Raw genomic sequence first — 124320 nt, 5'->3', positions numbered from 1 at the left:
GATGCCTAATGGAAGGAAAAGGAGAAGGTTTGAAATATACAGTGGTTGTTGGGTACTGTGAAATATTACTTCCCCTAATTTTCAGCAGTTGCTGAAATCCCATTCAGTGACAAAGCTGCAAATCACTGGCAATGGAGCAAAAAACAAACCAACCCACACGTGTTACTTTTTGTTATTATTGGTCAGCTTTAGGAAAGGAGAAAGTCAGAATAAAAATAGAGACTAACATGTTGATCATCTTGCAATAGAATCAAAGAAGCACTGATGGTCTCGATCACACTACAGTGTGAGACTTACTGCCATGTTAAGTGCATACAAGGATTGGTGAAATGGCAAATAAGCAGTAACTGTAGTTCTGATCAAATTATTTTGATCATGTAGTCTTTTTTTTTTTTGCATTCTGACTTAACTGAACCTGGTTTACAGCACAAGTTGAAAGCCTTATCAGAAGCAAGGCTCCAGGACAGCAGTGCCCAATCAAATATGCAGGCATGCACTTCTCTCCTCAGAATGTAATCAGAAATAAAATGCTACAAATAGTTGTGGCAGATAATAGGAAAAACAGGAAGGAATAAACAGCTGTGATTCTAAGACCCTACAAGTAACCACACTGCCCAGATCAGTGACTGAAAGCTTTTCTTTTCCTTTTAAATAATACCCTTAAGAGCTATTCGTGAATGCTCCATCTTCCACTATTTGACACGCCTGTTTTGATGTTTCTCTCCCACTCTCTCTTTCACTTCCCACTTGGGCAACACAACAAAAGTGTCATTCAAAGAAACGTGTTAAACTGCGATACGATGCTTATGACAGATGGATTTTTCATAGATTAGAGGAGGGAGGAATGGAGAAGCCACAGCAAAAAAAAGTAGGTTGGAGCACAATAGTCTGCAACCTATTGTAACTGAAGAATTTCAGTTGTTCCAACTCCTGAGGGATTATGCTTGTTTTGAAAACCACTGTTATAGTTCTTTATACTATCCCTCAAATCCCTTGTGCCTTCATACATGCCAGCCTTGACCAGTTTGCTTCACGCACAATCCTCCCTTTTCAAATATCTGTGCAAGTACACAAAGCTTCCCCATGGATTTGTTACCATCCCTATGAGATGCAACCTAACTTTCACAACAAGCAGGTTCAGGATTGACTAGGAATAATCTCTGTTTCATAACAGAAGAATTGAGAAACACGAAGTTCATTATAAATGCAATCACAATTTTGACATTTTTAGAATCATGTTATTCAATTTTCAGCCCTCTGAACTGTGTCACCTCTGACTTTGAGAAAGCAGCCTAAAATATGCATTGGACAATGTCAGGAACAAGCAATACATTCCTATATTTATATAAAAGTGTTGTTTATATCGCAGCATTCTATCTAAAAGAAATTAAATTGACACAACAGAGCTAACACCGAGTGTTTAAGAAATTATGAATCAAAACTATAAGATATACAGAGCTGAAATTTATTTATATTTAAAGAGAGTTTTTTTTTACAAATTTTCTGTGCAATCAAAAGTATGATTGAGTCATATCTTCCACATTTGGAGGGACAGAGGTTTAGATGCAGCCTATATATTGTAATAATTTGTCTCCAGGTGCTAGAGTTGGTTAAAATGAGCACAGAGAAAGACCCGACAGTACTGGTGAGGGAAAAGTTCTACTCTTCTGAAAAATACTTATTTCTAAATAAAACTCGTGTGCTTTACATAGGACATGCTCTGAGGTAATAGGAAGCCTTTCCTAATGAAAAATTGCAGAATTGCTTCTCCAAAAATGAATGTGAAATGGATGGTTATGTACAATGTGAAGTAGCGTTATTAGTTGTTAACATTATGAGTCTTTTTAGATTGGATTATTTACAGAACAAGACATTTTAAATAAACTAGATAAGACCTACTAGCTGTATGTGGAGGCTGTCTTTAGAGTTATTTTGCCACAGCCTGGAAATATGCTTTCATTTTGCTCAGGTCAGGTACTGAACTCCATCCAGCCTGATGCCTCCACAGATCTCCACAAAGACACTCTCCCATCATGGTGCTTCAGTTGGTTCAGTGAGAAGCCATCAAAATCTCCAGTTCCCAGAGCCTTTAACTTCTGGAATTATCACTTTTCACGAGTCTTTCATGCAGTGGAAGCTGCTTATTCTTGTGTAGTCTCTATTCTAGTACCAAGACTCTTCCAATTCTCACTTAATAGTAACTAGATCCCAGTTAGCTGTCCTTTCTCCCAGCAGTATCTTCTTTCGAACACACTTGCACTGTACTTCCCATTGTGCCAAAACAACAAAAACCTTTGAACGTTCAAAGATGAAGAAGCACATCCAATTTAGTGTGATAATTAGCGCGGAGTCTTGATTGTGGCTGATTTGATGGGCTGAAGTAGACCTGCTCCTCCCACTCAGCACAACTGTAGCCAGCTCCTTGCATTCATTTCAGCAGTATCCAAGAGAAGGCAGCAATCGCTGCCATTCTGCTCTGTGCAAAAGGAGACTGACCAAATTGTACTGTCTGTAAATGAAAAATCTGGAGTTATCTTCACAATGAAGTGCGTTCTGGATTTTGTTCTTCCCTTTCTTGATGTATATGTAATCTGGTTTTATTTTAAATTTAACAGATATTTACAACTGTATATACTAGCAGATTTTTCACACCAGTATTCATTACCTTAAATGCCTCAGGAAAATGATGTCCTGACGCTCCCTGATGGTCAAGCGAATCAAAGAATGTTCCTTCTGCTTCTTCTAAAGTCTGGCAGCACAGCCTCCCTCAGCTACCTTTCCTCTATCTAATGCCTATTTAAAATTCGCTTCCTTTACCTTGCAAAAGACAATAATGGTTGACTTGTTTCCACTAATACATAGAAGAACACATTAACTACTCCCATGAAGGGCTGGATCTATAAACGCTTATCCTAAATGCCTAGAAGACCGGCACCATCAGCCAACTCCAAGTGGTTAATTCCTTTCATGCGCACTATTTTGCAGAGATCATTTATGCCTCTACCCACCTGTACCATCTTCCAGGCTTTTTCCAGTTTGATTTTATCCATCTGACAAAACTGTCCATTGAGATGTGAAGAAACACCAGTTCCTTCCATGTGCTAATGCTGTTATTACAGCTATGCAGTTTACCACTGGCTGGGATTTTTGATCTTGCATCAGCAGAATTCTTATCATATCCTGTCATGACAGAACACCACTTAGATCCCTTTTGAGGTATTCAGGCAAGTCTTTCTCTGAAGTGCAGAAAGATAGTAAAGGCCCTCCTGTCAATCCTTCTATACTATTGAGGTAATTCCTTGACACAGAAATCACTGCAGTCTTATTTCTAGCGCTTTGAAACATCTACAGAGAACTATTGAAAATAATTATATTCAACAGGTGATTGAAAGATCCCAGGAACCTAACAGAGCTGCTCCTTCCAGCTCTTTCCATAAACATATTTTCTTTGTCCCCCTTGGCAAGAATCTTGACTTTTTGACAGGATCTGTTATATCTGCAACACAACTTCTCAACTGAGATTCCCCTATCTTTATTATTCTTTTTCCCTGGCCAAGTAGAAAGTTGTTTCACAGCTAGATTTCTCAGTTGCCAACTTGCTTAACAGCACTGAGAGTAAATAACTTCAAGCCTTCCTAATCTCTCCTGACATTTCTTCAGCACCTCATATTTACAGGAGCTTGTGGCAAACTTTGTTTGCTCATCTCAGACAAAGTTTGACTACACTATTGCTTACTGGGCCTTGTGGTTCATACAACTTTCAGTCATTTAATGTTGCAGGGAACAGGTGATGAGACATTTGTCCTGGGTAAGCTCCAGTACTGAGAAATTGTGTTATTTATCCAAACAGAGCTGATCATAGACCTGTAGCGTCGCTTGGCGCCTTGCAGATCTATTTTCTACTTGGTTTTTATTATACCTTAATGTCATATTGCAGTGGGAGGAGGCATGGGAAACTTACCAAAGTTTTGTAGTCATTTTCCTTGATTCCCATGCTGTATTACACTGTGCAGGTTGTTGCAGTTACTCATTGGCCATGTCAATTCTACGGAATAGGAAGAAGCCCTTTTTTTTTCATGTTTCCACGCCTATCATGGCTTGAGTCAACAGTCTCCTGCTACAATGCTCCCACCTTATGTGTTGGCAGGATTTTTAAGAATTCTGCAGTGTCAAGATGGTTCTAGACATAGTTGTAAGTCAGTTGCTCAAAAGAAAGATTATGCTACAAATGTTGTTAAAAAGACTTATGTGAATCACAAAAAACTGTGTTTCACCTATTCCAACATCAGTGGCTGTAATGATGACTCACTGACTATTTTGGAAAGAAAATTTTTAAAATTCAGTTATTTAAAAAAATATTTCTTGAACAAATACACAATTTTATTACTTAAAATAGTGGGGTTTAGTGAAATAGAGGAGACTTAAATAGGTTGATTGGTTAGCATGATTTAAAATGTAAAGATTTGGAATACACTAGCAGCCAATAACTGCCTGAATCTGTTAACAGAAATTAACAGAGACGGAAATATAAATCCCTTCAAAATGTGATCATAGCTTGCATATGGTAGGAAACATTTGCTATGGCTTGGTGTGTTTTTTTTTCTCCTCTCTGTTGCTTCCTCAGCATTAAGTCCCTTTTCATTATGACAAGAGTATATCTGAAGACAATATTTTATCCTGACACATGGATTTGAAATAAATACCAAAGAAAAAAAATGAAGATGTTTGAAAAACTCAGCCTAACATACAGAATTTCAAGGGAACGTAAGAGTTTATTTCTGAGAGTATATAATTAATTATAACCTGGGCTATCTATGCAGAATACTATTTCCAGAGAAGCTTCATGAGTATTTGCTAAGTTCATAAAATACCATTTTTCAAGCACTTCCTTTGTCTCACAAACTCAATGCCCAGTGCAACTTTTTCAGTTTTAACTGTAAAAGTGTGCTGGAAGAAGGCATGTCCCGCTCATAGCCATGGAGACAGACGTGGTTGGCTTTCTCTTCTACTCAAGGTTATGTTCACAAAGACAAGGGCACAAACTAATAATAGCTGAGGTTTTAAGTTCTAGGCAACCAGAATTACTGATGGGGAGAAATAAAGAGGTTGTGACCAAAGGCTGAGGGGAGACCTTATTGCTCTCTACAAGCACCTGATAGGAGGTTGTAGGGAGGAGGGAGCTGGCCTCTTCTCCCAAGTGACAGGGGACAGGACAAGGGGGAATGGCCTCAAGCTCCGCCAGGGGAGGCTCAGGCTGGACATCAGGAAAAAATGTTTCACAGAAAGGGTCATCGGCACTGGCAGAGACTGTCCAGGGAGGTGGTTGAGTCACCATCCCTGGAGGTACTTAAAAGACAGGCAGACGAGGTGCTCAGGGACACGGTTTAGTGGCAGACAGCAACGGTTGGACTCGATGATCCAAGAGGTCTTTTCCAACCTGGTGATTCTATGATATACGAAGCATTGTTTCCCAACAGGTCACTATGACCCAAAAGCAGGTCGCTATCGGCCACACGGTGCGCCCGAACCCTCCCCTCAGGCTCGTTTGCCGCCGCTGTCCCTCCCCTCTCCGCATCCATCCCGCACCACACGCGGCGGCGGCTCCTCCTCCCACGCGTGACCCGCGTGCGCGCGGAGGGGGGGGGGCGGGGCCGGCGGCGCGCGGGCTCCTCTGCGGCGGCGGGAGGAGGCGCGGGAGCCGCATCGCGGGGCCCCGCCCGCCCCCTCCCCCCATGCCCGTGTGGTGCTGCCGCTGCTCGCTGCCCGGGCACTTCAGGTGAGGCGGCGGGGCTGGGGCACGGCTAGCAGCGCGGCCTCGGCGGGGCCTGGGGGCGGCGGGGGGCATGGAGGAGCGCGCCGTGACCTTGGGCAGCGGGGGGGGGATCGGCGCCTGACGATGCTCCGATTCGCTTCGGGTTCGCGGCGCTGCGCCACACGGAGCCCCGTGGGCAGCGCTTGTTCGGTGCCTTAAAGCACCCAGTGATGAGGCGGTGGGAAATCGGCTTCCCGAAGTGCCAACTTGAGACGACCGAATTTAAATTCCTGTATATAATATAATGTCTGTTAGCCGCCCGTTACGGTCGCTTTACTTATTTTTTTTTTGCTGGAAGTATGTCCAGGCGAGGGCTGCAAAGATGATCAGAGGGCCGGAGCATCTCCTGTGCGAGGACAGGCTGAGAGAGTTGGAGTTGTTCAGGCTGGAGAAGAGAAGGCTCTGAGGAGACCTTATATCGACCTTCCAGTACCTGAAGGGACTACAGGAAAGCTGGGGAGGGACTGTTCACAAAGGCTTGTAGTAATAGGATGAGGGGCAATGGTTACAAACTGGAGAGGGGCAGGTTTAGACCAGACATAAGGAGGGATTTCTTCTTTATGAGACTGGTGAGGGTCTAGCACAGTCTGCCTGGGGAAATTGTGTTTGCCCCATCCCTGGAGGTGTTCAAGGCCAGGTTGGTTGGGGCCTTGGGCAGCCTGGTCTGGTGAGAGGTGTCCCTGCCCATGGCAGGGGGGTTGGAATTGGATGGATGATCTTTAAGGTTCCTTCCAATCCAAACCATTCTGTGATTCTAGTCTATGTAGGGAATTCTAGGATCTTGCGAAACTGCTACCTGAGACAGTTATTGTAAAAGAACGTTTCCTTTGGCTAAAAGGAAGAAGGAAAGTGTTTTTTGTCTTAGTGGGTTTTTCACTTCAAATGAAAATAAAATAAACTGACTAAAAAGCAAAAAAATAAATCTATGAACAGTTGCGGAATCCAAATGTTTGGCAGAATATAATTCTCAAGGTTATTTGGTATGACCAGCATAAGTAAACTAAGGACAAGCTTTGGAACTGACTCCTCTTTGCCCACTTGCATCTCTGCAGGACTAGAGCCATGTGTACTAGACTGTCTACCCTGACTGTCTACCCTGAGTTTTTATCAGTATAAGGACTTCTGGTACTTGATGGCTTTCACTGCTCTTCTCAAGCTAGGACGATGGTGATCTTAGTGGCCCCCAGTGTAAGATCTTACTGATTTCTGGTATGATGCTCTTGCAGTAGAAGAACATGCTGCTGACAGTAGGTCTTCATCTGCTTCATAGGCACAGTAGCTGAGACACTGCAAGTTGCGTGTGGATGCTTCCGTGCAAAAATAGATTCTGCACTAAACCAGTTGGGTAGTTTGAAGTACACAGTCCAAGCCACAGAGAAGCACCTTTTTTTATTGTTAAAGATTCTTTTGCAGCCTACAGCACTGTGTGTATATCACATAAAAGAGGTTTTGAAATACATATTCTGTTTTTTTTATCTCCCATCCAGCACAGCAAGTATATTAAAACCACACAGAAACGTGCACGCTCCCTTTAAGCCCATCTTTGCAAAACACGGGGTGGTATTGCCTCAGTTAACTTTGAGCAGAGGCTGGAAAGCGATAGTCTACCTGTGCCTGTCTAAAAGCAAAGGTGAAAAAGTAGTATGATAATTAGATATTCTCTCTTTGCCTTCTGCACATCCTTATGTAGCTCACGCTGTTTGTATGTTAACGTGTCTCCAAGATCACGAAGAGCTAATGCGCAGCTGTAATCCAACAGTAAGCACGTAATTTGCAACTTTTGTTATTGTAGTAGAGGGAATACAGGTATCAAGTAGTTACTTTATGAAATAAATACAGCTTTAGACTAGCTTCCCGCCTTTTTTAACAAGGGAACAACCATCAGAGAGATGTATTATGGTGTGTGCCAGTGCTGTTATTACTGTATAGCTCTATCTCCAGTTTACTTCAGACTTGCCCTTTGAGGAAAGGCTTTTGAAATACGTAGCAGAACTTTCAGTACTGTGGGAATTGAGGTAGCACAGAACGTACGTGGCTTCTTGAAGGCCATGGGAATTGGATCAGTGTCTTACACTTTCAGTTCTATGTAGAAAATAATTCCAACAATAGTAGAATAGCTTTAAGATACGCAGATTCTTAGAAAATAAATAAAAGTACTTTTTATTACATTAATAATTAAAACTGTGTTTGTAAAGAGAAGAATGTTTAGATCAGCTGATGTGGGGTATTTTTAATAAAAGTGTTTTCAAGTCTGTATTTTGAAAACTTAATAAAATAACTGTCAATAACAGACTGTTTTTAATTTGCCACTGCCATTCTAGCTAAATAATGTGTGCTTCTTCAACGATCCTGAAAGGCTACAGAAAGGACTCCTAAATAATTAAGTAGTAAACAATATAAAACAAGTCTTCATAGCCTAGAAGCACATTTAGACATTGAAGAGCTATGATAGGAACCTAAGTGGATGTTGCAGAGAAAAGAAGAAAATTGCTCGGGGTGAAAGCTGTCTGCTGCATAGTAGCTGACCTGAATGCATGGCAATTCCGCTTATGAAAGTTTTGCTTTAATGGTAGTGAAGAGGGCTGTGTCTAGGGCTTACAGGGATCACGCTTTTCTCTGTCTTGACACCACTGCCAGCTTTAGCTAACCTTAATCCTACCCAAACAGAAATTTGTCGAGGCAGAGTCCTCTGTGGAAGACAGGCGATGCGAATGGCTGGTATTGTATTATACTTTAGCTGCTCCTTCAGCCTTTGGCTGGACTTAAAGTTGTTTATTGGCAGGGCAGTGTATATCTCTCCTCCTTTGATAAGGATAATGAGGAATGAGTTCTGCCATTTGTGGAATCAAAATAATGCTTGTTGATTATAGTTAGGCTTTGTATAGGCTGAAATCAGAAACCTGCATCTCTGCAGAGCCATCTATGCCTTTTTATTATCCTTCTGTAGACTTTCTAGGAGAGAGTGGACTTTCTAAAAATCTTCTGTTAGAAAAGCTGTGCTGAAGAGTAAAGTTTTGAGAACTAGATGAAGCATATCTGTTTTGGTCTCAGTTTTGCCAATTCCACGGCTCTTGAAGTAAAGCATTGAAAGCAGCTTTATTTTTGAAGGAGACTGTTCTGACCACAGTTCAACTGTTTCATTTTAGTTTTCTCCCATCCGTCCTTCTTATTTAGAAGCTACAACAGCCCTGAAACCGAAGGACAGCTTTTGAATTCCTTTGTCCAGTATTTTGGTGACAGCCTTGAGAGGAAGATTAAAAGAATGCCTTTAATTGAAGAAACTGTTCTGCTTGGGGACTCCCTCCTTACTCTGCCTGTAGTAGTAATAGGTGAGTTTTTAATACTTTTTTAGGATTCTTTGTCACTGCCATTGCCTTTGTAGATCTGTTGCACGAAGTAATTTATCATTAAATAACGAATGCTTAGCATCCTTAAAGTGAAGATATTTGTTAGAGTAATGCAGTTTTAATGATTAACAACAGTCCATAAAATTATGTTAAAGAAGTAACTAGAGTATGTTTAAATTCAAATTGTGCTTTGACAAAATGAGACACTTTACTTGGCAGTAGATACGCAAATCTTAATGGAAGAATTGTTTTGATTCTGTTGATCACATAGGGTTTGATTAATGTGATATGACTACTACTGATTGCATGGGAGATTGTTGGTAGTGGACTGGTAAAAATTTGTGGGGTCAGATAGGACAGTGAAAAGTGTAATGTAAAATGTGTGCTGTATGCTAGTTAGATGCTAACGTTTCTCATTAGTTGTCTTTTTCACTGTTGCAGCTATCACTGAATATTGTCCCACCTTTTCCAAAATTAGTCCAAGTCAATTCAGCCAGTTTAATACTGTAAATTGTTGTCTTGATTAAATAGTTAAAGGCTTGCATCTGTAAAATCTTGCTGAATGACAGGACCTCAGAGGGAGCAGGCTCCTTAGGTACACAGCTTAATTGAGAGTGCCAGGATGATATGTACTGGGGCAAGGTTTTTCAGCAACAGCTGGTCACCAGCTCTTTACTGCCATGACTCAATGAGGGGATAAGAAAAGATCTGGAGTAAAGGAGGTTTTCAGTAATCTAGTCCAAAGCTGTTGGGACAACAGCAAAACAACAGCTTTAATTGTACCTGCAAAGAGGCAGAGATTCCAGAGGATGATGTTTCAACTTAACGTGCTCACAGTCAGTCTTCACAGCTTTAAAAGACTGGTGTTTGTACAGTGCCTGTTCTCAAAGCTCTTTTCATGATAGCTTGAAATAGTAATACATGTAAGTAATACACTTACGCGGATGTGACAGACCTGAATCACTTGACAAGTCCTGCATCATAGTTGAAGAGCAACAGTTTCCTGGCATTTTGTCAGCCTTACTATAGGTTTGCCATATGGTTAGTGATTCAGTGTTCAACTGTTTAGTTTTGCAAATATGTATTATGCAAATACCTGTGCTCAATACTTATTTTGTCTAGAAGGCTTTTCTATGTGCTGACACCAAACACAGCTGCCTTTACTATTTCTACTTGAAAAACAAATATATTGCCCAAATGCTTTTTCACAGATAGATTTGAGACATTTCACAAGATTATCTTCTCCATTGGCATTCTATTATCACTAATTCAATGGCTATCTGAAGACCCTTAGAATGGATCTAAAATGATTTAGTGATGTAGTAGAAGATACAAAAATAGTTGTCAGCGCTCCCCCCCCCCCCCCCCCCCCCCGTAAGCACACCCACACTGTTTGCTGGTTTAATCTTCTCCATGGGATTCCTGTACAGCTGGAGTTAAACATTCTTTTAGCTTCACAGGGCCATCTTCTCATTGCATATTTTATTGATCAGAAAGAAAGATGACCCGTGTGTAAGCAGTTAACAATGGAGCAATGACTTATATTGCCTTTTTTTTTAGCTTAATGCCTGTTTTCCCTATATGGTGTTCAATTTAAGATTTGATTCTAAGCTTGTGCTGCATATACTACTGCAGTTTTGCTTAGAGTACTAAGTTACTGTGGTAATATTAAGTAACTTCTGTGCTGTGCCCATCTTCAAGAAATTGGAAAGAAACGGATACATTCCATTTTAAGTTGAGATTGAAGAATTTCATGTTGGAATTCTAACTGCTAAACAGTTTTGTCTTCTGTACTAGTTTTCATCATTATTGTGTAAACAATGTTTTAAATTTTCATTGAAATAACAAGCCTGTTATGTTTGGAGTTGATAATATTTGCTTTAAATTTAGGCACGTAATCTAAAGATGATTGCACTGTAGTTTAGTGTTGATCAGGAGAAGCTTCTGATACTATTCAAACAAAAATTAACTGCTGCTTAAAAGGACAGGGCTGTGGGGGTTTGGGAGATATTGATTGCATATCTGAAGTTTGCAGCTGAGAAATATCACTACCATACAATCAGAGCTGTTATTGGAGGCCTTGTGTATAAATAAAGAACAAACTCAGGTGTAAATTTCTCATTTCAAAAAGATCTTCCCCCTCCAACAATTTTCTGAGAAAATCATAGCAAGTCTGTTTGTAGGCCTTTCAGCTGAATCTTCATCTTGTGTGTTCTTGAGAGCATATCCACAAGGGAATTTCTTTCCCTTGGAGTGAGTCTGCATAAAGAATAGAAACTGGGTTTCGATCACACTCTGGGTGGTCCCAGGAGGGAACTAGGGAGCTCAGTGAGAGTAATTCACCTTAACATAATCCTGTCCTCAGTAATTTCTTTGGCCCTTGGCAGCCTTTGTTTTGGCAACATTTGTTATCCATTTAGTTCTTTTTAGTCTTACCCAGTAGGAATAATCTTTAGCCTGGCATCCTTGAATATGGCACGCATTTTTCTCTTTCCGTCATGGAGTAGCTGCCTTTACACTTCAGTAGGAGAAAAAATCTAGCTATGCACTTGTGAAAAGAAACAACTTCTTTTACTATTCACTAGATTCAATTCTATGAATAGTTAAGAATCCACTCAGTTCAATGCTTGTAAACTATAGGTGTGATTAGAGTGTTCTCACAGCTTCATATGATTTTGTTACGGATGGTTTCAATGTATTGCTAAGGTTCTCTCTCACATCCATCTCCAGCGTGGCCAGTGGCTGACTTTGCAACTGCCTTAAGCTTTAAATTAATTCCTGGACTGAAGCGGACCTGGCTATCTTATGCTAGTCTGCTTGTGAGAGTAAGGAAGAGCATTTTTGCTGTCTTAATGATTCCTTATGGAAAAATAAGAATGGAAGTGGCTTGGGAAATAAGCAGAATCACTAGTATCTAAACCTTTTGTCACAGGCTTTTGATTTAACTGTCTTGGACATCCCAGTGATGGAAATCTATGGCTTTCCTAGACAGTCTTTTCCATTCCAGTGCTTAGTAGTCCTTAAAGGACACAGGCACTCCAATGCCTTTATTTTTGCATGCATTTTCTGGTGCAAACCCCAGGTTGTTTGGTAACAGCCTTTAAGGTACTTATTGTGCAGTCTCTCACATAGTTGTTCAGGTTCTAGGCCTTTGGAGAAAATGTGCTGGTTGAAGATTTTTTTCACAACATAGCAGTCTCAGCCTTTGAAGAGCTCATCTGTAGTCAGCCTACCTGGTTTTCTTGTAGCCCATTGGCTGTAATCAGTCTACACACTCAGCACTGTAATAAAGTAGGAGTTATAATGTTATTGGGGACCAGAGTGGTGAGTGCAGCTTAATGGGGCTGGTAAAAGGGGCCTGATGTATGAAGAGATTGGGAATGAACAGGGTCTCAGTGAACTGATGGGGGGATTTAGGGACTGGGAAATCCAAAAAGGGAGGAGACAACAGGCATTGGAAAAGTGAGATCGGAAACAGATGATGGAAATACTGTGTGCAAAGGTGATGGGAAACAGGAAATAATGGGTGTACCCTTGACATCAAGAGCCGAAACAGTAGAAAATAAGATTTCAGATTTTAACAGTGAGTGCTGCATAAAAACTTGAATGACTTAGTAACTTTATCCTTAGCCTAGAATTTGAATAGTATGAGGTAAATACCATGTGTAGCACTCTAGATGGAAAACAAAGACAAAATACTGAATAGTGCCTTATTAGGAGAACACTGTGCTCCTCATTTAGTTAATGAGGAAGATGAGCTATAGGAATAAGAGTTCATAGTCACATATTTAAATTCTGTATCACAGCACATGCTTCTCTGATTTTAGCTTTCTGTAGCTTTCAGTATCTGCCTTTGCAATATAGGCATTACTTCTGTGTTAGCATGTTATAAACATGGTTCCCTCCTTTGTTTAATCCTAGTCAAACAGAAATAATTACCTTATGGAAACATTTTGGCCTCATCCATTTCATGTCTTTGGAAATAACTTGAAAATAAATTAGTCTAATAAAATTATAACAATGCATAAAAATGGATTATAAAATGTTACAAAAGTATTTAGGAGGATGTTTGAATTGATACTAGTGCCGAATGATTAATTTGGTTTTAGATGAATTTCTTGTACTTTACAACTTATCTGCGGTATCTGTCTTCACTCAGCTTTTGTATTGCCATTGTTCTGTGTCCATAGCTTCTCATCTGACTTGCACAGGCTTTAGCTTTCTGCTTGTCTCTTTTTCTTCCTTTTTATTTTATCATCAGATCTGAAAAGCATATACTCTAGGTTGTCTTCCTGGTCTTTGGTTTACAGTAATCAGTGTAAGTGGGAACACAAAGTTTTAAGATGGCAGTAATATTCAGATGTGACTGTGGTTGACAAGCAGGCTAGATCTTATCCATTGCATCATTTTCATAAAAGATTAGTGAATTTTGAAATTCCTTTATATGCATTTTATTTCATGGTGTAAACAGTCGCACATTTCTTGCTATCTGAAAAACATTTTGCTCAGGTTTTTTTGTAGTCAGTTCCTACGGTAGGCTTTATTTTACTGCAGAGTTTATAAGCAGTTTTGAATCAGGACAGTATCACGTTAAGCTACTTCCTTATGATTTTGTTGCTGCTTATTTAGTGACTGCAAACTTTAGGTTTTGACATTTTTACTACAGCAGTAACTTCTTTCTTTAACAGGAAATGGACCTTCAGGAATTTGTCTTTCTTACCTGCTCTCTGGATACAGGCCATACTTATCTCCTGATGCCATTCATCCGAACCCCATTCTACATACAAAATTAGAAGAGGCTCGACATCTTTCCATTATTGATCAAGTAAGCTTTGCCATCTTGTCTAGTTCTTTTCCGATTGCAAGCTGGATCATGAAACAGTTAGCTTTCTTTAATGATGCTGTTTAAAACGGTTTTGCAACTTAAATAAGTAGGGTTATAGACAAAAAAAATTAATATTCTTAGTATTCTCACCTCACAAAGAATTAGACCACAGTAAAGTTCAATAACTGCGTGGTCTCAAACAGCTAGCTTTATGTCTCTGCCTCTAGTTTTCCTACCTGTAAAATAAAGAGAAGTGTATACCTTCTTCAGTGTCTTGTAACAAGTTATTTATGAAAAGCAATACATTTTAAGAACTGTTTATCCAAAAAAATTATGCAGTTTGCAGTGTGAAGATCCAGCCCACTTAATTAATTGTATTTCTAATGCATTAATAAGTTATTTTGTTATTCTGTTAATTTAAATAGAAGCAACTCATTGCAGTTAGATCCAGTCTTGGGGCATGTGGTCTTTGTGATGTTTTTTTCCGTCTTACAGTCTGCCCTTTGTCATGTTCTTACTACTTGCCAAAAGTGTCTAAAGCACCATCTGGTCAGGCAGTAGCTGGTGCAGGAATTGCAGCTTTCATGTACTAGGATGTTTGGGCAATATTGTAAAAGAATATATGGTGCTAACATACTTCAAGTACCTGTACTTCAAGTTAAAATCTTCCTGAATAGCACAATTTATGTGAAGACTCATTTTTTTTAGTAATATTAGTGACATATATCCTCTATAAATACAACTCATTTTTCTTTTCTGAACCATACACATCCTTCAGTGTTTGTGTTGCTTTTGTGCTGTATGTGCTGTATATCCTCCTATACATTCACTTTTTCTATCTCATTTGATTGGTTAAATCTTTTCCACTATTTTTCTCTCCTCATGTCAATTTCTTTGATATGTTGTCATTTGTTTTCTACTCCCTTCACTATACTTCTGCTGGATTAATCACAGTACTATCATTAACTGTATTGCCTCCATGACTGATTTATTTGGAATACAAACATGCATATGTGTTTGTAGTAAGGAAGTGTAGGGGTTGATCAGTGTTAGAGGGTGGTTGTTGTTTTAGTGCTGTGCTGTTTGCATGTCTTGTTGAGCTCAAGTCTCAAGGTTTATTTTTTTTGGCAGGAGAGTAAATTGCCTAAGCTTTAGGCTACAGATGTTTCAGGTACTTTATCCTCCTCTGCTCCCCTGGGATTTTCCCAGTTTAGGAAGCTAAACTGCCCTGTCTTTGTCAGCAAAAATTGGCCTTGTGGCCAGTTCTTTCTTCAGATCTCTAATCTGTCTTCTAGTATTTACCATTGCCTCATGAAGTTTTTGGAACATGGCTGGTTAATAGATAGTGAAATGTGAACATTTAAAAAGTTCTAGAAATTCTTCCCTGCATTAAAGGCTTTGCAAAATAAGTCTAGTTTTAATGTATTTTAAAAAATAATACTTAAAATGTCACCATTATTTCAAAATATAATAAAGTAGTGTTGGAAATACGTAAGAGCTGTCAAAGGAGGCATTTCTACTCAATCTTTAAAACATAATGTTCATGGACTTCAGTTTTGCTTTATCAAAATGTGGTTCCTAGAAATACTAGCAATTCTTTGTTAAAATTAGTCCACTATCTATAAACATAAATGTTATTAGGTTGTTCTGATCTCTGAATATTTGTTCTTATGTATTTTTTTTCTACAATGAATGTCAAAAACTGACCTGCCCTGGTATTGCTGTGTCATTAACAATAATGGTATTAACATGTCATTTTTAAATGAGTGAAATGTAATATTCAAGAACTGAGTCATGGCAGTTATTTCTGAAATGTGTTGTGATTGAATCTCAGCATTAAATACTTATCTCTACTTAAAATGCAACTTGAACTAATTGTCTTTAATTTAGAAATTCAACTTCTGTATATAACAGCATGATGAACAGTAAAAGCTGCATGAACAGATGAAAGTTTCTTTCATATTTTAGGATCTGGAGTACCTGTCTGAAGGCCTCGAAGGGCGCTCTTCAAACCCAGTTGCAGTGCTTTTTGATACACTGCTTCATCCTGATGCTGACTTTGGGTATGACTACCCACCGGTTTTGCACTGGAAGCTAGAACAACATAATTATATTCCCCATATAGTGCTTGGTAAAGGACCACCTGGTGGGGCTTGGCATGTGAGTAAAGATTTCATATCTCTCCCAGGATAATTTTGTGGTTTGGGGGTTTCCTTACTATCAGAGGTTGTTTTAGATAGTAATGGCAATTGCAGTTTCAACTGGGCAATTACCAAAGCCCACATATGATAAAGCGATGAAAAATGAAGGGAAATATTTGGCCTTAATTTGAGGATTTGTGACTGTGGCTGCTGTTTTATATGGGTTTTTCATTAGTTTTAATGTAATGAATCATCATGAAGTTTTCTCTAGTACTTTTTTTTCTCTTGCCTTTGCATTGTTTCCAGGTGCTCTGTATACAGAATCTTAAATCTTGATGTTCATACCCTGTTGATTTCAGACTTTTTTCTTCTTGCTTTGTATTTTAAATAACTTGCTTTTACTTTCCCTTTCATTTGTTCTCTCTTCACTTTTTACTTTATTAGGGCATGTAGTTGCTCCTTAAAATATTAGTTAACTGAAACACATGAAGTAGTTCATGAACACTTCAAGTAATGTCGTGGTATTATTTTGTGTTCTGGTATTTTATTACTGTAAATGAGTACAATGAAAAGAACTTCACTGTGTTTTACATAGACGTATCAATTTCAAGTATCTGGTCATGCATCTTGTTTTTTTCTCTCCATAGTCCATGGAAGGCTCTATGCTAACAATCAGTTTTGGAGACTGGATGGAATTGCCTGGCCTCACCTTTAAGGAGTGGGCAGCTAGCAAACGCAGGTAAAGAGATTGCATAACATAGTTGGGAAATGGAGTTGCTGTAAGAATCCAGATAACATTATTTTAAGAACTGGAAAACATTCAAACTTCATTGTTCACAGGACGTCGTCTTGTTTATTGAATTGCTTGATGACACTGGAAATTATTCTGCTGTGTGTATTCTGATGGTAAAAAATGGACAGTGGTTGGCCAGAGTTAATTGCTTTGAGTGTATTGAAAGCATACATTCTAGCAGTGGTGTGTTTTGGCAGCGCTTCACAAAGAAGCTTTGTTACTGTAAGCAGTTCTGATCAGAGCTGAGGGAAGATCGAGGGAGGAATTTAAATTCTATGGAAATGAATTCAAGTTCCTTTTTCAATGCAGATACAACTTAAGTTGCTGTGCACACTAGCATTCTTGTCATTCAGGAACTTGTATATTTCAGTATTTGCTTTTACAGGCAAAGCTGCAGCATCTGAAATGTTGCCATCTATGAATTTTAATTTGAAGAGCATAATTCATTATGTCCTTATGTTATTTTCTAATACCAAGTTTCTTGGAAAAATTTTAGAGAAAGAAAAGTTACTGTCTTGTACAAGCTGACTGTTTTATACAATTAGTTCACAAAGGTCTGTGTCAGCAGATGAACGTAGGAATGCTTTACATAAGCACTTTCTAAAATTTTAGTTTTCCTGACTTTGTTCTAGCAAAATTAAAGGAAGTTGTTCTTCTGCCACGTATGGCAAAAGAAGTAGAATTACTTGGGCATATGTCTTTAAGGGCAGACTATTACTCATTTCAGGACAACACTTACAGTGAAGATACTGTACCTTTGTTCTTTAATCACTTTCTTAGATAACCACAGTAATCTTGCCTCCTTATTAACTGAAATCCCATAAGCTGCTTATTATCTGAAGCTAATTTGTTTATATTATCATTTTCAACAAAACTAAAACCAGAAATGCTGACTTGTTACATTACAATGAAACAAACATATTTAAAAATATTGATGTTAATGAAAACTTGTAGTCATGTAAAAGTTTTGTTGTAACAGGTGTGTCACACTGTCACATTATCCTCTTCAAAAAAGATCTCATCAGGATTTTCAGTGGTAACCTAAACATTTAAAAGTACATATGCTCTTATCTTGTTAATCTACGAGAATGAGGCTGATTTCTTGTAAATATGCTTGTAAACTTAATTCAGTGGCAATCCTGATGTTCACTACTGTTTCTTTTGCCTTCTTCCTAGAGCTTATTTCTAAAAAAGCAGCAAAATTTATGCACCTGTTCAAAATAATTACATATTCAGCTTATGTTTTTATAAAGGAGAATGCAATAAACATGAGAAAAGGATACATGTAAAATCAGGACTGCAGTGCAAAAATATTTTTTTATTGGACACTTGGACATCATAATCCCATTTACATAATTGCGCTAAGGTTCTGAGTCATATTTGCTTTGTTCATTCCTGGGATATGAAACTACTTAATTTGATACTTAACTGAACTTACATGTACCCAAGGGAGAGATCTTTTGCAAAGAATAATGAAGAATACTTGGCTCAAGTAATGTATTGATCCTAGAGTTTCTAAATAAGCACTTAATTACTATGATATTTAATTACTTATATCCTAAGTAAACGTATTCTCTCTAAGTAAAGTTTTAGCCAGTATTGTGTTGTTGACAGTCATGATGCTAAACTGGCATTGTAAAACACTCCCGTACAGACCTACTGTGATACTGTAGAGTATGCTTAATTTGTTAATCGCCATAGCACTTTACATTGCAAAGATTTACAACTATTTTAAAAAAAAGTTATAAAACAAATGCATTTAAAGATATTTAACCCAGTGTCAGCTACACTGAGCAGATTCAATCCTCTTAAAGTTGTCATGCAGTGTGTCATATATGATACTCAAATTACTGATAAGGTCTAAGTATTAATTGGAACCATTCAATTTTGTTTCAGAAATATAAAGAGTGATCGAGTAATGCCAGAGGAAATAGCTTGTTATTATAAACACTATGTTAAAGTCATGGGCCTCCAAAAGAATTTCAGAGATAACGTTTACATAACATCAGTATCCAGGCTTTGCCGGGGAAAGGATGATGAAGACAGAAGTCAACTAAATGAAAACTTTTCAACACAGCACTTGGAAGATGGACAGAAATCATTGATTAAGAGAAACTGGGAAGTCAGAGGCTATCAGCGAGCGACAGATGGTTCTCATGTGCCCTTCTGCCTCTTTGCTGAGAATGTGGCACTTGCCACAGGAACTTTTGACTCTCCTGGACGACTACAAGTTGAAGGAGAAGACTTCCCTTTTGTGCTTCATTCCATGTCTGACTTCGGAGCTGCTATCAGCAAAGGAAAGTTACGTGGGAAAGCAGATCCTGTGTTAATTGTGGGTGCTGGACTTACAGCAGCTGATGCAGTGCTGTGTGCCTACAACAACAACATCCCAGTAATTCACGTGTTTCGTAGAAGAGTTACTGATACAAGTCTAATTTTCAAACAGTTACCTAAAAAGCTTTACCCTGAATACCATAAGGTCTATCATATGATGTGTACTCAGTCACATACTATGGACTCTAATCTACATTCTGCTTACACTAGTTTTCCTGAACACAATGTACTTTCTTTCAAGCCTGAAATGAAATGTGTTCTTCAGAGTGCCTCTGGACTGAAGAAAATTTTGAAGTTTTCTGTAGCCTTAGTTCTGATAGGTTCTCACCCAAATCTTTTCTTTTTAAAGGACCAAGGACATAGCATAGGCCATCACTCTAATCAGCCCATCACATGCAAGGGGAATCCTATAGAGATTGATCCATACACTTATGAATGCACTAAAGAAGCTAACCTCTTTGCTTTAGGCCCTCTGGTGGGAGACAACTTTGTGCGGTTTCTAAAAGGAGGTGCATTGGGCATTGCACGATGCTTGGCAGTAAGACAAAAGAAGAAACACGAATTGATGGAAAGTGGGGATGGAGGAGGTGATGGGGTACCATAAATGAGATGTTAGAAACTTTCACATACAGGATTACAAATGTAGTCTAACAGAACACTCACTGGCAGCGAAAGTTGATAGCAGTCAAATCTCTGTTGTATACAAGTAACCTGCACTTGTATTGCTTGGTAAAGGATGCTGATACTACAGTACTTCACCTTTTCAAAATACAAAAAATTGATCTGCTGTTACAACTGATCTCTACTCAACTGGAATTACTTCCAGATAAACAGAAAATGAGACTAACTTATATTGTCCTGCCTGTCATCTCTTGCTCAGCTAAAAGAGCAGAATTCCTCTGGGAAAATCAATGCCTACCAGAGTGGCTTTACAATTTAGTGTCAAAGGTGACAACATATTTTTACCAAGAAATTAAAATAACTTACAAAAGCAAAAAACTTGCTTAGTACAAAGTGATTCTTGGTCCCAAAGCAAATTTGGAGTCTTCTCTTTGAAACGAGGATGTTTATTTATTTGCCATAGCAATACAGTAATAGTTGGCATGAGCACTTAGGAAAATGTTTTTTACTGTAAGAAGGATTTCTGTAAGCAAGAAGTATTCCTCAACAGTTATAAATTATCCTATTTGATAATTGCAATAAAAGAATAAACATTCCCATTTAATCTTTAACACACATGATTTGACACAATCCATTAATGCCTATGCCTAGAGTTGGGTGAGTGCAGAGACTAACATGAGGTGTTCCCCCTACAGTGATGTCTACATTCTGAGAATATGCATTTATGTAAACAATAAAGTACTGCTGTAAGTGCTCTTATTACAGAGTCAATATAATTAGTGTACTACTGAAAAATTAAGTACCTGAGAAAATGGAAGGGGTTTTTGCTTCCTAGCTCAGGAAGACTGAATGGGATCACTTGACTGATGAAGGTGGGTGATAGATAGTCTCATGTCCCATTTGACCAAGTACTGGTTATTTCTCTTTTTTTTTTAGCTTGCAGTTTTTGAAGCTTGAAAATGGCTCATGTCTTACAGCCAGCTAAAAAATAAACTAAACCCAAAACAAACATGCTGTAGTTCCTGTAAATCTTAGAGCTTGTAATGAAAGACAAAGACTTAACTTTGTACCTACCTCTGAATTGAACTTTCATCTTTCTGCTTCATAACATAATACCTAGATTTCACTTGCTGAAAAAGTTTACCCAAACACATTTATGGGAAATTCACCATAGTGAGGTAAGCAACAGCTTGTTAGATAAACTTCAGTTAATTTCCAGAACTCTGACTAGGCCAAGTGCTCGGTTTAAAGTGATTTACTACCAAACATTTTAATTCAGGTCCAATGTGATGGAATAGATGTTATTTAATTTAATTTTTTGTTTGGGGCTTTTTTTTTGTGTTGAAGAATGTCATGTCAGTTTAAGGTATTGTATTTGCATGATTAAAATCTCCGTATTAGAACTTGAGCAGATTTCTGAAAGGAAACTAGGCTTAGACTTTGTGAAACTGCTAGTGTGTGCTGGTTTCCTAGCTGTCTAACTTTCCTAATTTGTAGATGCCTGTATGCAATAAATGGCTGTTTTCTGTGCCTACTGAATTACGAGGTTCTGTGGCTACTGCAGGCCGTTGTGCTTGAGTAAGTTACTCTAACTTTCAACTTAGAAGTTGAAAAGGTAATGTATGCAAGGATTAAAATGAATATTTTAAAATGGAACTCCAAAATAATCTATGAACCGATGCTACTACTAATACTAAATTTTAGTTTAGAGCCAACTCAATAGTGTAAAAATAAACAAATGAAGCAACATTTTTATTAATTTCTGCGTTGAATTTCTGTTTGGTTGAATTTAACCATGCATTGTCAATACTAGTTAAAGATATACTTTTTTATACTGGTATTTGAGCTGGTTTTAATTATGCTAAATTCTAGGTTTATTTTCTTCGTAACTGAATTGAGATTCTATAATTTGCCTTCTTTGGCAGAAACTGTGTAAACCTATCCTAAACCTGTGATATCTGATAATTTTAACTGAGAATCAGTGTTATAAGTGCTAAATACTTGATTATAGAACTTTATTTCAGTTAATATATTGGGAATACACTTGCGCTGTGATTGAATTCCTTCATTTTTGTGTCAATATGTCTGAATACAACAGATCATGGGATGTTACTGCATTTTCATTTGTCACGTGAAATTTGTAAAATGCCAACAAAACAAATGAAGCAATTTACCTTGTTTTGCAAAAAGCAGGGGGGGAAGCTTCAAACAGTCAAATCTCTAGCCTCAGCTGCTATGGTTCTTTACAGGTTGTGTGTGTTGCAGTGACAAATTTTTAGCAGGTATTTTAATCCTGTTAGTACACAGGTATCTTTCACTGAAGTGTTACAGCACCTTGAGGTTTAACTGACTTCTTTTTTACCTTCTCTCAGTCTTGCTGGTATTTTTGAGATAAAATTGCATCTGTCTAGACCCCTTAGTTGGGCAGAGAAACTTTCTCAGTGGTCACGGTTATCAAGCCAGTATAACCAAAGCTTTACTGAAAAATCATCCTGTTTCTTCTAGGAATTACTAGGTTGAAAGTTGTAGCTGGAGTTTCTTGCTGTTGGATTTCCGATTTTGAGAGAATAAGAGATGTAAAAATTAAAGCCTCACTTTAGGATAGTTTTACCTAAAGCATTATATCATGCTTACTGCATTTATTATGGATTAGATGTTGGCACTGAATAGTTGTTGTTTGGGAAATATTTTGTTTAAAAAAAAATAAAAATTCGAATTTCTTGTATGTTACATTAGTTCCCAGAAGGAAAACTGCTTTTTTCATCTCCTCTTTGAGTGAGAAAGATAAGCTTTGAAAGATCAGGATTTAAAAAGGATGCTTAGTACTTAAACTTTATTATTAAAATACAGGTAGGAAGAATATAATTTTTAGCTGAAAGAATTTCATTTGGATTTACAGAATTTGTAAAGGTATGTTAACACATACTGTGTGGTTTCTAATATGCTAGCGGGTAAATGTCTTTTATATTTGGGTTTGGCTCTTGATGCTGAAGTTCTCTCCTAGCTAAATTATTCCTAAGATTATTTTGAGTAGTATTGAGCTGTTGAACTGGAACTAAGATTTGTGATAGTAGATTTCCCTAACATAGTGATAGTGTGATAGTAGATTTCTCTAACAATCTGCCTGGTTTGTGATTACTTAACAATGGTGCTTGTTAATGAAGGCACCTAATGGGGCAGTAGGAAACAGCACAGTCTTTCTTTTGGTAAGTGATTGACTTCTGCTTAAAACAATTTCCACAAAAGAATAAAGTTCAGTTTTACTGCGATGCGTAAACACAGAAATCTGTTCTGCAAGTAATCCAGACAGAGTGGTGACAATAACAGGTTCTCCTCTTGCTCAGGAAAATGCATTGCCTGAGGCTGGCAGGCTGGGCTTGCCAGTGAATGCATGGAAAGGGAATTACTTCCATAAACAGCACCTATATATTAAGTAAGGGACACGAAAGTGCATCCCACAGCTGTAGGTCCCGAGTCCTGAGCACTTCGGCAATTGTTGGGGTATACTGTATTTTCCTTCTGGCCTGCTGAGTATAGGCACCTTTTTTTTTTTTTAATGATTAATTCCACTGAATGATCCTTACTAGGTCAGTAAGGTGGTGTGCAAAGAGGCTTGGTTGCACTGTTACCATGTTTTCTACTTCTGAAAAAGCAAGAAGTTGGTTTTAGGTCACTGCAGAATCTGTGTTGTAACAGTGCTAGCTCCCAAATGTTTCCAGACAGCAAGAGGCAGCACATGTATGCCTTAAAGGCAGCCGATTATTCCATTTTATTATCATCCATATAGTAATGATTTCATTTTGAAGAAGTTTTAGAACAAAAAATGCTAAAAGGTTTACACCTACACTTTAACTTAGGTAATAAAGTAACAACATTCTGTCATTGCTTTGGATTATTTTTTGAGGTGAGTGCAAGATGGGAGCACAGTACCTCAAGTGACATGACAGCTTTTTGGACACTGACTTCCCCCTCCTCCCCTTGCCCAACCTGAAATAAAATTCATACTTCATTTGAAATAACTATAATTGATTCTATTTAGCAGAAACAAAGGATACTGAAACATTCTTTGACAAAGAAGGGCAGGTTTTGGTGACATTAAGTGTACGAATTGTAGCTAGGATATTAAATTATAAACAGCTCTTTTTCTGAAAAATGCTGCATTTTGGGAATGTGGTACAAATAAGGTGTTTATGTTTAGCTAATATATGAAGCTTGAATTACACAAGGAAATGCATGATCAAGGATGACTTTGGCATAAGGAACAAGGATTACTGAGCCGGGGGGGGAAGTCTTGCAGTATAATTTAGTAATTATAGTGAAGCTCAGCACTGTTTTAGGGATGGTTTTGTCTTTGCAGACACTATGGGACACCTCAGCTTATACAAACTGTGAACTTGAGTTCACATTACACCAGACTGCATGCTAGCTGATTTTCTAACAGTAATTTTTTTGTATTCATAGGGCATATTAAGATAACTTTTATAACCTAGAGGTCATCAGTAGTCATCAGAACCTGGGAAAAAATACACTTTGTATTCTTAGCTGTCCCATCCTTTTGAAAGGACTCATTCTGGTGACTGAATTAATCTAATTTGCACTTTCCTCTCTTTATTCTGAGATCACTGGCAATGTACAAGCATCAGCCTACGTCACCTACAGTGGATGCTTGAAAGAACTAAAATTCATATTCCTGGACATCCTCTGTAGACTTACATGCCCACATAAAGAAAATGAAAAAGGTTTAATATGTATTCACAAAATATTATGGAATCTTGGCATTTTTAGGTTCTTTTTCAGTGAGGTATGTAGGGAAAAAAATAGTTGTCCACAAATCTAAAGCGAGAGACAAGGTGATCAGAGAGTTTTGATACAGTTCCAGAGCATATTCCATGGAGAGGGAAATGGTTTGTTTTCATCAGTTTAGATTCTAGGACCAGCTTCTATGTGAATGCTGAGTTATTGCTGTTCAAGAACTGATCCTGCTACCTTACATCTAGCTGTCACAATCTGGAAAGCCCATACTCTGATCTCGCCCATTCTGTTAGTTCTGGTACACTGGTTGTGGATGTTCAGTTCTAAATGAGATAAAGGCTTAAATTCATCCACTTAATTTTTTTTCACGCACACTACACCCAGACTTGGAGATACAATACTATGTAAATGTCATTTCCATGTGAAATGCATCAGTATTTCCGCTTTTGCTGGAGTATGTTTGGGTCATACCCTTTTTGTTCAGTGAGCAATGTAAATGTGCAGAGAACATTTCAGCTGATGTATATTCTTCTAAGCTGCAAGCAACTTGTGAGCTAAACCTCAGCTTTGATTAGATGATAAATGTACCCGAGACTTGCATGCTAAGCTTGGTCTATCTTCATCTGTGAAAACTGACAGGTGAAAGGCTGAAGGAATAATATTAAACCAGTTTCACCTGGAAGTCAATTATTTTTGTTTCAAGAAGTGAGGAACTCTTAAGTCAGAGGGGGGAAAAAAAAAAAAAAAAAAAAAAGCAGACTATGGGGAGGAAGAGGCCTTCACGGAGTTGTAGTGTTCAGAACGAGGACAAAGTTTGGTTTGCATGGATCCAGTGCTGTAGACAAAGCTTGAGAGAGATTCTGACACAAAGGTGGGGCAGAGTGGTCTGGGCAGAGTGCTAAAGCAAGTGACAGAGAAAGCTGCTCATTAGGGAGATCTGATTTTGCATAGCATTTTCATAACTATCTCTCTAGAATGTGGCGATAGTGGTTATTGAAACATTCTAAGAGGAAGAGTGAGGAATAATGGAAGGGAGTTCAGGTTTTGCCATGTTTGGCTTAAGTTTTAAAGAGATGCCAGATCAACCAGAATGCAGTTGGAAGTAGCGAATTTGTGACTCCACCACCAGATGTGGCCAAATGTGATCAAGGATTAAAGAAATGGAAGAGAGTAAGAGAAAGGCTACTTTTTGGGGAGGAGAGAGAGGGAAGACAGAGTAAGAATAAGGACTGAGAGATCACATCTGCAAAATGGACTGGTAAGAGGAGAAGTGGGGTGGGGGGTGGAAGTACATATATAGCAGAGAATTCAGCTACTGTCTCAGTTACAAACTGATGTTTGAGGGTAAACGCACAGAATAAAGCCTCTCTGACACAGTAATGGAGATAATGAAGGGTGCTTAGTGTTCTAGAGGAAGTTGATGGGAATGTCAGTGGATAGAGGAAAAGGAAGCTGACTGTGAACACCATTTCAGCATACAGAAACTGCAGTAACGTGGGAGAGGCCAGCCCTGCTGCACCAGCCCACACCCTGGGAGAGGATGGAGGAGTAAGGGCAGGAGAAAAAGGGGCAGACTTAGAGATGTGAATGAGTAGAAAGGAAACTTCAACAGTAAGAATATCTTGGTTGTCTTGTCAAAAAGGGCAGTGGCTTCTACAACTGATGTAGGAAAGAGGGGAAGTCAGCTGAAACTGGTGTGAGTTTAACTGAAAATTAAGCATGCTGTTTCTGCAGGGATACAGCACCCATCCTCTATTTCAGTGGTGCATGGAATAATTAAATCTTCACTAAAATGTGTTCAGTTAAGCTGCTGAATGCAAGACTGTATTTTTAAAGCCTTGCTAATAAAAAGTATATTTAGTTTATGTATTGTGTGAATCTCCTTCCTCTGAGCAGCATGAACAAAGATAACATATGCTATAAAAATCTATTGCTATAAAAAAGCTATCCCAATAAACCCTCAAATAAACTTTGGTACACAGAAAAATGCAAGAAACGAGATCTGAAGATAAGCTTCTGCTTAGATGTATTTTTAGGTGACGAGCATCATTTTGTCAGTGTCAGTAAGATGGGGATGCTTGCAGATTGTGGTTTGAGGCACATAAGAGAAACCTTAGATGTCATCTCTGAACTTTTTTTTAAGCTAAAAAAATCAACATCACACAAGTTCTCTCAGAAAATCAGCAAACTGAATGTTGAAACTACAAAGCACAAGCCCCACAGAATGATAATGGAGCATGTAATAAAAGTTATGAACTGGAGAATGCAACATTAATTGCCTTTGGTTGTGCTTACAGCTTTTGCTTTTCCTATAAAAGTGTCTATCTTGGCCCATTAGTTTTCCCACTTTTACCCTTCTGATTCTCTGCCCTGCAACCTGCTGGAGGGGAAAGGAAGTGAGCAGCAGCAGTGGGCTTAGCTGCTTATTGGTGTTAGCCCACAATAGTATATTTTAGTAAATAAAGGAAACATCAGGTCAAGTTAATGCCCTAGTTCCAGGGGTAAGGCAAATATTGATGTAATTTATTGGATGTTCAGACTCTCAAAGACTTGGGATCGTGTCCTTTATCATCTACATCAGAAACTTCAGTACAGAAGGCCTAAACCAGTAAACCAACAAGCATGTTTCATCTAATGTCTGGAGCTAAAAATCATGACACAATTATGCTAAAACTGAAGAAAAGTTTCACTATTATGAATAGGTTGCATGAATTTAGAATTGCAATTCAAGCCAATGGTAAGAAGCAAAGGTTTAATTTTCTAAGCTTCTCTTTTAATGCAAGCATAACTTCATGTTGAAATAGCAAAAGGCTCAGGTTCACAAGTCTAAAGGCTTCTTATGAACCAGACAGCAGATGCAACTGAATTAGAAACTAAACCATCCCTTATTAGGCACCCTCCAGTTGGACCTAAACCAAAACATACAGAGGGTGTATCTTTAACCAAGTGCTGATCCCTACTTTTTTTTTTTTTCACCTCAGCATCATGGGAATCCCAACAAAGCCTTCCACTCTTGAGAGCACACAGCTGCCTGTGAGAGTGCAAAGAAATCTGATGTCACGTGCCCTGATACAAGTTAAGATACAAACCCACTCTCATGGCTATTGCTGAACTCAGGGGTACAGGTCTTGCACTTGGTGTAGCACTCTGAACAGCCCTGATCAAGTGATCAAGAAGATGCCAAAACAGACCAGAGGAAAGGCTGGTTGTTGAAGACCAAATATTTTCTGAGACCATGCAACCACGGTGACTTCAGTTTATCTGCTGTCTTGATATGCACCGATCTCAGGATGCTCTTATCATAGAATCACCAAGTTGGAAAGGACCCACCGGATCATTGAGTCCAACCATTCCTAACATCCCCTAAACCATGTCCCTTCTTCTTCAAATCTGACACACAGAGTGGCTTAAAATAGCGCAGATAATCTTGCTGCACGCTCTGAGCTCTTGCCAGAGGAAATTGCTTTCCTTCCGAGTACATCAACAAAATTACCTCCTCTCAGAAGAAAGGAGATACTACCATTCTACCTCTTGAAACGTGAGGGAGCTACTGTCCATCTTCATCTATATGCTCCATACAGCTGGGAGGAAAATCTGGAAGGTTTTTCTCACTGTATTTCCAGGGGAATCCTTCAAATTCCAAACTCCCAGATCACTAAGATGAGCTTTCCTAACTCAAAAATGGGTAGCAGTTTTCTCAATACAGATGTTGGAATTATGTTGAAGACCAGATTTTTCATAAAGTGGTTGAAAAAAGTAAAGGCATGGATAAAGGACAGTATTTCCAACAGCAAGGATGTGGCTTCTCTGCCACTCCCTGGTGTGGTGCTTTCAAGTTTTTCTTTTTTTTTTTTATTTTATTTTCCCATAAAATTCCCCCAACTCCTGAACCAGTTTTTATTTGTAAATCTTATTTTTGAGGTGCTTTTTCCATGACCACATGGCTCCTGGAAACTATAAAATTTGGGTTTCTCCTCTCAGACTTGAGTCTTATAACAAATAAAACCACATTACAGGGTATGAGACATTATATCAGAATTTACACTGCCGAGGAACGTACAACATTATTTCTCATTTAACACCAGAGGAAAGTACAGAGGCTCTCACAATCTGATGGTTCTGATCATGCAGCTTTTGGGTTTTCTGTATACAATCTTTTGCTCTTAAATATCATTTTCAAAACGTAGGTCTTTCCTTTTTGCAAAGAAAAGGAAATATGAAGAAAAAGAAGCTGCACTTGCCTCTCTCTCCCTTTCCAAGAAACCAAATTTTACAGCTTGTTGCTGCTGCAAGATTTTGGGGTATCTTTTTCTGAGTTTATAGGAATGTTTCTAGTCTAACTGTAGGATGTTCAAGTAAATATTGAAGCTCTGAAGATGTAACAGGGCAAAAATCACTGAACTTCAGAATTTAAACATTTATTTTAAATCTGCCGTCATATTATGTTGGTGGCTGCCTACAAATAATTGGATGCCACCAGCTTCAAAACTAGGAAGGTGCTTGCCCTTATCAATATTAAATATGTTTTGTTTACTCAGATACAAATTTAAAGTTTGGTCTAACTTATTCATGAAGTCTTCAAAAACCTCCACCTCAAGACCAATCTGACAATATACAAAAATCTAATTAACAAAACCTTTCTTAAAAAAATAAGTCTGATGCTAACTTGCTTTCTTTTCCCAGAACATTACTGATAAGCAAACATTAGAAATAAACAGCCTAAAATAGAATCCTAAAATAACCTATCGTAACTTACTGAAGTAAATAATGTTAAGGTGTGGAAAATGTGCAATCTGTTAAGCACTAAGCAGTCAAATAAACTTTTCTTTTTCTTTTTCTTTAATAAAAGCAAGACTAAAAAAAAAGTCTTGCATATAGCTCAAACAGTCATACGTAAGTATGCATTACACACTTTAAGCAGCAAACTTAAGGAACCGAAAGCACATTTTGCTAGAGAGTCGCTGTAAATTCAGGTCATAATTTATCTTCTCCTTTTCACATTAGGATCATATCTGCAACATAAAAGAAAGTTTGTCACAAATAAGTAAAACAATGAGACTAAAAGTTAATAATGTGAAGCTTTATTACACATTCACAACAAGGGATTGGTCAGTGTTCAGTCCTTTCCCTGACTGCACTTCTGTAACTACAACTGCTACAATTTGACTGAAGACACAAACAAGAAACTCTGCATGAACCAGAGATAATCTTTATTAAATTTTCACTGACTTCCTACTTAAAGACTTCAAATCTGATGCACAAAAAAGAAGCTTCTCTGAGCCTTTAATGTCCCAACCTTACGTTCCTTGCTAAAAAAAAAGGAAGGGGAGGAAGGTGTAGAATCAAAGAATAGTTAGGGTTGGAAAAGGCCTTAAAAATCATCTAGTTCCAACCCCCCTGCCATGGGCAGGGACATCCCACTAAATCAGGCTGCCCAAGGCCCCATCCAACCTGGCCCCGAACACCTCCTTGAACACGTTACCCACAAGCTTTCAACCTGTTCATGGCTACTCTTTAATGACAGCTCTTCACATTCTATCCCTTTCCTGAGATACAGGGCAACGCCTCCACTCCTCCTATTCTTTTACCTGTAAGGTGTTTTGGAGAAGTATCCTCCCTAACACCTGACCCCTGACATCCATCCTTCCACCTCTTGTGTGTACTGTACATTCATAGCAATGGACAACGTTCGGCCACAACTCCTTCAGACCAAACCCTTCTGCTGCTTCCAATTCCCACATAAAGCAGTTCCTTGCTTTACCTTCCCTTTTATGTAGCTTCCTGATTGATTTTTAGTAATTTATATCTACTTTCTGGATATACTAGTTACCTGATTCACTGCAATACGCTTACAGTTTGCCTCTGCCTGATCCTGCGGTCCCTGGGCCTTCTATTTTTCTCCATTTGTGCTTCATCTCCCAAAATCCTATGTCACTTCTTTGAAATTCTGATGTGTTTTGTATTCACGCATGAATAAGTTATGGACACAACTGAATGACCAGGCAGTTTTACTTCCACTAATTCTGCTCTCATTCATCAAGACACTTTTTGCTTAGGCAGGAAATCGTGATAACTTGTGAGCCAAATGACATCACCATATGACTAGAAAGGTATTAAAAGTGACTCCTGTTGCTACATAACTCAGACTTCTGGGAAAAGTGAGAAGTTTACCCTCTGAACGACGTGATCTATTATTAACTGTTAATTAACAGCACAAACTGGTAATGCAGTAAAATTTCCTGAATGGCTCTTACATATGTTTATATGCAGTATCATGTTTCTTTAATAGTGATTTGGACAAAAACATCCTTCTTCATCACGTTTTTCTACCTAATACACTTTTTTTTACTGTTAGTCAAGCACGTCGCAGGTGAGAAGTCAAACAGCCCTTGCTTTTTTCTTCACATAAAACCAAAGAAAATAATGAAATCTTTGCTAAACAAAATGAGATCTCAAAATCTCAAAGCATTTATTTTAATTTATTGCTATGGCAGCGTAACACAGCAGTTCTAACATTTATATATGTCCTGGATAACAAATCCTGTTTTGGGGGGTTGGGAGGAGGAAGAGGAAATGGGGTAAAGATAAGCAGAAAGGAGAAGGGGATGATACATGATGGAAACCATCAGGACACCAACAGCTTCAATCCTGTCTGTGACTGTCTGTGGTGATGCTGACAGTGACAGTTATGAACATCTTTTTATGTAATCTCCTCCACCTCACCTCCAGCCATTTTCCATGTTAAATGAAGCCTGGATAATGTTTTCCAGACAAAAAGAAATCAAATAACATTACCAGAGAAAGAAAACTGTACAGTGCCTGTGGCCTGAAATGGAAAAAGGACTACAGAGGTTTCACTATTGTGAGTGAATGCACAAAGAAACAAAAGACCTTGTTGGGAAGAGGGATTGAAGGATACAAAGGGCTATTACTGAACATTTATTTGTAGCCTTAGCAGATAGTACGATATGCATTCCCTTGCTTGTCTATCGCAGTTACGTACTCAGTAGCAGTTCCGGGAACAGCATTTCTTTCTAGCTCATCTTTACCTTTGAGTACTGCTACTTTTCCTAATGACTTCTTCAAATGCAAATTTTCATGGAAAATTGCAGCTGTTAACATTAGCATTACGCCAAGTAGTTTTACTCAGAATTAAAGACAAAATTAGAAATAGGTTACAAATTGATGAACATTAAATGAAGTGGTTTTGTATTTTTGACTGTGGAAACTTCTGTAAATATCCTAAATAAATTGGAGTCGAGGTAAAAACTTTTCTAAGCATGAAGTATGCAAATTATCCAACTTTCCACTGCTGTGTTTTGAAAGATGTTTTGGAACATCAAGCTGCACCATGTTTTTATAAACGTCTTCATAACTGACATATATTTAAAGGCTGCATTACTGATGCAAAACTGGATGAAATGGAAAATCTGGCTTAGAACTTTTTTTAATTAGAATGTGGTTATAGATTATTAAATTACTATTACAGTTGAAAGTAACTGGACGGGAAATCAAATGAATAGGACAATTCCCTTTTGAAAAAGAAAAAGAAAAATTCCCTCTTGAAAAAGAAAGATTAGTGAAAGTGGTAGACAAATGAAGTGAGGTTTATTGAAGAAAACTGCTGAAACAGCCTCTATTTTAGAGGCAAATGTAATGAGTTATGGCAAGAAGCAATGGCAAACAGCCAAGGTGAATCTACCAAAGAAATCTCTCAAAATCCAGTGACTTGAGCACTGATTAAGACAGAATTAACGACTACTACAATGTCAGGAGCACAGAATGCTTGATGCAAAAATGCCTCATCTCCTCAGTCTGAAAACTGGAAAGATGGTAAAGCATTCAAGGAGTCTCTAACAAGTAAAAAAGGTAGGAGCTCTTTCATTGTGAATGGATCTGAAAACAGCTTATGGTCTCAAAGATTAGGGACAAAGAAGGGCTACACTGAAGGATTCACCTAATTTTTTTTTTAATTCTGGGAATTATCACTTCAAAAACAATGGCAAAAAAGAAAGCAGTCCTGCCAATCTCCTTTTCACAGAACTGGTACTCTGTTGCTTTAGCTCCCTCAAGTGAATCAGCACAGGACAAACAAGTGCTGCAGCCAGAATGAAAAAGTGGCAGATCCCGTCACCTTTTCTTGGGAGTTCAGGTGGCTGACTTAATTGTAACACCAAAACACTTTATTAGGTTCTAGGAACCACTAAATGCAGAAAGCCTGACCCCAGAATGTCTTCTCACCCTTGTGAACAATCAAGCTGGTGCATATGAAACAGGAAATAGCAACATTTTAGTTAGAAAATGTTCTCACTAAAATGTTGTAGTGAATCTGAGTTAAATTGAAAATTAAACGCATAAAAAATTTTGAGAGAAGTTGATGAGTCGTTTGGAGTATATTCCATACATGGGAATAATGCAATTTTCAAAGAATAGTCAAAGAAGTATTTTACAAAATTGGAATTTGTCCAGAAAAAGACGTGACAAAAATTATATGTGTTTTTTAAGCACAAACACAAAACTCTTACCTAAAGAGATCATCAGCAAGCGATTCTTCTCTTGCATGTCGGTTCTGTTCCTAAGAAAATAAGTCTAATCAATAACTGATGTAAAGAAGAAGCTAATGAACCCTACAGAACAATATATCCCTGCAATAACACAGTTCTTCCTGAAGAAATATGTTCTCTCTAGGTACTCCAAACAGAATCATATTCACATCAAATATTATATTGCATTACTCGGGTTTGGCTACTGCTACCAACGAAGAGAATGGATTAGTGTGTGCAAGATACCAGTTTTGGTCAGAAATAGGTGTTTTGCATTTTAAGCATGATTCTAGAAACACGTGATTATTGGTGTGTAATGATCACAAAAATCAAAGAAAAATTCAGTTTGCATTAGAGGAGATAAAAAACAGTGATGTAACAGTATCTCAATCAGGCTGTGGAAACAGAAAACCATCAACAAGTAGTATTGAAGAAACCACCGGAAAATGAAAGTGCTAGAGAAAGGCGATAATAGAATACAATGTTTTTTAGAACTTTTACATACAAAGATGAAGATTTTTCTAATAGGAAAAAAAAGAATTTATTTTTACTACATCTCTTCAGTCTACTACAACAGAATTTTACTCAAGTTTCTGTTCTGTTCAACAGCAGAATATCAATTGTACTGTATAACAATTTGAACACTGATTGGCATACAGAAGTTCTTCCTAGTTCTCTGTCACATTTTTAGAAGTCACACGTGTCCATAATGCTTCTTCTGCTTATTTAAAAAAAAAAAATCATTCTTTTTTACATTATTGATTTTGTTTAAATCAGTTTTTCCAATTATATGAATACTGCATGTAAAATTAATTCAACTAATCAGGAAAAAATGAGCCTTACCACTGACTTCTAAATTCCAGTAACTTTCTTAATGTGTATGTTCCTATAAGCATGTGGGGGCAGTTAACTGGCTGAGGTTTTATTTAAAAACAAAATTCTAAAGTATTTCAGAAATGCCCACAGTTTGGTATGACTGGTATGAGTCAAGTTTGCTCATATTTCAGAAAGAATTCCTTACCTCCATTTCTTGCCTTAACCAGTCTTCTAGCTCAGAATTCTTTTTAGCGTGGTGAGCAATCAAATCTGATCCTCCAATAATGTATGGAAGTTGTCCTGCCCCTGGATAAGCTACCTGTTGGACAACAGATTCCTATAATTACAATACAAGGCAAATATATCACAAGTAAAAGATCTGTTTAACCAATTCAGGAAATCTATTCAGCTATCACTGGATAAAGTTGGTCAGTCTTTCTTTGAATAACTGTTATCACAGGTCATATTTTAGAGAGATTGAAGTGAAAAAAGGATGTACAGAAAGCTATTAACTCTTTTTACCAAAGGAAACAAACAAACAAAAAAAAGCTGACAAATTACATATGCTAAATAACTCTGATAACACATTATTTAAACAGAGTTTGAAAACATTATAAACTGATTGTTAGTGGATACGTAAGAATCTGTTACAAAGCAGTGAAAAAGAAAATACTATCAGAAATTTAAAACGTTATATGAAAATAAGAGCATACTCCCAGAAAGCTGGAAGTTAGGTTATGTGACTCACATTCTCTACATAATGTTTTACTGAAATGCATTTCTAGTAATCTTATTAAAAGTAATAAAAAAAACATGGCATATGAGCCAAAGTGGTATTTTTATACTGAGCACTAAAAACCTTCTTGAAATGAACTTCAAGATCCAAACAAGCAATCATCTTACTTTTGTAAGGCAATAGATTTATTTTTACTTAGAAAATCAAGATTTATTAGAGTGAAAGATCCTGAATCAGCATATGCTTTATTTATTAGGTCTTCAGACAAGTCAAACTGCTAGCTTTGGAGGTACAAACTTAATTACTTATTCCAATTAACAGTACAAGTACCTAAAGCTAGCTAAGCCTTTGTCAGTGTGCTACTTCCTTAGTCAATCAGCAAAACGTCTTTTTATAGTATAATATGGTATTTAAATTGTTCCTTTCTGTACTTACTGTCAATTAAAGAAATCTTTGTCATAATATACTTCCACAATCCTAAGGCAATACTGTTTAGTATTTTTCAACACTGCCATCTCGTGACCATTTCAAATACACACTAACCTTTTTGAATGTTTTGAAGTTTTTCTTTCCCCCGTAGCTGGTATTTCCAGTAAGCTGACTGTTTTGCCTTGAAGGGCTGACAACCAATGATCTGAACTCAGTTAACAGAAGTCTGCTAGGAAGATTGCTGGAGTCATCTTGAAGTTTGCTGTCATTCTTATGTGGGAAGGAAAAGGAAGAAGCACTTCAAGTGTATGAACAGATATATAACATATCTAACAATATAAACATTAGAGAAAGAAATAACCATGAGCACAGCTGAGGCAAAAGCTAGGATTACGGAAGGGCAAGAGGAAGCACCAACAGTGCTGCTTGGCCTCCATATTTCTCTCATTAGAGCTGGGAGCTCAGTAAATTTATTTCTCTCATATTTACATCTCTTGAAAAGACAGGATCACTAAAAACTGCAATAATAATAATGAAGTCAGTATAACTCATTTCAGTAGGATTTTATTTCAAGAAATATTTTTTTTCAATTTAGCTTATATCTAAGAATTACTTCTCTCCTCCCCTCCACCTTACCTCTTACCTGAACTAATTTAATCTGCCTCCTCTAGTGGAAACTCCAGCTAACTCCAAGGAAGATTAAGTTAAACATTTTCAGTTCAATTCTAACCTACTGATTTAACATTTAGGCTGACTTCAGGGCTGTAAGCTGGATCTGATCAATGAAGCAACTTTTTCTTGCATATGAGAATGTTCTTATGTCAGCAAGCCTGCATGCACATTGCTAAACCTATGTGGATTAAAAAGGAAGTCCGGTTGCAGGACATGTTCACAAGTAAAGTTAAACTATCTTCATGGACACCTTCAGCCCAAAGGCAGTATAGTTGTTTTACAACAAAATACAAACTAGATGCCCCTTTATGTGAGCTGACCCTACACTTCAGTGTACTTGCACAGAATTTGCTCTTGAACTGTTTTTTTCTGTACGTATCATAGAATGGTTTGGGTTGAAAGGAACCTTAAAGATCATCTAGTTCCAACCCCCTTCCACAGGCAGGGACACCTTCTACTGGATCATGTTGCTCATAGCCTCATTCAACCTAGTCTTGAACACCTCCAGGGATGGGGCTTCCATGACTTCTCCATACAATCTGTTCCAGTGCCCCACTGTACTCACAGTAAAAAAAAATTCTTCCTAGTATCTAATCTACCCTTCCAATTAGCTTAAAACTATTATCACTCCTTCTGTCACTACACTCCCTGATAAAGAGTCCCTCCCCAGCTTTCCTGTAGGCCGCCTTTTAAGTATTGTAAGGCTGCTATAAGGTCTACCTAGTGCCTTCTCCAGGCTGAACAATCCCAGTGCTCTCAACTTGTCCTCACATGAGAGGTGCTCCAGCCCTCTGATCATCTTTGTGGCCCTCTTCTGGACTCACTCTAACAGATCCATGTCCCTCCTGCACTCTGAGGATTCCAGAACTGAATGCAGTACTCCAGGCGGGGTCTCACAAGAGCAAAGAGGCAGAATCACCTCCTTCAACCCACTCGTTACACTTCTGATACCACCCAGGATATGGTTCTGGGCTGCAAGCACACACTGCTGGCTTATCTTGAGCTTCTCACCTATAAGCACCCCCAAGCCCTTCTCTTCAGGGCTACTCTCAATCCATTCTCTGCCCAGCCTGTAATCATGCTTGGTACTGCATGTGAGAAGATTTCATCCTGCTCCTTGATGACTGGCTATACTCTCCTTTCTCTCTTCAGAAACCTTCCATTTCAGTTTCATTTAGCCTTGACTCCTCTTCCTCACTGCCATTCCTAGCAATTCTTCCCTCCTTCCTTCCTTCTTCTCACTTCTAACAAAGTTAGCACGCTATTTACTGTAATCATTGTACGCTAGATCTATTTTCTCACTGGTCCGTCTCTTCCATTCTAGTTGTGATCATCTTAGAGCAGACCAGGAGACTGCATTCTTTTCTGGTCCTTAAGCAGTGACGTAACAAAAATATCAATACTATTAATGCCTAATTACAGAAACCTAACGTACTCTTATTTGAAGTATCCATCCAAATACCATTACAGAAGCATGTGGATAAGTTACAGTTCTGTCTTTTCAGAGTCAATAACTTGGACTGTACTATTCAAATTTACACATGGCTATTTTAAGGAATACAATCTTCAGAATCTCCTTTACTCTGAGAAACATTAATAAAATGCATTAAATATTTTTGGATCATACTTCTAAGTCTGCTGTTCAAACTTACAATTAACTGTTTTCTTACCAAGATTGACGACTCTTGCTTGACCTCACTTTTCATTTCTGAAGTTAGGACTAATCCAAGTTCCTCTTCTTTCTAATTAATTAAAATATAACACTGAAATTAATTGTGAATTTATTTACATAAAATTGCTTTCTGCTCTTTACAGTGGAATAAGCATTTTCAAATCAGCATAAATATTTAGAGAGAAAATAAACTGCTCTGTACTTTTAAATTTATGTGATTTTAACTACACTATAACAATTGTTGTTTTTTTTCTGTTAAAAAAAAACCCCACACTTTTTTCTTATACCAGTAACAAGCTCTGTCCGTGTGTACAGCCTTCAAAGTCCTGCCAGGTTCTAGAACACTGTAAAAGTTCTTAAATACAAAAAGTAGGATTTTCAATTTCTTATGTTAAGTGCACATGTGTGCAGCATGGACATTTCTTTACTAGGATAGAAAAGTATTCTGCAGGTTGCTTTCCTCCCACAGTTTAAAACCATATCTGTCTTCCAGTGAAGTATCAAGAGAAGAGCCTTAAGCTGGTCTGAGGATGCTTAGACAGTTACTACTTCTCAAGTGATCCAAGGTATCTTGCAAATTCCAGTTAATCACACATTCAAACTTTATTATTACAGCATTTAAACATTTCCCACACTGTATAAGAAACTGACTGGACAGTAAGCTTTCATCCATATATTTTTTAAATAAACAAAAATTAAGCCCGTTTCTTGCCTCTTTATCCTCCTTGTTAATAATCTACTTTGCTAAAGCTCTGAAACCTGCTTTTGTTTCTTTTCTATCAAGTCACTACTGTTAACTCAAAATCCATTGTTTTCTTAACTTCTCTTAGAAAATTACCCTATTCTCAAAAACAAAACCAGAAATAATTAAAAAAAGACTAATCACAATTTGGGGTTTTGGTTTGTTTGTTTTTAAAGAGGACATTTGTTATACAAATTGCCTCACACAGGAATGCTATTCGCATCCTTCCAACACAGTTGTATATTTCAAGATTAGGCACATAAGAAGAATATAAAACTTACCAATATTTTATTCTCCTCACTGTGCCTTACATTTAATTCTTGAATCCTGTTTCCTTTGACTTCCAAACACCTTTTTTTTCGTACATTTCCTTGAGCTTCCTGGTCATGATCTGCCATTTGATCTTCCCAGTCTAGGTCTCTGCTTCCAAAGACAATTTCTAGAGCCTCTGCATCTTCAGATAAATCATCTATCTCCTTTCTCTTCTTTTGTGCATGCTTTTCACTAGAAGCAATTTTAGCATCTGTTTTATCACTTGCTAGTTTGCCATATTCTTTTGGAAGCTTTTTACCAGTGTCTTCTAATGCAAAATTTGGCTCTGGGTTGAGGATGTTATTTTCCTGTTCATGCTGTTCTGCTTCACTGTTCCACACTGATGAAACTGTGGGTTCAATGCCCTTGGAAACAGGTGATGACCTTTCCCATTTTGCTAGTTTGGGTACAGATGTTTCTTCTTCTTCAGCTCTTTCCCTTAGCCAGAAAGTAATTAGAAAAGAAATAAATTACAAAAGCGTTTTTTAACATGACTACCTGCATCTGTAACATTGGAGCACTCTAGTGACTGCCCTGCAAAATTTGAATGTTAAGTACCCTTGACAAAAAGCTTGCCATTCTAGGAAGATGATAAAAAAATCACCTTTTTAAGTACAATTTGAATTAAATGTACAACCCTTGAGCTAATTTTTTTTTCCAGAAACAATACAAACATAACAATAAGGTAAGTAATGTCAAGAACATTTCAACATACCTTTTTCTAGCTACTTGGAAGTAATTCATAATTGAGTTAGACTGGTGACGTGAAGTACTAGGTTTACCGGCTTCTGAAATTTTAGAAGGTGAGACAGGATGACTTTTTTGACTAAACCCAGATGTTCTGTTCACTCTAGATATCAATGGTCCTGCATTTACACTGTCATCTGTGCTAAGGTTTTGCTTTACAGTTGTTTTATTCTGGACGAAAGAGGGAAAATGGCTTTCCATCCGGGGAGTACTCTCTATCTCCATACTGTATTAGAGAGAAAAAAATATTAAGCGAACACACAAGAAGTCATCACAGAAATACACTGTAGAATATCACTTTTAAAAAAAGCTGTACCTGTACTTTGAACACTTACAAACAGTGTAGGTGTGCTAAAACCAAACATAAAAGCTGCTATGATAAACGTATTTTTGCAACTGTGAAATAGCTTGAAAATTTTTAATATTTAAGACAGTCAAATCAGATATGCAGTATCTACATTTGTATCTGAGAGTCCGAAGTCTTATGTGATGTTTTCTGTTATCTACCACTCGAAAGCAGAAATTATCTCACTGCAGAAAAGTGACAGCAATTCAGTAAGTGCCATTTCAAACACTGTGTATCTTTGTCCATTACACCAACATAGTTCCTCTGCCACAAAAGATTTCTTTCTTTGCAGCTGTTATCTTAGAAACTATTTCCATGAATACTTTACCATGTCTGCTCTTCTATTTCTGTATCAGCTACATATCCTGTAGCAGTCGGCATTATGGTTTCATCCACAGCCACACTCTGAGAAATGGCCCGCCCCACAACAGCTGATGCAGGAGTGCTTTTAGTAACAGCTGCAAGATAAACACAAGAGAAGAATTAAAAGGTTAATATCAAATCTGCATTTCTTTGCATATGATATCACACATTGGTAATTGACATGGTGAGATTTTTGAAAAATGGTCTTACCGCAATTTTAATCAGAAAAATAAGCAGATTTATTACTTAAAATACCTGAAATAAACAGTTCTAAAAGACCGTGTTATGGGATGAAGTTTTAGTTAAATATTCCACTAAATTAAGTGAAGGAATTTTACTTAAATAAAAATGAAGCATAAAGGGAAATTAGATTTTAATACGGATATAATGTCATTTATAAATCACGCAATATATACACTATGCAAAACTGTCAGAACACAAAACTCCTCATATCTATGGCTTTATGACGATCTCTAACATAATTATTATATTTGGTATTATTTCTATTAACAGAGAACCAGTATTTGCTATCAAAAAACGCTTCTTCAGACAATTTCTCATAATCCCCAGAGTCAGGGGATTACCTTAAAACATCATTTGCTACTCTTTGTTTAATTATTCACATTATTTCTCTGTAAACAGAAAGAAGAGCGTATACAATATCTTTTATATTGTTTGCCCTTCCATTTGTCCTCGTCCTTCATATACTTCTTAAAGTCAAAGGACACTAATACTTACTATTTTAACGTTTCATTGTGTTTCTAGACAAGTTTTTTTTTTTTTTACTACTCACCCGCAGCCCTTCACATTCCTCCTGCATCTCATTCAGACTGAGACTATGACAACAGTATTACCCTTTCAGATAACCCCTCCTTTTTATATACATATATTCATTATTTTTTCCTACATTTAATCCTATAGAGGAATAACCTATAGGGACAACTAGGTCTCTCCTTTGAACTACGTTATATCTATTGCTATTCATTGTTCTGAGATAAGATCAGAGGAAGACATCTTGTTTCCAATCCCTTTGATTTGCAACACATACATGGAAGTACTCTGAAGCAATAGCATTTGTTCCTTCTTAGCAAATAAAATTGTAAACAGAGCTACTTTTAAAAGCCTGACATGCATTCCTTTTATGCAATTCAGTCAGACAATTTAAGTTTTATCCAAAGGAATCATTCAGACTAGAAACAAGGATTAGCATTGCTGATTTATCAAGATATCTACAGGGTCAGTACCTTTAAATTTACCCTGAGAATCAATTTATTTTCTGTTGTTTGCTAAACTAACTGAATAGAGAATATGTCACATACAAGTATTGATACAACAATACCAAAATATTTTTCAGAGTTTTGCCAGTACAGCATGTATATTTTTCTCTCTTAAAAATACATTTTTGAGTAAGTAACATTCCTATATGCAAAGATAAATTCACGGCTTGTTTTTTAAAAATTGTAGGACTTGCTACCTGATACAACACTTCATAGAACAGAATAGAACTTAAAATTATCTATGTAACTCTAACAATTTTATAGAAACAAAATACAGACTAACAATTTTGGAAGAAGCATGAAAGGAGAACTAGACAAACAAAAACTCTGTCTCTCAAAGATTTTTATTACTAGTGTATTAGCAAATACAACTTCAGCTTCAAGTCAAAACTTGTGCTGTCCACCACAGTGTGGATGTTACCTCATAAATGTGGCAATCATGTCTCAAGGTTTTTACTTATTACATCAAGATTATGTTGGATTTTGAACTGAGTGGGAGAGCGAGTGAATTTCCCTAAAGCAAATTTCTTTTTGTGGGAAAAAACCAAAAAAAAAGCAAGCCTTTAAAAATTAATTCAGTTCTTATTTCCTCAATTTCTAACATTCACTTTTTACCTCATTTCCCCAGCATTAAAAGACAGAATAGCATGGAATGCAAACTACCACATGCATATTAATTCAGTGCCACTAAAAATGTGAACTTTAGAAGATTGTTTTAAAGTACCTTTCCTTTAAAGATGAATACACTAGATATCTACTTTTTATGCTAATTTGAGATCTGCTACCTTTTTAAATTTACATCTAAGAGTCATAATTTTAATTGCAGATTATTGCAAGAGCATTAAAAATCAACTACCTTTTCATATTTGAATACGTGTCATATAGTGTCATTCTATTTGAGTGGTCTCACAGAACAAAACAGAAGAATTTGAACATTAGCCATTTATGCCCCTGTACAAAAAGTAACACTGCCCTCTTAATGCTGTTAACTTATTACTACCCTTTTTCCAATTACCTTTGCTACCAGGCTGCTTTTGAGGGTTGCAGTATTTTTCTGTAGACATGAAGAGAACTGCCAATCCAATTTCTGCCTCGGGAATAGGCCTGAGATCTTTGCTGTTAATATAGAGATAAAATAAAGACAAAAAAAATTAAAAAAACATTTCCCAATACAGATTCAAAGGTGAAGGAGCAAATGGGCACCTATATGACAAAGTACAAAATATTCCAATCCTCCCTTCAAAAAATATCATTCTACACTACATTTTTTCACAACATAGTAAGTCAGTATAGTTATCCATGTTTATACCCACACGTCCCATCCATGTGAACTTCCATGTTTCCTGCTGCTGTAGCCACTGTCTAGTCCCAGGAACTCTCCCTAACTCCTCAACTCATTTCTAGGCATTTAACCAATTGTGCTCTACTTCCAATTCAAAAATGTATGTGAATGGAAAAGTGACTTGAAAGATTTGAGCACTTCTTACCAGTCAGTTAGGCACACATACATAGCTTCTGTACTATAGCCATGAGAAGAACTTAAGAACAGTTTTCCCTGTTTAGCAGGAAAAATCCAAGGAACTAGGTTTACCTATTAGGTTATGGGTTAAGATTTTGTTTTCTTTAATTTCAATAAAATACCATCATGAAAACTCTTCACACTTATGAAAATATGCAGTCTGTCCCCTCAAATAAAAATCACTCCACCATCAAAACAAAAAATTATTTTTATTAAATAGAATCTGCTCTTCAGAAACACTGTATGCAGATTATTAGATAGCAATGAACCACATGACCTCAAGGTGCCATCTCACCTGTTTTCCATTAAATAATATATTTATTGAAAATCATAGACGATATATTTTCCACTCTTAGAATATATTCACTTTAAATAGAAGCAAACCCACTTGTGTCTGTAATTTCAAAGAAGTTTCATTATAAGACTTTTTGTAGAATTTGATCTGTCTAAAAAAACTCACCAAATCCCCACAGAACTGCTAAGTTCTTCCTTTCTTGCTTCAAGAAATTTTAGTTACTATGCTAAATACTTAAAGCAACGAAGAAAATATTCTCTTCATAAGCATCCTACTGCTTAACTATGTATGCAAACACTATGACTAATTCTCTGTAGAAATTCCTAAGTTACCATACTGCTGTACAAAAGAACAATGCTGCACCTTTGCAAGACAGTCAGAATGGAATCAGTCCAGTTTCTCGTGGAGTCAGAAGCTGACATCTGAGAGTCTGTCAACCCCACATCAACAACACAAACTTCAGGAGAAGCCAACAAAGATATTTCCTTTTTTCCCTCCGTCATCAGTTTTGCTTCCCCTCCTCCCAGAATAACTGCTGGACCCAGTTTCTTGTGCTAAAAATAAAATAAAAAAAAATCTTAAAATACAGTCAGTTTAGAAGTATCAGCATAACAAACTATCAGCATAATGCGCATCACTGATACATTAATGCAGAAGTAATGTGTTCTGTTTCTCTCTCTGTATTTCATCTTGTTTAGGCCGTCATACTGTAAGAAGATAAACACATGGAAATCCTTCTTTCCTGATGAACCCAGAGTGAGTGCGACTTTACAGAAAACAGAATCTGTGCTTAACTACCCCAGCAACATTTTTGCAGTGTAAAGCCTAATTACCTGCTTGGCAGTTAGAAATACAAAGGTTTTTCCACTGAATATTTTTTTCCTTTCATGATGCTCAGATAAATCCAACTTTTCAGTGCCAATGGAAGGCTCATCAACAGGAGGATAAAAGCTGCAAAACAGAACATTAAAGTTAGAAAATTCATATTTACTTATCAGGACCAACTCATAGTCCTTTCTGGTTCATAGGAAAGTGCTGAAGTTAAAAACCTGTTTTGGTCTTAAAACTATATAAATATTTTTTCAAGAGCTTGTTATGTAATAGAGCCTCCAAGTTCTCAACATCTAAGCTAAGATCAAGACTTCCTACTTCAGTAACTAAGAGGACAACACTTTTAGTAATGTATCCAATCAACCCACTTTGAGCATCTGCTGTACAGGTATCTACATTCTCCACTAACAAAAGAGACTGCAGTCGTGTTCTGAACCTTACTCTAGCTAACAGTAAAACTCCACACAATATCAGCCATCTTGCTTTCCCTACCTTTCAGGTGGGGACAATGGCCCCTCCTTCTCTTCTACTCTATCAAGAAATTGGGTACCAACACATTAGATGATAGCAAATAAGTACACTTCTCTTGCTGTTGGGCTAAAGAACTGATCTGATTCATTCAGCAGATTATGAATTGTTTTGTCCAGTAGAAGAAAGGTGACCAGCATTTCAGCTGGAAGAAAGATTATGCAGAAGTGAAACTCTATCCTGAACCTCTAATTTTTGTCACAGAATGTATACATACACATGGCTAAGTTTTAAAATTCTTTTTTTCCTCATTTATGCAAAGATTAGCAGATTATAAGCAAGAAACGTACTCCATTAAATGATGAAATATTTAAGTTGCTGAAAAATGCAATTATTACATAGGTAATTTCACCATCTGTAAACATATAAACATTCTTCAGACACTGCAAACATTCACACATATTATAGCTGAACACAAAAAATAAGCAGGTACACTTTCTGCTGCATCCAAATATGTAATTCAATTATGATGAGCTAAAATGTACTATATAGTTACAGTTAATTTTAAATTATCTGTTCTTTTGCATTCTTCACAATCAGTTCCTGAATCTTTATGTACACGATGGAAAATAATCAGCATAAAACGATCAGGTTTTGGAAAATGAGTATGATAGATTTCAGCAACCTGTTCAATTGTTTACAAAAAATGTTTTTTCCATTGAAGCTGAAATATATAGGATAAAGTCTAGTAATTTTAAGAAATTTGGCAACTCAGATTTTAGTTACTAAGCCAGAAGACTTCCAATACTGAACCCCACAGAGACAGTTATTAACATAAGATAAACACGGAGGACAATGTTATTTTTAAAAAACGAAGTATGAGTAAAAAGGTGGAACAGTAGTTTCCATTACTTCCGAACTGGACTACAGTTTCTCTAGAAATATTTTTCCAATCTCTGTATTTTATTTCAGCAGGAACCTTCAACTGAACATTTGCTCCTCAAGAACTGTTTGATTTTCCCTTGAAAATCTTATCCAAATCTGATGTAAGCTCAAAGGCAACATGGGTTTTTTGGTCTTATGATTCTGAAGACCTCCTTATACTCTCTCCCTATAAGCTTTGAACAGTAAGATTATTATCCAGAAAAGACCCTCTACAGTGTTATCTTTCAATTAACAGATTTTGATTCTTGATGACTTTCTATTAAATGCTCAGTTATTTTCCTGCTTTTTCCAAGCCCTGCAGTATTTATGATGGACTACTGTAACAAAACACGCTATTTCATATAGGGCTGCACTTACGCAGCTGTTAGTGAAATCTTCAGTTATTTTTCTTCCATGCATAAGTTATCTGAGAGTATCAGAGAACTTGCACAATAAACTTCACCATAAAAAGCCTCAAGTAAGAAGCTACATTCTTCATGTGAACTGCAGGTTTGCAATTCTATATAATCGAAAAGCTTTAATTTTTTTTTAACTTTAAGATGTTATTTCCCTAAGATTTCATCAGATCTACAGTAGTAATCAAGAATTAATTAACAGTGTAACCCTGTATTATCACATCAATGTACCTTTTTGATTTCATATTCAAACTGGTATTGCCCCAAACTGTTTAGTGTCCTGCGAATGTACCAGCACAGGTCAGCTCTACCTACAATGCACAATGTGATTCCCTGTGAAAGTTAAAAGTAGTTTTGGAAATTGGATGCTAAAAGCTGCTAAGTAAAATTTCAATATCTTCCCACAAGCTACATCTTAAAAATATCACCTATTTAAAATACCATAATTATTTTAAATATAGATCTGTGTATTACACCAGCTGTCTCATTTAGCTTGATGCAAAACTCTCTCTTTGAAAGCTAAAATGGATATACTGCTACCATCAGTAACAATCAGTCAGCTCAATTCCTCTGAGGGTCTTAGTAGTTAACAAAAATGTTTTAGGGAATCATATCCATCTGGTTCTATTTTAGGAACCACTTAACAGCTCAATTATACTGTCACTTTGATATTAAAGGAATGGACAACATGCATCCTGAATTCAAGAGCCCAAGCCATTGTTTGCTTGTTACTGTAATGGCAGTTTTACAGGTAGATTACATTAGACCAAGCAAATTTCAGATTGCAAAAACAATTGCTAGCTTTTGATAGCTTTTGGTAGCTTGTACTACCTCTACTAAAAAAAGTCTACCAGAAAATCTTATGTCCAATACTGCAGAGAGGACTCTAGTCTGTTTCGTTTTCTCATGTTCTTATAAAACCAAGTAGAAGTGGAAGTTAGAATACATGAAGACCACATCAGCTTTACATAAGCCATACACAGATGGCTCATTTGACATATTAAATAAACCCCTGCAAACGCAGAACAGCATCTAGAAACTAAAGAGTATTTGCTACCAATTGATCCAGATTAGAGCCTGTATTGCTCTAGCAATGTACAGTCACATTCTGTGAAATGTGTTATAACATGTAGCAAGGGCAGCTTTTTGTGACTCCTCTGCAGCTCGTCCTCCATTACCATGCGTGCACCACTGGTGTTTGTTTAGCTCCCCTCTTCCCCCATCCCTGTTCTTCAAACTATTCTACTGATGGTTATCATCAGACCCACTGAAGAAAATAAGTTAAACTGCTATGTCCTAACACATATGTACTTATGTATGTTTGCTTATTCATCCATATGTAAAAGCAACAGTGACTACTTCTTCACCACTTATTTTCCCCAAATCATGTCTGGTGTCCAGCATCACCTGGTTAAAACAAAAATCATAATGTCTTGAACGCATTTGAAGCAATTTGACAGGTTTTTTTCCACTGTTAACTGACACTTAAGTTCAAAATGTTACTTTTCAAATGCCAAGTACTCTTACAATTTCCATACATTATGTATTTCATATTACAGTATTTTCCAAAGCATTCAAAGAATAGAAGCAGTAAAAAAAAAGTACCCACGCAGTTCAGCTTTTAAAAATACATGATGGAAATATCTCACTTGCATAAATCATGTGTTCATACAAAAATAATAGTAAAAAAAACAAAAACAAAAAAATAAAATCAAAGAAAACATAACTCTCTTTTCAAGGTAAAAATAGGAGCAAGATAGGGTCAGAATAAATTCTTGCATACAATAATGGAATTATTTTATACTTTTCTACATCCAGAAAATAACTGAAAGGGCTGTTCTGCAGTATTCATTTATTCCAAAGCAAAAATTCCCTTTTCAATTTAACCATGAAAACAACGAGCATTTTATTCTTATATAGTGAAGACCCATGCATATTAGTCTCATTTTGTCTTTTAACAGATAATTAAAAACCCCTGCTGTGTCAGGGGTTAAATTGGGCTAACTCAGTTTCGATTGAGGTTTACAGTGAACTCAGTAACTAATCGCATACTGGTAAAATGTCCACAAAATGTAATAACCTGGATAGAATTACTTTTATAAAAATATTTTTTTATTTCAATGTAACAACTTCCAAAAGAGCTTAAATGCTGCTTCAAACATATTAGCAAAACAAGCTCCTGTTTAGAGCTAGTAATACCTCTAAGCATATAAACAATTCCAAGAGCTAGTTTTATAACTCTGGGGATGAAAGCATGAAAATTGCCTGAATATTAAAATATGTGCCATATTAAGCATTTTTCCACAAATAAAGTTTACTGTAAATCACATATTCTGTCAAATACGATCAGATAGATGTTTAGTTATTTGATAATCTAACTCCCATAAATTTAATTCTGTGACATCAAAAACATGACACTTACCTTTCATGATTTGGCAACTGTTGCCTGGACTGAACAGCTTTGACTAATTCAACAAAAAACTCTGGTTTAGTAATTGGTCGACCACAAGTCAAAGCACAAATAGTCTGAAGAGACAAAAAATACATATTTACTGTATAGAAAAAGTTCAGCTAGAACACGGATCAACTGACATCAGCTGACATTTAAGATCTAAGATGTGGAAATTGCCAGACAAACACACAGAACAATACCTAATTTTGCCACTTAAAACCAGAATAGTTCCTCTTCTAGGAGCCTAGCTTTTAGTTGCTGTCTTGACCAAAGTTATGAAAATGTACAAGGCAACTGATGAAAATCAGTAACGGTCTTCAAAATTAGCTTCCTTCATTTTCTTTCCCTCTAACCTCCCATCCACATACACCTATTTCTAAACTTGGAAAAGGAAGAGTTGGCTTCATAGCTCTGTAGAGAAAAATCTTGAGCAGCTCTAGAGTTTAGTTCACACTTGTGGGAAAACTGCGAGGCAACGCAATCAAGATGCAAAAGCTCAACGTACCTTAACAGTAACTTTTACTGATACCATTACAAGGTGAGTACACTCTTTCGTCCATTCATTCACGACAAGGCCTCCAAGTTGCTGTATGGCTTGACTTAAAGCAGTTTTCTGAGCTACATCTAAACATGACGAACAGACAACCAGAGGTTCATACTCTACTCTACAAAGAACAAGTAGAAGAGAATAGTTTTAGTTATTTTAGTCAATCATTATGACGAACAGAGCTGACTTCACAATTGTGTTTGTGGCTCAGGAAAATCTGAAGGAAGGAGAAAAGAAAAAGGACCTATATTCTCACCTGTATCAAACACTGTACTTTAAAATTTCTTGAAGAAAGCAAAGATTTTTATTCAGAAAAACTAACAATATTTTGATTTGTCATCTGAAACATTTCTAAGGAGCTCTGCTTCAAGAATACTGCAAGGTCAAAGAATATCAGAAGAAATTGCGTGTGTGCACCCAAAGGCAAAAGTACACTCGACAGAACAGCTCACAAACAGATTAGTATTTAAAAAGCTTAAATGTCATAGAATGCAAGTTCAAGTAACTTTTTCCTAACATTGCCATTAGCCTTGACCACAAGTCTATTTATATTTGTAGAACTTCAAGATGGAATTACAACACAGCAAATTCTATGATTTCTATGATTCTATGATTCTCTCCCTACTCTAAATGTTCTTCCTTCTTTAGAACCATTTATGGCTTAGGATTTTTTTAATTTGCCTAAGATAGCCTGAAAACACTCACTGTACATGATATGACACCTACTAAAACGCCAATTCTTTACTATGAACAATTTTAAGCTCTTAATGTCAAAATAAATTATATTATAAAACCATGTAACAGAAAAGTATTGCAGAAGCAGGTGTGAAACACAGGCAAAATATTACTCATCCCCTTTGCTTTCTAAAAACTCATCATTGCTGTATAGCTTGAGAAGTCATACAATGTGCTAAAATACTCTTTTAAAAACAGGTATTTTCTACTTGATATTGTATAATCAAAACACTTACCTAAACTTACTCTCAAAGACTCCAAAGTTGATTCTGTCACCAGACTGCAAAGGCACTGAAGCACCATTGAGTTTTGATCCATTAACAAAAGTACCATACTTAGATGTATCTTTTACTGTTAATATAGGGACTGAGAGTGTCTGACTCTGAAAAAAATTATAACATTTTATGTTTATCAGAACGAGAGAGTTTATCAAAAACAGGTTACTACCACTGTGGATCAAAGCACTAGATAAATAAGAAAAAGCCCACAAAATACTGTCCTAAATAAAGACTTTAGACAACGAGGCTGTTGTCTGTGAAGCAGTGAGAGAAAACATACATATTTTAGCTTCAGAAAGTTTGTGATTCTTACACTTATTCTTTTTGGGGGTTGTGCAAAGCAATCATTCACTGGCCCAAAGCATCTACTAGTGCAGTTTAGCAATGCTCTGAGATTTATTATTTGATGCTTTTACCTACCATTAAGCCCTTGCATAGGTGCTCAAGTCACTTTCCCTCACTTCCTTCCACCAGCATAGTTTGCCTTCCACAGGCTGCAGGGTGTGGTGGCACCAGTACATCTTAAGAAGAGGTTATACACTGTCATATTTCTGACATGTCTTACAAGCCAACAAGAACATTGTGAGCCTGCTTTTATGAAATCTTGCTATGTAATTGTTCACTATTTGCAGTATTAAAAGGACAAATAAATTTTACGAATTTCATTTCAAACTCTATATGTGGCTACATAAGCGAAAGCCCTGCTGATTTGCTTCAAAATGCTCATAAACATCACAAGACATAAGTGATAGTAAATTGCTGCTTCCCAATTCTCCTTGGGACATTTTCATCTTCAGTCCCCTAAGCAAATATAGAACTAATAATGTGGAATGAAACATGAATTAGGCCTGCAATAAAGACCACTGAAGCGCTTTGCAGAACCAAGACCTAAAAATTGTCTATATAATGAAATTTAATTGCATAATTTTTCTGTTACAATTACTGCAATACTCTACAGCGTATATAAAGTCCTAGTGAATCTTCATTCTGGGATAAAAGGGAGCTTGCACCAGTAGAATTATGCCACCAAATCTCTCAACACAGGAAAGCAGCCCTGAGAATAAAAAGTAGTAAGTCAAGATTAAGAAAAGTCAGGTGATCAATGATTGTACGCCAATCATAAAACACCAGTGAAAGTATAGCCATGGCAGACTGAATTATACACATAGCATATTTAAAGTGCCATAAAATGCTGGCTACTTACAGGGGCAGTTTCAGGACGACTTACTGACAGAACTGCATGACTTCGACTGATAGACTGATCATCCTGAATTAAAATTGCACAGTTTTTGCGTCCAACAACATATTCTGTACCACTTAAAAGTCGATATGGCTCTCCTGAAAGTAAACAAGACACAGAAAAATATCAATTTACAAAAAACTCCAAAACACTCAATGCACTTGGGAAACATTCAGAAGGTTGCATATCTAAAAGTCAACTCTGTCATTCATCATTTCGGAGGCTGACTAGAACTTAGCTCATAGACAAAATACCTTTCTTCCCCTCTCCCATGATTTGTCCCTTATAAAAGGGCACATTTTGTGATAAACAAAGCGGTTACAAGAGCAGCATGATTTCCAAGGGCAATATATTTTTACAGAACAGAATCATTAAGGTTGGAAAAAACCTCTAGGATCATCAAGTCCAAACATCAGCCCAACACCATGCCTACTGAACCATGTCCCAAAGTGCCACACCTATACATTTTTTTTTAACACCTTCAGGAATGGAAACTACCAGTCTGCCACAGGGCAGTCTGTTCCAGTGTTTCACCCCTCTTTCAAGAAAGAAATTTTTCCTAACATCTAATCTAAAACTCCCCTGGTGCAACTTGAGGCCATTTGCTCTCATCCTATCACTTGCTATCTGGGAGAAAAGACTAACACCAACGTCGCTATAACCTCCTTTCAGGAATTTGTGAAGAGTAATAAGGTCTCCCCTCAGCCTCCTTTTCTGAAGAAAAAGGGCCCCAGTTCCCTCAGCCACTCCTCATAAGACTAGTGGTCCAAACAATGCTGTGGGTGTTCTTGGCCACCTTGGCACACACAGTTTTACTAATATTCGCTTCTTAATTTTTCTCTTGTATTACTTCTTGGAGATTAAGTGTCACATATAGGAAAAAAAAAAATTATGGTGCAAGACAGCTTTTCCAAAATTCAAGTTTAAAGGGTACATAATTTTTTTGAGAATACATAATTTATTAAGACCTACAGAGGAAAAAGTCCTCCTAACAAATGTGGGAAGATATGCAATGTAAATCAAACTGATGCTTAGTCAGTTCAGTCTCTGATCTATATTTTAGCTCGTTCTTGGTATGTCATCTACACCCCATGGTGGCTTTTCCATGAATGGCTCAACTACAACCAAAAGGTGCGTGCTACTTGGTTCAATAGAACCAGAATAGTTTCTTGATGAAAATGAATGAATAATTACAGCTTAAACCGTAGTTATCAGCCCTGGGCATCTAACTCCTAATGTTTTGGCTCTAGCTCAAGAGCTTTCCAGGCACTAAGAGATAACTCGGTTCATTTTGATAGCATTAGGTAGTTGCCACTGGGAGATAAACCAAATAGCCAAAGTTCACTCTCAATTAATTAGGAAATAAGCAGCAGATGTATTCGTGATAGGACTGCTCAGGATACAGAAAATATTTAAATCAAGAAGAAACGTGTACATTATATGACACCTACTACCAAAATTATAAGCCTACCAAAGCCTCTACGGATCAGGAAACTGACAGAAGGTACAGGAGAAACTCAGTTTCAAAACCCTGCAGCCAAGAAAATGGATGTCTTAAGTTCATCACTTGGTCCTCAAAATACCAACGTAATATTAAGATCTCTCTTCTGAAAGGAGAGACTCCTGAGGCTAACTTCTGCCTCAGAACTGAACTCATATATGTTGAAGCAGTGTCCCATGACTTGTTTCCCAACAGCACTGGAAAGCATCCTGCAGAGGCTTGCAGAGCGGAAAATCGTATTAAATACAAAGGTTAGTAGTGATAGAATGAGGGGCAATGGGTATAAAGTGGAGAGAGGCAGATTTAGTCCGGACATAAGAAAGAATTTCTTCACTATCAGAGGAGGGCTACAAAGATGATCACAGGGTTGGAGCACCTCCCATTTGAGGACAGGCTGAGAGAGTTGGGATTGATTAGTCTGGAGAAGGCTCCAAGAACAACTTACAGCCATCTTCCAGTACCTGAAGGGGCTACAAGAAAGCTGGGGAGGGACTCTTTACAAAGGCTTGTAGGGATAGGACAAGAGGGAACGGGTATAAACTGGAAAGGGGCAGATTTAGACTAGATGGAAGGAAGAATTTCTTCACCATGTGAGCTGTGAGGCACTGGCACAGGTTGCCCAGGGAAGCTGTGGCTGCCCCATCCCTGGAGGTGTTCAAGGCCGGGCTGGATGGGGCCTTGAGCAGCCTGATCCAGTGGGAGGTGTCTCTGCCCATGGCAGGGGGTTCGAACTAGATGATCTTTAAGGTCCTCTCCAGCCCTAACTACTCTATAATTTTATGCAATTTAACAGGAGCTGCGAGCTGAAGGAAGCAGAGGCAGCGCCGCGGACTCTCGCCCCGGGGCTCCCGCCACCACTCGCCCACCGAGGCCGCACTCCCAACCCGGAGGCGACGGCCGGGCCCGGCGCTCCCTCACCTTTTCCTGCAGCGGGGACCAGCTTCCACATCCCGGGGCGAACCGGGGCAACACCGGGGACGGAAGAACAGGAAGGGGCGGGGAAGCCCTTCGCTCGCGGCCGCCGCCTGCCCGAGCCGCGGGGCGGGGATGAGAGTGGGCGGGTGCTGCTCTAGCCCCGCCCCGTCCGGTACGAGGAGGGGCTACTGTTAAAAGTGATGCCGTGAAAAGCAGGAATCAATAACCAATGGCAATTCGCTTATTAAGTAAAGTCATTAATGAAGGACTTATAGAATCATAGAATACTTAGGGTTAGAAGGGGCCTAGAAGATCATCCAGTTCCAACCCCCTGCCATGGGCAGGGACACCCGCCACTGGATCAGGCTGCCCAAGGCCCCATCCGACCTGGCCTCAAACACCTCCACGGAAGGGACAGCCACAGCTTCCCTGGGCAACCTGTGCCAGTGCCTCAACACCCTCATAGTGAAGAAATTCTTTCTTACGTCTAGTCTAAATCTGCCCCTCTCCAATTTATACCCGTTCCCCGTTGTCCTATCCCTACAAGCTTTTATGAATAGTTCCTCTCCTGCTTTCTTGTAGGCCCCTTTCAGGTACTGGAAGGTCGCTATAAGGCCTCGGAGCCTTCTCTTCTCCAGGCTGAACAAGCCCAACTCTCTCAGCCTGTCCTCGTATGGAGGATGCCCCATCCCTGGAGGTGTTCAAGGCCAGGTGGGATGGGGCTGGGACTAGATGATCTTTAAGGTCCCTTAAGACAGGTCAATTCCTCGGTTTAGATCCCACAAAAATAAATAAATAAATAAATAAACACAGCTACTTAGTGTCCTCCAAACAGCACTGAGTACACAACTTGCACTGGAAGCCCCACCCCTTGCCCGGGGATGGGGGCGGCACCGCGGGGCGCAGAGCGATGGCGGCGGTAGCGCAGCTGTTGCGGCGCGGTGTTCGCGGCGGGGCCGTGTCCCGCTTCTCCGGGCGGGTGAGACGCTCCTTGTTACTTGCCGGGGCCGAGGGCAGCCGGCGGCGCCTCGGAGTGCCCCGGGCTGCCCCGCGACCTTCCCCGGGACCTTCCCCGGGAACGCCCGGCGCCCTTGTCCCGTCGGAGGGCGCGGCAGGGCCCCGGCGCGGGGGCCGGGGCTGGGGCGAAGCTGTGGGAAAACAGCCGAGAACTGCCCCGAGGGCTGCGCGTAGGGGACGAGGATCGAATTTTTACAAGGGCACGTAGTGACAGGACGAAGGGGAATGGCATTAAATTGGAGGGGAGAAGAGTTAGTTTAGGCTTGACGAGGGAATTCTTCACGATGAGGGTGGCTCACTACAGTCACTTAATTTTTTTGCTGGAAGTATGTCCAGAGGAGGGCTGCAAAGGTGATCCAGAGGGCTGGAGCACCTCCTATACGAGGACAGGCTGATAGAGTTGGGGTTCAGCTTGGAGAAGAGAAGGCTCAGAGCAGACCTTATAGCGACCTTCCCGTACCTGAAGGGCCTACAGGAAAGCTGGGGAGGGACTCGTTTTAAAAAAGCTTCTTTTAGTGATAGAACGAGGGGCAATGGGTATAAACTGGAGAGGGGCAGATTTAGACTAGATGTAAGGAGGAATTTCTTAATGATGAGAGTGGTGAGGCACTGGCACGGGTTACCCAGGGAAGCTGTAGAAGCCCCATCCCTGGAGGTGTTCAAGGTCGGGTTGGATGTGGCCTTGGGCAGCCTGATCTGGTGGGAGGCGTCCCTGCCCATGGCAAGGGCTTGGATGATCTTCAAGGTCCCTTCCAACCCAAACGATTCCATCATTCCATGAATGTTGCCGTCCAGGCAGTGTTGCAGCTGATTTGTGTGGGTATTGCTGGAGGCTGTCCCAGTGACTTGTGCCCAGGCTGCCTGTGTGCTCCAGGGAGCGCCTACTGCAGTCCTTTAGTGATTCACTGCCACCTCCTGGGTAAAGGTTGTTTTGTGTTTTGTTCATGTTTTGTTTGAATTGGGTTTTTTTTAATTTATTTTTTTCTAATTATGTTTCCTGGCTTCTTTACACCTTCTTTTACACCTGAGGTTTAATTTAAACCGTTGATCTTAAATGGCAGAATGATTACATTGGGTCAAGCCTGTCACGAAAGACCCCTTGTGCAAGCTAATAATGAGATGATAGCAGTCTCATGGAAAGATTGTTGCATTATACCACTTCTGGCTGTTTGATATGGTTACAGTACTTTTTTGTTAGTCTTGCTGCAGGCTTCCTGCCTGCCCGTGCTATGGCTTGCTTCGTCGTCTTCCTCCCCTGAGCAGGAGGAAAGCTGCTTGTGTGGTTTCTGTAGTGGTGAGCAAGAGGAGTGGGCTGTGTCTGTCACTAACAGAGCACCTCATCAGGGAGATCCAGTACTGAGTGGGAATTACCTCCTTATACTAGAGGAGCACAGAATCCGAATGCCCTCTTGATTTGCAGTCTCTGCCATGAACCAAAGTTCTCCAGAGGGAGCCCTTCTCTTCCCCTGCATACCTGAAAAGAGATTATTAGAGGACTACTAAGAGACACCCTAAAGAGAATTATGCACACAGTCCTTCCCTGGAGGCTTAATAGTAATCTAGTACTCTGTGAAAATATGCAAATTTTATTTTCAGTGGGAGACTTAAAAAAAAAGAAAAACAAAAAAAGCAACAAACCAGCATTATTTTACAGACATTTGTGGCAAATCTGATTTGTAGTATTTTGTCATTTCAATATTGTGGCATTCTTTGAATTTTCCATTTGAAATGCTTGTATTCCTTAGAATTTTTTTTTTTGAGAAGGTGTAGTTGAAGAATCCAAGTTCCAGGTACCCATTTAATATAAATGCTGTAGGACTTGCTGCATTGCTTTACTTTTGTGTTAATTCTGGCTTTATTTTGAGCTTTACTTACTTAATTTTCTTCTACGTAGTGCTCACAGCTCTTCTTGACTCTTAGTTTTTGCTTCATCGTTTCTTTGGAACATGAGCTCTCTTAAATTGGCAGTGTAGTGCCCTGATTGTTTTCTCTTGTTTCACCTGTGTAACTCATATGCAAGTGTACACAGAAAGATTCACGTGCACACTTACCCAGGTCAGTTTGAAGCTCTGTCCGACCCCCATTGCTGTGCATTGTATCTATGGCATGTACAGATTATTCAGCTACCACTAAAATTTCTCTTCATTTTGGTGTTGAAAGTGTGAGTTTATAAATAGAACAGTAAATTGTAATATTTTTACTGTTTGAAAGTAACTCTTCTTCGTGTCAACCTATTGAACAATTGCATCATTTTATTAACACCATATAAAAGTAACCATACAGTCTTCTTACCTAAAATTATACTAGAATGTTTTATATTCAAATAAGAACATTAAATGCTCTAGTACAAATTAGTATTAGAGAAAATAAACTATATTCTTCTATTTTTTCCACATCAAAAATAAAAATAGTCCAGTTTTGTCATGCTTAGAAGTGTTTACAATTTCAGGTTAAGGGAACTTTTGTATTCTAAGTAATTTGGGAATTCTTGCATTATTACTATAATGCTGTTGTTCCAAGGCCTTTGATTCAGTGTACAATTTAAAGCATGAGTTAATATAGTGTTTTAAGACGCTAGAAATATCCTCTTGGCTATTTTTGCTGCAGCTTTCTTGGTGACATCACAAATTAATTGTTGCACTACTGGGATATTTTCTTATAAACATAGATCACTAGATGTAATACGGAATTTTCTTCTCTTTTCATGTATGTTTTTAAACACATACAAACCATGTGTCTTTTTGCAAGGGCTAATTTGTTGTAAATGGTATTTCTGCTGGAACAGAACATAGTGCTCATAACCAAACCCTGCACGTTTTTGTGTGGGAGATGGCATTGGTTTGCTTAGTAGCTCCGGTAATGATTGGGACAGGTCTCACGGAGTTTGATTCTACCCTATTCTCCAGTAAAGAAGAATGATTCATTGGCTACAATGGTAAAGGATACATGTAATCTCAAAATCATGTGTGTTTGCTAGGGCTAAACTCCTTATGCATAGAGTACAGTACACATGTGAATCTGAAACCCAGATCCTGCTGGGAGCCTGTAATCACTTGGTAATGGTTTTCCTCACACTTGAGTGTCAGACATAAGAATAACCAACTTTCAAAATAACAAAAATCACAATTAAAATACTATTTTTCAATATATCTCTAGTTGGAGTGGAATGTTTAAAAATAGCTCAGGTGTTTTTCTAGTCTAATATTAGCATTTATGTGAAAGCCTATGTGTTTTGGTATAACACAATCTAATCGTTCTTACGTACAGTTTATAGTAAGGCAGTTATGGGTGTTACCTCCACTGTCAGAAGAAAATCTAATCTCGTGCAACAGTCTTGTATACAACAGTGATAAAAAACTTTGCTCTACTTTTTTTCTTTCAGTTTTTCAGCTGTGGGCCAAATGTGCTATATCAATCCAGCAATCCACTGCAAGCCACATTCTTCTCACCTGTTCAAAAAATGATGTTGCCACCAAACACCTTTCAAGGGAAGGTGGCCTTTATAACTGGTGGAGGTACTGGGATTGGCAAAGCGATGACAACAACCTTGTCCAGTTTAGGTGCCCAGTGTGTTATAGCAAGCCGGTAAATATTAATGAAGTTTTAGAGCTCTCATTTAGTACTGAATGCTGAGTGGATCTGTTTTCTTTTTCATAATGAGTCTTGCTTTCTTCTTCATAAACTGGATCTCTTTAGTACACTTCTAAATTATAATGTCATATTAGATCTGCAAGTTTCTGGTATTTACCTGTACAAATATGTAATGGTGTAACCAGTGGTAAGGAGAAATAAACTAAATGCACTTCCCTAAAATGCAGCAGCAAAATAAACAATCTGGGATATTAGATGTAAATTCAACTAAAGCCTAAAAGAGAACAAAAAATTGAAATGGCATAATTGAACATTTTGAATGCATTGTGGCAAGTGTTCTTAATACAGATTTGAATTTCAATAAAGAATTGAGGCCATTCCTCTTAATTCTTATAACTTTAAAAGTAGCCCCTTTCCTTTAATGAAGATTATCTACAGTTCTCTTGAGTAGCAGTACAGTAAAGACTAGGAAAACAGTCTCATTTTTGATAAAAATAAAGAGAATTGTTATGACATTCATCCAAACAGTGGTATAGAAATGTAGTTTCAAATCTGAATACATGTTCCTTCTACAATACTAGTAGAGTAGTAGCTAAAGCTAGTTTGTTATAATTATATACTCAAAAGGAAAATACCTTTTCTTACAGCGTTTAAGATAGTCACTTACTGTAGTCACTTCTGAGTTGCTTTAAAGTAGCACTAGCCAGAAATTATTTAGATTTCATTGTTTCTTTTTGAAAGTTAAATGACTAAACGTAGTTTTTATCCTAAATCTCAGTTTTCATGAAAATCAGCAGTACACACATGTGCATACACTTATTTTGAGTTTTAGCTCATATTTGCTCAGAAAAAAAATAGTTTTTATTAATCTGAATTGGAATTGTGTTTAATTGAAATGTAGTTATGTTGTATACGTATTTCTAGGAATCGCGATGTTTTGAAAACAACAGCAGAAGAAATTTCTTCTAAAACAGGGAATAAGGTAAATATTTACACAGTTATGAATGTATTAGTTATTATACTTTAAAGGTATGTGCTTTCTGTGGGCTTAATTGATGAGTGATACAGTTTTGAAGTCTTAAATCCGCCTTTCCATTATTATATAGGTTCATGCCGTTCAGTGTAATGTGAAAGATCCAGTTTCAGTTAAGGATGCTGTTGCTGAAGTAATCCAAGTGGCAGGACATCCTAATGTAAGTATTCTGGTGAAAGAAAAGAACTTCAGTCTTCATTACTGAAAATAGTCTGCATAGTAGGTATGAAGGAAGTGACTATGATAGAAAGTTAATGGAATCTAAAGAGACACCAGGCAATAAGTGACAGTACTTCAAGGCAAAGCTAGCATTCACAGTTAGACTAGTTACTCTATTCTTGTGGTTCTTATAATACTTAGTGGTCAAATAGACAAAATATTGTCCTTTCTCTAAGGACTGGTATTTCCTTTGTAAATAGTGGGACAGTTATGATGGGGTTCTATGAATTAAGGAAGCAGAATATTGCCCTTAAATCCTCTTCAGCACATGACATTATTATTAAATACACAAGAAACGCCCAGATAAGTTTTGGTTTAAAAACTGCTTATGTGATGATTAGTTTCATTAAAAAAACCCTATATTTAACTTTCTAGCTTGAAGGGCTAAGCAGATGATATATCAAAAGTATCCTCTGCCCAATTATTGTTTGTAGAAAGGCAACAAGTGGGAGATAAACATCTGTTCGAAAAAAAGCTTTGTAGTAGTTGCTTGCAATTCACTAAATTGTAATATTCTCTTTGTTGCAGCTGGTGAGACTTGCTGTTATGCAACAGTCAGCTAATCCAGACTTTTAGTCATTAGGTTACCTGAACTACTTCTGCTTTTACTCCCATGCATCCATTATGTTAAATATGATATGTGACCTTGGAACTTGGTGGGGACAAACCTTTCTGTTGGAATGCACTTGAGACACTGTGGAAAATAGTGACTTAAGTCACCCTCTACCCTTACAGTTCCTCAGTACTAGAGTAGTAACTAAAGCAGTTTGGAAATACAGCTTATTTTCTGTTACTGATACATATCTATGCTGCACATGTTAAAATTTCTGATGGTTATTTTCTCTTTATCTCTCTCTCTTTCTCCCTTCTCCTCCCATTTGATCAGGATATTTTTATAGTCTTTCTGCCTGGAAAGACCAAGGAGTTCCTTGTAAATTCTTTGCTTTTCTCTCAGGAAGAGTTATTTTTAGTTAACTCTTAGGCTTTCTTTCATCTCTTTCAGGTTGTGATAAACAATGCAGCTGGAAACTTTATTTCCCCTTCTGAACGACTTTCTGCTAATGCTTGGAAAACGATAACTGATACTGTGCTTAATGGTACTGCTTTTGTAACTCTGGAAGTCGGAAAGGAGCTCATTAAAGTACAAAAAGGTATCTTAAATTTATTGTGATGTAGTAGTATTACTTGGTTTCCTTGCCTTCTTGTTATTATACTCAGTTTTAAGAGTTTGAAAATAATCATGATTGTTAACATTCTATATCTTTTTTAGAAAGAAACTTCATTTTGAGTAAAGCCATACTTAAATATTGCACCGTAGAACTGGCTAGCAATTACATCATTGTAGAATCTGCCCTTAATATTGCAACCAGAGTCCACCAGGTTGAGTATAAAAATCTGATTGCAGAGTTTGTACCAGTTGTAAAACATTTTTAAAATCTAGAAAATAAGGTTTTGTTTAAAACATATAGCGTTTTCTTTCTAGTCTTCTGTATCTAGGCTTGTTTCGTTGAGCAGCTGAACATTTATTTATTTAAGTAAATAAAATTCACAGCTGTGGTATTTGACTAAAAGCACTGGAGAATATTACCGTTGAGATAATTTGAAGAAATGAAAAACTGTAGTCAATGTTAACTTTTATTTTCCCAGGTATAACTCTTAGTTCTAGACTACCTAGAAGTTTAATTCAGTATTTTAAGTTTACCTCAAAATTGTGGTATTTCTTTCATATTCTGTTTAGCCAAAGGTTTACTTAACCAGATTATTGTCTTTAAGAAAAAGGTAATATATGTGCTTCTGTGTTATATCATAGACTATTGTAGGTGATTGAGTCCCCATCCCTGGAGGTATTTAAAAGATCTATAGATGTGGTTACATCTATAGATGTGCTGTTACATTCCCTAAGATGTGGTGCTTAGGGACATGGTTTAGTGGTGGCTTGCTAGTGCTAGGTTACGGGTTGGATTCGATGGTTTTAAAGGTCTTTTCCAAATTAAATGGTTTTATGATTCTATACAAAGAACTGCTTTCCTTTTACGTTAACTTCTAGTTATGAATTGAAAATCATTGAGCTTATTTTTTGATCAGAATATCATCTCAAATAGCATTTAAAAGCAGTAAGGTACATTATGGTTTTCCACATAATATTACATTTATGCACTCACTTGACTCCTGTTTTCTAGGTACAGCCAGTGTGTTGAAATAATCCTTTTGTATTTGCACTGTATTTCTCTAACTCCTGAGTTAGTTGAATGTATTGAAAACTCCTCTCCAGAAAGTATGCTGTGGGTTTGTACTATTTAATGATAACAGTATAAAGTTAATGTTGTTCCAGTAAGTCTGTGACAGTTTAGGTCAATTGACAAGGTACTTCCCGCATGTATTCTAGCAGCAGATGAAAAAATAATTTCTACTGTTCTAGTGCTAATACCCCCACATTAGAAAAAGTCCCTAACTCTGACTCATTATATCATTATAGCAAACTGTTGCTTTACGGTCTTCCAGCTCCATGCAGTGTCTCCCTATAGTAATGTGAAATATGGCTTTCAGAATGCCTTTGTCTCTTCTGCTGTTGAATGAAACCCTACTTTGCTTGCTTCAGTCTTCAAATTAAGCAAAATCCAGAAGTCATTCACCTTCATGTTGTCTCTCTTGCTTTGACTTCTAAGCTTCTAAAACGTGAATTTCTTTTGCTGTTACTTGTGTGCCTGCTTTCTAAAGGACTTTGTCTGTATGTAAGACTTTTTATTTAAGCTTTCTTTAAGACACGTTTTTGCAAGTACCTCAAGTGTACCTGTTTGTTCTTTCATTCTCCACCTTAATTTTCTTTTTACTTACTTGTTTTTTTAAGATTGAACAGAGACCTTAGTTTACAAAGTGGTGAAGATGCTACCCAGTGCAAATATTTTAGTACAGTCTGTGAGGATGCTGTACATCAGGCAGTTAATAGAGTACTGGTGGATTCTCTAGGTCTATAGCATGACGTATATTAAACTGAATTTAGTAATTAATAAAAGTGCTGTGCTTTTAGATTTAAGTTTGTACTGGTGTTTAAAAGGGATTTGTAATCTGCTAGTGTATTAATTATTCATGCACTAAAAGTTTAATTAAATGAGAGGAATTAATTGGTTAGATATTGTCCATTTTATGAATATTATGGAAATAAAAATTGTATATGAACAAAACTATACTTTAAACTTCAGAGCTGTAAATTCGTCAGTCATTCTTGCTTCTGTGTTAGGTTCACCCAGCTCGCCTGTATTTAACCTGTATTTTAAAAATTTTGTGGTTTAATGCTATGAAATACATGATTAACAATCAACTCTAGGTAATTTCAAAGTTATTCTATGTTTTTTTTGCTTCTGTTGATTTTTATTTTCAAAGTCTCGCCGTAGACTATTTTATGAATAGGATCTGTGGTTTCTTGGTATTTGCTGGCATTTCTGTCAGTGCTTGTTTATGGTTGTGTTCAGTATCTCTTGTCTAATGTCACTGTAATTTTTCACTCAGTCTATTTCATCACATGCATTCTATCAGTAACACATTGTTTTAGAAATATCCCTTGGGTAGCTATTCTAATTAAATTATTTTTAAAATACAGTAAGTAGAACAATTATTTTAGTTGCTGTGGTGTAAGTAGTGAACTGTCATCCCTTGTCCTCCATTTCCCAGTTATAGTAAGATCATGCCAAGTCATTGATCAGCCAAATAGAATTTGCAGGTTTTTATAAAAGAAAAATTAACTAACCATTCAAGTTTCACCTATTTTTTCCATAATGTTTTTGCTAAATCTGTTCTAAAATGTAACATATAAAAGAAAATAGTCTTTTTATAATAGTTTGTTTTGATAATAATGGGAAACAAGTTATACAGGTTAACTTTGTCATAAGCTCCACTGCAGAAAAATCTTCAGAAAATTTCTTAAAAATTTTTTTTTTCTCTGTGGACTTTTAACTGAAGCCCTAAACTGTATAATTTTGTGATTATACCAAACCTAATTGTTAAAGCTGATTATTTGTTTATTTTAGCCAGAAATCGATGAAATGAGGGCAAATTACCTGGTTAGTGACTACTAGGCTAGGGCAGCTTCTAAAAAGACACTGTATGATCTTAGGCCTTCACTGCAGTTAAACTGTTTGGCGCATGTAAATTCATTATCAATAAGAGTCTGAGGTTTTAGACCATTGGAGCCTAATCAATGGCTATTTACACTTACATGGAACAACAGTAATAGAGAAGGGAGAACTGAAATAAAAAGGTTTGAAAGCAAAACTTCCAAGACAAGGTTTTGAAAGTATCTTTTCACAACCCAGGCTGAAATGGTGTCCCTAACACTTGAGCAGCAAACTTCCGTAGCACTGAGGCTGCTTTTTACCTTAAGTTCAGAGTATGATCTTCATGCATTTTTCGTTTGTTTGGTGTGGGGTTTTTGTTTAACTGTTTTTGCAATTTCCAGGAGCATCATTCCTGGCTATTACAACAATTTATGCAGAGAGTGGCTCAGGATTTGTGATGCCAAGTGCCTCTGCCAAAGCTGGTGTAGAAGCAATGAGCAAGTGAGTAATATAGCAAAATGCATGTGCTTCTTTTCACCTCCTTGAGATAGGATAACTGCCCTGTAAGAATAGAACTAGTTGATATAGTCCTCCTTATTCCATTGTTTCATAAGAGAACCTTCCAGCCTCAAGTATCCTGCAAGAATATAGTATGCTGACAGCTTCTTGCAGAAAGATTAACTCCTATTTTTTTGATGATTTTTATCACAAAGATGAAGTGATGATTTGTATCACAAGGATGAGATAAGGAAAAGTGCAACTACTTGTTTTGGCAGTAGCAAGTTCTAAAGTTTCAGTTATAAAGTTTCGATAATCAGATTCTTTTGCATTCTGATAGGCAAACCAGCCTAGGGGTTAAAAGACAGTCACTAGGGGAACTCTTTGAGCTCTGTAGTCTCAGGAAAAGGTATGCTTGTATTTTGGTGGAGTGTAATGTTGCTTCACCTACCTTGTTTCATAAAGAAACTTGTTTCCTGCCACTATTTTAATTTAAGGTCTTAATTCAGAAGAGTATCTTGTGACATATCCATTTTACTCAGCAGAAAAAAAAAAGGATTTCTATCATTAACCATAGGGCAGTTCTTCATACCAAATAGATCCTCCTCTGCTCTTAGACACTAGCAGTTGAATACTTCGGCAGCCTTTTGGTAACTAGACTTCTCTATCCAAGTGGTCTTGATTTCTGTTCTATAGAGCTGTAAGCAAAGTGTATACTTTTCAGAAACTTTATGACCCAGCTAATTCATTGGCCGTGGCAGATGATATAGCTGAAGTACTGCTTATGCAGAGAAAATGTTGCCATAAAGCAAAATTATTCTGTTAGTCCCATTGTGGAATGTAGCCTCTGTTTTTTGTTACTTCAAGTGTGAGAGCGATGTTGAGTATGTTAGAAATATATGCTTGTGTGATAGTCAAAACTACCAGAGGAAGATGGTGACCTAACAGTTGTTTGTCAAGGATTTTAGGTGCCAAAATCATCTGTATGATTTGTGAGGGGGAAAGAATTGCTCCTTAATGTTGCTTTATCTGTAACACATCTATTAAATCAGAGTTCGTCTGTATGTGAACATGATTTTTTTTTTCTTCTCTTAAATGTGCTAAGAGCAAAGAAGACCCTTTAGTAGAAATGCCTGTTGGGGAAAATTTTAGTATTTACACATTTGGTTCAGTTTTAATTTTTTATTTGGCTGAATAGCATCATTAAAATATTGTGTTAAAAATATTGATGCATTCTGTTAATGAATTTTTAGGTCTCTTGCGGCTGAATGGGGGAAATATGGCATGAGATTCAATGTGATTCAACCAGGTCCAATAAAAACAAAGGTACATAGCATCAAGTGAAACACAGCCTTGAATGTGCTCCATAGTACAGACTTAACTTTAAGATAGTCTAACCTTTTCTGTAACTGTTAAATTGAAGTATAATTATATGAAGTATAATTCCACACTACTGGAATATTGAACGCACTACCTCTAAATAATTCTTTTGTAATATAGGATTTCTTGAACTTCGGAAACTTGCTACTGTCCCTCCTACAACATTAATATAAAGTAAACCAATGTTAGTGTTTCAAGGACATGATATTTCAAAATATTTAATGTTCATTCTCATACCTAGTTTGTCAAGTGAAGTGAATCCTTACACTTGGTGGCGTAGAAGTGCCTATTTCTGCCTAAACTCCTAATTTTTAAACAAAATATCTCATCAGTTCCAAAATTTCAGAATCTGTTTTAGGTATAGGAGAAAAGAATCTCACAATTTTTATTGAAAATCATAAAGCTAGAAAGAGGAAAACTAAGTCAGCAAGGAAATGTGCAGGTTTTTTTATATGAGTCAAAAGGAAGACTGGAGAGTGTGAAGAAAGTAATCCAGACCAGCTGGAACAGGGAAAACAAAGAAGGCAGTCTTGCAGGAGGAGAGAGGAGAATCTATTTCACATTGAATCAAAATATTATAGCTATGAGCAGTGACGGCTAATAATGGTGATACATGTAAAATGTGTCAAAATTGGTGTTGCTGTTGATTTGGGGGTAGAGGTCAGCATCTCTTCTTTTTTTAATATTTTTCTCTCCTTTTTACCTCTTTTCAGCATTAGATGCTTCACTGGACAACCAGTTTTACTTTTTTTGACTGTGAAGAAAGATTAGTGGCAGTATCAGCAGTGTTATAAGAACACTGAAACATTACAAGACCAAACCAGAAGTCCTCCAGACCTTGTACCTAGTGAATTTTGAGGCAAGAGTAGAAGAAAAACACTTAATGACATGACTTCATGTCTTCAGCTTCTGGCATTCTATGGCTAGGGAGTTTGATACTTTTGCTATCTCTTCATATGGTTATAATTTTGATGGATTTTTTTTTTTCTTCTGTTAGTTTGTCTTGTTCCTTTTTTAATCCGTATAAACTTTGGCATCCACTATATCATTTGGCAATGATATATAGATTCTCATAAATTTTGGCAAGTTAACTAGCTTAAATGCCAATATTTCTGCCTCCTTTTAATGTTCCCGCTTTAAACTAATAGTGTATATCCCAGTTGAGATACTGTGTGTTCTTAATAAAGTACTACATTTGTCATACTGGTTTCAAGTTAAAGGTTCCCTGAAAGCATAAAAAAGGCAGACCGGCTTTACCTAAAACAGCATATTGGGAAGTCTAAGCTCTTGCCTTAGGAGCTACGTCCATGTCTTTAAAAAACACTGTTAGAGGTCTTGGTAGGGAAAAGAAAAAGCATAGGAGCAGAGTATTGTTAAGCTTATAAACTGGTATTTAAAAACATATCAAGAGAAGACTTAAGCAGTGTGTGTACAGACATGATTACATGAATTATAGAGTGCTTTGACTCTCATAACTTCAGTAACTTAACATAAATGTTACTGATACATTTCTGATTCTGCCTGAGGTGGTGCTTTCCATGTGGAGGGGCCAGGAAGAACAGAAAAACTCTTCTCTTCCCTGTGCCATTCTAAGCTATTCAAATACTAAAGCTTCCAGTGGCTTAGTTGAGTTCTAGCCATTGGTACAATCTAACTGGACTTGATTCTTTTTTTCCCTTTTCTTTTACTTGTATTTACTGTGTGTCATGTATAATTTTTGTGTCACTCTTCTGTTCAGTTCTGTCCTTGTTCCTCTCCCCTGCGGTAATTTTGAGTCTTACTTCCTCAAATGTTTAACAAGGGTGTTTGGGAATGAAATATTATTGACTTATTTTTTTTTTTTTTAGATAAATGGTGGGTGGCTATCCCAGACATGTTAAATTCCAGCTTATCACCCTCTCTAGATGCATATCAGGTCAACAGGGATAAATTATTTTTTCTGTTGCCTACTTCTTTTTTGTCCTACTGACAAAGATGATGTAGACAGTTTACTCACAAATGTTAACTTTGACATTGTTTATGCAGAATCAAATCTCTGTTGATTTTTATTTCTTATATAGTTACAACATTTTTTTTTTCCCCTAAATGTTTCTTTTAATTATCAGGGTGCTTTTAGCCGCATTGACCCAACAGGCACATTTGAGAGTACAATGATGGACAGAATTCCGTGTGGTCGTCTGGGAACTTTAGAAGAAATTGCAAATCTTGCTGCATATCTCTGCAGTGACTATGCAAGCTGGGTTAATGGAGCAGTAAGTTTTAGTTAGATCTCTTTTATACAATTAACCTGATAATGGTCTGAGTTTTGCAGATATATTTTAAAGCCCTGGTTTCAGAAATGAAACAAAAAGTGTTACTTTGATGGCAGTTTGTATCTTTAAAAAGAATTTTTAGAGATAACTGAATTACATAACTTTGAAGGTTGTTTTTTCCGGTCAAAATCAATAAAAATTACTTTCACAGTTCATAACAAGGGAATGCTACAGAAAACCCACTATTATTAAATACACTGCTTATGCTTTTTATAGGTTATTAGAATGGATGGTGGAGAATATGTTTCTATGGCAGGAGAATTCAATTATTTGAATAAGGTATTAAGTTCCTTGCTTGCTATTTTACCTTCAAACAAATACTTAGATATGTATGGAATTCAAGTAAAATGCTCTTTTCTTTTCTTAGGTTGACAAAGAGCAGTGGGATGTGATGGAAGCACTGATTAGAAAAACAAAAGGCTCTTAAAGTATGTAGCCATATGTTGGAGATTTTTGGAAATGAACCACTACTTTTCAATTTATATCCAGAAATAGCTAATTGAGAAATAGCCTTCAAAGTCTTTTGTATGCTGGTTTCAATAAAATATTTTGAAATTGTGGTATTTCAAATATAGCATATATGTTTTTCCAGTCTTCGATCTAATCTGTTGCCAATAGTGAACAACAGTTGTTCACTGAGATTTTATTGTCCCTTATATCTTATATAGCCATACTGTGGTCTCCAGTTAGCTTCTTTTTTAATACAGATATTATACTCAGATATATGTCTCTTAATATTGTAATTCCAGTACCATTTCGGGGCTGTTGTAACTGGACATAATTGTTAATCTGAGGAAAAATAAAGATATTAAGTCTAATCTTCACACAGTAATAGGTCAACAAAGTTTCAAGTCAGCAGCAGCGCTACATACCCTGAGACAGGAAGTAACTCCTGTGGTTACTTAAAAATCTTGAAATACCTTACTGTCTTGGTCTCATGTTTAGCTGACATTTTCAGTCTGTTAATTATCTTACGCTGAACTTTAAAAATGTCATTTAAAGACTAGCAGTGCCTTTCTAAGGAGCTTGCTCTTTGTCATGGTTAAGTTAATGTCCTTGAAAATGAGAAACTAAAAGTTGTTTGCTATTACTCTGTGTGTGACTAGGGGAGTCTCTCCATAAAAAATGGTTTACTTAAGACTAGTGAAGGACATCAGTAAATTGGGACTGAAAGCATTGAAACCTCATTGATTGAGATTTACGGATATCCCTAGTTTTCATTTGCATTTACAGACTGGTACTGGAGAAGCTGTAGTATGGCATTACCTCTGGATCTCATAAGTTTATCCATCCCAAATAAGCAAGTGATTAAATAAAAACCCCCAAAACAGACAAAGCTAAACAAACAATGACAAGGCATGCTCTCCCCGTGCAGCCCATGGAGGCTAACAAAGGAGGAGACATCTGCCTGCAGCCTGGGGAGGATTCTGCACTGGCATAGATGGATGCCCGAAGGAGGCTGTGACCCTGTGGAGGGGACCTGTAGAGAGGAGTGTATGCTGAAGAAGGTTTTCTGGCAGGACTTGTGACCCTGTGGGGGACCCACGCTGAAGGAATCTGTTTCTGAAGGACTGCAGGAACATACACTGGAGCAGTTGGTGAAAAGTTGCAGCCCATGGGAAAAACTCATGTTGGAGAAGTTCATGGAGGACTTGTCTCCTGTTGGAGGGACCCCATGTTGCATTAGGGGAGGAGTGCTCCCCCTGAGGAGGAAGGAGTAGCAGAGATGACGTGTGAAGAACTGACTGTAACTCCTGTTCCCCGTCCCACTGTGCTGCTGACAAGGAAGAAGTGGAGAACTCGGGAGTAAAGTTACTTTGGGAGAAAGGGAGGAGTAGGGAGAAGGTGTTTTGTGGTTTGGTTTTAGTTCCGATTACCCTACTCTGATTTAATTGGTAATAAATTAATTTCCTCAAGTCGAGTCTGTTTTACCCCTGATGGTAATTGGTGAGCAATCTCCCTGTCCCTATCTTGACACATGAGTGTTCAGTTCCAGTTTCTGTTCTCTGTCCAGCTCAGGAGAGTGAGCAATAGAGTGGCTTTGGTGGGCATCTGGCATCACCCTAGGGTCAACCCACCACACAGAGTCTGACCTTTACAGACTGAAATCCATACATTTAAAAAAAAATCTTTTATCCCAAACTCCAAACATTCCACACATACAAGTATGGACATAATTCTTTGTGCTGTGAAATTGATACAGTCATTTTAGAGCTGGGAATATAGAAGCAATTAAAGAATATCTTAATTGAAGTGCTGACAATGGTTTTATCACTTTACCCATGCTTCACACCATGCCTGGAGATGCAGCATCTGACTGGAATAATTTGATTGCCTTAATACAAAGCTGAAGCAAGCTGATGTATGTTCTCCTGAAAGGGTGGACTATATTGTTGCAGCCATCCACATGCCAGCTTTCTCCTTTCAGGAGATGGTCCTGTGGGGGATTGAATAGCATCTGTGCCACTGATAATAAAGCAAAGCAAATGTGTTTATCATAGCAGCTTCCAAGGTGTCTCTTGAACATAGCATAAACCTTTGTTATAGCATTTTGGGTTTTGGTAGGTCTACTGTCAAGTTCCGATTCTGACATAAAATCCGTGTCTTTCCCTGAAAAAAGTGATTTAATTGAGAAGTTAGTCCCATATATACTGTTCTTTGCTCATCGTCCTTTGCATACACTTAGATTTTCTCTTTATGGGACACAGTTGCATATAAGGATTTGACATTTGAAGTGTTTAAAAAAAATTAGGAAGGTATGTTTGTGAGCTGTGGTATGGTCAGGTATTTCTGTGCAGTATTTAGTAGGGCATCCTCTGGAAGTGGGCTAATAATAAAAAATTCCTGATTGTCTCTTGCATCTGTGGGTGTGTATGACTTATGCTATAGAAAAGTTTGTCATGTGGTTGAAGTACTGGACTGAGATTGATGATAACCATGTTTAGTCTCCAACATCGTCACACACTTCATGTGACTATAAGTTATTTCTGTTGCATCTGATCAGCAGGGCAGGTACACTTCACAGCATTCTCTCAGGAACTGGTTATCCGAAACAGGAAGACTGGCCCATTCCTTTTAGCTCACCAGACAGGTCCTGGATGGGGCACTTGTGGAAAAGATTGAGAAAAGAAGCATATTCACAGGCTTTGACTCAGCATTAAGCCACATACTGTTAATTCATCTACATTCTCTACATATAAAATAATAATGATACTTGTTTTTTCAATCTTACCTACTTTTTGTTTAATCCTACATGCTATTTAAAGGACTTTTTATATATTGAAAGCAGAGGTATTTATTTGATAGAGGAAGGATGAAATGGAGAAGGAAGGATAGAGGAGAAAAGGGAGATAAGTCTAGCCCTGCTGCAATTTGTTTTTTCCAGGTGTATCAGCAATAGGTACCGCAGTGTTTCAATGTAATGACAGTACATGCCAGAAATCCATTACATGGCTTTAAACACACAGACCCACTGTTCTCTGGGTCAAGCACCACTGTAATTCTGCTTTGCCTGTCTTATGTTCTTTGTTTAGAAAATAAACTTTTCAGAGCTCAGTTCAGGAGTGTTGCTCTTCCACAGCAAAAGGCGGTGGAAAAGTACTTAAAGAAGTTCAAGTCCTTTCACAGTTTAAAGTGAATACCTTGACCTAAAATTAACAAATGAAAAATTCTTTGTCTTTCCTTTACTGTCTTACTTATCAGAGAGTTTTAGGCCAACTTTGTATCTAGGAGGAACTCAGTTTAATTCATAACGAACCTTTTGAAGACTGGAGCTCTTTTCTGAACCATCAGAGTTAGTGGAACATGTCCTTCACGGGGGGGGGGGAGGGACAGCGGACTTTATTTGATAAGGTCAGAATAATGAAAGTAGGCTTCTTAAAACCTGTTTTGTAAATAGATACTGTGTCTTTATTCAGTAATGGAGCATTTATAACTTGCAGAAATGAGTATTGCTTCTGAATTATCTTCTACCTGTTTACTATACAAAGCTAAATGAATTATTAATTGTAAAGTGACAATGAAACATTTTAAAATATGTTATTCAATGATAGAACCAGAAAGCACATTTTAAATTTTAATGAGGATCTATAATAAGAATAGAGTCTATTTTATCTTGCCTGTACCAATGACATCCGTTTCAAACTGTGCAAGTTAATTGCTTTTAGATTCTGAATATTCTGTCTTGAGAAGGTGTTTACAGTGTGTTGATGCAGGTTTTAGAAAGAGCATATAATATTTTAAAGTGTGACGTTACTGGAGAGTTTATAAAATATTTCCTAATGTATAGACCTTTTTAAGTCAAAAAACTTAAGTTTGGTTTAGCTGTCCACTTCTGCAGGAGAATGGAATAGTTAGTCCGGCTTGGATTTGTTTCCTTCATTAAAGATGGTATTAGTCCTGTTATGGACAGTAGGGGAACTTTGTCCTCAAGAGGTGAATCTTGAACATCTCAAGCTTATGTTTTACCTAAATACAATTTAATTGTTTGATAGTAAAATAGCAGTACATGACATCTGAGCCTCAGGAAAAAAGACAAGAAAAAGTAGCCTAACCCAGGTGGTGTCTGGCTTGGCTTGGAAATTCCAAAAGAACCTGATTCTAAATACTCCTGAGGATGAAACTGTTCTTCAAAAGGCATAACACGTCCTAAATCTCAAGAGGTGTCCAATCTGTAAACATGTTTTCAGTTTTATGTTGTGCAGACCATCACAGTTGTATATCACAGACTGATATAAAGCATAGTCATTTCTTTACTCAAAACACAGAAAAAATGGTAGGAGATAGGATCCCCAATCTGCAGACTGTCTTATGCTAACATATTTGCCTGAGGGCTATTACATGCCTGATTTCACCTCAGCTTGGCAGAGAGACACGAGGAACAGGAGTATGAAAAAAATATTGCTTTGTGTCATCATAATTTTATTGAGAAGAAGTTAGACAAGAAAGTAGTGGGATGACTCAGAAAAAAGATGATGGTATACATTGGAGATCACTAACAGAGTCAGTAGGGTTGCAAAGGCAATTTAGTTTTTATGGATAACAAGGAAAATTTTCCTGGAATGCAAATACCTTTGTTTAAAATAAATTTTTTGTGACCCATCAGTCAAAGGTGTTAACACCTCCATGAACTCAGCTGAGAGACACTTGCAAAGGAGGATTCATTGTCTTTTTTCACCTGAAAAGTACATCCTGTGTGCTTGATAGGTCTTGAAATAACTCTCTTTATTTCAGTTGATGATTTACTGCTTTTGAACCTGTCTGTTACTTATATTAATTCTGTGCTGCAGAAGTGGTGATGTATTATAATACAAACTTATAAACAAGTTATGAAAATAATTTGAGGTTGCAAATGAAAGAGATTAACTGTATTACCTCTTTGCTATGATGCTACAACTGTCAATCTTTGGTTCTCCTATTCCTGGAAATTCCCTCTTCTTGAATATTTTAGAACTGATGAAAATATTGCTATTCATTACTCTTGAGGACATTGCTATTATTTACCAATTTGAGAACCTGCTTTGCAAGCACAAGATGACACAATTTAAGGGAACTGTATGAGGTTCGACACAAAATAAAAATAAGACTAACTGTATTGAATGGGAACCAAGAGACTAACCCTATAGCTAAAGTAAAAATTACACTAACCCTATACCTCTAACCTGTCATGGTGAAACAAGGCTCCAGTCAATTGTTTCATTCAGTACGTGTGGACATGTGTTTACATATAGACATCTTCTTACCCTTGATTGGAAAATGTCAGTATGTCAACGCGTTGCCTGTGAAGCAGTTTTCAGCTGGTAACATCACTGTGCTTGAGCACCCACCCTATTCACCAGAGGTAGTCCTATTGGCTCCCTCTTCCCAAAGATCCAGTCGGTGCTCAAAGGAACCCTTTGTTTGTCAGTAGAATACGTGAAAGCAAAACCAACAGAGATCCTCAAAAGCCTTTCAGAGAATGATCTGCAGAATTGCTTTGAAGGTTGACAGCATCTTATGGAGCTGTGTGTCATCTCAGAAGTGAACTATTTTGAAGGTGATCGTAGTTGTGTTAAGAGGCACGGTGTCTTTATTTTTTGTGTGTGTATTGGACCTATCTGTCTGTACTGGCTCCCAAGTTCATTGGCACGTGAACTGCTTATTTATCTTTCCCATTTTTCACATCCTGACTGAAGAGCAAGGAAATTTGTAGCTTTCTGTAACTCCATGGAGCTTCTTGTTGTTGTAGCTGTTAAACATGTAACCCCACTTTAATGAAAGTAAAAGCCTGGATCTTTCATATTATATATTAATGTGCAGTAAAATAAAATTATCTTTGGGGTTTTGTTGTATTGGCCTGTTTTTAATTAGTGAAGAACAAATCAGTTGATATCAGAGGGATTTGGAGGTACTTAGCACTTCAGAAAATCAGGCTATGTGTATTTGGGTCTCTAATATGGATTCTGAGCCTCCTTGTAGATATAGCAAGTAGGTGTGGATTTTGGTCTGCCTCCATAATCAGTGATTATAACCATGAGTGTGATAAGAGGACTTAGTATAAATGCACAAGATGCCAAATGGAAATTAATCAGAAAAAGCTAACATTGTCTAATGAAACAAAGACGTAATCCTAGTTTAAGTGGAGGCTAGCAGCAGTGTGTGTATATTTTGTGAGATGAGGTTAATTTTATGTAAAAGCACTGCTGGGTGTCAGCATCCTTATGTGTATTTGACATTTACACATGGAATATGCTGTCTAGAAATTTCTTAAGCTTACTGGGGTAATCTTTTCAAAGATAAGTAAGTAAATTGTAAACATGGGGGGATTAGACTGGTGCTGTGATACCATGCATGAAAGGTTCAGGATAGAAGAGTGCAGCAGAGAACACAAGCCAAAGGGCATGCTTCAAGGCCTGTGTTCAACCCTGATTAAATCATCAGTGAAAATTAGCATGATATTCTCCATAACAGGCAGTGGTCTGTATCACAGTTGCCAGTTGGGCAGTGACTTTGGATTATGATTGGCTCCTAAGGTGCACTGCTGGATTGGATTGTGGGCACAGCTGGAAGCAGGCACTCACTATGCCTGACCTGATATTGTTAAGGTTTAGATCTGTCAGCAAATATGGCATTTGCAATGCCAAAGGTTTCTAAAGGGCGTAATGGATACTGCATTTTTTTTTTTTCTTGGAGGATTAGTAGAAGTTCAGTGCTTTGTGCTTTCAAATTAATAGAAAATCACCTTCTTACTTGATTTGAATAGGGAACATGTTTTCATCGGCACATATTTATACTAGAACGGGCTAAAATGTTGCACAGCGTATTTGCGATTTGTAGGACTGTGAGTATTTATTACCTTGAGTGCTTATTAGTTTGAGTATTTATTTAAATAAAGTGTGTATTTTTAGACAGTAAAATGGTTAACAACCTCAGTAAAGTAGATCCCATGTAGCTACCTGTCAGACAGTTTCTCTGTTTAGCAGGAATATGGTATACGTGCCCTACCTCATGTAATTAAATGTTGTGCATGCTACTACCTTATTTTCAATCTTTCTTTTGGTCACCAACTGTCTACCAGAAGTTTGCTGTCTTCCCTATCATCACTTCTCTTACTATTCCAAGCCTCTTTCTTTCCCAACCCTGACATTTTCAAGAGCTCTGCTCATGAGCGTCATAGAGATTTTAAGACCTGGAGGTTTTGCAGTAGTTTTGACTTAGGTGTATTTGCTACACTTTGCTTTGTGCTGACATAGTAGACGCCTTTGCTAGAACTGGGCTTTTAAACTGCTGTCTTTTAATACAAGTTTTATTTATGAGAAATAACTGCAGGGAACATTCTGCCCGTGGGTGACCGAGACCTGCTTTGTGAGTGGTGATCTGCGGCAGAGCCAGCTGGTGGGCAGCAGCAGCAGTAGCAGAAGGGTGACTTTAGAGCAGATCTGTGAACTGGTAATTTACTGATGTGAAGACAGGAAGACAGACTCCAGTTTCTGTGATATCTTTTTGTCAAAACACTTTAAACACTTCATCTTCCACTGTAACAATTTTAGCCGTAACGTATTTTTACATACAAGTTTTTGTGGTTTTCCTTTACCTTTACGCTTTTGGAATGTTAAAATAAGGCAAAATCCAGGGTTTCAAGTGCAGAGTATGAACAATATAAATAATTTATTGTACTGATACTCAGAGTCACTGTTCTTTCACTTAACATATACAATTGTATTTCACATTGCATAGAGAAACAAGAACAAGCCAGTGAGAAGTTAAATCACTGTGCGTGGAGTGAAAGTAAAGTGGTGAGAATGAGCTACCTTAACCTTATTACATTTTTTTGTGGCTTTTTTCAGCAAAGCCTCATCCTGCACCATGTACTCCTTAACTTTCCAAGGCTCAGGCTGGAGAAAGTCCAAGGCCACTAGACCATTCCTGAAATGGTATTTAGTTGCCTGAGTTCACCTGAGGAATCTCATGTCAGTGGAGCTTCAGTTGCTGTACTCTTAAAGGATCTGAGCCTCATCATTTGAGATGCTATTCAAATACAATGAACTTGCTTCTGCTTGTTAAATAAGACACAGAGATGCATCTGAGAAGTTGCATGTAGCTATTCTGCTAACCTGGCATTGCTTCTAAAAGAATGTTGTACATGGAGGCCATATAGGTTTATTGGCTTTAATACACAGCCCAGTTGCCTTCCTACACCAGTACATACTGGGAGCTACAGCTTGGACATTCATGGAGTTGTCTGGCCTGAAAATGATGTAAACTGAAAAGGGAGCCAAGCCAAAGAGAAATAAAGATGAAAGAAGACAGGGCTGTTTCCATATTATAATTTCCATTTAGAAAATACCCTCCACCATAATAAAAAGCAGAGCCCACCAAGTAAAATAAATTACTAAATTGGTATAAAATCTGTACTTTTGCTTCTTTTAGTTAAATTTTAATACTATTATTGTAGACTAGTAATTCAGTGGAAGGTCCGAGGAGGCACATTATTTTAATAGTTGTTTTGTTCTTTACATGATACAGAAAAAAATATTCAGGAGATAGACAAACTAGACACCAAAAATATTAGGATATTAAATTTAATTATAGATTACACAGAATATGATGTAAAAACAGCAATTTACTAGAATAATTATAACCTGCAAAATGTGAAAATAGTTTAGAAAATGGATTGTCATATTCTCTGACACAGCAATAGTCATGAAAGGTACACTCATAATATCATATGTTAATCTGTGTATTAACTAAACTACCTGTCATTTAGCCAGGATTCCAAGACAGATTGAAGGCATTTATTTCTGAAGTGCCTATGTTTAAAGTCAGTAAAGTTAAATAGCTAGATTGAAACTGCTATATTTTTGTCAGCTACTGCATGGAGACCTATTCCAGATAAATGCATTGTCTATATGCTATGAGTTTGTAATAAGAAGAGTAACTGAAAAACTTCAGAGAGCACAGGCCTGTAGGTGGGTGGTTTGACAACTGAAAATAGTTCTTAGAGCCTTGGTAAATTTTGGAAATCAGACATGCTAACATCTCTTTCCAATTTCAAATATAAACAATCTGTTGATGTTTTGCATTAAAAAACATTTAGTTGTAATTAGGAAAGAGACCCATAGACCTTTTTGTTATGTAGATCAACAAGGAGAAATGTTGCAAGTGTCAAAGGATATGATGACCACAGCAATGTCAGCAGGTTTAGTTTTTTTCCAGCTGTGTTTATGAAAGCAGAAAAAAAAAACCAACCCCAAAACCAAAACCAACCCTGACATATTTTAGTTTCTTTTGAATATACAGACTGGCCCAAACATAGACATTCTCTTTATCAATCTTATTGTTACAAAAACTGTACATTACAAACAGTATAGAAACAAACTGAAAGGAATGTGCCACACATCCTGGCTAATTTTCTATATGCAGTTTAAAAATACAGCCTACTCCCTTATAGTGCACAGTTATTGTGTAGATAGAGTACATCACTAGTTAAGTGGACATGATAGAAGAGTTCTAGTTTTCCTCAGCACAGAGAATAAGAGCCAGTTCTGCTCGGTAGAGCTTTCCTCCATCAGACAAGGCCATGATGCTTTTCTTGTATGTCGCAAGGTTGTTAATGTCTAATTCCTATTTAAAGAACAGATAATACTTTATAATCTTGTTTAGTTACCAGCATGAACAAGTTTGCTTCCAATGGCAGAAAATTTAAAAAAAAAGTATTCTCAGTCTATCCAACGGTAACACATTGCAAATGTTGTTTATATATTCATGTTAACCATATTGTAGCCAAATGTTAGATTGCTGATAGCTTCCATCTCAGAAGCAAGCTTTTGACAGTGTTGCTATGTAATCACAGCTCCCCTGTTGCAGGATTCACACCGCTATGACTTCTGCCAAGATTTTTAGTTGTACTTTGACTTCAGGAATTATGACTTAGAAGTTCTATATTTATCTTAATTGGGTGGATTAAAGTGTCCTTAAAATCCAAATTAAATCTAATCTCTAAGGGGAAAAAAGCCCTCTAGTATTACCTTTTTGTTCTTTTCACAGAGATCCTTCAGCAGTGCATCAAGTTCATTTTCATCTATATAGCCATTGCCATCCTGAAAAATAATATTAAAGATAACTTTAAAGGTTTATTTTTCATGTCAGAGGTTAAGGCTAGTTTTGCACAAATTGAGAATATAAGTGACACCAAATAACGCAAATAATAAAAAGGTTTTTTTGAAGACTTACTTGATCATACATCTCAAAGGCTTTATTGAATTCTTTAGCACACATTTTGACACCCTATATGCCAAAAGAAAAAAACAGATCTGTGAATGGCACCAGTTATGTGTAATGGATGGTAACAGGTTACCTTAAAAATCTGAATATTCATACCTGAAATTTAATAAGAAAATTTTCCTGTACAGGGAGTAGTCTTCAGAGAGAAAAAACAAGAATCAAAATATTTAACTGTTTCCATCACAGTGATTGGTACATGATATTTGTTGTGAAAAGAGACAGAAGACGTACCTGGCCAGTTCAGTAAGCTCCAACTTGCCATCATTGTTTGCATCAAACATCCTGAGCTGAAAGAATATATAATTTTACATTGCTAATCAAAATTAATCAACATAATGAAGAAAAAAGTTATCTGGAAAACTTAAATTCAATTTATTTAATGCTGAAATTACAGCCCCAGATTTTAATCTGTCACCTTTGTTCTCTAATACATTTATTTAAAGTACTGAAGAAGTAGTTTACAGTAATTAATTCTACTGCAAAAACCTGATAAAAACCTAATCCTGATTCTACTGTAAGGTAGGTCTTAAATTGCCTATGGTGATGAATGTCCCATATGAGAATTGTGCATGTAATTATTTATAAATGAGAGAAGTGTTGACATGATAACATTTTTCTTTGGACTTCATGTCATGATCTGATAATAACATAATTATTTTCTATCCATAAAGGTGAAACAATACTCTGGTAAAGTTTAATGGAATCCAAGACATTCAATTCCTTAGGCAGAAAATAATAGGCATTTCATTCAATTGGCTGCTAGGTCTAAATATTTTAGTAACGACCACATTTTGTTTCTGTGATATATTTCTAGAAAAGTGTGAACAGATGCTGTAGATGAGCATATTTTGTTGATGGTATGAAAACGGGAAATTAATTGTCTCCAAATAATTTTAATTAAATGATAGAAATAAAGATATTAATGTAATTTGACAAAATACGTGTACGCTATTTATAATAATTTTTAATCATCCTACTGCATTAAAGTATTTTCCTTTGAGCCCTTGAAAGCATGAGCTCCTGCTGCTTCAATGGCATGAACAAATTATGTTCATTATTAGAAGTCGATGGAGATGTTACACCTGCATGGGACTTCCTCTTCCAGTTTTTATGTCTGTATAGTTCCATTTTTCTACTTGCAAGTATTATTTTGCCTTCACTGTATAAAAGAGTCACAAAAGCAGCAAATTGTATAAAACATTGTTAGACATTGTACTGAAAACATCACCACCCACACTCCATCCCATCACTTTCAGTCACAGTAATTTTACATGTAATTTTTAGATAAGAGGAAAAGCAGCATCCTGTACTGAGATACGTGTATATCCTTTTAAAGACTGAATTAATGCCATGAAAAAAGACCCAGTTTTACTTGGTTAATACACAATACATGGCAAAGGAGACCAGAAAAGAGACCAATTTTATAAACATCTATTTCTGCGTAACACCTTGGTTACTTTTAACATTTCCCATGCAAGGAGATTTGCTTTTGGGAAGGAAAGCAGTCGCAGGTGTAAAGTCAACAGATTTTGTATTTTGATAACTTGGCCATGGCCAGCAGCTGCTCAGGACCGTATGTTTTCTATTAGTCTTCTTTCCTAGTTTCTGCGGACATTAGGGGAGACACGGCCTTATAATTTCTTTCTTATTGCTGTTGCTATGTCTCTCTGCAGAGGCCAGAACTTAAAGAGCACACTTGAAGATGAAGGTCAAAAAGCCTCCTGAATGAAAAGGATATATGTTATCTTCATAAGCAAACAGTGACTATTATAGGAAAACGGTTTATACTGGTAGGACAAACCAGCAGACCTTGGCCAGGAGAACCACAAGTTTTGATCAGCCATTCTCAGGACAGTTTAAGGGCTAGTGTGTTTGCCTAGCATGTTTTTGATTGATAAAAATATTTTAGAATGAAAACAAGCTGGTAAAACAAGAAAATGTTATGTCATACATTTAATGAAGACAAGAATTCTGAGATTTTTTTTCCTGAAATGTCCACTGAGAAGCCAATAGTGTTCCCTACCATGAAGCACCATAGCAGTGGGATGGAAGGAGTGTGATTTAAGGCCAGGGAAGTGGCAGTTTTGTTCTAGTGTTTATCTAAAACATCAGTTTCTCCTTTTTTGAAGGTAAGAGAAGGAAAGTATATTTGAAAATCTGATAAGAAGCCACCGTACGGTGATGGCTTTTAGGACAAGATACAAACACTACAGCACCACAAAAAAGCAAAACATAGAAAGTAATGCAAATTCTATTTTATCTAAAGATAATAATTCGATTAATCTTACAATTTTTCTCCTATGGACTGTGAAGACTTCAGTTTTACAACTAAAGGCACAGAGAGGCAAAACAAGGGAATTTTTTTTGCACCATACTTTGGTATGGCCTAATACCAAGAAAATTCAAAATTCCTGAGCATTTGTTTAAGCAGCGCTGCAAACTGCTCATCAAAAGCTCTGCAGCTGCAGAAGTACTTGAAGTGCTAGATGCCACTGCCCTCTCTCTTGCAATGACATAGTTTGCCTGATTAGGACCTGGTAGGGCTCCTGGTCATTTGAAGCCTTAAAGTGGCTAAAGATAAACAGAATTTGGATTAATGCAGTGGTGTTGAAATATGCCTGTAAATATTCTTACCATTATTTCTGTGTATTCTGTTAACTTTGAGTCTTCGATCTGCTTATTTGCTTTCTGTAATAAATCTTTCAAGAAGCTCTGTTAAAATAAACGGGAGAGTAATAGGTGAATTTTTATCTACGGTATAAAATGCTTGACTTGCTAACTTCAAATTAAGTAGTGGGAAATACTATTTTACGCTCACTTTATTACTTAGTACTGAAGTTCCTAATAAGTATGGAAAGAAGTAGTAATTTAAAAGCTAAGAATGTAAGAGTTTATTTTGATCAATTCAAGTATACTGCACAGTTTTATTTGGAAAAAGTAACTTAGAAAACTTTCTGTGTTGGATACTGTTCGTTGTATTGTGAATTTGGAGAAAAATAGTTTGGCTTTCAAATATACTGCTATCAGCTCTATCAGTAAACTAAACGAATTAACCTTGAGCCTCCTTGAAAACTTGGATGCCTAATCACTTCTTGCAACATAGGAAAAATTTTACAAAAAAGATTAATGATTAATCAAGTTTTCTCCTTGCCTATGGCAGTACCCGATGCTAGAAGTAAATGTTAACCTATGTTGCTCCTTTGCATCTTGTACTTTAAATATTTGCAGCCAGTTTCACTGGATTTTTTGAATGAGAATTTGATATAGTAACACATGATTTTAAATACAAGACATTTTTACTTAAAAAAATAAGATTGTTTCCACCCATTTAGTGGTTCAAATTTCTGCACTATATCTGTGACATTAAAAAAGAAATAATTTATTTAACAAGAGCATTACAAGGCCTGAGATGTCTGAATGCCTGTCAGTGCTCAATGAAGTATCTAATTACTGTCATTAGTTGGAGTGTCATTATCTATGTGAAATTTTGTGCCACAGTTCAAGGTAGAAAATGGGGTAGGTTATAAGAAAATCTATTTGTATGTAGATGACATTCTTGAACTTGAATGCAATCATGTCAATAAGTCATATGACTAATACCTACCGTAGTTCTTTCAGTCTTGTCCTCTCCACACTAGAAGGCCTTCCTGGTAGTTTGTATTTGTTAGTATATGAAGAACATGACCGCAATGTTGTAAGTGGACGTTATTGAGATGTTTAATAACACGTGTTTTGATGGAAAATAGAACTGGAAAGGATATTGAAAAGCTGTCCAGTCCACCTGCGTGTCTCAGGACAGGATCTCTATATCTAAACTGCCTGAGTTATTATCTGATCTGAGCTACTGCCAAAACTTAGCTAAATACAGACAGTGAAGGCCAGTCTACCTCCCCCTTAGAAAGCATATTCCACTGCCGTTACTATTGTTAGAAAGTTTTCCTGATTTCCAGCTTAGATTTCTCTTACTATGTTGTAAGTGGGTGTATTCTTACATAGCAAATACTTAAAATGCTTGGGCTTATCAAGAAAAAATGATCTTGAAATAAAATTGGACATTTATGTCTTATTTTCTACATGTTAAAACAGCCTGTTTCTCGGAGACAGACAAAATTTCACAGCACAAGAGAGATTGGACCATTAGAGATGGAGTTAAAATGTCTTTAATCTTCAGCTGATCCTCAATCAGCCCTGCCTTTTTAAGTCTATTTTAAATTATAGCAGCTAGTAACAGTCCTTAAGGCATTGTCTAACAGCTGGGATGTTCTACATGCACGGCCTTCTCCTGATCCTACTAACTTTAAATACACCAACCCACTGTGATCAGCCAACAGAAAGAATGGGCTTGTCTGCCTGAGTTTTACCTTGAGGTAGAATCCGTGGCAAACCTCACAGATACCAAACTCAGGGAGGAAGGGAAAAGGGAAAAACACCCATGAATTTTGTGATATGTATTCCTCTTTGTAACAGAAGAGCTATAAGGATTTCAGTTTCATCTCCTGGTGCTTTGGTTAGTAAAGCTTATGGAGTTCTTTAGAATAACATACAAGTAAAATATTCCAAATTAGAGGGATAAACACTTCTAGGTCTTTCTCTGCTATGAGTTTAAAACTACAGTAACTTATCAAGTGTAATGGAACCATGGAAAATGGCACCTTTCTACTCAGAGTTTGCTGTATATGAGTATTTATTCTGTGCGGAAAGGCTGAGAGAGCTGGGACTGTTCAGCCTGGAGAAGGGAAGGCTCAGGGGGACCTCATCAATGAATATAAATAAGTCAAGGGAGTTTGCAATGAGTATTGAGCCAAGATAGTGCCCAGTGACAGGACTAGGGGCAATGGGCACAAACTGAAACACAGGAGTTTCCCTCTGAAGATCAGGAAAGTAAATAAGAACTGGCATAGGCTGCCCAGGGAGTCTCCATCCTTGAAGATATTCCAAAGCCAGCTGGACATGGTCCTGGGCAACTGGCTTTAGGTGTCCCTGCCTGAGCAGGTGGTTGGACCGGATGATCTTCAGAGGTCTCTGCCAATCACTCCATGACTCTATGAATCAGCATCTACAAATTTTTGTTAGTGTTATGACTAGGGAGGTAAATCACTCTAATTTTAAGGTTTGTTAACTCTGCAAGGCTAAAATGGCTAATGGAATAATCTGGATTCTCCTCTTATTTGTGTATGTTAAAGCAAAATCCCACCAAGTTAACCAAGCAGCAGCAACACAATTCCAGTAGTGTTAGTCTAATAGTACCATGGTGGAAACTGTAGGGTGACATGATGCTTGAGAAAGCATAATCTGTCCAACAGCAGAGTGATTAATGGTAGTAATGCCCTTAGGGATAAAAAAAAAAAACAACAACAAAAGAGCCTTCCTCCCTAATATACATAAAAAAAGAACAGCATAGCTTTCAGAGGCTTATCTTGCTTTCTTAATCTTACTTCTAAGGCAGAGTACTCAATACCTTGAGTCACTTGAGATAAACATTGATTTGAATTAAATCGCTAAAAAATTGATCAGATAAGAGTTTCACCTTAAATAATTTACTGGCAATAAAAACATCAGCTAATCATATTGCTTTTCAGTCATGTTTGAAATGCAAAAACATGCACGAGTGGATATCTGAAGAAACAGCAGTACAGGCTGTAATCGAACACCTATGCTCATGGCATGTACTCATGGGTATAGGTTTACCTTAAGTTCCTCAGAATCAATGAAGCCACTGTGGTCGCTGTCATATTTTCTCCATGTCTGCAATCAGAATATGAAAGCTTTAGTGCTATGTTTATGGCAAGTAAGTCTTGGATGATTTTACAAAAGGCAACTTTTCATACTGCACCTGCATGAAGTCTTCACTTGACTTTAGCTGCTGGCACCTGAAGAACAACAGGAAATTCTCCTCCGTCGGTAATACCTGTGCAAGCTGTAACAGAATTTAAGAAAGATTAAATTTTGATTCTTCTTAAGTCCAGCTGAGCCTTTAAAAGGGTACAAAATACTTTGTGGTCATACTGCCCTATTGTGGCCCCATAGGAATCTTGATCCTCTTAGCCGAAATGTTTGGAAGATGCTTCTGAAAGGCTTCTGGCTTGCAGCTTTGCCATATTTATCAAGGTCAAACAGAACTGAATTCTGAGAGAGGAAGTGAGACAGACCTCTACTAAAGAGGTAGATGGGGAAAGAGGGGAAAAAAAATCACTCATGCAGAGTTAGGATCTGTGGTGAAAGCCTTGGTATTGGCATGACGGGAAAGCATAACATAAGGAGGTTTAGAAGGTAAGTGTGAAGGACGATGCATTAAGAAAGTGAGGAAAATAGTCTGCTACCAAGGAAAAGGAAGACTGACATGAAGAACACATATAAAGTACATAGAAAAATACATGGAAAACCCAGGAGAAAAAAGAAATTGGGGAGGGTAAATGGATGGCAACAGGTCAACATTCTTCAGGCACAGAGATGTGTTCAAGAAGAGCTATAAATACCAGAAAGATATCAAAAAGGCTTTTAGCCCTGCAAAATCAGGGGTGGTTCTTCCAATGCCTCTGCTCTACAAAAGGCTTTTTTAAAATCAGACATTATTGTACTGATTATTGAAAATGTTCATTTACTATAACTCAATTGTGGCAAATGACAAATGTAGAAGATGGAGAGTATGCTGTATAATTTAGTGTGAAATCATGATTTGTTTTTAACAAAAGCCAAATATTTTTTTTCTGTCTTGAAAATGTATAAAATGTGTTTTGATTAAAGAAAACTTTTTACTTGAATAATAGGCCAGCTGTGCTTACTAGGAAGAGAAAATGGAGAAAGACAGATTTCTTAGCTGTGTTCTTTCATGAAAATTGACATTTGCAGACTTCTTGGAGCCCCATCTTAAAAATTTTATTTTTATTTTTATTTTTTTTTACATACATTTCACACTATGCCTATTTCAGTGCTATTGCCTAACTGCTCAGGCTTTTTTATTGGGTTCCGGTGGTGCCGTAGGTGACTTCAGCTCTCCCTCCCACTCTACAGGCACAACAAGGGGATGGAGACAGATCTCTTGTTTCTCTAAAATTATCTGTGCAAGGAATCAGTTATATTGTTTAAGCGTTGGCACAACTGAAAAGACACATCAGAGCACTCTCCTTACAGAAATGGTGCAGCTGATGACAGGCTGTCAGGCCCATCAGCGTTCTGAGTGCTTTTGCTAAATCTCTGAGCACCAAACCAAATCAACTTAAACAATGTGTTTTTGTCAGCAGCTTTCAGAAACCTACTCCATTATATATATACATATGCATTACACATAAATTATGCATATACACGTGGGTAAGTACATATTCTTACATATGCAATAACTAAGTATGTGTAACTTAGTACGGATTAATGGAAAAAAAAGGTCTTTATTTTTCCTATGACAAGTGTGATTTGATTTTTAGAGGAAATCAACATTCCTACTCAACAACAAATGTTGAATGGAAGAACTGATAATAATAATAATAATAGTTTGGAGGAAGGGACTGATTATGATGATGGGAAAGGGTTTACATGTGAGGAAATTATAAATAAGACCTTGTTTGTGGGACATCTATAGCTAATTGGTGAATTTTGCAAACATGCTGTAAAATAGTACAAGTTGCAAAGGTAAATGTAAAATAGTAACTTTCCAAACAATCATTAAAAGCTTCCTAGCAATTCCAAACTGTATTTGAGGTACAGAATATCTAGAATAAAATTACCTTATTTTAAGCTATACCTCTCACCCTTTGTAAATCTCCGGGGAAAACACAAGCTGTTACATTACAGAGAGGTACTAGCTCAATATCCAATATTAGCTGAGGCTTTTGCTAAACAAAAAAGACCTTCATGCTTTCTTTCTCTCATACATTTCAGTGTAATAGAAACAATATAGCTAAAGGGAAGTCCAGTTCTCCAAGCTCATGCATCAAATAGCATTAAATTGTTTCCCGTGGAAAACTCTGCATTACTAAAGGATAAGGAGATGGTGTGGAAATGGGCTTAACTTCCCAGTTACACTACAGAGAGTAAAGACGGACACCTTGTGCTATTTGTAATGAAGACTTCTTCGTGAGGATATGCACAGGGTGATTTCATAAGTGTGTTTGGATAAGAGTGTAGACCACAAGTTTGTGTATGGCAGCAATAGTGGTTTAATGAGTGTTTCTGTGAGCTCTGCTGTTTTTATGGAGAATGTTGGCTATTTTGGCATTGTGAGTAATAAAGGACAACCACAATGCCTGAAACTGGCATGACTCCTCTCTGCTCAGCTGCAGGCTGAGGTATGTCTTTATAGGTTACCTAGCAGAAAAAGTACTCTTGTTACTTAAAACAAAATCAAAACTATTTTCTAGAATTCATTCTCTGAGTAAATTCAGTTGATATTTAACGCTATTTAAAATTCCTTTCACCTAATATAGTGAAATTGCTTTTTAAAATCCTATAATGGAGAATGAGAGTACAAAGAATATTTTAGGCTAATAAGTAGTTATTTTTACAGCAGCAGTAAGCTTCATATAATTTGAATGTGGAATTCCCACAGCCCTGAGTTTTGAAACTTTGGGTTTCACATCCACATTTTAGTATAAGCGTTATTATGAATGAGCACAAAAAGTGAACTAAAGGTCCCTTAGACAATGACAAACAAGTGAACAGATCAGACTCTATCTTTAGCTGGAGGGCACTGGATAAAACTAGTTAACTAACTTCAATGTGCTTGCAAAGACAGAATCAACACTTAATCTGTGTTGAAAATCCACACCTTCCTCTATGAAGCCACCCAGGCCTCCTTTTAATCTCTGTCTCTTCCTGAAAACTCAGTATTCGCTAGGACATTTTCTGCTATTTCTGCTGGGCTATTCATTAAGATGGCTGGGAGTCTGAATGGCTTTACGATAATTTTTTTTTAAACAACATTCACATGCTTCAGAAAAAATATTTGATGTACTATGTAAGTGTCAGCAATTTGTAATTCCTGGACATTTTTATTTCTAAGGAAGGAGAATCAAATCCAAATACTAACTTTAATATTATGCTGCTTTGCATGTACAACGTATTTCGTCTGAATCCCATCAGCACTTTCCAGATCAAGCTTCATGCTGATGTTAGTGAAATAAAATACAGCTATTGGGCTAGGAAACTGCTATATTAAGGGAGAAAGTCCCTTCAGTCACTGAACTGGTACCGTCACTATTCTATGGCTTCTGTGGATGCTGAGAATGCTTGGCACTTCACTGGGGGCGGTGAGCACCATACCATACCATATCATACCAGGCCCTATCAGATTTGCTCACCTTTAGCCACTATCCTAATAACAGAATCAGAAATATAATTTGAAAGATAAAGCTTTCACCTATCTTTCCTAAGCAAAGAAATGTGGTCTTTTTCAGTCACTGTCTACTTGTTCTTCTTGCATACAATGCTTGCTATTGCATGTATTTGAAAATATCAAATTAATAAGAATACCAAATTAATAAGAATTTTTTAGTCCAAAACCAAACAATTCACTGCTCCAAATAAATACTAGTTCTTTTCAGATGCAGAACTATTTGACCAATGTTAAGTAGGATCAATTATAGCTGCAAGTGAAACAAACTGTTCATATTTCCATGATAGTTTAGTCATAATTACATATGCATTTAAACAAGTACATGCAAATCAGAAGCGTGACAGAGGGAAAAAACTACCCTGAAATAATCTGTTATATTAACAGTGATAGTTCATATTGACTTTTACAGATTCAATTCAGTCCTCTATTTTAAAATTATCTACTGACCCAAAGCTGGTCACTGTAGAAATTTTGCAGACCTGGCTTGTTTCCAGCCATTTCTTAATTATCTCTTTAGGTCAGATTTCTTATTATCAGAAAAAAAAATTAAATAGCATTTAATAATAAACTCACAGCCTCACTGCACTCAGAGTGACACAAATGAATCATAGATTTAGGCTTGAAAAAGTGACTTTTCAAGCTGTAATCCATCAAACTCTCCTTTTCGACTTGTAGCACTGAAGAGCAAAAGCAAGAGAAAATACAATGTTTTCCTCCTAACTAGTAAGTTGTCTAAATTATACATTTGTTGAGCCACTGTATGTGCAGAAAGGGTGGTTATCTTTGCCTTTTTTAGTAAGTGACAGTAAGGAATATAGAAATTTTCTGTCTGAAGTTCTGCTGAAATTCAAGAAAGGAATTTGCAAGAAAAGTTGATCTTTCACAAGTGGGAACACACCTACTCTTAAAATTTTGTTTAAATTTAACAAGATTAACCTGCTCTATTGGCATATATATATTTCCTTAGAATAGACTACATACAACAATTTCCCAACTGCGTTCACTTGTGTGTTATTCTCACTATAGGAGTGGTGACAGTTCAAAATTATAGGTAGAATAAATCACATTTACCTTTCACAATTTAAATTTGTAAAATAAAGTTTTTATCAGATTTGCAGGAGATATAAATTGCTTTTGATGTTTATTTATACAGAATAAAATGTGCAGTTAAATAAAGCGTAGTGAAATGTCTGAAGAAGGGTAAGGAATACCTTACTTTTTGTTAATGAAAACATTTTAGTGAAAAAATACTTAAGATCTTAAGACAGAGGAAGAAATTTTCTGTCTAACAAAAAATCAAAAACATTACATGTTATGTTTCTGTGCCAAATGTATTTTCTATAAATAAACATGTCAGTCTTTTGTTATAAAGTAACCATCTTACCTCAACTATTCCTATTTTTCCATCAGTAGTCTTCCCATATTGGTCCACAAAAGCTTTCATTTCAGGTGTTAAATCCTACGAAGTAGCAATGAGAGAATCATTACTTCAAGACACAAAGAAATGTATGTGAACTTACTTTAATATTCTATTAGCTGCCAAATAATCTACTACATTTAATGAAGTACTCACAGTTACTGCAGCAACATTCCTTAAGTTTAAATTAAATTATTTTTTTGATCATGAATAATATCATTGTGATAAATTTTACTTCCTAGTGAATTATCAGTAAATGTGCGAATGACTGGCATCTAAATACTTTGAACTCCTATTTCAGTTTACAGAATGAAAAAAATATAGACAGATGTGTTGAAAGATGCATATAAGAGCTCCTTTGTTTAAGAGGATGACAGTGAAGTTCAATGGCAATTATTATTCAATTTTCTCAGTTTTCATTTTTAAATTAGCAACTTGAAGGCAGTGCAAAATCTTGCAAAATAGGGAACATTTCAGTATACCACATCTGAACACCAAAATAGCCTTTCCATAGCTTTGAGTGGATTTTTTCCTGAACAATGGATGCTATTTTAATCCTGAAAGAACTCATCATATCATATTTTTCACTGTTTAATATTTGGTTATCATAGAAACAGAGTCAAAGTGTCACTGCCAAAATGCAGAGAGGTAGATTTAGGAGGAAGAAAACTTTGAGTAATACATTAAATCTGACAGAGCAAAGCCAGCAAAATTGTTCACATAAATTATACTCACTCTTATACATCTGTTCTCTAAAGGCTATCCTCACTCAGTGGCTATGGCAAAGCTGCCAGCCTTGGGGTGAATATCTAAATGTTTGGTGTCAGGCTGCCACTTGACATGCCTTGATTTGATATGAGCGGCTATCAACCTTCAATACTGGGTAAAGTTCTAACTCTCTTTGTATTTCTTATAGATGCAGCAAGAATCAGAATTACTGTAATATTAGAATGATGAACAATTCTGTGGTTATAGATGAAGTAGTCTTTGGAAATTAAAGGCTTTGTTTCCATAATAGATCTGATTATATAGAACCTAAGTGATTCTCTCACTGGAGACAAAGGGAATCTCAGCTGTACAAAGTCCATTGTAGTTTGTCCCCAATTTCAACTTCCAAAGCTAACTAAAATGTCAGTTCCTTGTAGCTGATACAGTCACGACCTAGTATCCTATTTCTGTGAAAGTCATCCATGGCAGGTTACTAATTTGCCATGGCTTTAATTAGAGATGTGGTTATTAATAAAAAGCACTTCAATGTCACCTTTCATCTAATGATCCCAAAGTGGGGACAAGTTTGCTTAGCAGATAAAACGGAGAATTTAGACACCTGTATTTTAATAAGTCCTGGTTAGATATTTTACTAATCTTTCTAGTACAGCTCCACAGTGCCAGACAGTGTCCAGCCGTTGAAGGAGGCACAGCCAATTATGGTTAAACAAAACAGGATGCCTGTTCTCTAGGATTATTTAGAAAGGGTTTAGGTTTTTCGGTATTCACTTCACCTGCTCTTGAGCTGCTTGATGAGTTGTGTTATTCAAACAAATGTTTTCAGTCAAAAAATCTGTCCTAAATTTAACCAAGTCTGGTCCTAAACTTGATATAGATGCAGTGCTTAAAGTTTGAAATCAAGAAACTAGCCCTTCACACCTCAGTCTCCCCTTTTAAGATTTAAGAGACACTTATTCAACCATGTGGAACTGTAGGAAAAAATAGCTTTTTTCATTATGAGTTGAAAATGTAAGGATAGATGGCCCTATAGAGACACTTACATAACAGTATTCTTAAACATCTAGTAAATCATGCATTTCTGTGGAGAAATATTGTCATTTTCTACAAATGCAGAGAAAGTGAGGAACAGCTGTGGAATAACTCAGCTGAGATCCACCTATTGACCCTTTATCAAGCTCTGTGTTAGATACTTGTACCCCACAGCTTCTTTTGGCAACTGGCATACCTAAAAAGAGAAGGTATTGCATAATGTGGACACAATAAAAAAATGGAAACCATGCTTATGTAGCTTTTATCTTTAAAAAAGAGGCAGGTTTTTTTTCAGCATGTCTCTAAGTTTTTCAGGTAAACTCATGATCAACCATAATGCACAAAGCAAAAGGACACAGTGTTTTATCAAAGAAAAGCCCAAGACTTAAAACTTCCAGGTATATGTCCACTCTTGGGGGCTAGCATGAATCAGGCTGCATGCTACTGCCCTGGCTGAGAAAAAGCAACTATGAAAGTACAAGCTTACTGAGTGGATTAATAAAAGGATTAGAACAAGAACATAATTAGAACAGTTCTGTAGCTGGGAAGGGTACTGGGAAATGTTAAACCATCCTATTCAATGACAGAATCAATGTGATTCTTCAATGCATATGGCATGACTGATGTAAAATCCAGCTATGAAGAATGCATAATTGAATATTTCAAAAATAGTCAGCAGGAGAGTGACCTGAAATACAGAAGTTAATGATGACAAAGAAGCTTTGGGGTGTTAAAAGAAGGACAGAGAGGAAATGACATATAACCTACACTAGTTTCTCAATGTGTCCCTTCTGGCAAAAGAACAGAAATTTGAAGCTGCTGAATTAGTATCCCGTGAGACAAGACACGAACTAATGAGATGCTTGTTTGGCAAATGAGCCTTCAAATCCAAGAATCAGCTTAGATTTGTAAGCTAAGATGACATAGATCCATACTCCAGAAAAAGATTTCAGTGATGAAGGTAACATCTACCACAGGCAGAGCCTGTGTATCAAGCACTGAATTTGATGTTGCAACTGTAGGTTGCTCATATCAGCAGAACACTCCAAAAATAGGTTTGAATCGGAGAAATGGGAAAGCGAAACCTAATTAAGCACTTGAGCATTTTTAGAATACTGTGTGAGATACAGGCAGAGCTGTGTTTGGCTGTTGTTTTTTTGTTTTTTTTTTGTTTTAAAATGAGACATAAATGATGACATTTATAGCAAATAAGGATAAGGCTTCTCTGTGTAAGTTTGAGCAGGCTCTGTTTTTAAGAAGAAACGCACGCTTACTTTGAGAGAGAAAAGAATCTGATCTTAAAATGCTAAATATTTTTTCCTTGACCTTCTAATTAATTTTTAACTACTGAACAGTAGATCAGCATTTCAACTAAGAACGTCATTCATACTAAATATACTTTATATACTTTTATACTAAATATACTTCAATATTTTCTTTCTAATGAATATATCTAAGTTTCTTGCACTTCAATATAGAAATCTGTTCTGGTGCAATATCTGAAAGGCATCAAAGTTGTGTTTAAACTTTTCTGTGAAAAAAAAAGACTTTTTTTCCCCTCTAAAAGACACATTTCTTTCCCAGTTTTTTTGTTGTTGTGGTTTTTTGAGTTGGTTTTTTTTTTTAATTATAGTTTAAACTCACACTCATGAAAATTCATGCCTACACCAATGGCTGTAAGAAGAATTAACTGGTAATAAGACTGCAGTAACATTAGAAGCATTGCTGGGAGACAGATTTCCAGATATGTAAAATTTCCACTCATAAAATTAAGAATGAGATACAATTTTCTACAAAATAAATTAAGATGCATTTTTCACCCTAGCTTCTAAAATATACAGCAACTTCTAAGGCAAAGTTATAGAAAATATATTGCTCGATTTGGAGATATTCTTATATCAAGCAGCAATTTATTTCACCCACGCATACATGCCATCCACTTAAATTGTAATTTTATTTTCTGTTACTTCAGAAGTCTCTTAGCAGAGGTTGATTTAAATTTATTTTATTAGGCTATATATTTTAGTTCGACGCTAAGTGACCTGCTTTAGAAATCAATTACTTTAAAGGCAATTTATTTCTTAAAATGGTTCACTTCTGTTTTAATTCAAATCTTTACATGGAATCTTTCATTGCTTTCTTTGTTTCCCTCCTTCTTTCTTTCCCTCTTTCTGTCTTTAAATTTCTTTACCTTTTTTCCTTTCTTTCTCTCTCTGTTTTTTTTCCCATGTGGGTTTAGTTTGGAGAAAATTTATAACTAGTGCTTTAATAAATCACGCACAGAATTTTTTAGATGGCATTGTCAAAAACTTTGATGTCCTTTGAACAATTTCAGCTACCAGGATTTGCTACTTCTACTCCTGGCATATAAAACTGGCGAAGGATAAAAAGTAGTTCGCAATCATCTGCAGATCTATTTACTGACCACCAAGGGGCAGAAATGCATTTCATCCCATACTGCCCATTAGGTACGAAATCAAACAGAGTCAAACTAATGTGAAGTACCTTTTTTTTTTGTTTGTTTGGCTGATTGGTTGGGGTTTTTTTGTATAAATACATATCTGGATCAATTAAGATCAATTGTAATGGGATAAGGTCCCATCCAACACAAGGAGATAACGTCCAGCATTCACTGACTTTTGTTTTAAGCACTGTAAGAAGCATCAGCTCATCGGATGTCATTGGGACCAGAGAGGTGGGCCAGCCTGACCTCCCCAAAGCAGATGATTTAGTTCCTTGGCAACCTGCTCTTCCTAACTGAGGCCACTTTCCTTTGCCTGGTGAGGCAAGTGCACGGACCACGGGGCAGCAACGGAGAACAGAAGGAACCAGGGCACTGGACTTCGCTCAAGAAAACTCTGCTTTTCCCAGAGAAGGCGAAAAAACGGGGCAAAAAGCTAACGTACCAAGCCAGCCTTCTTCCGCGCCTGCTGCAGCTCCTGGATGAAGTTCTGTAGCTCCTTCCCGTCCATGTACCCATTGCCTACAACAGAAAGAGTTACGGTTGCGGTCACCGCTCCCTCCAAACTCTCTCGGCTCTCGCCTCCCGCGGGCCTCCCCCCTCCACCCCCCGCGCCCCCGCTGCCCCGGGGGTGGAAAAGCAGTCACCGTCGGAGTCGTAGTGGTGCCAGATCTCGAAGAACTGGGCGGCCGAGATCTCCACGCCCTGCAGGTGGGTTTCTGCCGTCATGGTGGGGGCGCGGGGGGCGCGGAGGCCGCGGGGGAGGTGGGTTGGCGGGGCGCTGTCCGCGGTGCTGATCCTGCCCGCGGCCGGCACGGCGACGAGTGCGGCGGCGGCTCCGACGGCTCCTCCCGCCGCCCCGCCGAGGGCTATTTATGGGGCCGTCCCGGCCGGGCCACTCCCCCCCCCGGCGATGCCCTCCCTCTCCGAGGGACCCGGCTCGGTCTCCCCGCCCTGTACGGGGGGGTGGAAGGGTCTCCCGCCGGCGGCACCGAGTCTGGGGCCAGCCCGGCGGCACCCTCCCGCCCCCGGGACACACAGTCATCCCTAAGCGAGGGCGTGCTGGTGCCCCGCGGAGGCCACCGAGGCAGAGGGACACCGCGGGGTGACCCAGGAATTGTTGCGGGTCCCTCGCCTTGAGAGGGTGTGCCCGTGAGCCAGGGGGGATGGAAGGTGAGCGCAGTCTCCCAATTTATCCATTGAGTTTCCATCTGGGAAAGTGCCATGGATGTTAGAGCATAACTAAAAGCACTGCAGGATGTCCCAGTGCAAGGAAATCATATAGGACAACACGTGGGGTGCAAAAAATCACCTTCATTTACACCATTTTTTTGCTGTTCTATCCCCAAACCAGACCTGCAAGACTTCATTAGTAGGCTTTTTCTTTCCCAGTGCAGTGATGTGAGGGACACTACCACAGTCACTTCTAACTGGACAAGAATGCGTTTTTGGCAGACTGGCTTTGCAGGCTTGCCCTCCTATAGCAGTAGGCTGGTGAGTTGACAAGGCTTAACGAAGGTCTTCCTTTTGTCATGCGGTAATGTGGTATTTTACTAGTAATAGTGGTAAATAGAGTATTTTGGGAAGACTCGTTTTAGTCATTAGGATTACCTGGGTACTCTGAAGCACTGAAACTTCTTTCCCCCTGTCAGCAATACCTCTCAGATGCTACACTGAGTTAGCTTGATTTGATGGCCAAGATGATCAGCTGACAGGACATTGCCAAATACAGTAGGTAGTACAGTAATGATGGAGGATGAGTACAGCTGGGAAACCCGTGAATCTCCATGTGTTGAATGACTGACATGAGCAACAGTAGGACAATAGTATGTTAGGACTCATGTATAGCATGAGGATAAGAAAATGATGAGATACTGCAGAACAGAAGACAGTAAAATGCCAAGAAGGATGGTTAACCCAGCAGGATGAGAGGTGGATGCTTAGTTAAAGGCTGACGTGTCCTGAGAGGGATTTTAGTAGATTGGGTGGCTGAAATCTTGTATGCATTATGGAACAAGATGTGGGCATGGCGATTAAGTAATCATGAGACCTTATACTTGATTCCCTCCATCTTTCCATTCTCCTGTTTCTCCACCTGTTATGTGCAGCTTTCTCTCATTCTGTTGCTGCTTGGCTATGAGTTCTTCAAGAGGTACATCATGTTGGTCTGTGTTTTGTGAGCTGCTGAACAAAGCAACGACTAAGATGAAAGACGTAAGAATCTGATTATTAATCCATCCAGTTCAAAATCTTTGTAAAATATTAGTGAAAAATGTTCAGAATAGGCTTACAGCCGCAAATAACATTGTACACTTGCAAAAGAACTGAAGAAATTTTAAATGTTTCCTTACAATCAGACTTTGTGTTTTGACATGTGAAAAAGAAATTAAAAAAATCATGGCTGGGTTGATTTCCCATCTAGGAACTATTTTTCAGGCATGACTTTCTCAGAGTAGTAGATTTCAGTGGCAGCCAAATCCTGAAACTTCTGTAATCTGCCTACATCTTGTCTTGAAAATAAAAGTTGAAACTAATGCATTTCCATAAAGTAGTAATGATGACAAGAAAAGAGAGAATTCATGAGGGTTTTTTTACCAGAAGCAAGGACGTAGCAGAATTCTGGCCTTAACAAGTAGAAGCACAGTGATTCGAGCCTGGGATTATCCTTTGTACTTGCCAAAGACAACAGGGTGCCAGTGACGCAAGGGCACTGGAAGGAGACAAAGGTGGATCTGGCATTTCCATCATTTTAGATAGAAGCGGTCTGTGCCAGTGAGACAACTTCTTATATTCGCCAAGTGTATTGAATTACTCCGTTCAGTGCAGAATTTCAGCTTCCAGCAAGCCTGCATGAATGGAAACAGAGAAGTGAACCTGTTACAACAGTCCTCTGACTTGCATCTTATGTAGATTTCTCTTTGCTGTATACCATTTTCCAATGGCACATTAAAGCTTGTGCTTTTTACTTTTCCCTGACCTAGAAGTCTGTAGCTGAATGGGAGAGAAGAATTCAGCATTGTTTGGGGCCAGCCCAATCTTGACCACCTGAGTGCTCAGACTTTTAAATGATCAGGGATGGTAATGTTTACATTTTCAAAAGTTCTTAGAATAAAATATTATCATATATAGCCAAGAGGGTTTGAAGAAAGTCTCTCAGGAACTTTCAAAGTGTGCTGTTTCTCCACACCAGGAACATGTATAATTGTTTGCAGGTAGAATACTTGGACACACTGACCTCTCATTATGCTAACATCTTCAAAATCAGTATTTTATACAGAACATGTAAGTATCTTTGCATGTTCTTTGTGAAACAGTACATTGAGGTGAATGGGTTTGTGTGTTCTCACTACTGCACTTGAAATGATCCTGCCTGGGCATGAAAGTAGCAGACATTTCCATGCAAAAATAATCACTTATATAACTAACTGCACACCATATTTTCATGATTAATGAATTACCACACTACCATTCATATTTAATCCCACTGGACTCCGCTTCTTATGCAAAACTAAATCAGAAACTGGTCATTTCAATTCCAAGAATCTATTAATTTCCACCAAAAGTGGAAGCACTGGAAAAGATTTGAAAATGCAGATGTATGCATGATGTGATCCATAACCCAATGAAGTCCATGCAGATTTTTCTAGTGACTCTAGAGGTCTTTATACAAGGACAAAGTTCTCCACATTTTCAGAAATCATATGTATGGTGATATGCATATATACACATTGATTAATTACTTCACTGAGAAGGCTAAGCCTTGTCATTCATTTTAGCTAGAGCTACTTGAAGTGCTCCTTACAAAAAATGAGCCAGATCCATATCTGGCAGAAGTCAGAAATGCTACTCTGAAGCCAGTTGGGAACCTGACCCAGAATCTAAGTGACTATGATTTTCTTTGAAAACGTTTTTGTTCATAGCTGTTCTTCAAATGCTTTTAATTAATAATTTTTATATGTCGTTTTTCTGAGACTTCCTAGTTTTGACTACCAGACTTCTTCACTCTCTAAAGACTGCCTAGCTGTAATATCCCAAGGGTTTCTTAAAATATGTGGAAACCAAATATGCCAATTATGATAGCAACCCAACCTAAAATAGCCCCCAAATAAAAGCAAGAAATTACAAGATGAGTAATTCTCATCTCAGAAAAGCACCAAAATTTCATTGTCATGTGAAGCATCAGAAACTTGGATTTTGATGATTGGAGACCTAAAGAGACTGAAATGTAAGAGCATTCAAACGAGAAACATGAGCAACACAGATGGTCCCCACTACAACTGGAGTTATTTACTCAGTTATTCTCTGTCCACCATCAGAAGATACTTTAAAGGCAGGGACCATTGTGTCACTTCTCTTCTAAAAGGACAAATTCAGGTGTGTTCTTAGGTGTGGCTGGACTTCCTTTAGAAATTCTTTTTCATTTGACACCTAGTGATGATTAGCAGACCTGAAAGTTGTAGAAGGAAATTTTCTGATCCTTGAGTGTTATTCCTCAGTACAGTCCTGCCTTCCTGTAGAGAACCATTACAGGAAGAAGCATTTTGAAAGAAGTGATTACCTAGATTTTAATGATAACCTTTTCATGATTATATGATAGGGAAAAAGTCTCTCTTTTATACAATCTTGTATTAAAACGTGTATCTGAGAAATATCATTACTGGAAGGAGGATAAAGTTTTAAAAACTGGAACAGTGATGGTACCTGGTTTGGGCTGTGGCAGAATTTGCAGAGGTAGCACTGGGGTCTAGAAGGCAGCTTCAAGTTGTGTGAAACTGCCAGCAAGTATATCTGGCCATGGTGGAGGAATGCGTCTTTCAAGAATATTTAAATAATACTATAGAATGATTTATTGCTGTTTTTTTCCTTGTCTACATTTCATCCAGTATTTGTATTCTTTAAAAATGAAAAAGAAAATGCAGCATTGAAGTTCATACTGTAACTTAAGGTGTCCTAGGCTTATATAGTAAGTATGGTAAACCATTATTTGCACAGCAAATACATTATATAAACATTGATTTACATGAATCTTCACTGTTTTTCAAATACAGGATTATATAGAAATATATTTTTCATGCACTGGACAGAATTGTTCAAAATAATTTTAAGGGCTTGAAATGTATTTTAATATAAGTCGCAAATTGGTAAGACACTTGTGAATTCAGATTACAGCCCATCCCAAGCCTTAACCTGCTGAAGTTAGGGCCTATAGAATAGATCATAGAATCACCACCAGGTTGGAAAGGACCCACCAGATCATCGAGTCCAACCATTCCTAACACTCCCTAAACCATACCCCTAAGCACTTCATCCACCCATTCCTTAAACTTCTCCAGGGAAGGTGACTAGACCACCTCCCTGGGCAGCCTGTTCTAGTGCCCGATGACCCTTTCTGTGAAAAATTTTTTTCTGATATCCAGCCTGAACCTCCCCTGGTGGAGCTTGAGGCCATTCCCCCTTGTCCTGTCCTCTGTCACTTGGGAGAAGAGGCCAGCTCCCTCCTCTCCACAGCCTCCTTTCAGGTAGTTGTAGAGAGTAATAAGGTCTCCCCTCAGCCTCCTCTTCTCCAGGCTAAACAACCCCAGCTCTCTCAGACGCTCCTTGTAGGACTTGTTCTCCAGACCCCTCACCAGCTTCATTGCTCTTCTCTGGACACGCTCCAGAGCCTCAACATCTTTCTTGTGGTGAGGGGCCCAGAACTGAACACAGGATTCAGGTGTGGTCTCACCAGTGTCGAGTACAGAGGGAGAATAACCTCCCTGGACCTGCTGGTCACACCGTTTCTGATATAAGCCAAGATGCTGTTGGCCTTCTTGGCCACCTGGGCACACTGCTGGCTCATGTTAAGTCGGTTGTCAACCAACACCCCCAAGTCCCTCTCCTCCAGGCAGCTTTCTAGCCACTCTTCCCCCAGTCTGTAGCACTGCATAGGGTTGTTGTGCCCCAAGTGCAGGACCCAGCATTTGCCCTTGTTAAACCTCATGTCATTGGCCTCAGCCCAGTGGTCCAGCCTGTTCAGATCCCTTTGCAGAGCCTCCCTACCCTCCAGCAGATCCACGCTTCCACCCAGCTTAGTGTCATCCACAAACTTGCTAAGGGTGCACTCAATGCCTTCATCCAGGTTGCTGATAAAGACATTGAACAGGGCTGGACCCAGTACCGAGCCCTGGGGAACCCCACTTGTAACTGGCCTCCAGCTGGAGTTAACTCCATTTACCACCACTCTCTGGGCTCGGCCATCCAACCAGTTTTCCACCCAGGAGAGCGTGCGCCTGTCCAGGCCAGAGGCTGACAGTGTCTGAAGCAAAATGCTGTGAGAAACTGTGTCAAAAGCTTTACTGAAGTCCAATTAATCCCCTTTTACCTATTTTATACCCTTACAGTCTCATCTGTAGCTTTCCGAGGAGCAGCATTCTGATGACAAGGCAATGTGCAAGAACAGATTCCTCAGTATTATAAGGCCTGAAGTCCATGCAACCATGCTTTTCTATGTGTTCCTACCCTGCAAGATCCTTGGAAACATCACAGAATTTCATTCCTCACGTTGTAGCTCCATTCCTTCAAGGACCACACAGATGCCCAGCACAGGCCTCGGCATTGGCCTTGCACCTCCCTTTGGCCCAGCAGTTCCCGAGGGCACAAAGTGTAGGAGCCTGTGGCTCCAGGCGTGAGAGAATGGCATTTTTGTTTGAAGGAATCCAGCAATATTAGTGCTACAGATACATGAAAGGCTCTACTGGGGTTTTGATATATCAGTGCCACTAGGAAGTGCATCTGAGATTAATGGTATCTGTTTGATGCTCTATAATACTATAGACTAGGAAACCAAGAAGAAAGAAAGTGAAACCACGCAGCATTCTTGTATTTAGTGCCATCTTTTCCAAGATAATGCTTAACAGTGGGTTTTTTTCTTGTATATTGCAGGCAAACAGCTGCCTAGCTGTGAGAGTTAGAAGAATCTCAGAGATGACCTAACTCATACAGGAAGAAAGCAGCTTGAGGATGGCCTAACTCGTGCCAGGAGAAAGCATGTCCTCCTGTCCACCTGCCATGATCCCGTAATACCTTCACATTCATGGGATGTGAGGCACTGTGAAGCTACCATTACGACCAAAGCTGGCATGAGGAAATCTTAAGCTGTGGCCTTGAGCTTTGTGCATGGGATGGACTAAGCGGGGATGATCTGCAAACTGGCTGGACATAGTGCTGTCTCTGAGAGACTGATCCAATGTTGATTAAAATCAGTGTTTATCCCTTTTGTGATTTCCAGTGAGCTTCAGTGGGATTTTTAGTGGCCTGTGTTGCTATATGCCAGAAGGGGGTTTTATTATCTTTTTACTGTTTGAATACTGTGTATTTGCATGTAATTCCAAGCAAATTTAGTACAGTTAAATACTCTAGCAAGTAGTTAACTGAAATGTTGTTGCTGATGGTGGTGTTGGTGTTTGATTATCAAAGCTTTCAGAGACCCATCTTGGGAGATATCTTAAGGGGAGACTGCTGGAAGTTTATTATCCTGATTTAGGAGAGCTGTCTGTCTTTTGGGGAGATTTTAGAGCTCCTTTGGAGTATTTAGAGCACTTTCACTTTACCCCTACCCACTCAGAGTGTGTCTAGCTTACATGGTAGTATGCTTGCTTTGGCTGAGCATTAGCTCCACAACAGAAAGAGAACTGGTCGTATGTCAGTGGTCCCGGCTCACAGAGTCCTCACTTCCTGAGCACTGACTTTTTTTTGGAAAGAAACTCGAGCTGACAGCTGAAAGGAAACTCCAGAGTACGCCCACAGGTGCTACAGTCTGGATGAGCAGGGGACCAGGGCTGTGGAGTGCACTCTGTGGCATGTCTACTCTGCAGCCCAGGAGCATCCATGGGACATTATCCTGGTTGGAGAAAAAACTGACTGTGTACTAAAACTTGGGAACGCAGTTTAGGGATATGTTACATGTGTTGGGGTCCAAGCAAAGTAGTGTTATGAGTCAATCCCCTGTGAATAGAATGGGAGAAAAATACTCTCCTCTTTTTTCCATACTTCCCCTTAACTAAACCTAATGATCTTTAAGAGGGCATGAATCAGGAGAAACAGAACATGTGTCCTAGAGGAGTTACGCAGGATAAAAACACACTGTTAATTTGTAACTAGGAAATGCAGTGTTCTTCAGGAAGGTTGAATAAAAAATTTTAACTAGAGTTTCTTCCTGTTTGAACACACAGCACAGACCTAACCTGTACAATTGGTGTGCTGCAAGGGTCTACCACAACATAATGACTACTAGAAAAAGTATTCATTTTAGCAAACTTACAGAATATGAAGATCTTTAATAAGTAGCCTCAACATTTTGTAAATAATGGAAAAACTTGTGTTATCTCATTCCAAATTCTTTTATTACAGGTACAGGTCAAACCTGTACCTGTAAGTTCAAACAGAACTTCAAAGCCATAAAATTACATGGTGAGAGTCTCAAAGTGTAATATGGAAAAAAACAATAAATAAAGCAAACAATATTATGAGGTGAATAGGTTCATCTTTCAATTCTGCTGAACTCAAAACTAGCTCAGCAAAAATGACGCAAGTGCTGTTGTAATAAAGATCTCAGTCACTACATGCTGCTACACAGCAATGTGAGCTCTTGGTATGGACAAAAATATTCCTGATCAATGATTGCAGTGACTCGAAGTCTACAGAAGCAGGTGTGCAACTCGTTCGACTTTTTCGGTGCAAAATACAATAACTGTAGTTCAACTGTAATGTCCATTCTTATACATGGCTCTCACTGAAGATATTGGCTGGCAATCTTCAGAGGATAACTCTCCCATACGCTACTTATCTCCTAAATGGTGTTCTTTTTACACAGACTGCTGCATTCTTCTGTTTATTTTTTTATTTTCCGTTTTTCCACTAGCTTATCTCTTTTCTTATCCACAGAACAAAAAATATGTGTGATTTTATCAAGAAGATAGGATATTACATTGGCAAGGCAATGTTGCTAATAGTATTTTCCATCCCTCTGATCTATTTAAAAAAAAAAAATTAATGTTCTTTAAAAATTTAAATAATTTACTTTGTAAATGAGTTGAAGATCAGAAAAGAGAAATTTAGTAAAGAATCTCTTTATTAATTCTCCAAGGCATATCACTTCTGAAAAGAATTGACAGCTACTTCTAAGTAACTCCTGGAAATGATTTCAGCATCTGATAAGTACAGTGGCTTCTTGGAAGCTTGTAAATGATACATTAAAAAGCATTTACTTTGTTTTATGTCAAAATTCGATCCATTCTACGTGGCTGTGCCTGCGTTCAAGATTAGAAGCTTTCCTTCCAACAGTTCATAACATAGCCACTTATCAAAATTGTCCAAGGTTTGCAGTAAAATTATGATGAGGAGGTTTGATATAAGAGCTAGACTCTTTTCTGAGCAAAGATCGCGGCCTGGCCTTGTGATTCTGGAAAGAAGTGACATTTACAACAGCCGGAGAATGGAAAATGTTAGCAAGTTAAAGCAAACAGAAACTATATGTTAGGCTTTCACAACATAACAGTGCAATATGTCCAACCTATTATCAGTTTACAACTTTAGCCTCACAGCCCTCTTTCTGAACTCACAACGTTCTTTGTTACTTCTTGATCAAGGTCAGCCTGGGCTGCAAGGCTATTCCCACCGTGCCTCGTGCAATACCAGTGTTGTGGGAGTGAGCAGAAATTTAAGGGCTATGCAGTCCAGCCTGTTGCTTTATTTCTCATCAGTGAGTGGGAGTATTTAGTGCCTGCCACAAAAAAGATTTTGGGGTGCTTGCTCTCTCTCCTCAGCTAAGAGCTGGAAGTGGTCACCAACAGGGCTGCCAACTTGACCAGATGGAAGCAATGTAAATCAGGAAAAGTTCATTCTATATTTAAATAGCTACGGACTCAGCAAAACAATGACATGAAAAAGTGTGTGTTTTGGACTACCGACTGATCAGGTTTTGCACTAAAACCACCCAGGAAGAAACTGTCATGAATATTTCAAACGCCTTCTGTTCTCTCAGGGCACAAACTTACTTGCCTGGGTGTTTTTCTCTGTTTCACTGTATTGCAACATGAGACCGACCTCAGCTCCAGGTTTCTAGTCCTCCATCTGTTTGTGAAAGAACCATAGGGACAATCCCAGGAAGCCTCTTGTCCCATCAGCAGGAGTTTTGCACAAGTTTTTTGTGTCATCCGCTGTTAGCTGCACTGGGGCTCTTTACCTGGAGCATGGAAATGCCACGTATTCATTTGCCTGGGTTGGCTCCTGAGTGCTAGTCTGCCAGCAGTGAACCTATCCCAGATTTGCTAGGAATGAGAATAGAAGCCAGAGGTTACCAACATTTTTTCGGCAATGCCTTGCTAGCTAAATTCAGGCGCTCGGTTTCAGAATTACTATTTTGAAATGTCTGTCCCTCTGCTTCTTGTCATGTCCCTACTCTTCCCACAACTTGGAGGAGGGTAAGGAAGAACTTGGCTCTGTGCCATGGAAAAGCGTGGAAGGCAAAAATGTCAGATAAAAGGTATCTTCTCAAAATGAAGATAGCCTGAAACAATATGTGAATCTGTGACCAGAATATGCAGAGGAAAATCTCCCAGAAAGCCACAAATAACTGAATAAACCAACTCATAAATAATAAGCCATGTGAGCTCAACACCAGCAATGCTGCAGTCTGTCAGAGCCTGTGTTAGACCTGAAGGAGTCCCCAGGAAGAGATAGATCAACCTTCTCCTTCCACCTGTATGGGGGTAAATTTCTCCAGCCGTATGTATACACATTGAAACTACTCCCATTTTGGTGCAGACAGAGCTTCAGTAAGTGCTCTTGAAGCTAGTCTGCAGACTGAAGGACAGACTTGCTAGAAAGTAAATGTCTATGCTGGCACTGAGCTCCATTCAAGTCCAGCAGTTGCCCTGTGAAGCTTGTACCTGACCAGACAAAAGGTTGCTCTGTGGGTACCCCATGTACTTTAGAGCAATCTCAGTCTGATTTTCCATTCAAAATTGTACTTTTCATGTCAGCAATATCCTATATGCCTTTTGGGCTGACTCTTCCCCTCTTCTCAATGATATTGTTTAGAGTACAGATAAGTGCAGGATTTAGAGTACTTTGTGTGGCTGCTGTTAAGATTTTGAAACAGTTAAAGCCCTTACCTTTGAGGAAAGTTTGCTAACTTCAGTGAGCCTCTCAGCACTTTCCTAGAGACTGAGAACAATCTTTTTTGCCATATATTTTCCATTTACAATCCAAGTCCATAGAGCAGGATTAATCTTTAATCTTTCTAATTAATGTTTCAAGTAACCTGAAGAAGTATTATTAAATATTGCCAGGCATATTTCTTCCTTGTATGCAAGAGCCTGGTTTCTTTAACTCAGAAAAATGAGGAACATATATATGTCTGGCTTCTTGATGTTTTGTATGTTACTATAAAAGCTGTAGTACAAAGGACTCCTCTAGTTTCTTACATAGGACCCATATTCTTTCTTTTTGCTACCCATCTTCAAGGTCATCTGTTCCTAAAACTAATCTGAAAAGCAGATGCAATTCAAGAAAGTGGGAGGAGGCTTTGATTTCACAGGATAGCATAGTGGGCAGGCTGGATTCTTTCAGTGAAAAAGTTGGCGGAAGCTTTGTTAATGGTAACTTCAACTTCTTTAGGGGAAGATCACCAGTAACAACGATTCGTGGTCTCCGTGTATTTAAAAGAAAGTAAGTCACAGGAACACAGCATGATTCTAAAACCAGAAAGTATGTAGGATTTGCATGTGGAAGGCATGGTCCAGGGAATCCCACCAGAAGTGTCTCCCTTGGGAAAGTAGATAGACTAAGTTTAAGCAGGATTTTTGCCCTTAACCTTAGTGCAGAGCATAGGAAAGAGCTGCTTCAGTCTGGGAGGGGGCTGCAGACGGGCTTGAGTATTATATGATGGTCTTTAAATATCAAGAAAAAGCTTTTTCCATTATCTAACATGGTTGTATCGTACCTAGGCCAATAGTTTCTGGGACTTTATTCATCCTTCCTCTGTCAAATATATGTGGAAAAAGAAAAGTATGCTTTTGGAAGGCAGAATGATGGATGCATTTGGTCAAATTGGTCTGCTTGCTGGTTTTACACACAGAGGCAGCCCCTACTGCCTGGTGTGTACAGTGGCCTACAAACATGGATATTTGTGTTCTGTATTGGGAGGAGGTGAAAGGGCCAAGTAATGTTAACTTCTTCTTATCCCAGTGAGGATAGTTGCTACCAAGATCATGTCTCAGATGATCAGAAAAACTAAAGACTGTGGAACTCCATTTTTAAAAGTTTATTTAAAGAAGAAAGCAGGCCAAACTTGTTTATATAATAAGAGAATGTCTTAAGACCTCTTCTGAATGAGCTACATTTTCTGCCTGCAATCTGGCAAACTAAAAACCTAATTCCTTCAGTGTTTGAAACTTCTTAGAGAGTAATGTTTTGGGATTCTGAGTCTTGATGTTGTGATACAGAAGTCTTTGAAGGTCTCCTAAGATTAAGTAAATTTGTTAATAATGTAACTTAAATGAATGTCCAAGGTGATTTTTCTGTGCTTTGAGCCAAATTTGCTAACAAATGCCAGAAAACTAAATCAAACAAGAATATAACACTTTGGAGCTCAGTTTTTCAAATGAGTCTCTTTCCCCTAACAGTAAGAAAGTCAGCAAAAGGATTACGTATATTTTTGTCAGATTACCAAATATACTCCAATTTAGGGATTTATATCAAGCTCTGGAGTCTATATCTAAGCACCTATCAACACACTGTATGACTTTCCAGAGCTCAAGTGCACACAAATCCTTTAAAAGCCATGGAAGCTACAGATATTCATGGAGCCTCATGAAGGGTTTTTTCCTGCAGGTAGAAAAGATTGTTATAATCATCGCCAATTTTAGGACCTTTTATGCTATGTACTCTAGGTCAAGTTGGGAGAAGGTGAGTTTCTTCCTAAACCTCCTAAGTGGAATAAACCATTTTTATTTTTTTATAAGGGCCATAGTTAATTTATGATTTTAACTGCAAGGGCTACCAAAACATGTCCATAACTGGGTCCGAAGGGTCTTAAATTTAGCTGTCTGACATTTCATTTAACTCCACTGGCCCCAAGCTTTTACTTTGGAAAGTCTACAAATTGCCCATCTCTACAATTCAGTGCAGGCTAGATACTGATCAAAACATTGTACAAAATTAGGGTCAAATCTTCCCAGAACAAAAAGAGAGGAGATGAAATGAATAGTCTAAGATAAAACTAGTCAGATCAGACATAGTTAACTTGAATTGCTGCTGAAGATCTATTTTAAACTTAAGATTAACATGTTTGTATTGCTGCGGGCATCACACTGTTAACACCAGTTGCTGTCCCGGACATGCTCTTTGGATTAACCAGGCATGAAGTAAGAGAACCTAAATATAGGTTTCTATTTTTGTTAACAGGTGTTATCCTTACCAGGTAAAATTTCTTATTCCTTCTCATGTTAGCATACAAGGCTTTTATATGGTCAACTGCTTTACAGCAGAGACAAAGCTATTAGGGAGTGGTCACTTGGAAGTATTTTACATAGGCAAATAGAAGTATGAAAAGGAATTTGATGCAGTCATTTCAGTAGCTCTCCTTGACAATGCTGAAGTCTTTCCAATGCCTTTAAGTACATGATGTTTACAAAAATGTGAGTTAAATCATTGCTTATGCAATCCTCTCAGCTTTCAGGCAGTGCTAGATGGGGAGATGTAGCTCTGTTTCAGTCTGTATTATCAGCTTTTCCAGTTTTTTTCATCCTCATTTGGACCCTGGTCTTTTTCTAAGCAAATATTTTTGTATGATTCAGAATATTCTGGGTTTGGAAGGAGACTCCAATTTTTTTTATGTTATGAAAACAAAAAGACAAAAAAAGACTTAAAATGTGTCAATTTCTGTGGTTGTTATAAAAGAAGAACATTGATTGCTCTTTGTTTTTTTCTACTCAAGGTCTTAATTAGGAGGAGGGTAAGGAGAGAGTCTTTTAAACTTTTACCAGATAATACCCTGGCTTGATCACTTTTCTGCAGCCTTGTCTCAGTAAAGCATCATCTTGCCAGTACCAGGTCGCCATGCCCAAGAAATCTCACCTCACTGAAGGCTGTCCCAAATATAATTGCCCTAAAACTCCCCAGCCCTAACATCAGCTTAACTGGCTGTTGGATGATCCGCAGATGGGAGATCCATGGGCTGAGCAAAATCAGTTTGAGAACTACCATGGCACCTCTGTGGACTAAGGTGGCTGGGTTAAGTGAACTCAGTAATTGAGTTCAAGGTGGACTCTCAGAGAATTAGAGAAATCCTTCAGCACCTCTAATGCCTACTTGGAGAAGTAGAGGAGGTTGGGAAAGTGGTGAACCCCCTGGTCAGGGAGGCACAAAAGCTACCCTAGTGCCCCCTCATTACAATGACGAGCAGTGCCAAGAGGTTTCTGACTTAAAGCTATATATTTGTGTTAATGGCTTGAAACCTCAATTTGTTTATTGTGCAGTAGTCTGGATTTTCTGTTGGATTAGTGACTAAATGGCTTGTGAAAAGGTTGGTCATTTTCTTACCCCCACTTGTGCTAAAGAACTGTAGATTTGGGAAGGAAGATATACTTCTTAAAAGCAAAGATAATGATCTAATAAAGGAAGGGAATTCAGAAGTAGAGATAAGTGGCAATCACTTCTATGTTAGCTACTATTTTTTGTAATTTTCTGGCATTTACAGATTCAAGACTTTGGCACCTGCAGTAAATTGTGCCTACAAAATCAGTGCATGTATCCGATTTCCCACAAAACCCATCTTTCCTCATTTGTATGCCAATGGAGCTTAGAAAGCCACAGATTTGTTTTACATGTGTCAGTACAGATGTTGTCTGCAGTGGGAGAATCTGACCTGGCAGGAAGGAATCTTGTTTCCTCCAGAGGGTTTTGAGTAAGGCATGAAATGCATTTGCATGGAGAGAGGTAGTCTGCATATTCGTCCTGGTGTTTCCAAAGGTATCTCTTAAAGTCATGCAAGATGCTAGTTCATACTTAGTACTACTTGGATGATTTGAAATGGAGGAAAGGATTAGTCAGTCTTCAATGTTACATGATGTAAAGTTCATTATTTACATAGTAAATAGAAACAGTTACAGTATAATACAGGGTTGAATTAAATGGTTATTTTATAAGTGAGCTTCTTGCTGGTGCTCAGCATCTGGCGAAGGATATTAGAGATTTTGCCATGCTGGTTCTGCCTGCCCATAACTCTGCTGCTAGGGCTTGCCTGACAGCCAGGTATGCCATTGCAATTCTCATTACCCACCGGAATCCTGTCTTTCATTTCTTCTGTATAACCAGTGAACTAGAAGGCACTTGGGTCTATGACTCACCTTTGAAAATAAGAACATAAAGAGCACAAGTAAATTTTTCAAGAATTTTTTTGCCATTTTCATAGATGATTAAGAGCTAAATGCTCAAGAAAGAAAAGTTTCTCTTGTTGTGTAGGATAGAACTTAAGTCAACCATCATGCTGGGCCACGTGGGTCTTCTGCCCTCAGACCCGTTCTCCAGAGGCTGTCAGGCCTCCTGCTGCATGCCAGATCTCAGCCTTTGGTGCTGTTTGTCTCCAGCTCAGGAAACTTGCTAGCACAGCCCCAGATGACACTGGTCCTTTTCTTTTTTTGTCTTCCTCAAATCACTCTTTGTTTACTAAGGTGCATGTCGAGCTGGAGAGAGGAGAACAATTCCCAGAACTCCAGTGGCTCTGGTCTCCAGTGAACCTAAATTGCTATGGACCCTGGTAGAATGGCTATTCTTACTTCAGGATTTATGCCTCTCTCTGTGTTCTTCTTGCATCACCAAAACCAGTAAGAGTAGAGTTGCTCTCTCCTTTCTGCTTCTTTCACGTACTCATTTGCAGGGGTGAGTGCTCTCATAGCAGGCGGTGGGGTACAGCAATCTCCCCATCCTTCCCTTGTAACTGTGCTGCACCGACTGAGTAACTATCTGCTGTTCCTGCTGCTGGAGAGGAGCATCATCCCAGTGGCTGGACACTCACCTGAGTGAGAGGAGAGAGCAGAAGAGAGACCTGATTTCCTGTTCCCACTCCACTGCTGTTCAGGTGGTAACAGAAAACAGGACCAAAATATGGGTGTCCCCTTGGCCAAAGTAGCATCTAGAGAATGATGCTGATCTTCTGGCCATTTAATATTTAATCATCCTATATAAAATGAGTGGCTTCAACAGGAAAAATCGTAAGTGGGCCTTCTTCCTCCCCCTTTACCCCAAGAACATAGGATAACCTGAAAGTGAGAGTTTTCCTCCCCTGAAAAGTGTGAGGCATGATGGTTTCAAATCCTTATTGGCCAAGAAGAAGGGTGTAATCCAAGCTTCTATACCCTGCTGAATACTTCATAAAAGCCAATGGGTAAAGACCAGGGTGTGGGAGCTTCCATTTTTCTGGAATCGTTCACCCAGCTTGCTTTGTGTTACAACAACCCTTGACAAACTTCGCAGGCTGCTTTGAAAAAATCAGTTCTGTGGCTGACCCATTCTTAAATCTTCTTTATATTGTAAAAGGAGCTATACATATTCTGAGGAAAAATGCTTTAAAGTGCTCTATCATTGTACCAGATAACCAGCCTTTAGAAGAAGTGTTGCAAAGCCCTCAGGACCAATATGGTCCCCACAAGACCGAGCACTTTGAAAATTTCCACTTGGGTTGTAAGAGCCCCATGCCCCTGCCTTTCAGCCAGCTCCCTATTCTGGACACAAATGTCTGAGTATTTACTAATACAATGGCTGGGTTGCACAAGGCCTGCACTGATGTCTATTTTTAGGTAAAGTACTAGCTCATTAAAAAAATTTATAGACAGCAAAACTCAGAACTTTACTGTCTCAAAGTATTTTGCTATATAAGAATAGAATGATAAGAAACATAGTTTACTTTTATGGTCAATAAAGTAAAGCCTCTTCTCAGGTGCAGTGCTCTTAAGTGGCTGCCAATCGCTGGCGTGAGACTTTAGACTGATTTTATCCTTCTGACGTGCAATGGAACAAATATCCTGTAGTTTGCAGATAAGGATCACTCCAGGATCACTTTCAGTTTGACACAGTTGTTTCAAAATTCACCTTGGGTATATTTTTTCACTTCAACTTTATCTAAAAAACTAATCTGCCTGGCTAATAAATTAAAGAGGTCAAAGGAATCAATGGTGTTTATTTGCATTCATTCAAATGGATACATACCTATTTTATTGAATAAGGAGTTACAATTCTGGTATCCACAAATACCTGATACAGATCAAATATAATTCAGTGAAAATATTCTAGTTTTCTTGTTATGAATTAACATACACTGAATATAAGTATTTTTACTATTAAAAAGATTTATCATTTGAAAGTGATCTCTGGACAGGTAAAATGGTGCTATTGAAAGGAAGGATGATCAAATAGCTGAGGTACTGCTGTTAGATTTAGGAGGTCTGGGCTCAGTGCTCCCTGAACTGACTCCTTGAATGGCTCTGGGAGCTCTTCAGATCTCCAGTGCTTCAGTTTCCTACTCATGAATTTTCTTTCTTAGAGTAGTTTGATGAAAATGAATACCTTAGAAGCTAAGGATGTCAGGTCTTTCAGTTGTGCAATATGGTAAGAACAGAAGACCAATACAAAATAAAAAAGGTCAGTCTCTTTTAAATGGAATAAAGAAATGTAGTGGGAGAACTGGAAGGGATGACAAGGCTTTTTGTTTTGAAGCCCATCTTGTTTTTCCATGACGTGCTAAGCTAGGTCTGGCTGTAATATGGAAAGCTACAAGAAACCAGATTTGAAAGCACATTGGGCTGCTTTTTTTTTTTTTTTTTTCCAAAACTGTGCAGTCCTTAATCATTCCTGAGAATACTGGAAAACTTCACTACATTTTTCAGGAAATTATTTTGTGCATTTAAGGTAACAGAGGCTACAGACCCATAAGGGTCCTGACTCTTCCTGTAATATTTGCTCAAGAGTAAAATATTTGGAATTTAGGTCCCACTCCTGCTGTAGTGCATCTGCTTTTAATTGTAAGGGCTTGGGGTGTTAGCTGGCAGGACTTTATTAGTGTCAGTGAGATAGCTCTGGTGGAAAACAAAACTCTTCAGAGCAATTCCCCTCTATGCAGAAGTAATGGATGTGTCAGTGCTGCACAGTTCAGTGTCATATGGAGAAACCTGAACTGTTTCTGGTGCTCTATCTGGGACCATAGAAGCCAGGCAAGCTACACCATGCAGTGCAGAGTGCTGCACTGACATGGCCCTGCTGAGATAAAAAGGTTTCATTTGCAGGAGCTACTAAATGTGAAACCCTTTTGGCAACTCTTTTTAATTCCTAATAAATTATAAAAATGTACTTTTCAGATTATCTGCAGATTTTTTTTTTTTATTGAAAATTACCCGATATATACCACATAGTCAATAGTACTCAGGTATCTCCTCTTTAAGATGAGCATCCTCAACCATTAGCCAGAGAAAGTTTGTCCCCCCTTTTCCATGCAGAAATTAATGACTTAGCAGGGAGGAGATGTCTTTTTTTTGCAGCCCACAAAAGAGCCTATAGAAGCATAGATAGAGCCCTCTCATGCTGAGAGTTCAACCCTGTTAGGACAAAAGCAACAGCTAAATGCAGATTTCTACATCTCATAGCTGCAGACACCAACAGGGGAAGCAGATCGCAAATAGAGCTTTGAACAAAAAGGCTCATTTATGACCAGCTTATGAAAGAAACAAACTCAGAGTGAGATTCAGGAGTTTTGTGACACTTGCTCAGCATTAAGCAGTATCCAGTGTAACACCTAAAGTCAGAAGAATACTGCCTGGTATAACACTCAAGCCTGAAAGACAGCTCCATTTCTTTGTGGACCTCAGTGCTTACCTGTGTGGGAAAAGATTTGGAGCTAAGAGTCACAAATAAGGAAATTCTTAAGACACCTTTTCTGGAGCTTTTCTTCTTTTCTGACTTAGGTGGTTTTCCTCTGGAGTACCAGTTTTACATCTCTCGGATATGCTGTACTATTTCCTGTATAAGCCCGGCAGGCTCCCCTCCTCAGCCACAGACCATAGGGCTGGAGGGCAGTTTCTAACACAAGGGATTTTAGAAACTAAACTAACTCTGTGTTTGTATTAGTAACAGTATTTCAAAATTGAAGGCATTCAAAATTTGTGTATCTATAGAGAAAGAACTGAAACAAATTTTTGTTTAATTTGATTTAGCAGCAAGGCAGGAAGAAATGTTTTACAGAGCTCCAAGAGTTTCTTACTGGCTTTCTCTGTGCATCATGCCTTCAAATTTTTTCCTTCTTGATCAGTAAAGATTTAAGGACAAGACTCCTCAAGCTCTTTTTATGTCTATAACAACTTGTGGTTTTAACAGGAGTCATTTTAGGGGTACTGGAGAAGAAAGAGGGAACATTGGACTCTGGGGACACATTTCCATAGGGTAATGCTATTGAGCTGCTTGATTTGTGCACATCATTGTGCCGTAGGATGAAAGCCAAGGAGGTATTTGGAAAGCTACCTACTCACTCAAATTATTTGACTGAAGTTTGCCATTACCTGCATGTGCACACAAAGTACTCATTTGTGTTTATAACTGCTCTGTGCAGATTTTTAGCAGATCTTGTGCCCTTACCCTGAAATATGTCTCTTTGTTCTCCTTAATGAGCAAGAGCTGTTAATACCATGCTGTGTTTCTGATGTCTTTTTGCTGCCCAGTACTCACTGCCCTCTTTCCTCCAGCAGAAGAAGGAATAAAAGCAGTGATAGCAGACCGCTGCACCTCCCACTTATCTGGTATTACACACTGGCAAAGTGAGGAGATGTCTAGGAGGAAGGGCCATTTTCTTTTAATCAATTATTAACTGGTAAGTCACCTCGTTCAATTTTTGCTCTGCAGATGAGTGAAAATGGTGAGCAGGTTTTTCAGTAGGCCAGGCTTAACTGAAACCAAATGAAAGGAAAATCATATTCTGTGCAAACCTACTGAAAAATTAAGCAGGTGGCAAACTGGAGAAAATGAGAATGAGCTCACTTGTATTTATAGAAATGCTCTTGTCCAGAGTATCATAAAGCTCTTTAAATCCTAGAACTACATGCAGTGTCCTCATTTTCTCCTCAGAAACAATAAGTGAATGAAAAAAGGTCTTCTTGTGACAATATATGGCAGCACTGCAATAAAGAATACTCTATCTAGTAGCAGATTATGTTAGCCAAATATAACTACCGAATACCAGCTTGGCACAGCATTGTTCCTCATGCAGCACCTGTATCTAGTATGTGTAGTCAAAACAATGATGATGTCTTCATCACCACCCTAAAGTGGAGGAATGCACGGATACAATACATTAAAACTCTTTTTTTCCCCTGGGAAAAAATGCAAAGATGCTCCATTGCTGCTTCTTTCCGCACAATAAACTCCATCTGTTAATGTGATAAAAAGAAAGATGTGTTTGAGTTTTTTTTCCTAAACTCCAGTTTAGTAGTCAAACTAGTTATGTATTCTGACAAAGGTCACCAAAATATGTGTGTCATTAAAGGAAGCCAGGTCAAAGTTTTGGGTTTGCAATGATATTGGATACTAAGCAAGCACAAACCAGACTAAGGTTCATTAAGCGTCCCAGTTGACCTGCTGGGAAAATTAATTTCTGTAAGTTCTCTGGAAAAGCTGATATACGTTCTCTAGCTGTGGTTCATGGGTGACACAACATACAACCTTGTCCACTTTTAACAGGAGGAGAACTTTTTATGGCTTTGCAATAACAGCTTTCTTGGAAGAAGCCCTCTGAGACCTCAGATTGCCAGTCCTCCTGCAAGTGCGTGCTAGAGTTTAAATGGAGACCTGACAATTTATAAATACAGTTTAAATGAAGACCAAACACTGAAGGCTTGTTAGAGGTAATTAAATATTTTCAGAATGCTGGATTCTCAAAAAATACTTCTATGTATAATTTTTATGGTTGTCTTCAAAAGAGAATTTACTATAGTCACCAAGGTGTACAGTTAATGAACAGCAAATTAATCTAAATCTTCTTCTGAAAATGTGCTTGTCCTAAACTTACATAAGCATTACTTTCAGCAAAGAATTTGCTAATGAGTTTCCTGCACACTAGGACTTATTCAACAGAGAAAAATGAGAGATGCATAGAGAAAACTGCGTGAGGATGCAATGCTTCTAGTTCATCAAAACTATTCAAATGCAGTCCTTCTTTGAGCAGCTCCAGTGTGATGCTGTGTTTTCTATACATAACAAATCTGCTTTATAGAGGGTTACCTACTTTGCTTTATTTTGGACCAGAAGTGTGTTTTGAAACAAATATCTCTACTCATGCTTGCTTTGCTTTTGTTCCCATCGTAGAAGACATGAACTGGATGCGTTTTACATGGATCTAAAGTGGAAAATGCTCTCTAGTAGCATAACTAATGCAGTGCATCCACAAAAAAGTCTTCAGTCTGTGAGATTGGACTAGAGATGTTCTGCAGAAAAAAAGCAAACCAAAACCCTGGGATGGCTGCTGTGTAGGTGTTGGGTTCTCAGACTCTTTGACTTTACAGATCTGTTCCTACTGATCCATGCTATTAGATAAAACAAATACAGGCTGCATCATCAGGGCCATACTTACTAAAGGAAATGAAAATTTGTTGCTTGTACCCTTGCTGAATGAAGTTAGCAAAGCTGTTGTTTGTTCTTGTGTGTCACTTTACATGTTATCTTCTAATTCAGTCATGTTCAAAAGCTTTCCTGTGTTTAATCAACAGACTTGCTTAATGAACTGCAAAGGATAACATCTGGCAATCCCATTGAAGTAAAAGACATTGCATAGGTGTCCCTGCAGCCTCCTTTGAATGCCATGGGGTTCTTACACAGCAACCCTGTTTGAGTTTGGCTGCCTTATTAATGCTGGTGATATGCAAGTAATTTTTAGTCCTGATCTCATGCTGACTTCTCCAGATTGCAAAGCAAGTACCTTATTTGTGTAGATAAGATGATACAGGTGGATCCTAGCAGTACTAATTTTAGAAAGAAATGGGCTTGAAATAAGGAAGAGGATCAAGCTAAGAGACTGGAGATGGGTAGTTATGAGCAATTAATGGACTAAGAGACTGTATTCATAATAATAAAAGAACAAGTCTATTCAGTTACTGGAGTTCTGCATTTTTTTTCTGTGTTAGTCTCTGTTATGTAGGTAAAACATTTTATCATCTACTGAAGTTGATAAAAATATTCCATGTAGCATCAGAAGGACACACAGGGCATCCATTGGAAATGAGCGGCTTCTCTGACATGCATATTGTCTTGAACATAAACTCTAATGCACTCACTGCTGTCTTTGTGGAAATAATATATATCTCTACCCCATATTTGTATGTATGTCTCTCTATATCTGTGTATAATTTAAGTGAAACTGATACAGGTTTCAGTGGTAGTAGTACCATCATCATTTGGTAGAAAATGTCTATGAGTGTGCATGTCTTTGCAAGGAAAATACTTCAGACTTTCTGTGGGATGGGCTCTAGCTAATAGCACTCTGCACTGCACTTATATGCCTTAGAACACAGATCAAGTTTTCAAACTGCTGATGGAGCTGAAACAAGTGTCTCTCTTCAAATTAATTTCACTTCCAAACCATCTCAGTGATGCTGCTAATGAATTTCTGTCTCTATGTATATGATATTTCTGAATGTCTATCACCAGGGTATCCAAATGTCATTATAAATTTAATGAACAGCTGCTGCCCATTAAAAGTGAGTGTAACTTCTATTGCTTAAATTAAACTAGTTTAAAGGAAAATGAACATTCAGGTTAGGCAGGTGTTGCTGCTATTTATATCCAAAAGTCAAATTTCTCCTAGACTGAGGGCTAGTTTCAAAATTTCATCTTTTTTGCCACTGTTGTTTTGCCAGGAAAAGCTCCATAAATTGGTGTCTAAACTGCAGAGATGGTAAAAGAGGTGCTTGCATCACAGTTCTGGTCGTCTCTAAAAAGTGGATATTAATGCCAGAAGTTTGAATGATTTTCTTACATGAGCAACTTCTAGCATTTGCCTTCTATATTGCAAATTGATGATACTGCACTGAGGTTAATTGGGCCATTCAATCGTGTTCTGCCACTCTCTCTTTCCTTAAAGGATTCAGTAAGATTGTCTGCTAAAATTCTTATTATTGCTGTAACAAATCTTAGTTTTACTGCTGCTCTAAGAGCAAAGGAAAATGATTGGGGCAGCTCCACAGCAGGATCAACAAGTGTCTTTGATGCTTTTTTTGAATACTAAATTGCCAGAACTCATGGGTATGTTCAGAAACAAACCTGGTCAGGGTGAATTTATCAGGATTATCATAACCTTTCTGACAGGTCATTAATGGCAGCAAAAAAAGTCCAGGTTCAGTGTATCTAGGACTGCTCTTCACAAGTGACTGGGCAAGGTATATCTCCTACTCATGGAGCAGTGACCTGTACAGGCAAATCATCCTCTTGCTAGCTCCTTCTAATTGTAGAAAATCTGTTTATTAAGACATAGAAAATGGATGTAATTGGAGGGAACTAGAGAAGTATATCGCACATGCACAAATATTGATGGCATCTGTGAGTCAAGAGGAAATGATGTTGTAAATAAGCAATTTAGCATCCTTCCTCTTCACCACTGAGTATCTTTCATCACTCCACTCTAGACATCCACATCATCCTCTCCTCAGCTTAGTTCTGCAAAGAGCAGCTCTGTGAAGGTCTGTTTGCCTGTGTTGGGTGCTCAAGGAGCTTTTCTGATCCAGCTGTGAGCTGCTCCTCCTTAGAGATTCAGCTGCACAAAGATGCTGAGAAAGCAGGACTTGACAGCAGAGTCTGCCGAACTACCCTTTCTGCCCCATCTCCTCTCATCTGAAGGATTTCCTGTGTGTTTCCTAAAACACATTTCCCAGCCTGGGAAACAGGCCTGGCAGTTTAAAAATAAATGGAGGCTAGGGGAAGATGAAGGATGAGCCCAGAAACCTTTGGTCTTATGATAACTTCCAGAATGTTGCTGGAGGATGTTTTAGCCTGTGCCCATACTCAGGGAGGTGCTCAATATTCACAGACGCACAGATAAAGTGAGACCTCTCACAGTTTCCAGCTGGCCGGGGGCTGCTCAGGGCTGGGGCTGTCCCTGCTGCTCTGACCTCCATCTCCCTGCCCTGCTGCTGCAATGGGGATCCTGTGGCACTCTGAGCCCTGAACAGCCCCCAGCCCACTGGAAACTGTGAAAGGTCCCTCTTTAACTTAGTATCTGTAAACATTTCCAGGTTGGTTTCAGTGCATAACTTTAATTATCAGTAACCTCAGAAGATTTTTGACACATATGGCCAAGCACATCTTCAAACAAATTTCCTCATATTTTCTATTGTCTACCTGCAGTGGGTGGATCCTGTGTGCATTTTGACTGCACATCTCACACAGAACACTTGGCAGAAGTCAGGTGGAAGAGCTCTTCTAGGTTCAGAAAGGCTGGGGCTATCCCAGATGACAGCAGATCCAGCACAGTTGTCCTCCACAGTTTCTTCCATAAGCAGAAGGACACTGATTTCACCATTTTATACAGACAGGGAAACATAATCCTCTCTTCTAATAGCACTGATGTCTCCCCTCGTTTTCTCCTGCTCTGGTTATCGGGCTATTGCTGGCCTCATTAATACACTTATTCCATCCTGCATATCCTCTTTACAGTTGACCTGATATTTGCCACTTTTATTTTGTGGAGAAATAAATGCACTGGTTTTCTTTATCAACCTGGAGAACTGCCACTTTTGAGTAGCTTATACAAGATGGTCCTGTAATTTCTTAGTCTACTGGGAAATCATGTTTCTATCCTTATAAGCTCTAAACTTCACATTTGCTGCATTGCAAGGGAGAGATGGCGGCTTTGTGAGATGGTGCCTGATGCTCGACTGTGCTGTAATAGAGCAGATGCAGATTTTAGTAGGATATTAAAGATTTCATGGAGCATGGTGCCTGAAACAGAAAAACGAAGGATTTTGTTATCAGGAGATCTTTTCCAGACCCATGTTATTTTTGTGTTATTTTTTGCTGTTTTAGAATGATCATCTCAAAGGATGAGATATGAAAGACAGGTAAGAAGGCTTCAGTACACCACAGCCTTTACGTCAGCTGTTGTGTCAATCACTCCCTCACAGAGTTTCTTTTTAATTGCAAGTAATTTAGTAACAGCTGGGTTTGGTTCATCCTTCGCATGCAACTTCAAGTGAACAAGAGAAATGATTCAGTGACAGCACTTAAGTATAGCAGCTTCTCACTCAAGGCCTTATCAGGCAAAAGAGGACTAGAAACAGAAGTTATCATAAGAAGTCACTATATCCAAACATCTTTCAGTGACTTGAGAAAAAAACCCTAGTCTTTTACACATCCTGAAGCCATGAAAATACATGACTGCCCTAGAGTAAAACTTTGAAGCATATTGTTGGTGAATGGGACACTTTGATACAAGATAAAGTCATGCTGAGAGAAGCTGTTGAGTTGCTGTTTTATGACTGGAATGTGGGAGTTGGAGGTTTTGACCAACTTCTTTGGGGAAGTAGAAGGACTTAATGCAGAGTCTCTAACACTCTTGAAAAAGCTCTGAGAAATGCAAAAATCCTTAATTCAAATTTCATTTGATAGCTGACATTGTTTAAATGGGTCCTTTCAGGAGGCTTCATGTGTGTGTCATCTCTCTGCCTTGGATGAAGAGATATTCCTTCAGCTGGCTGAGTTCTTAATCTGAAGACCCTGAGCTCTATTCCAGATGCGGTGTGCAGCAGGAGAGACTTTTTAAGTTGTCATATATACACAAAGCATCCATATAAAATACACTGCTATTCATTAGTCACACTGAAAACATTTTTCCTTCAATAGACGTAGTCATGCAGATCTACATCCTTTCCAGCCACTGAATTCATTGTCAGCATGACCTTGGCAACTTTAATGCAACATCAAAGTGGAAGAACTCAGTGGCAACTGCAAAGCTACTGGGTATGTGAAAAATAACAAAGATTTAACAAATCTGGTAGGCAACTCATTCACTCCCTCCCCAACAGATGTACCCTCATAACCCGTCACCGTCTGGTTTATTAATGGACTAAAGAGGGGCAAAATGCTGTACAGAGTCACCTCTTCCACGATGAATGGTTTATAGGGCTACTTAATTGAGACAACTAACATGATGGACAGAACAACTGTTATTTTACCTTTCTCATAGCAGTAGGATGTTTTCTTAATTAAACTCAATAGCTTATGAGCAAAATGCTAGTCAGAGTCTTCTGGATAGCCTACTGAATCCTATTTAGTGCCACCCTTGAGGAGTAAGAATGAAGACAGTTCATAGCATTAAATACATTTTGCTTCCTCAGGATGTTTTTTTCCTCAGATTTTGTTTAGCTCCAGAAAGGTTTGAAAAATATAGTAATTTTTTCACATTGCGTCAGCTACTCTGGTGTGAAACATTAATGAATTCTGCATGACTTTTAATTATTGGCCTCCGGTTTCTAGAAGTGTTCTTCAGTGGGAGTGGTTTCCATTTGCACTCTGCTACTGTATTTGTCTTGCTTCAAGAAAACAGACAGTCTAAGCCAAGAACTTCATGGCTCACTATGAGAACTAGGCTCCTGGAATTTAGAAGTAAAATGGCCATTATATTTATCCCAGTGGATCTGCAAAACCTTCATTCGGGGAAGTAACTTTCAGAAATTTCTGTCTCAAGCTTTATCCATTCTGTATCCCATTTCAGAAAAGCTATCAATTACAAGGAATTTAACAAGCACATCCACCCAAAAAATAGAATTGGGACAGTAAAGACGACACCATCAAACAGAATGCAAGCTGTTAAAATAGCTTCAGTGCGCTTAAAAAAAGCAATACAGTAAAATTATGAGTGCATGTAATTTGCTTCTAGCCAAGTACACAGGGCACTGGAAAATCCTCTGTAAGGGATATTATGCTTTATCTTGGACACGTGTATTGCTGCAATTAGGTGGTTTGCTCTTTAACTTGGAAGCATTAAGTGTCTGGACAGTAATTGTATTCTCAGTTCCCTGCTGGGCAGTCAGCAGGAACAATGTTGCCGTTCTCCTTTATGAGCTTTTGGAGCCATAAACACCTCTTCAACTTTAGTGTGGAGCTCTGTAACCGGTTCAGCATTGAGTCCATAAAAATCTAGCTGCAGAGAAGGAGCTGGAGCAAATATACTCCTCTGGAAAACTATATGTCTGCCCTGTATGGACTGGTGAAGCCCTCTAACAAGAACGGGCAACAATTTTCTGCTTCAACACCACCATGTGAGATACTCGAGGGTGGCAAGAAAGGGGTAGAAGTCGGACAATAAGAATCAACTAACATTTTTCTTCCCCTTGAAACATATAGGGAATCCTCAATAGGTTGGTCCCATCCAGTTCTTGTTAGAAATACTTAAAAAGTGGCACAAGGTGATGCTTGGATTTTGACTTCTGTGAGATGTTCCTTTTCATGTGTATGAAGACAAACATTACAGACTCCATAACCGTAACTGGCGCCAAATTTGGTAGCTTCAGCTGGAGCCCAGAGCTGTAACCAAAACTCTTAGCTCAGAGGCAGTTCTTCCTGCATCAGGGCTGTTTGGAACTGATGCATCCACCTATACAGGGAGCTGACCGCGATGTTAAACTTCAGAGGTTAAGTGCGAGATGCTGGTCATCTGCACCGTTTTTTTTATGAGCGCTAAATTCACTTGAAAATATGAGCAGTGTCTTGAAGGATTGAATGTCTTGCATCTTCAGATCTGTAGAATTTTCTGCTGCTTGACTGTGGGGTGGTGTGATGAACTGTCATCTGTGTGACAAGTTAATAGAAACAGATTTTTACAGGCGTGAGACCCCACAAGTGTGTGGTGGGAGGGAACAGTGCGTGTTTTTATATCAAACTGGCAAGGCAGTGTGCTTGTGATCCAAAATGTGCATTTTTTTCATATTCATTTTTGGCAGGGCAAATTTCACATGGCCTATTTCTATGGGCACTTAAGCGGGAATACACACAACTTTAATACATGAATGTGCAGCTGGCTTCCTTGTAAATACCATCTTTCTTTCTTCATTCTTACATTCATGAATACCTCATGGGACTATGGAGAAGAATTGCTCAGCAGCAATCATGAAAGGACAAGACAATTATCCCTTCCATTCTGATGGACAAATATGGTTGTACAATTTTCAGATCTAGCTGTTTAAATCCAGACTGCCTCTCCAATGATAGTCTATTGGAGAAGAGAGATAGGAAAGCAGGAAGAATTTCACCATGAAAGGAAGAATTCCCAGTTCTACAGATGGAAAAGAGATGTGCTCCAGCCACACGTCCTGTCCACAGACCTCTAAGGAATGGTACTTCCAACAGCAGCTTATAGAGCTCCCTGAAGTGCCTGCACTGTCAAATGGTGTTAGAAAAGGTCGCTGGACGGTAGAATTTTATTATCTATTACACTAGTCTGTTAAAACAGTCCCCAGTGCAGCCCAGGCTAGCTGGCACTCTTCCATACAATTCCAGAAAAACCTGGATGTTAGTGCAAGCTAGAGAACGTTGCCAATACACAATTTGTCTTGGAAGCCAAGGAAGTTTGGCATCATGGCAACAGACTATTTGGTGAAGGAGAAAATGTGTAACGCTAGTGTAACTGTAGCTGGCTGGAGAGCAAGACACCTATTAGGGTAAGTCTCTATTAGAGGATGGGTGGTAAAGCTTTAAATAACAGGTGCTCTGCTCCTGGTTTAATAAACTGTATTCCTGTTGCTGAAGAAGTAGTGGTTTGGTTTTGGGAAGAGTGGTTGAAGCACTGAATTTATCACAGGGAACAGTTTTGTAGAGGACTTGATGTATGTTAAACTCAGCTGTCTGTAGTGTATGTGCCGGTGAAACACGAGGACTGTGATCTCAAATGTAAGGTGGAAGAATTCCCTGAGGGCAGGAAAAAGGCAAAGGCTGATACCACAGAGGGTGAGTAGGAGGCCAGAAAGGGGATGAAAGTGCAGGGACATCTGGCTTTGCTGAAGCAGCAAGGACATCATGGCTTGTTTGGTTTATGTTACCTTGTTTTCCATCAGGTTTGTCTGATTAGCCCATCGGTTGGGTCATCTGTGGGACCCACAAAGACCAGGGAGTTCATGAGATGCTACCCTCCTCTTCAGGTATTTTCCACACTGCTATTAGCACAGGCAGACCTTGATCCTGGGCAGTACACAAAGTTCAAGATGTTAAGGAACAGCAGACCCTTGCTTATGAAGCAACACTCTTCTTCCTTTCTCATGGGAATATCAGTTCCCTGCGTTAATTTTCTCAACAAACCCTGCCAAAGAAGCAGCTATGCATTTCCTGGAAGAGGAGTGTTGTATAATGGAGCGAGATAGAAGAGAAAACTCTGTAACATGAAGTTCTGCTGGAAAAGAGGGTGAACGCTGGTTTCAGCATGATACATATTCCAGCACTGACACACTGGGAGCATTGCCTTGATGAGGCTTCATAAAGCTGTTATGTTGTAGTACATGCTTAAAGAGATCGTGTCATCTCATCTATGCCTCTTGCACTGGAGTTTGCTGAGTATTGAAGGTCTTTCTGAAAGTGTAGAAAGTTAGTGTGTTGTTGCAAAGGGGTCCTCCTCTCAAATGTTCAGAACACAGACAATGACATAGCTAAACCAAGGTGTAGCACGGGCAGGCATTACCAAAGCAAGAAAGGGATGGGGAGGAGGTGACTGGAAATAACACTTGCATTGGGAGTTATGTTTAGGATCTTCTGTACAATCTCAAAGTGTAAATGATACATGACTTTCCAAATTCTTCTTATTAAAAAATAAATCATAAGTTGATTGAGATCATTTTGGAATAATAGAGTAAGAGCTGATTCAACAAATGAGACATGTCTGGTAGCACAGAGCATGAATTTATGCATCCAACCAGTGTAACAAGATCTCTATTCCTTACCCACTCATTATTCTCTTTTCAGCAGAGGTCTTATGCTAAAAGAGAAGACTGAAAGACCATCTCTTCTCTAAAGAAGAGAAGACCGAGGGGGGGCCTTATCAATCCTTATAAATATCTAAAGGGTGAGCATCAAGAGGATGGGGCCAGACTCTTTTCAAGGGTGTCCAGTGACAGTACAAGGGGCAACGGGCACAAACTGGAACACTGGAAGTTCCATCTGAACATGAGAAAAAGCTTTTTTAGTGAAAGTGCTGATGCGCTGTAGTAGGCTGCCCAGAGAGGTTGTGGAACCTCCTTCTCAGTTGCTATTCAAAACCCACTGGCCAGAACCTGGATGCATTTCTGCTCAACCCGCTCTAGGTGAAGCTGCTCTAGCAGGGGTATTGAACTAGATGATCTCCAAAGGTTCCTTCCAACTCCTACCATTCTGTGATTCTGTGGTCCTGTAAAAATCATGACTGGTTTAAACACAGTATCAATGAGAAAAAAAATACAAGCTAAAACTCCCCTTTTTTGTCTCCAGCTTTGTTCTCAAGCTGAAGCAATTGCAATCAGGATGGAATGCAGAGTGGGGCAATAAACTAGGGAATGCAATGCCTTTTTAAGGGATTTGTGAGTGAAACACTATAATCTTCCCCAATCTGCACACCTTCACTCAGTATAAAACAATTGTGACATCCTGAAATTAAATCAGCACAATGAGATAGGAAAGCTGAGTAACAGGTTATTTATGCCCCCTTCTTGTTGTAAAATTTGGGGAGTTCAACAGCTATTGGGAAAGGTAACTCTCTGATTCCTTTTAATTTTCACAGCTAAGGCTGACTTCCATCTCACCTTCTAACATGAAGTTTCATGCTGCACTACTAAGAAAGTTACCAAGTTTTATGTACAGGAAACCGATGTCTTTGCATTTGTCTTCCTGTCCTGATGTCTCTTTTCAGGGGAAAAAAACAGCTGCACTATTTACAGAGCAGTTACAGACACTGCAGGCATAGCATAATATAAAAAATTTAGGTTAGCACCATCACCAGAATCACGGGATGTGTTAAGGGTAGAGAGGCATTACATATGCAAGGTAGTGCAATAGAAGAAGACATTCTGG

The 124320-nt window shown here is 38.1% G+C and overlaps 4 protein-coding genes across 7 annotated transcripts; 2 read left to right on the top strand and 2 right to left on the bottom strand.

Moving 5' to 3' along the window:
* The first annotated feature begins 5645 nt into the window (after positions 1 to 5645).
* Positions 5646 to 25360, top strand: OSGIN2 (oxidative stress induced growth inhibitor family member 2). 4 transcript variants are annotated; one of them, XM_054058039.1, is made up of 6 exons: positions 5646 to 5776; positions 8987 to 9141; positions 13848 to 13984; positions 15953 to 16144; positions 16773 to 16864; positions 18815 to 25360. In XM_054058039.1, exons 1-6 carry the CDS (start codon positions 5733 to 5735, stop codon positions 19854 to 19856), a joined length of 1662 nt encoding a protein of 553 aa, XP_053914014.1. In that variant the 5' UTR covers positions 5646 to 5732; the 3' UTR covers positions 19857 to 25360. The 4 variants fall into 4 exon arrangements, with proteins under 4 accessions (XP_053914014.1, XP_053914016.1, XP_053914017.1 ...); XM_054058041.1 differs by having other exon boundaries at positions 5671 to 5776; positions 8959 to 9141; positions 18815 to 25356; XM_054058042.1 differs by lacking the exon at positions 5646 to 5776 and adding an exon at positions 5888 to 7442 and having other exon boundaries at positions 18815 to 25356.
* A 4108-nt stretch (positions 25361 to 29468) lies between these two features.
* NBN (nibrin) lies at positions 29469 to 53562 on the bottom strand. Its single transcript, XM_054058038.1, has 16 exons — positions 53405 to 53562; positions 50950 to 51083; positions 49704 to 49849; positions 48691 to 48850; positions 48156 to 48259; positions 43928 to 44045; positions 43458 to 43648; positions 42296 to 42396; positions 39969 to 40098; positions 39263 to 39520; positions 38517 to 38985; positions 37492 to 37563; positions 35264 to 35419; positions 34190 to 34303; positions 33151 to 33200; positions 29469 to 29637 (listed from the first exon to the last, which is right to left on the bottom strand). The coding sequence occupies exons 1-16, from the start codon at positions 53433 to 53435 to the stop codon at positions 29607 to 29609; spliced, it is 2265 nt and encodes a 754-aa protein (XP_053914013.1). The 5' UTR covers positions 53436 to 53562; the 3' UTR covers positions 29469 to 29606.
* A 671-nt stretch (positions 53563 to 54233) lies between these two features.
* Positions 54234 to 70690, top strand: DECR1 (2,4-dienoyl-CoA reductase 1). Its single transcript, XM_054057698.1, has 10 exons — positions 54234 to 54380; positions 57801 to 58003; positions 58934 to 58991; positions 59116 to 59202; positions 60265 to 60412; positions 63715 to 63814; positions 65065 to 65137; positions 67297 to 67443; positions 67720 to 67782; positions 67871 to 70690. Exons 1-10 carry the CDS (start codon positions 54312 to 54314, stop codon positions 67928 to 67930), a joined length of 1008 nt encoding a protein of 335 aa, XP_053913673.1. The 5' UTR covers positions 54234 to 54311; the 3' UTR covers positions 67931 to 70690.
* A 4873-nt stretch (positions 70691 to 75563) lies between these two features.
* CALB1 (calbindin 1) lies at positions 75564 to 94073 on the bottom strand. Its single transcript, XM_054057699.1, has 11 exons — positions 93873 to 94073; positions 93671 to 93747; positions 88974 to 89048; positions 84098 to 84181; positions 83953 to 84009; positions 80899 to 80976; positions 78496 to 78551; positions 78361 to 78400; positions 78214 to 78267; positions 78009 to 78080; positions 75564 to 77604 (listed from the first exon to the last, which is right to left on the bottom strand). Exons 1-11 carry the CDS (start codon positions 93952 to 93954, stop codon positions 77491 to 77493), a joined length of 789 nt encoding a protein of 262 aa, XP_053913674.1. The 5' UTR covers positions 93955 to 94073; the 3' UTR covers positions 75564 to 77490.
* Positions 94074 to 124320: the final 30247 nt, after the last annotated feature.

This window comes from Cuculus canorus, chromosome 2 (genome assembly GCF_017976375.1).
Source record: "Cuculus canorus isolate bCucCan1 chromosome 2, bCucCan1.pri, whole genome shotgun sequence".
NCBI classification, from domain to species: Eukaryota; Metazoa; Chordata; class Aves; order Cuculiformes; family Cuculidae; genus Cuculus; species Cuculus canorus.
This window is presented reverse-complemented; position numbering and strand designations above follow the sequence as displayed.

What these genes read in the sequence shown, in the direction of transcription:
- OSGIN2 (XM_054058039.1), top strand. Translation starts at nt 5,733, where the DNA reads ATGCCCGTGTGGTGCTGCCGCTGCTCGCTGCCCGGGCACTTCAG. An exon ending in TCGCTGCCCGGGCACTTCAG is followed by an intron (nt 5,777 to 8,986) that starts GTGAGGCGGCGG and finishes CTTCTTATTTAG; the next exon opens with AAGCTACAACAGCCCTGAAA. An exon ending in TCTGCCTGTAGTAGTAATAG is followed by an intron (nt 9,142 to 13,847) that starts GTGAGTTTTTAA and finishes TTTCTTTAACAG; the next exon opens with GAAATGGACCTTCAGGAATT.
- NBN (XM_054058038.1), bottom strand. Translation starts at nt 53,435, where the DNA reads ATGTGGAAGCTGGTCCCCGCTGCAGGAAAAG. An exon ending in AAAGCAGCCTGGTAGCAAAG is followed by an intron (nt 40,099 to 42,295) that starts GTAATTGGAAAA and finishes TTTATCTTGCAG; the next exon opens with CTGTTACTAAAAGCACTCCT. An exon ending in GAAATAGAAGAGCAGACATG is followed by an intron (nt 39,521 to 39,968) that starts GTAAAGTATTCA and finishes TCTCTAATACAG; the next exon opens with TATGGAGATAGAGAGTACTC.
- DECR1 (XM_054057698.1), top strand. Translation starts at nt 54,312, where the DNA reads ATGGCGGCGGTAGCGCAGCTGTTGCGGCGCGGTGTTCGCGGCGGGGCC. An exon ending in TGTCCCGCTTCTCCGGGCGG is followed by an intron (nt 54,381 to 57,800) that starts GTGAGACGCTCC and finishes TTTTTCTTTCAG; the next exon opens with TTTTTCAGCTGTGGGCCAAA. An exon ending in AATTCAATTATTTGAATAAG is followed by an intron (nt 67,783 to 67,870) that starts GTATTAAGTTCC and finishes TTCTTTTCTTAG; the next exon opens with GTTGACAAAGAGCAGTGGGA.
- CALB1 (XM_054057699.1), bottom strand. Translation starts at nt 93,954, where the DNA reads ATGACGGCAGAAACCCACCTGCAGGGCGTGGAGATCTCGGCCGCCCAG. An exon ending in GAAAAATAGGAATAGTTGAG is followed by an intron (nt 84,182 to 88,973) that starts GTAAGATGGTTA and finishes ATTCTGTTACAG; the next exon opens with CTTGCACAGGTATTACCGAC. An exon ending in CAGAATACACAGAAATAATG is followed by an intron (nt 78,552 to 80,898) that starts GTAAGAATATTT and finishes ATATTCTTTCAG; the next exon opens with CTCAGGATGTTTGATGCAAA.